At 48.6% G+C, this 139,458-nt stretch overlaps 7 protein-coding genes, 1 long non-coding RNA gene and 2 other non-coding genes across 12 annotated transcripts; 5 read left to right on the forward strand and 5 right to left on the reverse strand.

Moving 5' to 3' along the window:
- Positions 1–1,111: 1,111 nt before the first annotated feature.
- On the forward strand, positions 1,112–6,604 carry NOXO1 (NADPH oxidase organizer 1). The gene is made up of 7 exons (XM_077828725.1): positions 1,112–1,192; positions 1,318–1,393; positions 1,882–2,062; positions 3,148–3,341; positions 3,847–3,960; positions 4,746–4,863; positions 5,851–6,604. Exons 1-7 carry the CDS (start codon positions 1,118–1,120, stop codon positions 6,602–6,604), a joined length of 1,512 nt encoding a protein of 503 aa, XP_077684851.1. The 5' UTR covers positions 1,112–1,117.
- Positions 6,605–13,120: 6,516 nt separating this feature from the next.
- On the reverse strand, positions 13,121–35,679 carry TBL3 (transducin beta like 3). Of its 2 annotated transcripts, none has more exons than XM_077828475.1 (22): positions 33,717–33,819; positions 31,930–31,981; positions 31,722–31,817; positions 29,962–30,009; positions 27,678–27,819; positions 27,004–27,088; positions 26,182–26,352; positions 25,728–25,803; positions 25,504–25,600; positions 24,627–24,838; positions 23,118–23,259; positions 22,190–22,248; positions 21,219–21,322; positions 20,349–20,499; positions 19,283–19,513; positions 18,343–18,413; positions 17,038–17,194; positions 16,559–16,617; positions 15,927–16,030; positions 14,805–14,876; positions 13,989–14,147; positions 13,121–13,545 (listed from the first exon to the last, which is right to left on the reverse strand). In XM_077828475.1, the coding sequence occupies exons 1-22, from the start codon at positions 33,761–33,763 to the stop codon at positions 13,457–13,459; spliced, it is 2,424 nt and encodes an 807-aa protein (XP_077684601.1). In that variant the 5' UTR covers positions 33,764–33,819; the 3' UTR covers positions 13,121–13,456. The 2 variants fall into 2 exon arrangements, with proteins under 2 accessions (XP_077684601.1, XP_077684602.1); XM_077828476.1 differs by lacking the exon at positions 33,717–33,819 and adding an exon at positions 35,663–35,679 and having other exon boundaries at positions 13,126–13,545.
- Positions 35,680–35,952: 273 nt separating this feature from the next.
- On the reverse strand, positions 35,953–41,578 carry LOC144271523 (uncharacterized). Its single transcript, XR_013347362.1, has 4 exons — positions 41,527–41,578; positions 40,333–40,470; positions 39,959–40,059; positions 35,953–37,874 (listed from the first exon to the last, which is right to left on the reverse strand). It is a non-coding gene; the product is annotated as an uncharacterized LOC144271523 (long non-coding RNA).
- Positions 37,995–38,124, reverse strand: LOC144271792 (small nucleolar RNA ACA64). Its single transcript, XR_013347430.1, has one exon. It is a non-coding gene; the product is annotated as a small nucleolar RNA ACA64 (small nucleolar RNA).
- Positions 41,579–42,779: 1,201 nt separating the features above from the next.
- Positions 42,780–47,143, forward strand: RPS2 (ribosomal protein S2). The gene is made up of 7 exons (XM_077827791.1): positions 42,780–42,978; positions 43,402–43,491; positions 44,085–44,192; positions 45,176–45,349; positions 45,465–45,624; positions 46,223–46,314; positions 47,026–47,143. Exons 1-7 carry the CDS (start codon positions 42,808–42,810, stop codon positions 47,104–47,106), a joined length of 876 nt encoding a protein of 291 aa, XP_077683917.1. The 5' UTR covers positions 42,780–42,807; the 3' UTR covers positions 47,107–47,143.
- LOC144271786 (small nucleolar RNA SNORA64/SNORA10 family) lies at positions 45,936–46,075 on the forward strand. The gene has a single exon (XR_013347424.1). It is a non-coding gene; the product is annotated as a small nucleolar RNA SNORA64/SNORA10 family (small nucleolar RNA).
- A 1,624-nt stretch (positions 47,144–48,767) lies between the features above and the next one.
- NDUFB10 (NADH:ubiquinone oxidoreductase subunit B10) lies at positions 48,768–52,394 on the reverse strand. The gene is made up of 4 exons (XM_077827792.1): positions 52,156–52,394; positions 50,726–50,864; positions 49,933–50,072; positions 48,768–49,051 (listed from the first exon to the last, which is right to left on the reverse strand). The coding sequence occupies exons 1-4, from the start codon at positions 52,301–52,303 to the stop codon at positions 48,951–48,953; spliced, it is 528 nt and encodes a 175-aa protein (XP_077683918.1). The 5' UTR covers positions 52,304–52,394; the 3' UTR covers positions 48,768–48,950.
- A 2,661-nt stretch (positions 52,395–55,055) lies between these two features.
- Positions 55,056–65,893, forward strand: RPL3L (ribosomal protein L3 like). 2 transcript variants are annotated; one of them, XM_077828277.1, is made up of 10 exons: positions 55,056–55,110; positions 56,227–56,419; positions 57,035–57,203; positions 58,129–58,264; positions 60,373–60,559; positions 61,836–61,996; positions 62,415–62,516; positions 63,154–63,249; positions 63,909–64,028; positions 64,780–65,524. In XM_077828277.1, the coding sequence occupies exons 1-10, from the start codon at positions 55,108–55,110 to the stop codon at positions 64,906–64,908; spliced, it is 1,296 nt and encodes a 431-aa protein (XP_077684403.1). In that variant the 5' UTR covers positions 55,056–55,107; the 3' UTR covers positions 64,909–65,524. The 2 variants fall into 2 exon arrangements, with proteins under 2 accessions (XP_077684403.1, XP_077684402.1); XM_077828276.1 differs by lacking the exons at positions 55,056–55,110; positions 64,780–65,524 and adding an exon at positions 65,824–65,893 and having other exon boundaries at positions 56,059–56,419.
- A 6,565-nt stretch (positions 65,894–72,458) lies between these two features.
- On the reverse strand, positions 72,459–92,612 carry LOC144271313 (testis-expressed protein 2-like). Its single transcript, XM_077828587.1, has 11 exons — positions 91,251–92,612; positions 90,129–90,329; positions 89,402–89,729; positions 87,835–88,076; positions 85,758–85,904; positions 84,142–84,241; positions 81,427–81,559; positions 76,164–76,301; positions 75,278–75,490; positions 74,714–74,834; positions 72,459–73,554 (listed from the first exon to the last, which is right to left on the reverse strand). Exons 1-11 carry the CDS (start codon positions 92,610–92,612, stop codon positions 73,429–73,431), a joined length of 3,111 nt encoding a protein of 1,036 aa, XP_077684713.1. The 3' UTR covers positions 72,459–73,428.
- A 34,323-nt stretch (positions 92,613–126,935) lies between these two features.
- On the forward strand, positions 126,936–134,248 carry MSRB1 (methionine sulfoxide reductase B1). The gene is made up of 4 exons (XM_077828963.1): positions 126,936–127,006; positions 128,440–128,582; positions 128,730–128,844; positions 130,899–134,248. The coding sequence occupies exons 1-4, from the start codon at positions 126,952–126,954 to the stop codon at positions 130,925–130,927; spliced, it is 342 nt and encodes a 113-aa protein (XP_077685089.1). The 5' UTR covers positions 126,936–126,951; the 3' UTR covers positions 130,928–134,248.
- The last annotated feature ends 5,210 nt before the right edge of the window (positions 134,249–139,458 follow it).

Here is a 139,458-nt window from a genome sequence, read left to right on the forward strand (position 1 = left end):
CACCTGCTGCGTTAGTGAGCTGAATGTGGTATTATGCGTCCATTGCAGTGGAAGGCAGTGGCCCACACAGTGCGAGCAAGCACATTTTACACTGCTGCCTCTCCCTGGCCCCCAGCAACTTTCATTGGCGGCATGTTCAAATTCTACACTTAGTTTGGTCTATCCCAAAGAATCCCTATATTTGTCGCCCAGGCACACAAACTCCACCCAATGCCCAGGGATGCCTCGCTTTCCGTTGCTCTGCTTGAAAGCAAAGAGCCAGACAACATAAAGGAAGCTTCCCCCCAACTTTTGTGACTTCGCGCTCCAAGACTGGCAGCCAGTCGTACTTGCTTCTCAAGGGAGCAGCCTACAGTGCTGTCAGTTGAGAGGCATGTCGAAATTGGCAGATCTTGGAATTTCTGGACCTCGTAAATTTCTGGGTGGATCAGGAAACAAAAATTGGTTGTTTAGCTTAAATCTGATTGGCTGGAGCAGCCAGGGCCCCTCCCTCCTGCTCCTAAATATTTAGTCTGCAGAAGGCAGGTGCCATAGCAGACTCTGCAGAGCTTGAGCCAGTGTGCAGTGAGAGCAGCATCTGCCTGTAGGAGAGATGAACTGTTGCCGGTACCCTGTTGATGTGAAAGCTGTTGGCTTGATGCAGTGCAAAAAGCAGAAGGTACTTTGATCTGAGTCTCTTTCCTGGAAATATATTGACCACTGCAAATTAGGAAACTTTAGAGCTTTTTATTTTACAACTAGAGGGTCATGTTAGCTCTTCTGCTTGCCAATAGTGGGATCACAAAGTTATCAGCTGGGACAGGAAGAATCTAACTTTTTCAGGGCCACATCTTAATAGAATGGCTGCCTCTTGGCTTCCCTGCCTTTCCATCTGTGATCCTGTACATTACCTCTAGCTCCTTCAGTGATTCCTTACAGGGAAAAGTAACTCTAGGAAAGGATTTAGCTTTTTAAAATTATTATTATTTTATTTTATTTTAAATGTGCCTTAACAGCTGGAAGCCAGCACTCTTGTCTCTGCGGACCCCCAGCAAGAGCTTGGTGCACCCCCAGTCTGGGAATCTCAAACCGCAGCTAGGGTGATCAAAGCCTGTTTTATTCCCTTTTTCAGAAGTACATGATGGCTGTGTCCTGGTCAGACCGAAACAACATTCTCATCTATAGGACTTTTAAAGAGTTTAAGAAATTTCATGTAAGTTAACAAATCCCTGGAAATGATTTCCATACTGGTGTTATTTTGTTGCTGCCATTATTGGCAGGTGGGAATGCCATTGCTCATTCTCTTTCTTTCCTTTCTTGCTCTCTGGGGTCACTCAGAAAGTATTGAAGAGAAAATTCCCCATAGAAGGTGGTTTACTGAAGAAATCTGACCGGAGCATTCCAAAGTTTAAAGGTAAGGGGATTTGATAAACAGGAGAGAGGGAAGGGAAGACAAACAAAAATGACTGGAGGGGTTGGAGGGAAGACCCTGATGTGGCAAGGGGACTAGAGGTCAGTCACTGGGTCAGAGCTGCAGCTGGTGCTGATTTACACCAGTGCAGAATCTGGCCTATTGTTGGCTTAAAAAAGGAACACATTTGGTAATTAACTTTCCAGTTTAAATATTGATCCAAGCCCTTTGCAACATGATACAGTGCAACCTTCATGCATGATCAAGGGCAAATGTAAGGCTTGATACAAAATAGCACTAACTCCAAGGCAAAAGCCATTGAAAATGGTGAGGAGAGACACAACAATATTTACAGTAATTGATCCTGGTTCTATATATGGAGTCTCATACTGGGATGGGAATTAGCAATGTGTTGGCAGAAGGTACTGTGTACAAAGCAGTAGCACGTTATAGTCACTTGCTAACAGTGTTTTGCTTCTATCACTTCAAAGATGCAAAATTGATGCAGAGAAAGAGCAGGAATTTGAGCAGGTCAATGGAGAGATTGAAATTGCTGGAGACTTACTCCCAGGAGCTGCTGAAAGCGGATGCTAAGGTCTCCCAGAGCGAAGATGTGATCCAGTTTTTCAAAGCTCAAACCCAAGACCTAGATCCTTCCTTTCCAGAAAACAGGTACTGATGGATTACACTTCCCCGGCTTTTCACATTTCTGTTTCATAAACAGGGGGAAGGGAAATTTCAATACAAAACGTGGAGAAAAAATTTTTTTTTTTTTCCTGGAGAACGTTTTCCATTTTGTGATCCACTCTGAATTAATTAGTAATGCAGGAGGACTGAAGTGACATTGAATGATAAAAACACTGATAAGTTTTCCATAATGCTTTCCCCTGTTCTCCTTGCACCTTGATCCCTTTTTCCATTCTTACTTTTTTCAGGATGCAGAACTTTGCATTTTCTAGATATTGCTGGTTTCACTCAGACCACCGGTATATTTGTGCAGCAGAGCAGAAATAAAAATCAGCCAATATTTTCCTTAGTAATAATGTCTCTCAGCAATCTATGATCTGCTTCCCTGCCTGAGATTCTGTATTAGCAACTGCTTTTCAAATCTAGAGAGCTAGCTCATTTGAAATCATGGTTTTCAATTGGCAAACAGCAAAACAATAATAATGAACATATTAAAAATGAGGCAGTTTTCATTCTAGATCAAAGCACGCTCAGAAACAAAGTGAATTTCAGGGTTTTGATGTCTTGCTTAATGCAAAATGGATGGAGCAAGTTAATTACACTTTTGCAGACAGACAGAAAGCAAACAGGCAGGCTAACAACCTGTGTGCACCATGCTCTGACTCTTGCAATTCAGAAGGGTCATTACAAACCCCTGCAAAGTGGAAATGCAGATACTGCTAGGAGTGTGGGCCAGTGGTAAGGGACGGAGTATGGGAACCAGGGCCCTTTCGAGGTTTATTCCCAACTCTATGACTGTTTCACTGAGTGAGTTTGAGCACCTCTCTCAAACTCTCTGTGCCCCAGTATCCCACCTGTGAAATGGCCATGAGAACTCATGTGAGAGGAGAGCTATATTTGGGAATGTTTGCTGAGTGCTTTGAGATCCTATGGGTTTAAATGATGCCTACCTGTTGTCCTGGCTTTCTGCATAGGGGTAAATTGCACCCAAAGGATGTTCCTGAAATTGATCCTAAATGCAGTCTCTCTCCTGGCTTCAGAACAAACCAATGTCACACTTTACTTTCCAGCATTATAATTATGCCCTCAGAAATGGGAGATGGAAAGAAAGACCAGCCCAAGCAGCAGAACCCCTCTGTTACTCAGCCGGTGGTCTCCCAGAGCTACAGCTGCATTGAAGCCTATGAAACCAAAGACACAAAGAACAGACCCTTCAAAGTTGCCAAGAAGGAAATTGTCGAAGTGTTAATCAAGGACATGACCGGTATGTCTTGTATGGTTGGTTATTTTCTGGTTTTGGATGTGAATTCTAGAGATTTTTAGACTGGCTTGTGGCTTGACAAAAATGTGTGTTTGTGTTTTGTTTTGTAATATAGGGTGTGTATACTGGATGGTATAACTTACCTTGTTTAGGACTGTAAATATTTTATCAAGAAGAAAAGAACAAGTGAAGTAGGATTTTCTGGTTGGTGGAACAAGGAGTGCAAGTGTCAGGACTCCTAGGTTCTATTCCTAACCTTGGGAGAGAGCATGAGTTGGGGGCTCCAAGATCCTGACTCCCAGGGCTGCCCCATTTATAAAAACAATGGCAAGTGTTAGGCCATTTAATATGGGGTGGTTGCCATCTCCTCTATAATAATTAACAGAGGGGCTGCAAAGCTTCAATAATGAATGGCTGAGAAGCACTTTGACAGCAGTGTCCAAGTGCAATGTATTGTGTTATTAAAAGTGCTCCTGCATTACATGCTCCCTCCTGCTGTTTGCTGCAGGGTGGTGGCTGGTGGAGAACAAGGATCAGCAAATAGCCTGGTTCCCAGCTCCGTATCTGGAGGAGAGAGTAACTGGGGAGGAGAGTCCAAATGCCAGAGAACTGGATGAGGAGGGTGAGTCTGTTTATCCCTTGCTGTGGCTCTGAGCTTTCCATCACTTGGGGCTGCATGTCACTACACTGACATTTCTCCCCTAAAAGTAGGTCCTGCAAAAAAATACATGTTTCAGCTCAGAATGAAAAACAAACACATCACAGAGAGGAGACACGAGCTGGTGGTTAACACCCAGGACTGGGACCTGGGAGACCTGGGTTCCAGTGCCAAGCCCTGCCACTGACTTGTTGTGTGACCTCAGGCAAGTCCCTTACAGGGATGTCTATTTAAAGTTCACACTCATCTGAACACGTTTACCTGTTGTCATTACAAACAGCCCTGCGGATGACAATTTTCCCCAATTTGTTTCCTTTGTGCTTTTGATGACGACAATTACCCTGTGGGTCAGTTGGTCATTTTTCCGGACACCCAGCTGGTAATGGGACTTGGGGCCAGGGGCAGCACTTGGAACCCACTTTAACTTCCTGAAGACTGACTAGATTTGGAGTTGACATGGTGTCTTTTAGCCCTAGGCCTTGGTTCCTCCATCTCCGTAATCCTTACCCACTGCAGAGGGGCTTTGTGAGGCTCGATTTTTCTAATGCGTAAATTCACCCTTGTCCAGAGGGCCAGTCTAAAGTGATGCCTAGACATTGGGCTGGTCCCTCCACCTGGGGTGAATGATCCCCTAAGGCTTGTAAGTTCTGCTGCCCAGATGGCAGGCAGTCCAGAGTGGTGTTCCTACACTCTATCCAGGGCGCTCTCTTACCTGCAAAGCAGAAATGACCCCTTCCTCTTTCTTCCAGGGACTCTGTATTACGCCGTGCGGGCCTACGAATCTCAGAAGGCCGATGAGCTCTCTCTGAATGTCGGGGTAGTTGTGGAGGTGCTGGAGAAATCTGACAATGGCTGGTGGCTGATCTGGTAAGGAGGTTCTCTTCCCCCATCCCCCTTCTGAGTCAGCGCTCCATGAGAGAGCCCGTTAGCAGCGGCTCACTCATTCCCAGCCCTGGGGAGGGTGTGCAGGGACCTCTCAGCCTTTGGCAGTGACCCAGACTGTTTTAGAGAACTCTCTCACCCAGGCAGGGATCTTTCCCCTGTCTTTCTGTCTAATACACAGGAATGGGCTGGACTCCCTTGAAGGGGGCGGGGGTCCAGGGACTGAAGGACTGCACTTGGGGACGGCTAGCCCTGTGCTGGGGAGCCTGTCCAGTGCTGCTTGGGAGGAATTAAGAATCCTCAGTGAAACTTCCAGGGCGAAATCCATCTCTCCCCCACAAAACCCTGAGTGAACGGACTGTGTGTGGGGAAGCAGTCGGAGACTGGCATGGAATTCATGCCTATGGGCTGGGATGGCAGCCACCGACCCCAGTACACCGCTATCCTAGCTGCAGAATCTCTATGCGGGCATGGATACGGTTACCCTGGCAGCACCCCAGTGACCCCTCTGTGCTTGTCCACTGAAAGCTGGCATGGATCCCGTCAGGGCAGCTTGCAGCGCCCCGCTCCCTTGGGATGGATTCAACCCCAAAGGCTCTATTTGAGCACACCATTCTACACGTCCCATGGGTCTCATCTGTCATCGAATCATAGAAGATGAAGGTTGGAAGAGACCTCAGGAGGTCACCTAGTCCAATCCCCTGCTCAAAGCAGGACCAACGCCAACCTTGTCTCCCTTGGCTTTGGTGTCACCAGTTCTGAGCTCGCTCCTTGTCTTCCCTTTGCCCAGCCCCACCCCAAGTTCTGTCCCTATCTCCCAGGTCTGGCATAGGTGGCTGGTACCTAGCACCCCCTGCCTGCATTTCCCTGGGATGGGAGTGCCCTTAGGGACTCTGATCTCCCCGGCATGGTTGGATCACACGTGAAGTTGCCCTTATCCTTAAGTATTGCCTTCCCCTGCTTTTCCCTCAGGTACAATGAGCGCACTGGCTACATCCCCTCCATGTTCCTCCAGCCCTATAAGAACCCGCACAGCAAGTTCCAAACAATGGTGAACACTGGCCTCTGTGTGTCCACCCCTAACCTGCTGCAGGCTGCCAGCCTCTCCAACTGGAGTTCCCTCCCCCAGCGCAAGACACAAGCAGGGGACGAACCCCCGACTCGCTCAGCGCATGATAGGCCCATAAAGGGCAGGGATCCTCCGAGCAGAATGAGATCGAGATCTCTGAGCGGCCCGCTGCCTGCGGCAGAGAGCACAGCCAGCTCCAACCTCACGTGTGAGCTAGACAGCCTGTCTGTTAGTTCTGGGAGCGGGAGCGAACACGGCTTCTACCGGGATTGGAAGGCAGGCTCATCAGGGTCTCTGCCTGGAGTCAAGCAGGCTGGGGCTGGCCTCCTGCAAGCGCGCCTAGGTCAAGCCTCGGCCAGTCGAGGCAGCAAAGCTCCTCACCTCACCAGCAAGGATAGGAATGATTCAGGCTTTGAGGAGGAGTCTCCAAGCGACTCAGATTCTTTCCTTCACAGCCCAGACTCTGCTGCCAGCATCCCCAAGGTGCCTGTGCGACCCGCGGTCCAGGAAATCCTCCAGAAATGCAGCACTGTGACCAAGAGAGCCGTGCAAAGAGCTGCACCCAGGTCAAGCCTGCAACCCTCCCCTCACCTCCACCCTGGAGGGGAGACGTGTGCAAAACCGACTGATGCTCTAGACCATGTGTGCCTCCGATGAGACTCCGTTATCGCCCTGAGCTGGAGGGTGGAGACTGCAGTAGCTGAAATTCCTGACATTATCCTGGCTCAGCTGACTGAGAGGATGGACTCAGCCTTTAACTCCTGGTTGGAAGCTGCTCTTGCATGGTTGCTTGACTGGCTGGTTTGCACTAATACACTGGACTCGCTGTTCACACAGGAAGAACTGGAGGCTGGAATGCCGAAGAATTGACTCTGCTGCAGATACTGCACCAGATCCGCAACTGGCATAAATGGGGTCATTCCACTGACTTCAGCAGAGTTGTTTACACCAGCTGAGGCTTTGGCCCACTGACTGGTTAAGAGTTAAACTTTAGAGTTAAATTAATCCCAGCCATCTGCCTAAGGATTGCTTTACCCCATTATTGGGGCATGAAGGGAACTGAGGCCCGGAGGCTAAGTGACTTGCTCAAGGTTACGCAGAAAATCAGAGTAGGAAATTGAACCCTGATCTTGTAAGTGCGAGGCCAGCACCCAAACCACCAGACCAGCCTTCCTCTGAAAGACTTGTACTTAAGTGCAGTGTTAAATCAGTGCAGGCTGGGATCAGTTTGCTTTACACATTGTAACCACATCTCTCACACTTCAGCACATGTATTCTCTTAGGGTCCACTGCAGCGTTAGGCGATTCAGTCCCCACCCTTGTAAACAATCACATTTGTTGGGAGGAGAGGGAGTTCTCTGACCCAGACTTTCTTTCGCTTATTTCGGTAGAGCCAAGTGAATAATTCATAGGAATCATTTATTCAAACTGTCCAGTCCTCTGCTCTGTCCCCAAATTGACCTGCGAGCAGTTTGGAATGTTGTTGAACCATGAATGAATTCAATGCTATTTGTCAAACCGTTTTGGTGAATCACACTGGATCTGCAGATTGGCCACCAGAACTGAAAAGTCAAGCTGTTAGGCAGCTTGGATGGCTGGCTTTATCCTTCCAAGGTGGGTCTGTATGGGCTTGGGCGCGTAAGTCCCATGATCTCACTTATCTATGTGAATGACCGTAATTATTTGGATCAGGTCTTTGGTGTGAATTTTCCCCCCTATGAGCTAAGTGTTGACTGCCAATGAAGATTCTCTAATATTAGCTTAAATTCACCCTTTACACAACCATTCCCACCTGTAAACTCATTCCTGAAGATGCTCATGGGAAAACCTATTTTTAATTCAAAGGCGCTTTAAGCTATCCCACCCCCGAGCAGTAATTTAATTACCCGTCCATAAATCTGCTATTCTGACTTTCTGAGACATGCTTGTGAGATCACAATGAACCAAGCTGTTTTGTTCAGCTTGCAAGGTATTTATTGTTCTAAATTACATGTATTTATGGCTTGGTTTGGATTAAACATATGATAGAACCTCTCTGTTTCTTAGAACTCGGACACAGTACTTGGTTTATTTTACATTTCAAGGATCTGTTCGTTTTAGGAATTAAAATTTGGCAGGTGATGAGTTTGGAGGGTGATGGGTACAGCCTAGGAACCTGGGCCAGATCCTCAGCTGCTGTGGATTGTCAGAGCTCCCTGGGGATGTGCAGGAAATCAGTCATCTAGGAACACAGAATTACAGACAAAAACTACTTGAAAAGAACATTAAGGTTGCAAAGTGCCTGAATTCAGTTTGCCTGTGCAAAGAGAGGTTTCAGCACATGGCCACAACCTTGGGTAACAGCCAAATGGCTGCCCTAGGATGGACTGTGATTTCTTTAACGGTCCTTCCTCAAGAGTCTTGTGACTACTCATTTGGCATCCCTGCAAGGCTGCAGCATTGTAATTGTCTCATGGCTGCCCTGGGGCAGTTCTCAGTTTGTTTTCTTAGGCTTTGCTTCCTTCCTGACTAACATGGGAGGCACTTTCTGTTTATTTTTAAACCGCTAAGCCTCCTATCCACTCCCCAGTCACTGCCCCTCTTGAATCACTTACTGCACCTCAGCTGGGGTGACCAGATAGCAAGTGTGAATAATCTGGACAGGGGATGGGGGAGTACAAGGCATCTATATAAGACAAGGTCCTGAATATCAGGACTGTCCCTATAAACTCGGGACATCTCAGCACAAGTGCACCCTTTGAGCATACTGTTTGCGCTGCAGCTTCTCCTTTTGAAGATTAAAAGTTGAAATCGCTTATTATGGGAATTAGTAGCTTTAACCTGCTCCTCCTGCAATGACACATTAAAGCTTCTCAGCCACTTGAAAGAACAAGGAGTCCTTGTGGCCCTTTAGAGACTAACAAATGTATTTGGGCATAAGCTCTCGTGAAGTGGGTTTTAGCCCACAAAAGCTTATGCCCGAAGAAATTTGTTAGTCTCTAAGGTGCCACAAGGACTCAGCGTTGTTTTTGCTGATACAGACTAACACGGCTGCTACTCTGAAACCTGTCAGCCACTTGAGGAATTCCTGTTTCCATCTCACAGGGAGAAAGATGCGGACACGGTGCCAATGTCTGTGTGCAGAGAAATTAAAAGCCATTAAGAAGCAACTTCCTCCCTCTCTGCTCTCTAGGGATTGCATCTGCTTACGCATGGCTGCAGCTGCTCTCTCTGCATAGTGATTTTCAGCTCTGCCTCTCCACGCCTGAGCTGTCGCTTGTCCAATCCCACAGGTCAGCCTGTCTCTCTGACCTCTCCTGTTGCATCTCATGCCATCAATTGCAACTCAGCATGGCCAAAACAGAATTGGTCTCAATCCCTCACTTCTTCTTTTCCCCATCACTGCTGGCATTTCCACCCATCCTCCCAGGCCCCCAAACCTAGGTGTCATCCTTGACTCTACCTCCCTCTAGTCCCACACATGTAGGCTGTCCCCAGATCTCACTACTGCTGCTTCCCTAATGGTTCCACGTGCCAGTCCCCCTCTCTGTCCACACTGCTGAAATTCTCATCTCGCTACTCGAATACAAAGAATGAAATAAGCCCGTGGCACCCATGCTGGGTGAGGGCGGGAAACACTCCTCAGAAGAGCCCTACTGCACTCCAAGGCCTGCCCCCAAACCTTTATCTTCTAATCCCAACAAGCAGCCTCATACTAATAGGAGTGACCTATCTTACGGGTGGTGCTGTCCATTGCAAAAGTCCGAGGAGCGGGAATGTCCCAAGCCTGTAAATTCCGTGACTGTGCGGTTGGAGCGGCAAGCCGGTCCAGAGCTCTCCTTAACACTGACCGGCTCCGCAAGTCGGCCCATCCCAGGGTGCGCTGAGTAACTATCCCTGTGCGGGCTCTGTACAGCTCAAGCCAGATGCATCAGTGTCACGGAGAGATGAGCTGCCCAAGGTATGCTGCCGGGGTGCAGGCTGCTGGCTCAGTGCAGCATGAGGACACAGATGAAGCCAAGCTTTTCTTCTGAGTCGTAAATATATTTATATCTTCCAAATATGTATTTTCCCTTCGTCTGGCAGTGCGTGGGAACATGATGTTGGCATCCTGGTCAAGTCAAATGTATATGTAGGAAAGAGAGGCTGACAGCCCTTTTAATGCACCATCGTAGCTGCATGGCACTGAGAATATATGCTTAAGAGGCGGGGGGGGGGGGCAATGGGTGTTGGATAATGGGGAGGGTTGGAAGGGGTTTACAAGACATCTATGTTTGCAGTTGTTCTCCCCATTTCACAAACTAAAAACTAGCGAGTTGCCAACCCAATATATTGAGCTTTTCAGAATATGTTACCTGACAAGCGGCTACTCCAACCTCTGAATAAAGAGCAGTAAGCAACAGCCAAAGGCTTCAGTAATCCGGAGAGAGAAGAGGGTTCACGGCTGCCTGCAGAATTCCAACAGCGTTTAAGCCAGTCCCTGTGCGGAGAGTCTCTGCTCAGCGATCCATTTCAGCTCAAAATCTGCAGAGGCGTCCTAAGAATGGAAGGGGCACAAACTGGGATGTGCCATTGTTACGTTAAAACAGGCAAAGGACCCTGGCTGGCAGGCCGTAACACGGGGTGGGGACGTTTTGGCCTGAGGGCCACACTGGATTTCGAAACTGTATGGAGGGCCGGGTTGGGAAGGCTGTGCCTCCCCAAACCCTAAGCTTATCTCCCCCTCCCAATTCCCACCCCCTGACTGCCCCCCTCAGAACCCCCAATCCATCCAACCCCCCCCACTCCTTGTCCCCTAATCACCCCCTCCTGGGACCCCCTGCCCTTAACTGCCCCCCTGGGACCTCACCCCCATCCAACCCCCCCTGCTCCCTGACTGCCCTGATCCCTATCCCCCCCCGCCCCCTGACAGGCCCCCCAGGAACCCTCCCCCCCTAAAGCCCCTTTCAGAATGCGGCCCTGTGAACATGGGCGGAGGAGCAGGGGCAGCCAGAGAGACGCGGCGGTTTCCCCTTCAAAGCACCGCTTCTCTCCGGCCGGCTGCGCGGCCGCCCCGCTCCTCCCGAGTCCTCCGCCCACGTTCGCCGCGCTCCTGCCACCCGCGCTGCCTGCCTGCTCCCCTGTGGCTGCAGCTGAGCCTCCCCTCCCTGCTCTCCCCTGCCCCCACAGTGCAGCCCCCTCCCGTGCTGGTGGTGCAGTGCGCTGAGGCTGCGGGGTAGGGGGGATAGCAAGGGAGGGGCCGGGGACTAGCCTCCCCGGCCGGGAGCTCAAGGGCCAGGCAGAACGGGCCCGCGGGCCATACTTTGCCCACCTCTGGCCTAACACATGCGTGCCGTGAAGTTGTAGCTGGGCACCAGAGGCAGGCGGCGGCCAGCAGAGGGCACTTACAAGGAGAGATGGGGGTTAAAGCGCAGTGACTCAGACTAAAGGGCCTCGTGCGGCAGGTTACATTATAGATGACACGGTGCTTAGATTTAAGTGCTAGTGATGTGCGCTTTGCAGTAGCTGAGACACTGGTCAAACGGGGGACTCGCCTCCATTCAGCCCAGCTGTTTTCTCCTGCAGGTGAGCACCGAGTTCGTATTATGATCGTTGCCAGAGCAGCAGATCGATGTATTAGAGATACAGCAGATTCTAAGTACCTGAGGGAGACTCTGCTGCTGATTTGCTCCTGGGAACTGTTAGAAGTGGAGAGTAAAGTCTCCAAGGGTGAAACCGGTGTCCAGCGTTTCATGGCAGAGTTTCAGGATCTGGAGCCTGTGTTCTGCAGAAACCAGGACCCATCAGGCATGCCTTTCCTCCCAATTAATTATCTTGCAAAACACTTTAAAGATGTAGAAAGCTATACAATAAGCACTGAGCAGCAGTACTGGTTCACTCAGCACAGTTCTGAAGACCAAGGTTCTGATGAAAATACTCCTGTAGAGGCAGGGAGCTTTCCTCCAACAGCTCCTCGTTTTACCAATGATTTTTGATCTGTAGATCTCTTTTCAAAATGTCATTTGCATTTTCAAACAGCCCTGGGCTTATTAAATGCAAACAAACTAGGGTAGAACAACATTGCAGGGCTGTAAGAAACTGACCAGAGCAAGATCATTCAGGTGTAATACTATCCCTCCCTCTTTATATATGCCCGTCGTCACCAGCTATCAGAGCAGCTAAAAGCAATATAGCCAACATGCTGGCACAACAAGGTGAGTAAACGATTGGAGAAGTAGCCTTAAGGAGAACTGCAGTAATTAGCCCTAACATCTTAGTTTGATACATGGTATTGGTCTTTCTCCAGTAACAAAGTTTTAAGGCCCTGATTCAGCAAACCGCTTTAGGCACATGCATGCTTTTACCTGATAAACAGCACAGATTATACCTATTCAGGGAGTTACCACCCCAGAGACTCTCTTCTTTCAGTTTTGTGATCATGCAACCAGCCCCAGGATCTGGGCAGAATCTAAGCCAAGCAGCCTAAGCCAAGCAGCTGTTCCATCAGGCACCCAGCAATCTCCCAGAGTTACAGATGCATTGCAGCCTCTGAAACCAGACACAAACAGACCCTTTCAAGTTAACAAGGCTCCAGTCCCCAGTGGATTAATCAGGGCCACCAAAGGCATGTTTTCCATCTGTTGTCATTTGGAGCTTAAGAGGTGAAGTAAAAGATTAGAGTCTCCACAGAAAGGTTTTGTGGTTGTGAGCTGCCAACAGCTCTGTTTGTGGGATCTGCTCTTATGGAAATGTATTTGATCAAGGGAAAAATGGGCTTGCAGTTCTTCTGGTTGTTACATGCTCCTTTCTGCTGGTTGCTGCACCGGGGTAGCTGGTGATGATGGTGGAGTACTAGCTAAACCTGGTTCCCAATTCCATTTCTGGACAGGACAATTAGGCCTGGTCTGCACTATGAGCGTATGTCGGCTTTAGCAGCATTAGTAACGCACGTCTACTGAATCCATCCCAGGAAACATTGCTTGCATTTGTCTGTCTTTTTCTCAGGTAGAATGGAAAGCCGGTAATGCCCACCCCCTCCATGCCCCAGGTTACCCTAAAGAAAGGGCTGTGTGCACCAACACCCAACCTACACAGCCAGAAGTGAGCTGAAGTCTTAGCAAGCTCACCACAAGCGAGGGATATTTCACTGGAGCTCAATACAGAGGAGGAGCAGGAGCAGAGATACAGGCTGGTGCAGAGACAGAAATTGGGGGGTTGGGATGGTCTCCCAACAGAGTGCAGTGCTAACAATAAGAGGACCTTTGCTCTAGAACAGACACAGCAGGAGTCCGACTCGGGCAGGCAGCCTCTCCCCTCCTTATCTACGGCACTGAGGAGACAGCAAGTCGAGACTGGACTCGCTCATTTATAAAATTGAACTTGAAATATTTATTATAAAAATACTCAAACTGCAACGTGGGCTGGGAGAGCCAACTACTGTTAGCATCCGGCACTTCAGTCAGTGTGCGTGCCCTTGGCTCGCCAGTCATTCCCCTCAGTATACGGCAAGCAGCGTATAAATGGTCCCAGACTCATGTCCTCTTCCCACTTTCACACATCTGCTAGTCTCATATTTCGCCACATGAAATCGATGAACATGGAGGCTTGTACTAAGCGGCCTAGTCTCTGGAAATGGCGCTCTGCAAAGAGGAAAGAAAAATTATTGCTAAACAGAAAGGGTTAAGTACAAGGAAAATCAGGGAGAATTCTCTTTTCTGCCCTGACTGAGGCTAAGGGGGGAAGGAGAGGCTGCCGAGTGTGTATCATCTTCACAGGCTTTGAAAAATTGTGTTTCAGTGCTGGTAATAAGACGCCAGGAAGCAATAGTGCATTCCGCAGAGCACGGGAATGAAGAGGGAAGGGCCGATGGCCCAGTACAGCTGGCAATACTGCGTGTGCTGTTGTCTACACGCTCTGTGCCCAAGGCACAGTTCAGACACCTGGCTCTAGGCACGGCCACGATCAGGCGCCGCGTGCTGGTGCGGGGGGAGTTGCCACGGGAGCACCTCTGGATGGGTGAGCCACGGCGAGAACCGTGCCACTGTTTTAATGGAGCCGAGATGCGGGCTCTTCCGTCACTCACCGGTGTAAGGCAGAAGGGATTCCACAGCAGTTTTAATCCCCTCATACTGCAGGAGACACTCCGGCGCTTCATGCTTTAGGAGGATTTCAAGGACAGCCTGAGCCTCGTGGCAGTTTCGAGAGTTTGTGTTCCAGGTCACCAAAAACTTCAACACTGACTCTACAGGGAAAAGCCAGAAAAGCAGTTCACACACACCAGCTCAAGGGCAACATCACCCCACAAGAGATGCCAGTTCAGGAGGGATCTGTTCTTTTCATACCCGGCTGACCTGGCATGACCGAGTGACAAGCCTGGGGGCCAGTAGTAACTGTATATCAAGTCCCTCACTGGATTGACCGTGACACAGGTTGACTGAGAACAACTAATCAGTAACATATGGAAGTGGCCTTGTGAACAGAGACGGTGACAGGGATGCAAGTCTCCGGGTTCTAAATTCCTAACTCTGCTCCTGACCCAACTTGGGCAAGTTACTTATTCTCCTATGTGCCGCCATTTCCCCATCTGTAAAATAGGGCTAACAGAACATAGCTGCCTCCTAGGGGCGTTGTGATGCTTTGACACACCTGGATGGAAAATGCTACCAATGTGCAAAGGATCATTGCATGGCTGCGGCCTGTGGCCACAGACCAGCCTGGAGCAGGCTCAGGCCTACGTCATCACTGGCACCCTTACTGATAGCAGCGGCTGTGCTTGGTGAGGGTGGGAGGTCAGTGATGAAGAGTGAAGATAAGGGAGATTCTAGTCCTAGTTTCAGTACAGAAAACAGGCTTCTAATCTAAATACTCTTTTAGTCACATGAACAATAGCTCAACCAACCTTTCTGATCCTTCCGCAGTCTAAGGATGTTCTTTTCTAAGTTCTCTTTCCCATTGGTTTCCTTAAGGATAACTAAAGGGGAAAGTGAAGAGACAGGAAATAATGATAAGATTAATTTCTAGAAAATAAAAAGATTTAAAATAAGAAGCCAAGCTTTGGAAGCAGGAAGTTTCCAACAATTTGCGATATTTAATGAGCGTGCAACACTATATCCTAAGGTGTGCTGTTGTGAAAACAGGCGTGCGCCTAGGAACTTACCTACACACAAAATAAGATTATGAAGGTTGCAAATTCAAACGCTCCGAAGTTAGGAAATACCAGTATTGCCCGTGAAACCTTAATTCTGGCCCCTCGTGCGGATGCATTATGATACAGTCTTTAATTACATGATCACATGGTTAAGGCAATTGAATGCTGCTCTAGAAAATTGGATGCTATCTCTGCCTCTGCCCCGGATCTCCTGTGTTCTTTTAACCATTTTTTGCGTACGCTCAGAGAACGTTTAGGATACTGTACTATGTCAGTACCCTGGATCAGCCCAATTCCTCATCACCAATGAAAAAACATGAAAGCTAGGCCTAGTTTCTCTGCCAAACTCTAAACCTGAATTTGATCTCCAGGAAAACCAAATCAGCAACCTGACCCTCAGCGCTGTGAAGAGCTGCTTGTGGAGTAACTGCCATGAGCTAGGTGCTTGTTTAAAATGCAGACAAATACTGCAAAGTAACAATTAAGCTCAATAAAGATTCTGGTTTCAGGCTGTTGGCTTTAGGGATGAAAGCTGCCCTGTCTGCTAATTCAAGGCCCACTGCTCCTGGACAATCAGTCACTGTGCATGATGCTTACAGGGGCCATTGAGGTCTGTACAGTGCTGTGTTTAACATCGGTCATGCTCTGACCTTTCCTGAGATGTGCTTGTGCTGTGAGATCAGAGGAAACACTTGCTGTTGCGCACAATGCAGTGGGGCATTGGTAATTTCAAATCAGAAAATAGAGGTGACAAGAAAAGGGGAAAATAGAAGTGGGAGGCTCCTGGACTCTGGGTTTCTGTCTCTTTTACCTGACAGAAGGGGATGATTTGGAAGACACCAGAAAGAACCTTGACTGACAGTGGATACCTACCCTTGATCACTGTCAGCACCGTGTGTGGCCGATCCAAAGAGATTGCCAGCCCTAAAGCTTTCAGGTATTTCTTCTCATGGAGCAGGTTGGAAAGCTCTTGATCTCTGTAATGCAATCAGGAAGAAGAGGTTGTCAGAGGTTCATTTGCTTGAGAGAACAAAATGTTATACAAAATGCAGCAAATTCAATAGTAACAATGCGTAGAGATTTAATGCCAAGAAGTTAATAAAAGTAGGCTTCCCAGTGAAAACCTCAGTGTCATCATTGTGTCGATAATTATCCTGGCATTATGTTAAAAGGTTTCCTGAGCTATTCTGTGCTGGCTGACACAGGAGAAAATGAATGATGAGTAAGTTTCAATGGTCTGACTTGGCTTATCTCAGCAGTACAGAACCCTGAAGTTCACTGACTTCCAAGTTAATAGTTATTATATAAAGACTTTATGGGAAGCCAAGATAACCTACAGCAGCGGATGAAGAGACTAAGAGAGATTATGGGTCAGACAGCCAGATAAACAATGGCTTTGCTTTATGAATAAGAAGGAATGGGAAGGCTTTAAGTGCAGTTTCATGGGGATGGCACATGATAAAAGAGACAATATACTATCCCTAGTATTGCTCAGGGTTACTCACTTCATAATCTGCTCCTCTTGCTTAGCTTGCTCCTCTTCCAGCTCAATTTCAGTGACATCCTTTAACAGATCACAACACAGCCGCTGTCAGTCTTGCTTAAACAGAGTTTGATTTCCTCTTTATCCTCTTTAGCAAGATCTTTATGTGGGGTGTCAAATGCTGAATCTAGCTGCTCCCCAAATTATTTATAGCACCATGGACTCGGCCCCTTCCAAGCCATCACTTGTGCTCCCATTATGCCTCTCGTTGCTTGCAGGCTGCTCAGGGCCATTTCCTGTCCCTGCTTTTAGAGAGAAGTAGCCAGTGCTGATCTGGAGCCTCGGCCGAAATCAGTATCTGCCTATTCCCATTTTACAGATGGGGAGGATGAGGAAAGCAGAACTCAGGCAGCCTGGCACCCAGTCCTGGATTCTGACCACTAGACCACACTCCCTCAATTCTTTTCTTAAAGCAAATTGAAGGAGGACCATGTACGATACCTTCCACAGGATGACACAGGAATCGCTGGATGCTGTCACGACCAGGTCATCCTGTTTGTTACAGTGGAGACCCCACACTTTATCTTCGTGAGCGTCTAACGTTTTCACACACTCATTTGTTTTAATTGTCCAAAGTTTCAAGAGCCCATCGGAACCGCTTTTGGAAAGGAGAAAGAGAAACCAAACGTAAACCCCTGGACTTAAATCGGCACTGGACTGTCCTATTCTTGCTCTACTGCATCCTGTCAGAAGTGAGGGCTTGGTAAAAATGACACTCTCAAACCATCAAGGGACCGTGTCAGGTTAAAAATCATTTCAAACTAAACCAAATGATGCTATGAACATCCCCTTAGGGTATTCTTTCTATCCTGGCTATTCACATAGCCCCGACCGATCATGGCAGTATCTGAGGCACTCAGAATCCGAATGTACCCTCCCCCTGCACCCCGGGAGGCAGGGCAGTGCTGTTATCCCCATTGTACAGACAGGGAACTGAGGAGCAGAGAGAGTAAGTGACTTGCCAGGGACAGGAAGTTGGTAGCAGATGCGGGAAATGAACCAGTGTCTCCCAAGACCCAGGCTAGCACTTTAGCCACTGAATCATTCTTCTTCTCTGAACTAAGAGTTTTAAACCCCAATTTACGTCTTGCTGTGTATGTAGTTCATTGTTTTTTTCCATTTCTCTGCTTGGACAGTGCAAAGATCATTCATTCAGGTTTTATTTCTGTTTATAACCAGTAAAGGCAGAAAATCCTTTCCTTGAGGGTTCTGCATTCGTTTCCCTTTGGCTGATTAACCCTTCCTCTGCTGCTCATGCCAGCTACAATAGATGAAATGCCCCTCCAGAGCTGCCCACATATTGGATATATCTCATGTCCCAGATAGTTCAGCGGAGGTTATGGGAACACAGCAGCACGGGTGCTAGACTGGAGGACAAATAGGGGAAGAACTAGCACTTCAGGAAAGCTGAGCAGAAATCCAGCATTTTCTCGTCAGCAAGGTGAACTTACAATTCACTTCTGGGAAAGGGCTACAGTCAAGGTGGCTGGTGCTGACTCTTCTGGTTGCTGGTTTAAAAACCAAATCCCAGTGTCGGTGTAAGCAGGCCCAACTCCCACTGACCTCAATGGGAGCTTCACCTGCTTCCTCCAGAGCTGAATGTGGTTCCCTCTCTCGTCAGAATCCCACCTCTCTCCTCGGGAAAGGGGATCATCAAATCAACAACTCAACCTCCTGCTCAAGCCTCTGTTTGCCAGTTCGCTGCACTGGCCTAGCTTCCCTTAGGCTCCCAGAGAAAGGTCATACCCACTAAGCAGCTGTGTCCCATGGCTCACGAAAACTATCTTCAGCACAGAGGCGTCATGACCTTCAAAAGTCTGGGGTGGAAAACAAACAGAATATTAGACAGCCAGGTCACAGGGCAAACCTTGCCTCACTGTTTGGGGCTAGGAGGCAGTTTGGAATGGCGCTCTTCTTTCACAAGAACAAAATCTGTACCCAGATTCTAGATAAAGAAGTTCCAAGCAGGCAGACCATATCCCTGGAACCTGTGTTTTGCTGCAGGGTGGGAGAGATATGACGGAAGAAAAGACGCATCCCAGTACTACTTTATAGACGCTTAGTGTAATTGCTTGAACATGCAATCCAAGGATAAATCCCACATGGTGTCATCAGTGAGACATTTACATTAACTGGATCAGGCAGCTGCTGAAAAGTTGATTCACCTTCTTATTGTGTCAAGCAAACATTAAGATGGGAGATCACACCACTGGGGAAGAGCCACATGGGATCACAGCACTCGGACTGCTAAGTTATCTAAAAGTAGGAGCATGCAATAAGATGAGTGCAACGTAGCGTCATCCCCCTCCTTCTAATAATGAGACAGACTGACGGACTCGAGAGATGTTTCTCCATTGAAGACCGAGAGTCAAGTTACTCTGTTCTATGCCCATTTCCTCCAAGGTCCTGGCTGCGTCACATCAATCCAGCCTGCACTGCTCCTGGGTTGGCCAGGGAAGGAAGCAGGTTACTCAAGAGTACTGCTAAGGGGCTTGCTGCCTGTGCAGGCCTCAGATCTTGATGGCCTGGAGAACAAACCCAGGCCTGAACAGCTTTTCCCTCATCATGGGAGTGATATTACACTTCTGCTAGTCTGGCCAAGCCGTGCCTGTCTGGAGCAGCCCTGATGAATCTCTGCCACATTCAGTGTTTGTCTAGACGACCCAGGAGTATGAATTTTCATTACCTTCAGACAGCTGAAGTCATGAAGACCCCACAGCTTCACAGTGCCATCTGCTGAGGAGGTGGCCAAGACTTGATCCACAGGAGAAAACTGCACGCACCAGATCCCACGCGTGTGTCCTGAGAAGATGCCCATCAGAGAGCAATCAGGACAGGACCACAGCTTGGCCGTCCTGTCCTGTGAGCCAGTGGCAATCAGTTTGTCATTTGGAGAAACCGCCACACTATTTATATCCTAGACAAAGTCACACAGAAGGAACAAAGCAGTGAAATTCTTTTGCCAGCACTAACCAAACACCTGGTTAGCCCAGGGCTGAGAACGGAGGAGTGAGAAAGATACAAATTCTGAGACCTCAAGATTCATTGTTCCTGGGACTTTACCTGTTTTACAGCTAACACACCTGAGAAGATCTGTTACAGCTCAACTAGAAACTAAATACAACATTTTCCCATGATGTGATCTCCCCAGCACACGAAATCTTTCCTTTTGTGCAGCTGTTCTATGCTTATATGTTGGTGCCCCCAAGCCAACTCCCACTAACTCCATCAGTCTCAGACACACATCTGTTTCTTGTCCTGATCTGAGATTCCTAGAGGAGAACTAAAACATCTGAATGAAAGCCACAGACAAAGAGGGGAGAAAAATACATAGACTATCAGGTTTGGAAGGGACCTCAGGAGGTCATCTAGTCTAACACCCTGCTCAAAGCAGGCACAATCCCCAATTTTTGCCCCAGATCCCTAAATGGCCCCCTCAAGGATTGAACTCACAACCCTGGGTTTAGCAGGCCAATGCTCAAACCACTTTGGGAAATTTTTTTTTTAGCGAAAGGAACAAATGGCTTCGGGGGGATTTCCCTAGCCTCCACTTTACAAATAAATCACTGATTTTCCTTGTCTGATGTCAGTGGAAGTTATTTCATCAGTCACGTTACTGCCTGGAATCCATAAACATATGTTTTATGAAGTACTGAACCTTGCGGCCAAAGGCACTCAAAGCACAGAACACAAGAACTGCCTCGCTGAGCTTTCACAGAAAAAGAACCTTCTCAAGTCCGCTGAGCTTTTACCTTGTCATGACCCCTCTCCGTCACGTGGGCATGAAGGATTTCAGGGCTGGAGACCAAGCCTGCTTTTGCTTTGGCAGTGAGGGACTCTGGGAGATTCCAGACTTTGATCGTACAGTCTTGGCTGGTGGTGACTACAAAGCTCTCTTTCATTCTGGAAGCGGGAGTTGGGGGGGGCAAGGGGGGAAATAGGAAAAGGAAAAATGTCAAATGCAATAAAGCAAAACAATTGCTTCACCTGCACAGAGAAAATGGCTTTTCTTTCTTTAGCGCCATCCTATGCACTCAGCTGGGATTTCAAACAGCTCAGTGTTTTAATGTTTTCCAAAGCTTCATTTTATTTCATTTCATTTCAACCCTTACAACAGTCCCCCGCAGTTCAGCTATTTGCCACAGGCATCATTACTCCTCTGGGCCAAATCTCACTTACTGAATTGCACCTTTTGAATACAGAAATTGGGCTGCAAAAAGACACAAATGTGAAGAAAGGAAACAAGTTTATAAACAAGCAAGATTTCCCAGCAAGTTCTCTTATCTCAGTATTTCTCCTCTGTCCCAAACCCTTCCCCCTCTAATTGACCATAAGGTAATCCAGGAGCTAGACAGACAAAGGCTCTTGCAGCTTTTTGTTCTTCTAGACAAACTTGAGCAAGGTGGACAAAGAGGAGAAGAGCAAACATAAGAGCTGGGGTTGGTGAGGCAACAGGGTGGACCAAAAAAGCCTCTCTTCCAACCTTATCACGTTACAAGGCAACACCTTCACCCTGACTGGCCTGGGCCACTGCAGAGGCAGCAGCCTTAGTTTACACAGGCTGTGGTTTCTTCATTGTGAACACAGACCACATGTAGGAAGAACGATGATGCCTCCGTTACCTTGAGCAAGAGAGAGCACCCACTCCATGGGCGTGACCCAATCCTTCGGCCATGCAGACCACCTCGCCGGCTTTACCCATCCGCCAAACCCGGAGGCTTCTGTCCTGAAAAAGGAAAGGAGGAAAACAGTTACTCTGACAAGTGAGCAGAGTAGTATTAATAGCCAGCGTGCTTGGTATTAAAAAAAAATAATAAAAAAAGATCTGTGTCTGCAGTCATTTCATCACCACCACCTCAGGGCACAACCAGACAACCATAATGAGGGACTCCAGCTTACAGTCCAAGCAATATTCATAGAGCCATAGAAATGTAGGACTTAAGAGATTACTTAAATTCACTCTCCTGTGTTTAAAAATCTTTGAAGGGGATTCCACAACCTCCCTATTATCCTTTTCCAGTGCTCAGCTATTCTCAGAGTTAGAAAACTATCCTAATCCAACCTAAATCTCCGTTTCTGCAAACTAAACGAGACAAATTAACTTTAATTTTAATGGTAAGCTAAAGTTTACGTTAGTTACTTCATTTCTGAGCATGTTGAGACAGCCTGCCCCTAGCCTCCTTACCTCTGATCATCTATGCTACACACTGCTCCCAGCCACTTTTGCAGCAATGAATAGCTCTGAGCTCACATGCTGGAGAGAAACGCTTACTAACAGTAGCACAAATACTGAAGATCCCAGGAAGATCAAACAACTGGGATTTTCTGCTGGGACAGTATACTAAAACCAACCCATATTTTTCTAAGGACAATATTAAAAAAACGATAGGAATAAGGAAATAGGATTTACAAAGAGCTTGGATATCTATGAAATGTCTATTTCAAAGGTGAGGTGGACAGAAGTTTCCATCATGGAAAGGACAAAAGCCCTTTCCAAAATCAAGGACAATGAGCAGAAAACTGCCCACAACAATAAAGATCACTGTAAGCAATGGGCCATCCTAAGCATCCAGGGAAGGAAATATTATATTACCTTAGCACAGCTAGAAAACATCAACCCCTTTCTGAAGACATCCAGGGCAAGAACTGTTTCTGAAAGGAAAGACGGCAGCAATTACTGTTAATTATTTGTAGCGCCTAGGAGCCCTAGTTGTGGGCCAGAACCCTATTGTCCTAGGCCTATTTCAAACAGAATAAAAAGATTAATTCGCAGCTCTTCAGAGCAGGGCCAAATATAAAACAAGAGATAACAGATAGAGGCAGACAGATGGGGCAGCGCAAGGAAACAATGGGAATACTGGTCAGCATACTCAGCAGTGGTCTCAGCACCACTGGGCTAACCACTGCCACGTTGCTGTGATGGCTATGAAAAAAAAGGGGAGTTTTAAGAAGGGTTTTGAAGGATAATGAGTTTTGTGGATGGTTACAGGGAGCACCTCCCACGCATGAGGGGCAGCAACAAAATATTGTATTTAGACAACAGAAATGCATGAAATAATGCAGAGTCCACCACCCAGCAGGGGTGAGGGGAAGCTCTGTGGGACTTAAAAACACACCTACGCTGTGGGCTCTGCTGTTTGCTAGTAAGTACTTGGCTAAGTTTGAGGACCTGGTGTGATTTGATTAGACGCTTGCAGTCACTACCACTCAGAGTCGGTCTTTGCCCCCACACACGCTATCTAGAATTTAAGAAGATTTCAGTGCTGGTGAAAGATGCTAAACCAACAGCCCTGGAGAATAAAGGCTTCTTTTTATGCAAAACAGGGACAGCATGGAGAGCAGCGGGAGCTTCCACACACACCGCCTGCAGAGCGGATGCCTCCACCCTGCTCTGAGAACTAGAGGGCACTGCAGCCTTCACACAGATGAGTCTTGGGAGGAGAGAAGCCTGAGCCAGGGGCGACTCACACAGTTCCTCCCTGCCCATTGCAGAGCTGACAAGTCTCTAGGTCCCTGCATACCTGTGTGGCCATACAGGATCTGGCAGTGCGACGTTGCCAGCTCAAACACTTTCAGCTGAGGGCTGTTGGTAGCCACAACAATGTGAGAGTCAGCAGGGCCAAGGAACCGCACATCCAGAACCTCCTCGTTGTAACCTGCAAACTGAGGGCAACGAAACAAGAGACAGCTTAACAGACAAGGAATGAGCTGGCGAGAGAAGACCCAAATGACAGCTATGGGGGCTGGCAGCACTGCATTCATGTGCATGCCTGGGGGTTTTTCATTTGATGCCATACTTAAAAACAATCTGACACAGCACAGCCTCCATTTAAATACATAGACATTTAAGGATGTGGCACATTCCTCGATGGTCTGTACCTCACTGCCCTTTCATCTCTGTTTCATTTGTTTAAGAAGAAATCCCTGCAAAGAATAACCTATAACTCCTGATGCCAGGTCTTTGGTTCATACTGCATGGGCCCCAAATCAGTACAATGCAAAGCTCTCCCAAAGAAACCTTATCAATGAACCTGTGCTCTGCGCATTGGAAATAGATCTGTGTACCAAGGAGAAAAGGGTAAGAACATAAGAACGGCCATACTGGGTCAGACCAAAGGTTCATCTAGCCCAGTATCCTGTCTTCTGACAGTGGCCAGTGCTGGGTGCCTCAAATGAACAGAACAGGTAATCATCAAGTGATCCATCCCGTCGCCCATTCTCAGCTTCTGGCAAACAGAGGCTAGGGACACCATCCCTGCCCATCCTGCCTAATAGCCATTGGTTGACCTATACTCCATGAACGTATCTAGTTCTTCTTTTTTGAACCCTGTTATAGTCTTGGCCTTCACAACATCCTCTGGCAAGGAGTTCCACAGGTTGACTGTGCGTTGTGTGAAAAAATACTTCCTTTTGTTTGTTTTAAATCTGCTGCCTAGTAATTTCATTTGGTGCCCCTTAGTTCTTGCGTTAGGAGAAGGAGTAAATAACATTTCCTTATTTACTTTCTCTACACCAGTCATGATTTTACAGACCTCTATCATATCTCCCCTTAGTCATCTCTTTTCCAAGCTGAAAAGTCCCAGTATTATTAATCTCTCCTCATACAGAAGCTGTTCCATACCCCTAATCATTTTTGTTGCCCTTTTCTGAACCTTTTCCAGTTCCAATATATCTTTTTTGAGATGGGGTGACTGCATCTGAACGCAGTACTCAAGATGTGGGCGTAGCATGAATTTATATAGAGGCAATATGATATTTTCTGTCTTATTATCTATCCCTTTCTTATTCCCAACATTCTGTTCGCTTTTTTGACTGCCGCTGCACATTGAGTGGATGTTTTCGGAGAACTATCCACAATGACTTCAAGATCTCTTTCTTGAGTGGTAACAGCTAATTTAGACCCCATCGTTTTATATGTAGCAACAGCTGGGGAAGATGGAACCATTAGACAAAATGTTGTCATTGAACATGGAGTTGTCCCAAGGCATGGTGGGGGAAGAGAAGAGGCACTGAGGTTTGGTACATGGTACCTGCTTCCTGAGCTGAAGTGTCTGGGCATCGTAGAAGATGATATTATGCTCTGCAGTCACAGTTGCGATCTCATTTTTCCCCGGCACCAGCATGCACTGTGTCAGACTGTGTGCGCTGCCCTCTTCTTTCTCCTTGGCGTCCACACGTTGGTACGGCACGGGCTGGGTGTACATGCAGGCAGCTGTGGCCGCATCCCAGATGTGCAGGACCCCTAATGCATGGGATGTACACTGCCTGTAAGTGGCATTACAATACCTGCACAGTATACTCAGAAAAGTCCTCCGAGGTGTGTCCGTTCAAACTCCAGCCTTGTCTACAGGAGACAGCTGTGCTGGTTTAAGTAACTGTGTGATTTTTAAACTGATCTAGTTCCGTGAAAGGCTGCCTGGACACACTGACTTTGGTCTAAGCCAGACTTATCTCAGGTTAGCTAAAATTGATTACGAACAGGTTTAAGATAAACCAAAATAAGCCACTCAAACTGAAGTGTCCACAGAGGGGTTTGCACTGGTTTAAAATTCAATTTCATTTAAACCAGTGCAATTTTCTCATGTAAACATGACGCCTAAAACAGAAGGTGTTTTCTAAATTAAATCTAGACTATGAAATCTGAGCAGGCGTTCATCCCCCACTCATCACCGTGGTATCTGGGACTGTAAAAGCTTAGCAGAAACCGGGAGGGAGAGAAAGTGCTGCCTTAAATATCCCAAGAGTGCCAGAACAGGTTCACTGAACTGGACCTGGCTTTCAACAGATACAAGACAATGGGAAGAATGCCGAGCCCTGACAATGGCTGGCCACAGAGTGTAATTTACTCCTTCTTACACCCCGGAGTCTGGCAGCGACAAGACAAGAAATTCCAAAGGGCTCATTCACCTTTGCTGCCAGCTGTGAGAAAGTGAAGCCCTCGTTTCTTCACACCCAAGTGTGAGAAATCTCCATCCTCGGGTAACAAAACTGCAGCTTCCACGCTCTGCAACAAACAATGAGGTGCAGTAAAAGGTAAGTCTAATTTAACAGCCTGAGTAACCACTTGGAATCATGAGCAGGTCCCTTTTCTCCTGACTAGAAGTCAAATACCACTGGGGAAGTAATCTCACCTCATATATAGGGACAGTCCTCTTGGCTTCTCTTGTTTTCAAGTCCCATACCATACAGATTTTATCACGACCAGAGCTGCAATAAAGGTTGTAAAGAAAAATTCACTATCAGCACCTTCCAGCCAAGACTGTCAAAGCAAAGTCAGACGTGGAGCTATGGCTAGTCAACCCCTCTCTAAGTCAGGTGCGGGATGAACAAAGCCACACACAACCCTGTGAGGCAGTTCAGTATTAACTCCAATTTACATATGGGGACACTGAGGCACAGAGCATGATTAGGTGAAACCCAGACCCTCAACCTCTCTCTCTCGGAGCCCCACCTGAGCCTCAATGTGCTGTACTGTCACCCCTTCCTTCCCTCGATAGCAAACCCCACGGGCAGCAAGAGAATGCCATATGTTTCTTAGGGAGGGGGAATCTAAATGGAGATCTGATAAGCTCATAACAAGTCTACCTGATGAGTGTGTCCTTATCTGCAGCAAAAGCCAGAGAGGTGACAGCACTGTAGTGGCCGTCGAGAGAGGCAATACACTTGCTGGATTTCAGGTCCCAGATCTGGATTTTGTAGTCCATTGAGGAGGAGAAGAGCTGCAAGCGGGAGATATCGGGATGGAACTCGACGATGCTAGCGAGGGAGGGAGAGAGAGATTAATACAATGCAGGCACAAACCAACCAGCATCGTCTCTGATACGGCAACAACATAAATGTCTAGCATCTATAACAGACCATTCACATTACCTAAACTGGGGTTAAATTACTGCCCTCCTTTGTGGAATCTCGTTTATCCACAGTCTGCCCACTGGAAAAATTTACCATAGGTCTTTGCCCTCGGAAATGCTCTAAAGAGTCCAAAAATTGTCAATTGTGGGTGTCTCAACTTGAGTTCACAGAATTCCTTAACCATATCATCTCCCTCCCTATCTTTTCCTGCCAAAGCAACAGCCAGTTGTAGCCCTGGTCCCTCCGTTAGCAGATCAAAAATCGGAAACTGAAAACAAGTTTTGGACCCGATCAGTACAAGTCATTTGCATTCCCCTTACCCAGAATGCTCTTCTCACTCAGTCATCTCAGGATAATACTAATGATCAGACGGGGATGGGGCCAAAAGGATTGGCAGTGATTGCAATTGTACAGCAAGATCTGCTAACAGAATTGGGGTCACAAATCCAGATCCCCAAGCTGCTGCTCCTTATTTCAGACAGAACACCTGGGTGGAAAACTGTCTCTGCTAGTTTCCCTAATGGAAAAGGGAGGCTAAGAAGATTTTCTCCTTACTGTACAACCCCCGAAGATCCTTTCAGGTTATGCGTGCAGTACTGTTTGACTACATCCCAGATCTTAATGGTACTGTCACAGCCACCTACAAGAAGAAAGGACATGAAGGAATTAACAACAGAAATGGGTAAAACAGCAGGGCTGGGACGCTAGCAGTTGTATCAGTTTCACAGATTACAAAAGCAGAAGAGGCAAAATGAGAGAGAGAGAGAGAGAGAGAGAGAACAGTTAGTCAAAACAGCCACCAGGGAGGTTGCACAGATTATAGCACTTTGCATTTTCAGAGGGCTTTGTAAGTATCTACTCACTGGTCCTCACAATAGACAGGTACTGTTACTGTCCTTACTCAGAGATGAGGACCCTGAGACACAGAAAAGTTAAAAGGACTTGCCCAACCCCGCCGCACCCACTCCCTGTCCCATGAGCGAGTTTCAGAGCTTTCCAGATCTGTGCTCAGACCACTAGACAAGCTTCTCTCTCGGTGCATGTGACAATTTGTAGAATTTTCAATTAATAATATATTTTTACATAAAAACAACCTTCTTATTGCAATAACAGGAAAGCCTTGAGAGGCTCCCATTCAAACACTGTCACTGTCTAACATCACAGAACTTAAGGCCATTTTATCACAAAAACAGACTCCCACATCATGCGACACTGAAGTCAGACTGTACCTGTGGCCAGCAAAGTGGAAGTGGGGTCAAAGACCATGGCAGCCACTGGTGCTGTGTGCATTGCTTTCCATGTACGTCTACACTTGTTCTCTCGCCATTCCCACTGCTTTAACAGCAACGCCCGGCTTCCCGTCACAAGAATCTAACAGAAACACACAGCAGGAAAAAGATAAAAATACAGAGATTAAGTTAGCCAGTACATTCACATTCTGCGTTATGTTCACAGCGCAATTTAGAAAACCCAGAGACAGACAACAGCTAGGAAATTTCAGTTACCAAAAGAAGCTAATTCTGAAACTAATTTATTTACCAGCATTTTCTTTTTTTTATAGCAAAAGCCTGGAAGCCTTATAAACAACATAAAAATGTAAGTACATCACAATGACCGGACAGAAACGCAATGCTGTAGTGCAACAAACAGATACAATTCCCACCCCCCTATATATCTATATTAAGTAAGTTTAGAAGTAACTGCTAGTCTTTCAGAAGCAGGCACTACAGATAATAACAAACAGCTAATAAAGGCCTGTTGTAATAATTGGGCCCACAAATTTACTGTAATTGTGAGATGTGAATAAGTTCATAAAATGTCACAATAACCTAGAACAATAAATGGTGATGGGGAAAAGATGCAAAAGGGATACAGAACCAATTAGGACAAACAAAAAGGCCTATTCATATAACTCAATGACTGTGTTAAAATTATGCCTGATAAACTAGAGAAGGGTGGGACCAGAAATTGACAGATCAAAATTGGTGTGTCAGAAATTAGGCCAAATAAAAGAATGAGGGAATGGGCTATTCCACCAATCGCTCCCTTTGGGGTCCTCAAAAGAAAAGACTTTTGGGGAAAATAAAAGTCAAGCTAACAACAGTTGCTGGCTGGGAGAGAGGCGAAACAGAAGAAGCTAGCTACACCAGCATGGCTGCTGCTCCCACCATCTTCTGGGACCCTGGGATCCACCATGACACCGTTGGGCCTTTGTCATCCTGATCCTGAGAGATGTCCTGACCAGGCCAGGCCAGAGAGAAGGACCCAGATGACATCATTTCTGCTGGCTCTGGCTAAATCTTGTTGGGATCCCAGAGTTTTGGTTCTTGCTGTCACCTTCCTCCCCACTGTGTGTTCTTTTTCTTTCCCACCTTCCTTCTCCTTTTTCTTACTTCTTTCTTTTTGTTTTCTGTCTAACAAGCATCTGGATTAGCCAGGCAAGACTATACATTTTGCAACATTGCCGTAAGTTAAAAGCAATGCCCTAAACAGCCTGATGCTGGTACAAGTTTGCCAGGTCTTGGGAGTGGCCGATGAGACCATGTGCCATGCCTATGTTTCTCCAGCAGTGAGGCTGCAAGTGAAAGTCAACACCAGAGACAGAGGCTGCATTTTCTCTCTCTACTATTCTTTTCTCTTCCCTCTTGTGTTTGCCTTGTTTTGTCTTCTAGGGAACAAACAGCAACTACAATAGCTCCAGTCCATTTCAACTACCTTCTCTTTTCCCCAAAAAGGACAGTTGTTACCACCTTTAAAATGTGGAAGTTGTTAGAAAGAAAGCCTTAACATTTTACATGCTTTTGCGGTTTTTCTTTCTTTTCTGCATCTTTAGTAAAAGGTTAAAAAACAAACAAACAAACTAGCAGTGTTTGCCAGTGTACTAAGCAGACTGATGTCTCTGTTTACGAAACCCCAAACTTCGTTTAAAACTGTTCAGTGTTGGACAATGACTGGGTCACATTAACATCTTTGGCTCTTTGGGTCATAATATTCCATCAAAATTAATACCACAGGCTCCAATCCTGCAAACGCTTAAGCACACGCATATTTGCAAGAATGGGTCTAGAGTTAGCTCACAGAGTAAATTAAAATAGCAGCCAGTACAATCTATGCACATGCACAAATTGAATATATTTGATTGTCTCCCTTTCCCTCTATGTTTTTTGTCTTCTTAGATTATAAGATTTTTGAGACAGGGACCATTTCCCTATATATGTTTGCTCGGAGCTTGTCACAATAAAGTTTCAATCCAGATTGTGACCTCTGGGCACTATTGTAACATAATTATTAAATAATAATTCCCTTTAATTTATACAGGATGCAAGTTTGTTGGAAGTAGCAATTCAGACTGCACAAAATGTATTAGAAAATCCTGTCAGAAATTAAAGATGGGAGAGTCCAAACAGACCCCATTTGGACCATCGCCCTTTGCGAGCGTTGCTGACATGATTATTTACGGGACCTATTAAAGTGGAATGGAAAATAAGGAACCAAGTGTAACTTGTCACATACCTCATCATCAGGGCTAAGAACAAATGATGTAATGTCCTCCTGATCATCCTATAAATGGAAGAAAGAGGCAGTTAAATCATCTGTGCAATATTTTTAAATGCCATGTTGCCCTATTCTCTTTACAGGTTTTACATTGCCTACTCATGCTACATTTCTTCTTGCGCTCACTGAGTGTGCAGTTCATCACAGAATCTCCTGCCGAGGAAACTGCAGAATACCCATGAACAAGTAAGACTAACAGGACTGGGTACATTGTACCGGGCTAATAAATCCTGGTTCCCACAATGCTACACTTCTTTCCCGGACTGAGAGTTCCAACCTGCTGAGGTGAGGCACAGGGACAGAAACAGGGTGAAGTGTGTGAGTGAGATTCCCAAGGAGCTGCTTCTAGCTTTCATTTAGCTCATGTCACTGTCAAGTGCAGACTCTTCATTTCAGTGGCAATCCAAAGGTGAATCATTTCCAGAGAGACTGTTCACAGGCAAGTTTCCTACTCTGACCAGAAGGCTCCCATGCTAACTATATTGCTTCCGCCCACCAGGATGCATGTCCGCAAGCACATCTCACTACCGGGGTCTGGAGTTTGAGACTAAATCCAGTTTCCCATGATAAATAACAAGTACATAAGAACCACCATGCTGGGTCAGACCAATGGTGCGTCTAGCCCAGTGTCCTGGCCTCAGAGCGGCCAGTGCCAGTGCATCAGAGGGAATGAACAGAACAGGACAGTTTTGAGTGATCTATCCTGTCGTCCAGTCCCAGCTTCTGCCAGTTGGAGGTTTAAGGACACCTGGAGCATGTGGTTGCATCCTTGACCATCTTGGCTAACAGCCATTGAGGGAACTATCCTCCATGAGCTGATCTAATTCTTTTTTAACTCAGTTATACTTTTGGCCTTCACTGCATCCCCTGACAACGAGTTCCACAGGTTGACCGTGAGTTCCATGAAGAAGTACTCTCTTTTGTTTGTTTTAAACCTGCTGGCCTATTAATTTTACCCAGTAACCCCTGGTTCTTGTGTTATGTGCAGGAGTAAATAACACTTCCTTATTCACTTCATACAGTCGTGATTTTATGGACCTCTATCATATCCCACTCTTAGTCTCTTTTCTAAGCTGAAAAGTCCCAGTCTTTTTCATCTCTCCTCATACGGAAGCTGTTCCATCCCCATGATCATTTTTGTTGTCCTTCTCTGCACCTTTTCCAATTCCAATATATCTGTTTTGAGATGGAGTGACCGGAACTGCACGCAGTATTCAAGGTGTACCGGGGATTTATATAGTGGACCATGACTGCACAGATCCCACTTGGATGGGTAGGAAAGTGGTCCATTCAAGAAGAAAAACCTGTGTGTACAAAAGTACTGGGAAAAAAAACATTTCCTTTCATTCCATGTTCAGACAGTGCTTGTTCATGGAAACTCAGAACTGCTTCTTTGCACCACTGAAAAAGGCCCTCTTTTATACTGAGACATGAAACTGTATTAGCCACTTCCTAGCAAGAACTAAACTTTGAAAATGTTTTCAAATCTCATTGTAGTCAGGGACATAGCAAATAAATAATGTATCTGTCTGGATTTAGATACATTTCTCATTCTTCAAAACTCAAACTTTCTTCTCAATGCCTTTAGATGAATGCCCCAGTAATAAAGGTAAAACACCCTTTGAAAGTCATTTGAAAATACTGAATTAAATACATCACGTTAGTAGATAAAAGTTAATCTAGAAAACTTAAGTTAGTTTGATTTTGCATCATCTCACCTGTTCGATGCTATGAACAAGTGCTCCTGTTGCAATGTCCATTATATTTAGTTTCGTCCCACAGGGGCAAAACACATGTTTTCCATCTTGGCTGATCTAGAAAAAAAAACAAAAAAGTTTATGGCACCAAAAGGAGAGTTGATATATGTATCATTGTTTACTTTCCTCCCCCAAGATTTCAGTAAAAGAATTTGGGGTTTGGCATTACCTGAACTTTCCCTCCTTTGTAGAAAGGCTCAATTTTCCTAGACACAGCATAGCTGAAAGGATAAAAAGAAACAGAAATAGAGGAACAGTTAAAATAGACTGATTTGTTTACACCATTTTCATTAAAAGCACTTTGAAGTGATTATTCATATGCAGGAACACTATATGTATACGTCTTACCAGAATTAAACCTGCTAGAAAAATTGTAGCTAAATAAATATCAGAAAATAAAAAAAGACCAACATGTGCTATGTATAGAAAGAAATAGATTATCTGAGTCATGTACCAGCAACATAAATTACAGTAAAATACTTCTATGTAACTGCTCAAGTCTATTCCTGTAACATCTTTTCCTTTATGAATTCCTCCTTCAAGTTTGTGAAGACAAGCGAGTCCAACAACAAACTATGCTGGATTTCCCAGAACTATTTTATTGTTTTGTACAGGGACTAGTGAAAGTTGACGGTTTCTAATAGAGCTGCGTTATTGCACTAAAAGCATCAGAGGCTGACATAGCAAACATGCACCACCGAGACAGCACTGTAACCACCAGTGATTCAATGTGCATCATGTTACGTTTAGGTGATCTGGAACAAAAACTCTGATTCTAATGTAGCAGAATCAGAATGTTGTACTGCTGTAAAACAGTAGCCTGTGCACAAAATCTGCTCCCTAGCAGTGAAGATAATAAGCACTGTTAAAAACCTATAGAATGTAACAGAGGATAAGATCCTGACTAAAGTGGGTTTGACAAATCCGACAGTTCTCTACAGTACAGAATCATTCTGTATTAAATCTACCAGCTTTCTCTTAAGGAGATGAGACCAATATGCCAGAGGTAAAACCCTCACTCCCAACGTGTTCTGTGGGTGTTATTAAATAACAATTACTAAGTGGCGGCACTTTGGAAGGAAGGGAGAAGAGCCATGCGACAATTGTGGGTCATAGCCTGGTGAGGGGAAAGCAACTAGTATCTGACAAACTCGATATTACGTCTGTGTGACAGAATCCCAGGCTTGCCCCATCTGCACAACAGCACAGAGACAGCCACTGGCCTGGCACCCTCCCAGCCGCCTTCCTGGCGGACACCCCTGTGCCACAGCACCCCTTCCCGCCACAGCAACACCAGGGCTCCCACCATGGCACCCCCACGGTGATGGCACGAACGTGCCCCTCCCCATTGGCGGCAGCACAGACGGAGAATGGCTCCCCCACACCACCCCCAAAAGTCTTTCGGATCTCTGAGACACAAGGGACCCCATGGGCCCTTTTTGCTCCCTGGGACCCCTTCTTCCTCCCCGGGCTCTCAGCTCCCGTCCAGGCTCCTTTGCTCCCTGGAGATCTCAGCTCCCCCTCCCCCGCTAGCCCCTTTTCTCCCTGGGGCTCTCAGCCCCCCCCCTTCCTCCCTAGGGATCTCAGCCACCCCCTCCCCCTTCCTCCCTGGGGATCTCAGCTCCCCTCCCCCGCCGGCCCCTTTTCTCCCTGGGGCTCTCAGCCACCCCCCCCTTCTTCCCTAGGGATCTCAGCCCCCCCCCCTCCCTGGAGATCTTAGCTCCCCTCCCCCGCCAGCCCCTTTGCTCCCTGGGGCTCTCAGCCACCCCCCCTTCCTCCCCGGGGCTCTCAGCTCCCCTCCCCCGCCGGCCCCTTTTCTCCCTGGGGCTCTCAGCCACCCCCATCCCTGGGGATCTCAGCTCCCCTCCCCCGCCAGCCCCTTTGCTCCCTGGGGCTCCCCCCTCCCCTCTGGAGGCCCCTTTGCTCCCTGGGGCTCCCGCCGTCCCCTCCGCTCACTTGGATTTGAAGCGCACGGGCGCGCTGCCGGGGCGGGTGGCCGCCATGCTCCCGCCGGGCCCCTCAACAGCTCGGACTCTCGCCTCCCCGCCCCCAGGGAGCACGCGTGGTTCCGGCGCTCTCAGGTTGCCAAGGGCGAAAGCATCACTTCCGGCGCTCCCTCGTGACGTCACCCGTTCAACCCCCCCTCCCGGGGAGCCCGGGGAACTAGGGGCTGGGCGCTCGGCCCCCCCCGCCCCTGTTGAGTGCGGGCAGATCGCCCCGGGGGCTGAGACAGGGGGACCGGCGTGTTCGGGGGGGGAAGGGGGGTCTTCACCCGGCCGGGCCGTGCAGCCACCTCTGGGGGGGAGCGAGGCCGCCCGCAGCAGCGCCCCAGCCCAGCGTAGGGCAGGAGGGAGAAGGGGGAAATCAGGCTCCAGTTCAGCACGGGCTCCCAGCGGGCCGCAGATGCCAGTGCTACCCCACCGGGGCCCCTGCAGGAGCGTTCCCCGCTCCCAAAAAACCCGACTGCATTGTTCCCACCCCCTAGACGCCCCCCATGCCCACACACGGGTTCAAGAGTCCACATTCATCGACTATCAGGGTTGGAAGGGACCTCAGGAGGTCATCTAGTCCAACCCCCTGCTCAAAGCAGGACCAATCCCCAATTTTTGCCCCAGATCCCTAAATGGCCCCCTCAAGGATTGAACTCACAATCCTGGGTTTAGCAGGCCAGTGCTCAAACCACTGAGCTATCCCTGCCCCCCAAACAGATGTGTGAAGGTAACATGAAATCAGGGCCCCCTTGAACTGACTGGGGCCCTAAGCCATTACTTTGGCTGCTTACAGCTAGTGCCACTACTGGATACAATTAACTTAGGCTTGAATAGAGACTGGGAGCGGATGGGTCATTACACAAAGTAAAACTATTTCCCCATGTTTATCCCCCCACCCACCGCTGTTCCCCACACATTCTTGTCAACTGCTGGAAATGGCCCACCTTGATTGTCACTACAAAAGGTTCTGCCCCCCCGTAATAGCTCACCTTAAGTGATCACTCTCGTTACAGCGTGTATGGTAACACCCATTGTTTCATGTTCTTTATGTATACAAATCTCCCCACTGTATTTTCCACTGAATGCATCTGATGAAGTGAGCTATAGCTCACGAAAGCTTATGCTCAAATAAATTTGTTAGTCTCTAAGGTGCCACAAGTCCTCCTTTACTTAGTAGTATGTGTGTCTGGAAAAACTATAGTTACCTAAACTGGGATTTGGCCAGTATACCAGGTTTTACCACCCCCCCACCCCACACTAGAAAGATATGCTGGGGCTAAGCTAACTGTCTTGGCTATACTCTAAAAACAATAAAAAAAAAAAAAGAGTAAAGTAGCACTGCCTCTTGTAGCCTACAAAAAAAAGCAAGTTTTAACCAGCTTTTTCACCCAGCCCAGACTTTCAGACAAGGGGGGTGGGGAGGTGGGAAGCTGGCACCTGGCACTGCCAGCAATCACTCTTACATCCTTTATCCTGCAGATTGTCTGGCCTAGTAGCAGACCATACCCTGCATTTGGCCTTAATGTTCACAACAGCCCTTCTGGTTATAAGCAAGTGAGGTGGAGAAAGGCAGACGTTTTCAAATGAGAGTAACTCATGTGCCACTGTATTCCACATGCAAAAATGCATTTTATACACTCAAGACTGGGCAAGCATGGAAAAGGTGCAGACACATGTTACCCGCCCAAAATTCTGTTACTCTCACACTCTAGGGGCCCCCACCTTTATCCAGCTGCTGGGGCTCAAGGTGTACCCCTCTTAATTGAGGCACCCACCCATACCCTGTTCCTAGGACTCTGAGTACCTTACATGCTGTGCGATTGCAGGGTCTTTTCCCCGTAGAAAGAGCCTCACACAGTAATATCCTATTTACCAATTACCAAAAAAACAGAATGCAAATGCTGCACATACAGTGCTCACCACACCCAATAAGACAGATGAACTTTTCTTGATAGCCAGTCAGGATCAGGTCCATCTGGGGGACTCCAGTTTCTGCACGGTATCAGTGGCAGTGTTGGAGTCTGGCAGCTCTGTTCTTGGGGCTGTATCCTGGAGTTGGTTCCCAAAGAACTTCCTTTTAGACCCAGTTTATATAGTGAAACTCGAGTCCTGCTTAGCTATACCTTAACCAATGACTTTACTAATCAATCTTAACATACTGTAATAAAATTCTCTAACCAATCATACCCCACCACCGTAAATAATTTTACACGTAGCAAAATTATGTAACAATCAAAGAACCAGAGATCATACAGATAATAGGGAAATGGACCATAAAGATAAAACAAAGAAATGAGGATTTCACAACCACAACTCTTGATAAAGGATTTCTTGCCAGACAGAATGCTATCAAACTAAATTTTCTTTAGCTATCTTAAAATCGGTTTCTTTTTCTGGTGATAGTGGGTGCTATTAGGACAGGATCTCCTTCTTAACAACCTGATATTACATTGTTTTAATGTAATTTAGATGGAATGTGAGGATGCAACTTCCTGCTTCTTAGATAATGACTGCTGCTCTTAATATGGCTGCAGACAAAGGCCTTATCCTTACACACATGGGCATACATAGAGCTTCTGGGACAATAAGTAGCTCAATGACAAATTAGTGTAAACTTGTTCATTCTGTACTGTGTTCAGATTATACCTCATTATGAGATTAATAAACTTGTACAACTGGGTATCTGAAAATATGATTGCTCTACAAGAGCACAGATTAAAGTGTCAAACAATTGTGACTAGTGATCATTTGCTTCCTAGTTGTAAAGAAGCATTTGATAAACCAATTACAAAGATACTCTAGCCAGGATTAAAACACCATTTGGAAAAGTTAGAGAAAACAGTGGCTACTCTTAAGACTGCTTTGAAAAGTGACAATTTGGGGAAGGAACAGCCTGGGTCCAATAGGTCTGCTCTTACTGCAAATAGCAAGTTGTTTTCTGGAATAGTGAATGAAACCAAACTTTAGTAAGCAAATATTTTATTACACATTGAAATACACAGGCAAACCAGACAGCTGCATCAATTTATACCATCCCCTAGAAGCAGTATTTTTAGCACTGAAAGACATTCTAGTAAGTCTGACATATTGTACTCAGACAGTAACCAGACCACCACTTTCTCTAACCATCCTATATAAGTGGTTTTCCTCCATAGAGGGAAGGGAAGCATTCCTGCTGCCACACATACTGCTGAGTAGTACATATGGAAGTAAAAGCCCTTTAAACTGCTCCCTCAAATTAAATCATCATAAAACTCATTACAGCAGGGCACAACATCCTCTTATTCTGTAGATCAACAGTTTCCAAACTTTTAGCATTGGTGACCCCTTTCACACACCAAGCCTCTGAGTGTGACCCCCCCGCTTATAAATTAAAAATTGGGAGAGGAAATTTAATTTAATGAGGGCTTGGGACCATCAGCCTTGCAACCCCCTGAGAGGTCACAAGAACCCCTACATAGACACTCTGACCTGCCTGAAAGCATGAAATCCATTACCTTTCTACAGCAATCCAGTCTCACTATAGGCCTCTAGGCACTACTGGAATACAAATAGAATAGCCCTATCAATGCAATACCAAAAGAGCATTTTATACCTTTGGGCTTTGTACTATACCACCATAATATGCTCTTGTTTTATAAGGCTTTACTACAGGAGGCAGACACTGTGGGTAAGAATTGGATTGGAGTCAGGACACCTGGGTTCTATTATCAGCTCTGTCAGTAGCCTGCTGTGTGATTGGGGCATGTCACTTTACCTTTGTACTGTCTTGTCTATTTAGCTTGTATGCTTTTCTGGGCAGGGACTGTCTTGCTATGTGTTTAGAGCACCAGGCAGCCCAGTAAGCATTACTCCCTACCATTTGACTACTCATGCAAACAGCCATACTAATTACTGGCCAACTTATTTTGCTGAGTAAGGGCTGGAGACTCAGATGTTTTCATCATTAAAGACTATCAGTGTTTAAGTGAGATGGTCTTCAAAGTCTCATTTATAAACTGAGCAGCTGCATTTAGTATATTCCTATAGAAAGGGATACAGATGTGGAACGTTGCTGAGGTGTTCAGTGGCCTTTCATGATTGTTCATGTGTAATCCATGGCTCTTCAGACTCCCATAGTGTGCTGGAAGAAAAACAAATGTATTGTTTTTAGAAATACCAGTTATACCAGACTTACCACCCCAATATATCCCTCTCCTCCCAGGTTACTAGCATCCACCTCCCAAGGTCTCCCATTGGCTTGAGTTATAGGAACATGGGTTTTATTCCCCACACATTGGGTCTGTGGGCAATAAGCTTAATGCTCCTGTTGCTGTAGGCACAGTTATCTCCCCAGGAGCCATTGTAGAGGCCAGAGGTGATTTTCAGACAGTGCCAGAGAGCACCCTGTGCCCTCCCACAGCCCAAAGGTAGTTTGTCTCTCCAGGGCCCTTTCCCCCATTAGCACGAATTAGCCTTTCAGGCCTTTGAGGGCAGGCACTGAGCCAGCTCACCAGAATGCAAGACTCCACGCAGAGCCCAGGAAGAAGTGTGGAATCCCCTGCAAGGGCAGGTCCCTGGCAGCCTATGCATGCTGGGGGCCCTCAGCCCATAAGGCACCAGTAGAACTACACCTCCCAGCATGCCCTGAGGAAACCGGCCCACAGCCAAGGAAGGGTGCAGCATGGCATGCTGGGAGGTGTAGTCCTTGTGACATGTACCCACCACATGCAATAAAAGGCCTGGACTATCTGGACCCCCCTACCCCTCATGATAATGCTCCATCACCCAACACAACACAGCACCTGGGGTGACAGTGGGGCTAATCTGGCCTGCTGCAGCCTGCTGCCAGGCTCCACACCATTCCTCGCTCTTACTGAGATCTGCTCCCTTGAGCTCGCCTGCAGGAGTGTGTTGCCAAGTCTCACAAGGAAGGGAAAAAACTACACCCCACAAGCCCACCCCCTTTCAAAACAAGCTCAGCTCCTTTCAGAGAGAGGGGAGTGGGGGTGTTCATACAAATTCCACAATTTTTTTAGTTCAGTTTTGCTGCATACAACGTTGTTACACATTAAAAGAATACGTGTGTACGTACTTAAAAAAAGTCATCCTTGCTCTCTGCATCCTCCACGGTCTGTTGCCTCAATGTAGTACATTCCTACATTGAACCATATCCCAGTGTGGGACAAAATCCATTCAACAAATCCCTAGTCTTCCTAGCAGATAGTGGAGGTGCAGTATACTGCTCAGAGTCCAGCAACCCATCCTGTTCCGGTGCTTGGACTTCTCTCAGGTGAGCAACGTGAACGCTTGTTCCACATCAGCATTACTCAGAGGCATGGTGAGTAGGGAAAGTGCGAACAGGGCTAGCTCTTTAAAGCACTGTTCACCACTATGGTCTTGAAAATTGTATACTTCCACCCAGAACTGCTCTGCATTGTCCTCATCTGTGCTCTTCCATTGCTGGAAGTTGATGGCTTGATACTGTGCAAAGGCCCCCAAGTCACCTTTGAAAGTTTTCAGCATGGAGATGTCATTAGTTGACATTTTCCCTGAAAGAGATTAACTAAACATGGACATAGATTCCCACTGATTAATATTTTCTGGAAGTCTCAAATGTACTTGTTTAGCAGCTTCAAGAGCTTTGTCAAGTTTTGCATCTCCTAAAACAGTAAACCGTTCTCCAAAATTAACAGCACACAGTGGCAAGTGGCTGGCTGGGTTACTCAAATTGACTTCAAGGAGTTCACTATCAGATAAATGGACACTTTTTCTAGAAACACTCTTGATATAAGAGCACAAAAGAAAGAATGGAGGCAGTCCAGCATTCTGAAGGCATTACAACCAGAGTTGAATTGGAACAGTTTATTGTTTCTAGCAAATTCCTGCAGAACTGGCTTTAGAAACTAAATACAGTTTATTGACAGGATCACAATACATCTGATGCAGACGTTCTGCACCATAGCATTATTGTTTATTTTTGCTCAGTTCAAAATGCAACTTTAACTCACGCTCACATCAATCATGAATGGAGAGCCATCTAGTGTCAGATAGCTGACCAAGCTTCAGGGCATGTTACCGTGACTAATCAGTTGGTACATCTTCACATATTCACCACATCAGAGAGCTGTGATAAAACCAGCTGTAGGAATGAGAGATTAAAAACTCTAGATTGGCTGGCAGCATTTCTACAGCTTTACTGGAACACAGCTGGATAGAGTGACATACCTTTGATCAAACGGAGATTCTCATTCCTTTGGAGAAGATGTGTCTAGACAGACTTTTTCTTCCCGATCATGATGCTACAGCCATCAGTTCCAATCCACCTGCTGAAACCAGACCAACACGGTCAAGAAACTGAATCAGTGCTTCTGCTGTTTCACTTTCCAAGCTGACTAATCCCAAAAACGTAGACAATTTTGTGGAAGGAGGAACTGAAGTAGTGCACTACAATGCAAAGCTATTTTACCATGGCAATAGTGGTGTTCTCATCTATAACCAGCAAATACTGAGACTCACCAATGTCCGATGAGGTCAGCGAACATACAGGAAGCAATAACACTGTTTATTAACACCATGCATTTTGTGCAATGCAAATTTACCTTTTTCAAAAGCTGATCCAACAACTTCCCAGAGGTGATCCACAGAACTAATCTCTGAGTGGCAGGCAATGTAGCAGGCCAGATTTAAATCCACTTGGTGCATCATGGTTGAAGGCTTTGATTCTGTAAATCCAGTATCTGTCAGGTGCATAGAAGAAAATGGGGTTGCATTTGTTTTAGGTTTGTCAGTCCCTGCATGTTGCAGAAAGTCTGCATGATGTGCACAAATCTGGATTTAACAAAATTTGCATGCAGCTTTACTGTCATCACCAACCACAGACTTGATCTAATCTTCCAACTCCTTTTCTTTTATCCACACCTTTTGGTATTTGTTTCCATATTTTGCCCATTTTGTTGTTCGCATACTGCTCTTTTGTTGGCTTAGCCTCAAAATGGCGTCTAAGCATGGCTTAACTGAAACATGATAGGCTGTGTCAAGTGGGTGGGCCAGAAAGTTCACAAACTTGCCACCCACCCTGCGAGGAACTCTGGGTAGGGGAATAGGACTTGCATCCGGCCTCTCCCACCCCCCCACTGCAAGGGGCATGGGATAGGTGAGTGTGACTTGCATGCAACATCTGCTCCCTCAACAAGGATTTCAGGGGGCTTTCCCTGCCAGCACTGCAGTATCCCACTGGGGGGAGGAAGGAGGCTAGGTTCGCTGTCCCCCCTCCCTCTTCAGTCACAGGCTGACCGAGCCTAGCCACACGAGCTACTTTGTGTGCCTGCCTGAAGTTCAGAGCTTTGGTGGAGAGGACTGAGCAGCTAGTAGCCACAGATGCACCCCTACCCCCCAACTGCCCCTGCCAGAGCCCCCCCACCATGCACCACCACACCCACTGCCCCTGCCAGGGCCCCTGTGTAACCCCCCAGTGCTCTGCACTGTCTAATCAGACACCCCCCCACCCTTCATTAGGGTAAGATTCTTGCCCCCCCCCATTTCAGACCCTCCCCCAATTCTCCCTCGTCACATTCCCCAGGGGGGCAGGAAGACCCCTCCTCCTCCTCATGCTGCCTCCATATCCCCCCCGCACACACACACACATTGGGGTCCCCCTCTGGTAACACCTCCCCACACAAACCCCCACAGCCCATCTATCCCGCCCCCCCCAGCGCAGGTGCAACTGCCAGGCAAATCGCAGGCTGCTGTATCCTCCCCCACCCCAGTACCACCCAAACCGACCCCCCCCTCACCTAGCGAGCCGGCGGCTGTTGGGGGTTTCGGAGAGCGCGGGCGGCGGCGGCCCCCACCAGCGGGAGGGGACAGAAGCAGCCCGCAGCCTTTTAAAGCTTTTCTTAACGGCGTGTGCAACCGCCAGCCAATCACGGTCTCGGGCGGGAAATTTAAAAAGCGCCCCTCCCCCCAAGCACCAGGCACTCACCGCACGGGGAACACGTGCTCGCCGGGAGCGGCCTGGGGCAGACAGCTTTGCACATGCGCTTTGCACATGCTCGCCTCCAGAGCGGTTCACCAATCAGGGGACACTGTCCCAGCGAGTCTACGTCACGCTCGATCCGGGGCTCCACCGCTGCCACCCACGCATGCGTGGAGCCGGGACTCTGGGGCGGGGCGCGGCCCCGAATCACGGCAAGCGGCGCAGGCGTTCTGTAGTTAGAGGGCGGGGCGCTCCAGTGTCTGGGCGAGGAAAGTTCTCGCGGGACCTCGTTTGCTATAAATAGCCAGCTGCGCGAGGCGGCGGCCTTCTAGTCTGAGAGAACACGTAAGGCTGCGCCGCCGGGGCGGGGATCCGCTGCCATCGGGCCTGGGCGCTGGGCGGGCGGGACAGGGCCCCGCTGCAGAGGCTCTGCCGGGGGTCTGCCTCCCGGGCACAGGCCTATTTCCTGCCCCGGCTGGGGCTGTTTGACCCGTTTACGCTCCGTCAGAGGCCGGGCCTCGATGGCGGCCGGGGAGAGGCCCGCGGGGAAGGGGCCAGGGGTGTTTGGGGCCTGATCCCTGCCCCGGAGGAACTGGTGGGTTGGGCCGGTATTGCAGTGAAAGGGAGAGCCCACCCCGCTTCCCCACTGCAGGAGCCCAGGGTGCAGCCTCCAGGGCTGGCCTGAGGAGAAGAGCGGGGATAGCAGCTGGTGCAGTATGAGGAGAGTGTAGAGAAAGCTCTACTCTAAAAAGCGCTGAGGGTATCTTTCCACCATACCTTGGGTTAGCGAAACCTTTCTAGGCTGTGCCCTGTTTGGGGATGGCATGGCTGGTGGAGTGATGGAAATGGGAGCCAAATTCCCTTGGGACTGTGGAAAAAGAATAAGAATCTATTTAGAAAAGCTAGTTTGAAGTGGATAAGGGATAGTGCGGTAACTGGAGCAAATGCTAAAAGGGGGCATGCTCCCTATGTTGTACCTTAGACCAGATCACTTTAGTTTGGGGAATTGCACGGGCCTGGTGCCTATGCTGCCCTTGGGAATCAGTGTAAGTTAAGCAGTTGTACAAGTAAATATGCATTTATCTCTTTTGTATAGCAAATGGCGGATGACGCCGGTGCTGCTCCCGCAGGAGGTGCGGGAGCTGCAGGAGGAGCTGCAAGAGGGGGTTTCCGAGGCGGCTTTGGCAGTGGTCTCCGAGGCCGTGGTCGGGGTCGTGGCAGGGGTCGTGGAAGAGGGCGTGGGGCCCGTGGCAAAGCTGAAGACAAAGAAGTGAGTCTTTTTGGCAACTTTGCCATCTTTAGTCATTAAAGACTGGGCCTTCTTTCTGTCTGTAGTTCTAAGACGTATCTATGTTTAATGTTTTGTGATGTTTACATGTTTTAATATTCACATGTGGACATCAATGACAAATGCATTGTTATAACTGGGAGCTCTGTTATACTTTGATAGTCTTGTGTGATTGCTAATAGAAAATAGCTACTGCATGATAGATTGGCTTTCTAAAAAGGTTTTTTCAAGCTCTAAAGCAATTTTTTCCACTGATGTTGCACTTTAATGATAAAAATGCATGTTACTGATAAAGCTAGAGGAAAAATAAAAACTTAAAAGCTCTAAGGGGCATAGCATAATTCTTGTATGCTTAGAACACACTGGCTTGTCACTGACATTTATTGGGCGTTCTTTTTGTTACAGTGGATTCCTGTCACCAAACTTGGTCGCCTAGTCAAGGATATGAAAATCAAGTCTCTTGAAGAGATTTATCTTTTCTCCCTTCCGATCAAGGTAAGCCTATATGAGTTGTGTAGGTATCTCAGAATTAGAGTGCTCACTAATAGATGATAAAATAACTTGATTTGCAAATGTAACAGGTGTTGCATTAGCCATTTGGGAAGTTCTGATTATAAAGATCTGTCCCACTTTAGGGTTTAAGTGGTTGACAGTAGATGGGATTCATCTGCTCCCTTGTGATAGAAGACTGCAGTTGTCTCAAGTGGACTGAGTCTCCTGCCTTCCTTTGAGTTATTGGGAATAGGCTTTGTAAAGGTAGTATGATGCCTGATATAATGCAGCAGCTGTGTTGTGATCAAAGTGGAAAATACAGGTTTCAAATCGCAAGTCAAATTTATTTTGACTTAAGTACATTGGATTGTACTGTGCATTATATGATGTAGTTTGAATGTTTAAAAACTTGTTTTCTATAGCAGATTATTCAAATCTTACCTAAATTTTGTTAATACTATCGCTCCATATTGGTACGTAGAACTGTTAAGCTTCCTGCAACACAGCACAGAAATTATCAATACTGTCTTAAGCCTGTCATGAGGTAATGGGTAGCTTTTGAACTGTGATCGACTAAGTTACTTTGCTTCCTGCAGGAATCAGAAATCATCGACTTCTTTCTGGTATCTTCCCTGAAGGATGAGGTTCTGAAGATCATGCCTGTCCAGAAACAGACTCGTGCTGGTCAGCGTACCAGGTTCAAGGTACCTTTTTACTCTTGATTAAAATGGAAGCAGATTGTTTCATTGAATTGGAAACTGTTCCATCTTTTGGCTGATTTGATACTCATTCTCCTGGTATATGTTGTTGTTGGATAGTAAAGAATCTACAGTTACTTTCACTGGTGTTCACAACATTAGGTGGTATTGGAATTATAAGATGATAAATAATAAATGTTTATGAGCCCACCTACCAAATGTACAGAAGTCGGCTCATAAGCACTGTTGTATTCATTATTTATTGAATACCATTTGTATCCTTCTGAATGTAGCCTTATAAATTGCTCTTTGGAAAATTCACAGTTCATTTTTATTGCATGATAGTGGTATGGTTCACCAGGAACTGAGTGTTGTGGAGACAGTGTATTTGGTCCAAAAGAGGGAATGCCGTGTGGCCAGTTTTTCATTGAGTGGTTCAAAGGCAGCCTGGCCAGGAGGTGGCTGCAGAGGGTATTCATGAATCAAGATCCCCAATTCGCTCTTCATCCTGACCTATTCTTGGCTTAGGAACAGGGTTTGGGGGTAAAAGTGGGTTTAACAGCCTACAAGCCCCCTGGTACAAATTTGAGTAGTTGGAGTTGCTGTAATTTATACGTGGCTGGAGTGGTGTGTAACTGAGTAAATGGAAGGTAGCAGTGCTCCAGCCACCCCTGCTGTATGGGGAGTTGCAAGGATGGTGGCATAGTTGTGGGTATTGCCCCATGGAAAAAATCTGCTGCCTTTAATGGCTTCTTTACACTTCTGGAGTTGCAGTGCAGAATCCGCTGCAAAAGGTGTACAGCAAGTTTGAAAGACTGGAGATTCACAAGATTCTGATAGAGATAAAGGACTCTACCATAACCAAGGGGCAAAAACTGTGTGGGATGTAGTCTGCGGTGGTAAAAGGGTGATAGGGTATGTTCTTACTGAAAGGAGGTTTGTAAGTGCAACATGTATACACAGCTAAAAAGCTTTTCTTTTAATTTTAGGCTTTTGTTGCTATTGGTGACTACAATGGTCATGTTGGCCTTGGTGTAAAATGCTCCAAAGAAGTCGCCACTGCTATTCGTGGGGCAATCATCTTGGCTAAACTATCCATTGTACCGGTACGACGAGGCTACTGGGGTAACAAGATTGGCAAGCCTCATACTGTACCTTGCAAGGTAAAGACTAATTTGCTTCACCAGAGCTCTGTGCTGAACTTCAAAGCATGAAGGAGTTATCAAAGCTTAAATATTCTCATAGGGTTAGTTGAATGTAACCTACTGTTCTGTTTAGGTTACTGGTCGTTGTGGCTCTGTTTTGGTGCGTCTGATCCCAGCACCCCGTGGTACAGGAATTGTATCTGCCCCTGTTCCAAAGAAACTGCTGATGATGGCTGGAATTGATGACTGCTATACTTCAGCTAGGGGTTGTACTGCTACACTGGGCAACTTTGGTAAGTTAAGTTTTGGGCCAGATGTCCAATCTGTTAATAGTTTAAACTTCCTGGCTTAAAATCATACTGTACCTCTCGCCATTTTAGGTGCCTTTATAATATACTCCCAGTGGATGACTAAATTACCTGTTTTATTTAATATTTATTTTAGCGAATGTTCAATTAAAAGCCCTTATCAAACTAGGAATTGAGCCCCGTATACTACCAGATTGTACAGTGCGGATTGATCCTTGCAAAATTTATTCTGAAGTTAGATCTGTCTTGTAATAAAGGCTTTGAGGCATTGAATGGTAAGATGTGTTCTGTTCAAAATTCTCTCAGCTCTGCTCAGTTACACTTGTCTGAAGTAGTGTGATTGTCGTCATTGGAGAGAGAGATTAAATGAGTTCAGTATGCACGGCAGAGGGACCGTGTGATATGGTCTCCCTGTTCCTTTTCAAACTCTACATTGTTTTTTAGATTGAGGACCATTAAACTCTGAGGCAGGCACTGGCTTTTGCTGTCTGTATTTTGCCTTGCACAAGGGAGTCCCAGCCTTGTTGGGGCCTCTCATTAGTACCGTGTAACACAAAGTGCAATGTCTGACTTTTCTCAATAGCTAAAGCCACCTTTGATGCGATCTCCAAGACCTACAGTTATCTGACCCCTGACCTCTGGAAGGAGACTGTATTCACCAAGTCTCCTTATCAGGTAAGAATTAAATCAGTGCATTTGTTCTTCATCTCAGAGTTCATCATGCCAAACTCCTGAAGGCTGACTTCATTAGGCGTGGAATTCCTTAAGATTTCTATTGCAGTTAATAAAGTGAGGATGTAGTTTCATATAGAATCATAGAAATGTAGTCCTGGAAGAGACTTTGAGAAGTCATCGAGTTCAGCCCCTGTGCTGAGGCAGGTACATCTAAACCAAGTACACCTAAACAATTCCTGACAGGTTTTGTCTAACCTGTTCTTAAACCTTCAGTGATTGGGATTCCAGTCCATAACTATCCTTATTAGTCATTTATATCTAAACTAAATTTTCCTTGATGCATATTAAGCCCATTACTACTTGTCCTATCTTCAGAGGACTAAACAGCCATCACTGACCTCTTTATAAAAACCTATAATACATCTGAAGACTTATCAGGCCCCACCCAGTCTTATTTTCAAGGTTAAATATCCTTAGTTTTTAACCTTTTTATCATTTTTGTTGCTCTCCTCTGGGCTCTCCAAGTTGGTCTTTGATATCTCCTGGATGCCAAGCTAGCTAGAGAATAATTGCGGGGGGGAGCTTGGAGTGTTCAGGGAAAGATAAAATTGAATTTGTAAAAACTGTCTTTAGTTTAAAATGAATCTGCTCTACAGTGAGGCCTGCAACATCATTTGGTTCAAGGCAGTGAAATGTCTTATTCTATTGCAGGAATTCACTGATCATCTGGCTAAGACCCACACCAGAGTCTCAGTGCAGAGAACCCAGGCAGCTGCTGTGGCAACTACTTAAAGGTTTTTGTATAAAATAAAGTGAAAAGTGAACAAGAGTTTGGTGGATTTTTAATCCATTGACCGGGGGATGCAGTGTCAGCTGACAATGTGGATTTGTGTTTAAGTGAAATCTCTGCCTGTGAAAGGTATGGGTACAGTAAAAGGTTCAGCTGATCATATGCTAAATGTGATGCAATAGCCAAAGTTACTTTTGACTAGTCCTTTATTTGCTAAACGTCTGAATGACTTCTTAAACTTGCTACTTGAAAAAGTAAGTTTTCCTGATTGACTTGCCCAAACAAATGAATTCAGAGACAGCATTACTCGTTCAACAACTTACAATAACTGGTGGGACAGAGAAAACACTTTTTTCCTCAGAGAAAAGATGAAGTGGTTTGAATGATCAGCATGTAATAGGATTACTGAAATGAAAACAGTATGGTTAATTTTTAGGAAGACTGTTTTTAAGAAACAGAAGCAGAGATCAAATGCAAGTAAAGCACTGAAGACTCCCACTTAAGTGATGCTGAAAGAAACCAGAAGATCTTTGAGGTTATGGCTAAAACAATACTGTTGTTGGGAGTTAGTGTAAAGATACTCACTACTCACTGATGTGGGCCCAGACTGAAACTTCCTTACTACTAATGGGGGTCTTCTGCTCTAGAAATGAGATCAGATAAAACTTATTTGTTCTGTGGGATCTGATGGTAGTTTTCATGAAAAGTCAATCTGACTAATGTAGACCATACATAGGAACTAGTAAAACTACAAAAAAAAAAACACCCTTTGAGGTGATAAGTGGCAATGTATGTACCCTTCTAGACAAAAGTAGCGTGTCAGTACTTGAATTATTTGTAGAGACTATCAAGACCACAGGACCACCCTTGGAACTTGGAAGCCAAACTAAGAATTTTCTGCCATTCAAGGATGGGATAATTCTTCAATACAGTAGTAGTGGTTCATAGGGTTAGGTCACTAAAGCTGTCAAAAGCAACTTTATCTGAAGAGACAACTGCAGTAATTACCATCAGAGACTTGAAATGAAAATAGATCCCCAGTCAGTGCTTTCTCAGAGCAAACTGGAAATCTCAAGGTAGAAAGAAATGTACTTTGATACATCAATGGCTGAGATTTATACAGAGCATTACTACTGAAAGACAAACAATGCATTATCCAGTTAATATGTTCAAGGGGAAAATAAACTCCCAAGTCATCTGCTTGGGAGAAGTTAAAACCCTCAAAACCAGTTAACACGGCTAAAGGTGCTCAGCTTTCAAGCATCAGGAGTTGTCTTTCTAAAAGAGTCCAAGGGGAAATAAAGGACAGGTTTATGGACTTAAATGTTTAAAATGACCTCTTAATGTGAAAAACCGTTAATCTGTTGACACATTTGATGATGAAGGGGGCCCCCTGAGTTATAATCTTAGCAGTTCAAGCTTTCATGCCAAACTCAGGGAAGTCTTCCTGAACAATTTTGCTTGCAGTCTTCTCCTGGCCAGAGCACTTTTTCCTAGTAGTGTGCATAACTGGCTGGGAAGGAAATGCTGCTGTGTTCTGCAGTACAAGGATGAGTCCTGCCAATGTTTTTGTTCATATTTCTTTACAACAATGGCATTGATAGTTCTGCTAATACATTCATCTCTTAGCAAGGCTGACAGCATGATAGGCTCTTGAACCTAGTTATTTGGCAGAGATATTCTCTGCAAATTCTTTATTGTACAGTTGAGTCATACAAGCCTCATCATCCAGGTACATTAGAAGATTCACATAATATGAGGAGTAACACAGCTACCACTCAAAACCTGTCACATAATACAGTATTCAAACCTTAAACTTCAAATACTACGCATTGAAGATTTGAGCTTAATCTTTTGCTTCTACTTTTGCTTTTCTTTCTGCAATCATTCTGTGTTTCTGCTTCATTAAACATTTTCTAGCAGTTCCAGGGCCACCAAGATCAGCATCTAAAACAAGATTAGAAGAAATGCTGTGAAGTGTTCAATCAGGTGTTTTAGCTTGATGCCCCACTGAAGACTTTAAAAAGGTTTTAAATACCATCCATCCCCCTTCATTACAGTTCCATCCTCTGAACCAAGGGGTTGGCAAACTTTTTGGCCTGAGGGCGACATCTGGGTGGGGAGACTGCATGCAGGGCTATGAATGTAGGGCTGGGGTGTGGTGTGCAGGGAGGGGTGTAGGGTGTACAAGGGGGCTCAGGGAAGGAGGTTGGGGTGCAGGTAGGGAGGAGGGGTTCAGAATCTGGCCCAACTTACCTGGAGCAGCTCCAGGATGGCAGTGGTGTGCGCCAGGGCAGGCCCCTGCCTGCTCTGACCCTGGCCCTGCACTGCTCTGGGAAGCAACCAGCACCACGTCCCTGCATCCCTTGAGGGAAGGGGGGAAGAGGGCTCCACGCACTGCTCTTGCCTGTAGGTACTGGCCAGGAACAGGGAACGGCAGCCAATGGGAGCTTTGGGGGAGGTACCCACAGGCAAGAGCAGCATGAGGAGCCCTCTGCCCCCCATCAGGGGCTGCAGAGATGTGGTGCTGGCTGCTTCCCGGAGCAGCACAGGGCCCATGGTGCCACAGGGGTGGCAATCCTGCAGGCCACCATAGTTTGCCCACCTGTGCTCTGAATAAAGCATAGCCACAGTTCCTTTCTGAGCACTTATCAAAGAGGGTTGCTCTAGGGCCCCTCTTTCACGAGCTGAGGGCACCAGTCTCCAAATCTTTAGGTTAGGTTTAGGATAGTAGACATCCTCTCCTGCTCTCTCCCCCCCCCCCGTCATGCCACAGTCAAACCTGAACATTTTTCAAATAAATTGAGGCCTTAAATGGCCTTACTCACATCTATCTTGATAGGCTTTAGCAACCTGAGCAAACTGCTCCATCTCCTTTGCACAGTTCTGAACGAAGCTATGTCCTTCCCTCTGCTGGCAAGCTCCCACCCTTTCCTGAATTATCTTCACAATTTCCTGATCAACTTTCCTGTGTGAGAGAGAGATCAGTGTGACGGCGGCAGTGGCAATAACTTCTTGCAGCTGGAGAATACTGTAATAAGTTACATTCTGGATAGAACAAGAGACCATTTTATTAGGTGCTTTAATAGGGGATACAATTTTTTTGAAGCAGAACTAAGCAAAATCAAGCCCCAGGAGCCTGGCAGCAATGCCGTATGTAGTGGCATCAGAGAAGGAGAATCAGTAGTGATCTTTGGGTTCTACTCTCAGAGCCCAGCTCAGGCATGCTGCAGCAAAGATACTTGTAACTCTGTCAGGGATGGATGAAAACCAGCAGCTGCCCAATATTTGAAATAAGCTTCTAAGGAAGCTTATTGGCTTTGCTAGCCACAGAGAAGCTTCCTAAAGTGGAGCAGGAGCTGGGGGAAACCTCAGTGTGGAATATCTACTATGACAAGCTATGACTGAATCAGGCACAGGCTTCTAAACTTCCATGGGGGGGGGGGGGGGGAAGAGAATCCACTGTGATTTTTGCAGCTTCAAACCACATGAAAACTGCATACGAATCCCAAGCAATTTACTGCCAGGAAAAAAATCTTGTGCTCGAAGAGACCCGTCAGTAGGTTTCGTCAATGGAATAAAGCTCCAAAGCCACGACAGCTATGCGGTAGATATACATACATGTCCCTCCGCCACTGCGCCTCAGCTTCAAAGAAGCATATGTAGTCATCCTCCAAGCACTCCGTTAGATCCGGCACCCGGGGGTAATTCCGATGATAGTAATAAAATTTTTTCTTCGCATGTTGGCGCTCAATCCATTCTGCAAGAGTCAACCACCACATTCATGCACCTTCAAGGTACTAATCAAATATTTCCTTCAAACCGTGCTAAACAAGAGATGGACAGAACCAACTAAAACAACTACTGGACACGGTACAGTTCTTGTTTAGGATGGAAATCATACAGGACACACAACAAAAATTGTCTCCATAACCTAACGTGTATTGGGTGACTTGTAAAATAAAAATTAAAGGAATTTTGCAATATGTATTCTGTTCTGCAACAAAATCTCGAGTTACTTTCTATACAGCCTATGTACCACTGACTAGGCAGGAATGATTGATATCAGGTGCATGTCCATCTGCCATCACTTTCCAGAACTAACTCTGCTGAGAGACTGCTAAGCTGGAACACTACAGAAATACAGTAAACGCTTAACTACGATGTCTTAAGTGTCACAAAATCAAGCAGGTCACTTGCCCTCTGGGTTATCAGCCAGATATTTTCTACCACGGAGTTCAAAACAAACCAGGGAAGGGAAACCAGCGTTCTTCACTTCTATCAGAACTGATGAATGACTCCATCAAAAAGCAATAAGGGATCAGTGCCGTAACCTGAAGGGGAGTGTGGCGGGGGGACGACTCCAGAGAGCACATGGCACTGAAAGCAACCTGGCACTGGGCAGTTCCGCCAGATGGGAGTGGGACACATCCCCAGAGTGCCACGCCCTGTCCGGGGCAGATCATAAGAGCCAGACCAAAGGTCCATCTAGCCCAGTCTTCTGACAGCGGCCAGTGCCGGGTGCCTCAGGGGGAACAAACCGAACAGGGATTCATGAAGCGTGAATCATGAAGCGATTGCACGTGGCTGGGATGGAGCTCGGAGGGGACGGTCTCCCATGACCCTCTGGCAGCAACAGGTCAGCTGGGGATGTCCATGAATAGGGTGACCAGATGCCCCGGTTTTTTGGGGACTTTTTCTTATATAGGCGCCTATTACCCCCAGCCTCTGTCCCGCCTTTTCAGCTGCTGTCTGGTCACCCTACCCATGAAGCCGAGCAGCTGTCAGGCAGGGAGAGGTGCCCGGGGCTCCCCTACTAGGCGGCTGGGACCCAGCACGGGGTCGGGGTGAACCCTGACCCGAGCGTGCAGCCCGAAGCAGGTTCGTGCCGTGCCCCGGGGCTAGGCCTAGCTCCACGGGGATGGGCCGGGAGAGGCGGGCGCCGTCCGGGCACGGCTAGGGGCGGGGAAGGGCCCCCCTGCACCCACCCCCGCTTGGCTGCAGGGGGGCCCGATCCACCCGGCGGGGCAGGGCAGGGGCCGGCCCGCTACCTCGGAAGAAGGTGACCGGCGCGTCGACGCTGTAGTAGAAGAGGGTCTGGATGATGGTGACCGGGTTAGGCAGCGACGTCCGCTTCTCGGGGACGGGGGTGCGGCTCGGCGGCCCCTTGTACACCTCCGGGTCCCAGTCATCCGGCATCGCGACACAGCAGCGGCCCGGATTCTCCTTCACCGCCGGCCCGGACAAGATGGCGACCCCCCTACACAAGGTGGAGGGGGGGGCAAAGGTCAAAGGTGACGGAGACGCCTGCGTAACCAGGGTAGCGTCCTGCCGCGCGGCGCTTCGGGAGAGAGTCTCGTTTCCGGGGCAGAAAACGGGGGGGGGGGCGCCCAATGCGCATGCGCAGCGCTACGCATCCCCCCCGATGCCCCTTGGGATATGTAGTTCCTCCGGTCGTTGCCTCGGGGAGGGGTACGGCGGAGAATACCGCCGGCGGGAGCCTCTGCCAGGGCAGCACGCGGGGGCGGGGGGGGTCAGCATGTAGCACCGTGATATGTGATTATATTAGAGCCTGGCAAATGGGGGGGGGCAACTGCCCCCCCCCCAGCAATGCTGTCCCCGCCCCATGCACCCCTCGCTCCTTCCTAAGGGCCGCCTCAGTCCCAAGGAGAGCGGGATCCAGGCGGGCCGGAACGGGCCACAGTGGGTCAGTACCCCTGGGACCCCCTTCCCAGCCTCGAAGCGACTGCCCCCGGGGAGCCTCGAACCGCCCTTCGCCAAGAGCTGTGCCACCCCGGGGGATCGGCCCCGGGGCTCCTGCCCCCGGCACGAGCCCTCTGGGACCCCACCACCGATTAGTCCCCATGGCACAAACTCCGCAAGCCCCCTGACTCCCTGCCGGGGGCCGGGAAAAGCTCAGGAACCCCGACTCTGCCTGCTGGGGGTCTTGGGCTCTTGTTTCTGCCTTTGCTTGCGGTGAGCGCCAGGAGTGGGACCCCGGCGTCCTGACTCCCAGTCCGCCGTCCTGACTCCCAGTCCGCAGCCCTGACTCGCCTCTTGTGGGAACCCCCGCCGGGCGCTGCTGGATCCCCTCGAGCAGAGTGCCCTGCTGCGCTCAGAAACACGGGGACACGCAGCCCTGCGTGTTGCGATGCTGCCAGCTTTTGAAAAGAGAAAAATGAAAGGCCCCTGGTTAAGTGGTTCTGGAGCTTTTGGGAGGGGGAAGGATTTGTGCTCTCATTTAAGTCGAGGACAAAATTCCTTTAGATTTCAAAGGGGGCAGGATCAGGCCCTTGAAGACTAACAGTGGGCAATCCCACTGCTACCTGTAGTGATGCTTTAGCTGGATATTGTGGCAACATTCACTTGTTGTGAGACATGGGGCTGTTTTTGGAAGGATTAAAACAATCCGGTGATGACGCCCGTCACTTTTTCTCCACAGACAGGGGCTTTATTTTTATTACTAAATGTAGAGATATGAAAAGATCTGGCATCTGTCGAGGTTTAACTGGTTTTCGTGCAAATGCAAACCTCAGCCAAGCTAGTAAAAAAAGAGAAAACAACATAGGCCGGGTGGCATCCTATCAGACAGCCAATTTGCCTCTCTTTTTAAAATCTTCATTTAGTGCAAGTACCAGCACAACATGATACTGTATGGTACAACATGGACCTACAAGAAAGAAGGGATTGTATTTGCATCTCCCTTCCCCACCCCACTTCTGCTCAAAGATGGGATATTTTGGAGACCTCTGTGAGCTGCTGTTTGTGGGTCCAGGAAAAATATCTGAAAATCAGAACAGTCTTGATTTTCATAGAGATGGGTGACAATATTAGCTCTTACGTATCCTGTCAGATCCCATTAGCCTCCAGATAGGCAGACTATGGAAGACCTAAAGTAAAGGATTAAGCAGATCCCAAGTAACTAAAATGAGTAAAAACAAACAAGGGCTATTAAATTATACTTTACTGATAGATTTTAACCTCTTTCTTACTGCACAGCTAGTTACTTGAGCTAAAGCACACCACCAGATGCTGGCCTACGCACCTGTTATGTCCTCTCTGAATAGGTCTAATGAAATATCATCACTTAAAGAAATGTTACTGCTGTTGAATAGACACTGTGTCAGTGTTGCACAGTGAAAGGGCTAAAGAGATATCAGGAAATGCTTCTCCCCAGGCGATCTGTTTGACTGTGTGAAAGCCCTCATTGTTTGGGCTGAACAGAGCACAGGAGACGACAATACAGGACTGGTGGGTGGGGAGGGGACTCTGAGATTCTTACTCTGTCCATACCTAGAGAAATGGATGAGTTTGGACTGAGTATGAATAGAAAGCCCCAGTCCTGTGATGAGCTCTGCGTGGGGTCAGGGATCCACCTGCCTGGAACTTGTTGCAGGATCGGGGTCTGAGCTCAGGATTTGGCCAATTTATGTAGCAGTATATACACGGAATATGTTGGCTGCCCTTTAGTGATAATTCTAAATATAGTGCTGCTAAGTACAGGAAATCACACTGCTGAGAGAGGGGAATCTTCCCTGCCCTGGGGTAACAAAGCAATCATAACATCCCCTTTGGGAATACCAGGCCTAGGCCCCTGCTCTTGGGGAGTTGCCAGCAGGGCAGGCGTGCATGAGAAAAAAAAAACTCTGGAGGTAGTTAATTAGGAATGTAGTTATCTAGTTGGGAGTGATGGGGTTGCCTAGGTGTAAATGAGGGCAGAATTTTGTCTTCATATATTGTGCTGTAGGTAGCAATTGTAATTCCCTCTATTCATGTTCGGTTTGTTTCTGTGGTAAATTAAGACACTGGCAATTGACCTTTACTACATCAACTGTTGTTAGAGTCAGACCCTGGCCGATTTGCTGAGTATGAAATGAATATAGCGTTGAATGAAGCCAGCAGCTAAATTTGTGTCTTCAGACTGATAAACATCTTAGGTATTAGACTGTAGAGGTATTTGGTGACTGCCTCGTTGGGCTGCTGATCTGTGCTGAAGACTTCCCATGGTCTGTAACGTTCCATGTTAATGTCTTGTAGCTTGTAGGGTAGAACATTTAATGGCTTGAGATATTCATTCGGCAGATTAAACCAGCACATTTGAAACTGGCTTGAAATCAACAGTCAGTTCCACTTTGGGTTGGAGAATAAGCTTGGGGAAAGGGAAACCTGGTACTGGAATTACTGAATAAACAAGAGGGAGTTGTAGTGTAGTGAATGTAAATTTACCCCTTTGCTGCTGGGCTGATTCCCTTAACCTCAACTTTATGCGGCTATTGTAAGAATTTGTCCAACTTCCTCCAAAGGGGTAGTGGTTGCTATGCACAGCTTGAGTTCATGATTGTGACTTTTCTAGTTAATTCTCATAGTTTGCTTTACAAAGTACATATTTGGCCTGTGTATGTGCATGTTCTTCTTATGGTTTCCTTCGTCCACCCTCCCCCATGTCGTCCAATTGTTAGTTCCTGCCATTGGTTCTTGCTTGTCTGGATGAGAATGTATGGACATCAAGGCAGGGCCTCGCTTTCACTCTGGGTTTGTGCAGCACCGCACACAATGCTGTACAAACCCTGACCGGGCCCTCTATGTGTGGCCATGACACATATTAAGAATAATAATGAACGCCAAAGTGGGGCAAAACTGGAAAACATTGTGTATCTCTTAGCTGAAAGAAGGACAATTATAGTCTGGGTGTTTTATTTAGCAAATCCTCGTCAGCAGTTTTCACGGAGACTTGAATGCTTTGACGCAAAGGCTGGGGACTACATTTATAAACTTAAAAATCTGTCCCTTTAGGGAGATCTTTTCCTCTGTTACTGGAAATGGAGGAAAAAATTATTTGTGAATTTCCTCTCTCAGGTCTGCGAAGACTTTGAGATTATCCATCCATCGGCGAGATACATAATGGTCTTTGTAATTCATATAATTCTTTTTTATTTCTAAACACCATATAGCAGATGGGCCCTGATGTAACAAGCTGCTGTCCTGAAATCTGTAATATACATAGAGATGATCTAACTGAAGTCCAAGGATTCCCATTGTCTTCAGTCAGCATTGGCTCAGGCCCATACCCTTCTGGGTTTGAAGGTAAAACTGAATCCTTTTTGTTTCTTGCCTTCCCCCAGTCCCATCGCAAGTTTTCAGCTCCCAGGCATGGCCACTTGGGCTTCCTCCCTCATAAGAGAAGCCGGCGTCACCGAGGGAAGGTGAAGACCTGGCCCAAGGATGATCCCAGCAAGCCAGTCCACCTGACAGCCTTTCTGGGCTACAAAGCTGGCATGACGCACATCCTACGAGAAGTTCACAGGCCAGGACTGAGTAAGAGGCTTTGATTGAATCAGCTAGTTCGAGTCCAGGAAAGAATAGAGGGAAAAGTCACTTATGGCCGGCTGGGATGGGTTTGGAAATGGGTGATGGAGCCCTTCCTCTCTAACCTAGCCTAGATTTGAAATGGCAGTTCACCAATGACCAAAAATAATCTGGCAGCTGTTTAGACGTTCTCAGTGCAATTCCTACGTTATATCAAAGGGCATCAGCACAGCTGGTATTAGTTAGCTCCCTGTTGGCAAAGAAGCCAAGCAGTGAATGGCCCATGGAGGGATAACTTCCCTTATACTCTGCATGGGGTCCCAGCGTTTAGGTGGGGAAGTTGTGTTGCTTTCTGGGCAGTAGACAAAGGTAGGTCTCCAGTTCTGTGCAATTGGCATCCCCATCTGCTCTAAGCTAATTTGCTTTTATAAAAGACGGAGACACCAGTTGACAGCTGCCCTCTGCTGGGACACAGTGTAGTTGAAGGTGCATTGAGCACCATGAACTTGGGTATCTAATAAAGAGAATTACTGGCCACCCCTGGCTCCCCTGAAAGAACCTAGTCCTGTGAGACGCTGAGCAGTCAACTCACATTGAATTCACTGTTACACCCTTTGATTTCAGAGCTTTCCAAGAGGGAAGAGGTGGAAGCAGTCACAATAGTGGAGACCCCGCCTCTGGTAGTGGTTGGGCTTGTGGGATACATAGACACCCCCAGGGGCCTGAGAAATTTCAGGACCATTTTTGCTGAGCACCTCAGCGATGAGTGCAGACGCCGCTTCTACAAGAACTGGTAAGACTCTCTCAGCGCATGGATTTCCTGGCAATTGTAACAGCGTCCCCTTTCCCCACCCCCATGTTAGCCACAAAAGGCTCCCCGTAATGTATCCACACTAGAATCCTTCGCCCATCTGCAGCCGCCTCTGGGGTGAAATCCAGCAGCTGTTTAATTGTGCACAGCTGTGCGACACAACCGTTTTGGCTTCTGTGAATAAAAACGTGTGCACACAAATTTCTGATTAGTGTAATAATAGTACTGAGTTATTAGTCTCGGTGATGTGGCAGCGAGTTCCACAGGTTAATTATCCATCGCGTAGCTGAGGCCAGATTCTGCTCACCGTTGTAATTGGTTCACCAAAGTAACTCCATTGAAGTCAATAGAGTAATTCCAGGTTTCCGGGGGTGTAAATTAAAGCAAAATCTAGCCTGTGGCCCTTCCGCACCATTGTAGAGCTTGACTCCCCAAATCTGGGAGCGGCAGTGGGGAAAGTGATCGCTTGAGTCTTTGTAATTGAGCAAACTTATGGCTTTAATAGTTGTGTAGACATGCCTTCAAATCTGGCCCCTAAAATGTCCGTGATCCTCACTAGAGAGACTGGTTTGTCTCATTTCTATTTAGCTCTATTTTTGCTGGTGTATTTTAACTTCACTAAGTGAGCAAATCAGTGGGCATCAACTGGAGTTTCTATAAAAAAAGCTGCCAGAATTACAAGTGCTGTCAGTCCATTAATGTCCTTTCACCATTTCCTACTCTGAGCTCCCTCTAATGGTCTCATGTGTTCACGTCAGCTTGGTGCAATGAGCCATGGATGCATGATGCTTCCAATAGCATGCCTTAAGCACTTAAGCAACCTTGTCACACATGTTGCACTGTGTTTCTGAGATTCTGTGCTTCATTATTCCAGTCTCCAGCATAATTAAAAGGCTCCTGTCCTTAGGCACAAGAGTAAGAAGAAGGCCTTCACCAAGTACTGCAAAAAATGGCAGGACAAGGACGGGAAGAAACAGCTAGAGAAGGATTTTGCGGCCATGAAGAAGTACTGCAAGATCATTCGAGTCATCGTCCACACTCAGGTCAGTACTTCACACAGGGTGTGTGGCTTGACCCCAGTAGCCTGTTTGAGTGGGGTGAGGGCTTGGAAGCTGAGAGTAACTAGCAAGTGGGAATCAGGGCACTTCTCATCACTGGAGGGGAATGGAGGGTCTTGTTGGCTGGGAGGGGGATGGGGCCTCTTGTCACTGGTCCGGGGATTGGAGTAGCAGGCAGGTTAGTGGGTGCTGGAGATGTGGGATGTGCATGCTGCAGGAGGTGGATGCTGACCGTTGCCGCCACTTACCAGAGAGCAACCTTGTCCATTTGAAAGTGCAAGGGGGAATCCAACGGGCACAATGGAAGTCTCTACACTTGGATTCTCCCAGGAGCCTGGCACTGACACCCCGACTCCTGTGGAAGGCTTGGGCCTGGGGTTTTCCATCTTCTTGCTGCTGCTCGGGACCCCGGAGAAGCCACAGGGCTCGCAGTGGGAAGTGCCAGAGGCACTCGCAAGGTCGTTGGGAGGGAGCAGGCATTGCTCCCAAGCCCCTCAGTGAACGGTGTAACGCTGGCACCCGGCAAGGGTCAGAGGCCCACTGATGAGTTCATCTCAAATTAGCAACTGGTGTCAGGTGATGGGGTAAAAATAACCTGTGAGCCTGGCTGCAGGGAAGGGCTTGCCAGGTGCCAGAGCGACTGGATACTCAGGGGCTATTTGAATTTGGATCCTTAGGGAGCTTTCAACTCCTCAGAGCCCAGGAGGATCTGGGCTGGCCCGAGGGCACAGAGGCCTCCCTTTGGGCTAGTTCGGGCTTGTCAGCTTGCCACAGCAGTTCTAAAGTTGTGTCTGGCCTCGTGACGTGGACAGGCCGGGCTGCAGCCATCACTACCAGCTGATTTTGAAAAGTGGGATGTGACACCGCGTGAGGTCGCTGGGAGGGAAGATGATGCCGCAGCGCTGCCTTCTAGCACCGTGAGGAGGGGATAGTCTTGGGGAGCCTGGGGCTGGTCGCATGGCCGTTTGTGGGATTGCATCGGTCTGAGCTGCATTGGTGGGGCTGGCAAGTGCTGCTGAGGCTGGGGAGAGGAGAAGGCCGCCCACGGTGCAGAGTAATCAGCTGGAAATGCAGGCCGATAGCACAAAACGCCGCTGGGCTAGTCCCCAGCGTCTGCCTCTGAATAGTCCCGTTGGAGCTGCTAGGACTGCCCCTATAAGTAAGGGCTGGAGGGTTTGGCCCTGTGGTTGTATCCATGCTGCTGCTGCACAGCTGGTGAGCTTCAGCGACGCACACAGTTCCCACAGATAGGCTCCCGTTAAAATCCATCCAGCCCCTGGGCTCAGAGGATTCTCTGCAGCACTCCACAGTGAATGCTAGTTAGCAGAGCCCAGTTTCCATTTGTCTGTGCCTGGCTGCCCCAGGAAGGGTGGGCTTCGCTCTGTTCCTAGCCACACCGCGTGCTTGGTGAGTGTGTATGCTTAGTGTGTGTGTGTGTGTGCACACAGGGGATGTATGCGTAGCGAAAGTGTGTGTGTGCTTAGTAAGCGTGTGCGCATGCGTGTGCTCAGTGAGCGTGCGCACTGGGTGTGTCTCACTCGCACAACAGACACTTCATGGCTTGATGGGTTATTTTTCCCCATCAGGGTTTAGTTTGTGGGGGACCCTCTAGGATTCTCCCTCTCTCGGTTGCATCCTCTCTCTCTCAGGCTGACTTGTCCCCAAGCTGCAGGGGCTGGAGGCAGCTCCCTCGGAGTCCTGTTCGTGCTGCTGGCTGGATGGGGTGGTAGGAGAGTAAAGCCAGGTGCCACCTGCTTGCTTCTCTCCTTCCCAGGGCGAATGGACCCCCCACCGGTGAGTGCTCTTCTCCCCCTCCCCAGCCAGGAGTCTGCAGCCCTGCTGAGATATAATAAAAGCATAAGAGACCCTGAAATGCCACATCTAGGGCTTCGCTGCTGGGGAGACAGCACAGTGAGTGGGTGCTTTACGTACACCTGGGTAGACAGATTAGCTAGACTCAGGCAGACTGAACTGCAAACAGCCCGCTTGGGTCCAAGCTGGCCCTGTCTCCTCCCTGGGAACATATTGCCCCTGGGAACACGTTCACACCCACAGGCCTGGTGTCATTTCTTGGCCTTTGCTGCCCAATGCAGATGAAGTTGCTCCCGCTGCGTCAGAAGAAGGCCCACGTGATGGAGATTCAGCTGAATGGAGGGACAGTGGCCGACAAGGTGGACTGGGCTCACGAGAAGCTGGAGAAGCAGGTCTCTGTGCACGCAGTCTTCAGCCAGAACGAAATGATCGACGTCATCGGGGTGACCAAGGGGCGCGGGATGAAAGGTACAGGGGGAGGGAGGGTCCTTTGCCATGGGGCTTGGCATGGATCCTCTGAGGAGGATGGGCAGAGGGGTGCTTACACATTGCGTGGGTATTGTGCTGTGAGGCCTCCTTGATGCTCCTGGGGGAGGCCATTTTCTAGTGGGGTAAGCACAGGACGGGGAGTCGGGAGACCTAAATTATAATCCCAGTGCTCAGACCAACTCACTCTGTGGCCCTGAGCCAGTTGCATGCCCTCTCTGCACCTCAGTTCCTCCATCTGTAAAATGGAGATAGTGACACTGACAGCTATGTCAAGTGCTTCAAGATCTGTGGATGAAAAAGCCATACGAGTGCTGAGGACTTAATATTATTATTAATAGTCATTATTTACTAATCTGTGATTGTCAAGGCATGGCTTCTTGACCTCATCTAATTAATAGTAATTCACAATTAAACACAGTGAAGAATCTATGCATCATTGTGAATAATTAACATTGATGCATAAAGCTTCACCTTGTGTGACATCCACAGGAGAACAGACTCCACTTTATTTTGACTGTACATTTCTTTAAAACATTGTTTTTAGTGTTGGTGAAATGCCTAGTTCCAGAGGGGTACAACAGAGGCAGTGGTAGTGCGAGCATCCCACAGACAGTACACGGCAACCCCCCATGTCCTGGGGGTCCTCTTCCGGAGGACAAGATGGGGGTTCATTTCTCACTCCCTTATTTCATCATCCGAGATGATCGACGGGGGGGTGGACAATTAGTGCCAGTAGAGGTGGTCGTCCTCGAGATGTAGGCTGAGCAGCAGCCAGACACAGAGGCCCCACACCTCAGTTCACGAGGGACACCAAAGAGTCGCTGGGTTTGTTCCCATACGTCTGTTCTCTTTTTAGCAGATTTGGTTCCGTTTACCAGGTTCAAAATGCCCTGTCATTAGTTATGGGCTTAGTTCTCATGGGAGCCCGAAGGGCACTTGGCCTGCCAAAATCTGAAGTAAACAAAATAAGGACGAAAGGTCATTTCAGTGCTGACAAAACCAGAGTGTGTGTGTGCGCATGTGTGGGGGACACACCGTAGTCCAGTCAGTTCAATGCGAAGTGAGTACAGTTCTGTCCATGGGCCCCCGATTCTGAAAATGGCTGTTTGCTTCAATCTGACCCACCGTCTTCTCATAACTTGAGATGCAACATAAGACAAACCCCCCAGACACTCGCTCTGATTTCTGGCTCTGAAGCACCACCACCTGTCCCCCTTGGCTCCTCCTATAGTATCATCCCGTCCTGCTTTCCTAGGGGTAACCAGCCGCTGGCATGCCAAGAAGCTCCCAAGGAAAACTCACAAAGGCTTACGCAAAGTGGCCTGCATTGGAGCCTGGCATCCAGCCCGGGTGGGCTACTCCATTGCCCGGGCTGGCCAGAAGGGCTACCACCATCGCACGGAGCTCAACAAGAAGGTATGACACCGATGTGACACCTCCCTTGGGCCTAGTGCAGTTTCTCCTCCTTTCGAGCCCCCTTCCCTCTCCTCTCTTGTACTGAGCCATCTCTCTGTCATGCATGTAATTTCAGGGCAGGAGGGAATTTAAGGCTTTGTTTGGTGATGTTATTATTGTTGATTATTTTTATTACCATAGCGCGTGGGAGCCTGAGTCACTGACCATGACCCCATTGTGCTAGGCACTGTCCAGACACAGTGGTCCATGCCCATGGGCAGGGATGTACTCTATCCATTGCCTGCTGACAACATCTGAGATGAGCCTATGTGTTTTATCCCAACCTGGCATCTCTGTTTTTTGTGCTTGGTTGGTGACACTTTGTTTGTAACCGTGTCCTAAAGCCATTAACTCCATTTCAACCTGGGCTCTCACCCAGATTTACCGTATTGGCCGTGGGGTCCACATACAAGATGGCAAAATAGTGAAGAACAGCGCCGCAACGAACTACGATGTCACCGAGAAGACGATCACACCACTGGTAAAAGGGCTAAAGAAATAGGAAGTGTTGGGGCTGGAGCTGGGACTTCTGCATTCCCGACTCTGCCACTGACCAGAGACATGGCCTGGGGCAAGTCACTTAAGGTTTCTGTTGGGGAAAAGTTGGTTGGGAAATATTTTTTCTGGCCACATGAATTTTGATTTTAATTCCTTGTTTTGTTTTTTTTAGTAACCAAAAGTTGCAACATTTTTGCTTTTCCACATCCAAAAAACAACAACAAACAATTGTTTTCAGCTGGCATTTTTTGCCTTACAGGCTTTTGGTTTGTCAGCAGAAACCCAGAAAAATCTCATCCAAGTTGGAAATGTCAGTTTGGACAAAAAGTCTATATCCCATTTAAAAAAAATGGTTTTGAACAAAAGATTGCAGCCCCAGCTCTATCCTCTGTGACAGCTTGCCCCCGTGTAAAATGGGGGTAATAGTATTTGTAGACCTCACGGACGGGCTGCACTGCGTACGATAAGCGCAAAGCATGTTAATGGTTAGTTAATAAGAAGGATGATTAATAATTAAATAATAAATACCCTGCTTTGCTATAGCAGATGTCACTTCCTGATGCAGATCTGTTAGCCACACATCTCACCGCTGCAATCTTGTCCTCTGTCTTTTCCTGCAGGGTGGATTTCCTCACTACGGTGCAGTCAACAATGATTTCATCATGCTGAAGGGCTGCGTCATGGGCACTAAGAAACGGGTGCTCACTCTCAGAAAGGTAACCCCCCCTTCCCCCCTCGAAAGTAAGTGCAGAGGCTGTGCTTAAGGAAGGACCTCATTTTGTGAGTCATGTAGTGATTTTCCAGGGGGCCATTTCCCAGAGAGGTGTGTTGCCAGGCCATTCTCACTGATATGGTGTTTCCAGTTTCAGATCAGCCAGTCTCGTCTCCCTTAAGAACTGTTTTGCCATTTGTTGGAAGCGGTCCTTGAATAATCTGACACACTCTGCTACTTCATTTCAGTTCCAAGTGCGAACTGAGAGGCAAGGGCACCTAAAGTCATGCTACTCTGGGTACTTGTGGCACCTTAGAGACTAACCAATTTATTTGAGCATAAGCTTTCGTGAGCTACAGCTCACTTCATCGGATGCATTCCTTTTTCATTCCGATGAAGTGAGCTGTAGCTCACGAAAGCTCATGCTCAAATAAATTGGTTAGTCTCTAAGGTGCCACAAGTCCTCCTTTTCTTTTCGTGAATACAGACTAACACGGCTGCTACTCTGAAAGCTACTCGGGGTGTGTCTCGGAGGAAACCACTGTTGCTGGAGTGATTGGCTAATGGACATGCATGAAATGTCTTAACTCCACCCACATCAAAGCATGCTTTCATCTTTCTGGTTAAACATAAGCCTAATGTGTTGTGACTTTTGCTCTCCAGTCCCTTCTAGTGCACAGCAGCCGTCGGGCTCTGGAACCCATCGAACTGAAGTTCATTGATACCACTTCCAAGTTTGGCCATGGCTGCTTCCAGACTTCTCAAGAGAAGAGAGCTTTCATGGTGAGTTAATTCTCTGCTGGCTTTGCAATCAGAGGGCCAGGTTCTCAGCTGGTGTGAATTAACCTTGCTCAATCGATTTCAAAGGCGGCTACACCGATTAACACCAGCTGAGGACCTGACCCAGAAAATAAAGACCACCAAATCAATGAACAGGACTGTCTTGCATAAAGGGCAGTTCAGCTGCCAGAAACAATGCTACAGAGGGAACATGATGGTTGAGAGAGTCATACAAGCTAGCCAAAGCCAGCAAATAATGTACCATATGGTCAACCAGTTTGCACTCACAGTGCATTCAACAAGCCGTTAAGTTGGTAGCATCTTGTTGGACATATGGTGTCTTTCACTCCTAATTGTACATTTCTTTGATTTGATTGGACTGCCTTAAACTTTTAATGTTTTTAAAGGAAAAAGGTCAGGTCGGATTTGGCCTCATATTTGGGATTTTGTGTAAATAAGCTTTTCAATACCCAAATCATATACATTTTAAAAATCTCAGCAGAAACGGGTTTATAAACAAAAAACCAGACAGACATTCCTTTATAGTGTTTGCAGCCTACCCCGCCACCGCCTTGTGCTGTGGGATAAATCTGAAAGTGAAACTGACTAGATACTAAGTGGACCAGATCCTCAGCCAGTGTGCATTAGCATGGCTCCATGACTTCAATAGTGCGATGCTGATTTACACCAGGTTTGGATCTGGCCGATTGAGTATTAGACTAGTCAGTTTCACATATGTTTAACTTCTCTCCAGGTAAGAAGGACTGGCTATAAAACCCCTTCACACCACTCTCGGGATGGCTGGAGGTTAATGCACAGGGCTGCAGCTTCGACACTGACCACTCCTGGAGATTCTCCTTTTGCTCATGTGCTAGGGGGCTGAGCTTATGGAGCAGGAAGATATGAGTTCTGTCCCTGCTGTCACCTCTGAGTGGCCAGGGTGGCAGCATGGTGACATTGATTAAGTCCTAAGTGGCCACAGAAATACTGCTCTATTAAACCCATTATCTTGAAGCAGCTGAACTTCACCTGTCGAGGGCTGAGCACCCAGAACCTTCCCCACATTTTAATTTAATTCAGTAACATTTAGCTGGGCAGAAGCAAAACAATAGCCCCACAAAGCACGGACCACCATTTTCTCCCTCTCTTGTAAACTAGAAGAGCTGGGACCCCGTCCTCAGCAGGTGTAAATCTGTGTAGCTCCATTGACTCAGCTGAGAATCTATCCCCTTGATGGTAACCCAAACCAGAAACCCCTACTCCAAAATTCTGCTCAGAAGGAGTTGTCATATGCAACCTCCTGAAACAGGATTGTATAGGAAATTCTCCTGACACAACCTCATCTATCTGGTCACAGTCATGATGCTATAATGTAATCAATATGATTACTTTACCACTCAATCTTCCCAATCACCCCAGGCCAGCTTGCTGGGCTCAGTAGCAAACCAGTCATTGAAGTTTTCCATGCTGCCCAGCTAAGCAAACTGCCAGTCCAGGGACAGGCAATTCATTACCCCCATTCCTCCAGGGTTAGGAGGGTTTCTAGAGACCACAGCTAGACAGCTGCTGCCGTTCAGGAGGAGAGCTGAGAATTCGCAGCCAGGGAATAGAAATGAGCAGCTTGTGTTGCAAGCCTTGTGCAGTGAAAAGTGGTCACATCTGAATAGAAATTCCACAGCATCCAGCTCACCTACTGCCTTTCTAGGTAACACTTGGGGAAGGCTTGTAATGTGGATCTTGAACTCATCAGCTAGTGGTGATGGGATCTCTTCTTCTCACCTGTTCATTTGTGTTTTAGGGCCCTCAGAAGAAACAGCTGGTGAAGGAGAAGCCAGAAACCCAGGAAGAATTGTAGGGGATTGAATTACACATGGCCACTGTAACCTGGCACCTCCAATAAAGGGACTTCAAACCAGGCCTAAGCTGTTCTGTCTTCTTCTGGTGCCGTTATTAATAAGCTTAAACTAGTCCCTGTTTTCAGTGTCTGGTGTAAGAGGAGTTTGGTATCAGTCAATCCCAGAGTCTTCTCCCCATGTATTGAGATCCACAGGGCTGCTGAGAAGACAGTCATGGGGGAAACTGGTCCAGTGAGACTCTGATCCCTGTAGATGCCTTTTCTTAGCTGAGCTGTATAGGGGTCTGTTGGGGACTCAGGGACAACCCCTAGATCCTGCCCTCTAATTCTTTCGTGCTGTCTAGGGAATGGCCATTGGCACTCTGAGATACAAGGCATCAGTTGTGCACTACCCTTGCTGGCAGTGCAAGGAGAAGCCGTTTTCCCCTGGCTGTTCCCAGAAATGAGATGACCGCGCAGCTCCACGCAGGGCTCTTTACAGTGGGCATAATAAGCCTGCTCTGGGATTCATTAGCTAACTGCCCCTTTTTAAAGTCAATCGAAGTTTTGCTATCGACTTCCATGGAGGGAGGCTTGGGCCCAAAGCCTGCCCTCAGGTCACCAAGTTCTCCCATCTTTCCTGCTATACTGGGCACAGCCAGGAGTGGGAGGAATCCTCCTGCAAGCTGCAGAAGAAGCATGTCAGAGGCACTCCTGCTCTACCGGGAGCACCAGCTGGGGGATTTTATCTGCAGCTGAGATGCTGCCTTTGCTTTTTCACTCCCAGGTGAGACCCCAGCTGACCAGGCTTCCCCTTCCTCCTCAGTGCCTGTTGGCTGGCATCTGTTTCAGGAGAGGAAAAGAAGAGCTGGCACAGACGAATCCTGTAAGGCCTGGAAAAGCCAGGCATGTCAGCAAGGCTGGTTCTGCCCTGCCTCGTTTGGGCAGGATGATTGCATCTTTCATAGATTCCTAGGGCAGAAGGATGGAAGGGTCAGACAAGGTATTGGAGAGGATTTTTACTGTGACTGATTCACTAGTATCAGTCACAGTCTGCTTCTGGCTACACTGATCTGTGAATCCAGAGTGACTCCACTGACCTCACTGGAGCTACTCCAGATTTACACTGCTGTATCCAAGAGCAGAACTTGGCTCAGCATGATCATATGCATCATGGCTTTGTGTATGTGACCAAGGACAAAATGCAGACTGGGTGGAAGTGAGTACACTTCCTATAACTTCAGTGGAATGCATATTCACGCATTCCAAGGCCTGAAGGGACCATTGTGACCATCTAGTCTGACCTCCTGGGTAACCCAGGCTAGAGAACTGCCCCACAATCATTCCTAGAGCAGATCTTTTAGAAGAACATCTAATCTTGATTGAAAAATTGCCAGTGATGGAGACTCCCCCACTACCGTTGGTAAGGTATTCAATGATTTAATTACCCTCACTGGTAAAACTTTACACCTTATTTCCAGTCTGGATTTGTCTTGCTTCAACTTCCAGAAAAAAGGGTCCAACAAGGAGGGGATACTTTTTTTTGGAAGTTGAAACTAGATGAATTCCTTGAAGAACCTGCTTTTCCTGGACAGCAGCAGTGGAGAGTAAGAAGTTCCCCAGGAAGCCTCGTCCCCAGCTCCAGACACACTTGCCCAGTGCTACTCGGTGCTGGTTAGGCCTCAGCTGGAAGACTGTCCAGTTTGGGTCACCAAGGTATAGAAAGGAGGTGGAGAAACTGGAAAGGAGCCAGAGGCAAGCGACCAAGATGATCAAAGGGGTGGAATGCAGCCATATGAGCAAAGGCTGAAGGAAGAGGGTGTGTTTAGTTTAAAAAGAGGAGATTAAGGGGGGATATGAAAGCGGTCTTCAGATACTTGAAAGGCTGCCATAAAAAGGATGGAGAAAAGTTGTTCTCTCTTGCCAATGCGGGCAGGACAAGAGGCAAAGGGTTCAAACTACAGCACAGCCAAGTTAGATTAAATCTCAGGAAAAACTCCCTAACTGTAAGAACAGTCGGCCAATGGAGCAGACGCCTCGGGTGGTCGTGGAAGCTCCTTCACTGGAGGTTTTCAAAAGGAGGCTGGACGGCATCTGTCTGGGATGTTTAGACCCAACAAATCCTGCATCTTGGCAGGGGGTTAGGCTAGATGGTCCCTTCTAACCCCATGGGTCTATGAGCTACTCATCCCTGGATCTCAAGGTGGTGGTGGGGGAAGTATCCATTGTACAAATCGGGAGATGGGGGAGTTAGAAGGGGCTCAGGATTGTGCCAGTTGCAGAAGGAGGGGGAGGCTCCCATTGGTACTGATTGGGAGGGTAAGAGAGATGTCCTTTCATGCAGGACTAGTCTAAAGAGATTTGTGCTCACATGCCTCAGGAGGGAGGTGGGGGAGGGCTCTGGCTCCCTCCTGCACTGTCGCTAGCTGACATTTTACCCAGCTGATTACAAGGGAAGACAGGCAGGAACTTTGCTGCTGCAGGGGCTCATGAGGATGCAGCTTTGTCCATCTGCGTTGCTGCTTGTCACAGGCCTTTGCTGGGGGAGATGAGAAGTGAACGTGGCTGGGACGGCGTCATCACCTGTCACAAATCGTTACAGAGCCCCAAGTCGGGTTGGCACCCAGTTAGAACAGAACAAAATGAGCAGAGAACAGGAGAGGAGACTGGCTCGTTATTCTCCGAAAAGGACGCTGAGCAATCAAAAATCTCTCCCTTGTGTTTGAATGACAGGTGTCCACCCTAGCGTGGCCCCTCAGAGCCATGATCATAAATTTATAGATTCCAAGGCCAGAAGGGATCATTATGATCATCTAGTCTGACCTTCTGTAGAACACAGACCAGAGACTTCCCCCAAATAATTCCTAGAGCAGATCTTCTAGAAAAACATCTGATCTTGATTTAAAAATTGTCAGTGATGGAGAATCCCCCACAATCCTGGGTAAATTGTTCCCATGATTAATTACTCTCACCATTACAAATTTACACTTTATTTCCAGTCTGAATGGTGTGAGGTTAGGCCACCATTTGAACTCTGTGATACTAGCATGGGAAGAGAGAAGATAGCCCTGGATCTGTTCAGAGGACTTCAACCCACTTCACAAAGTCGTCAGTAATATTTCGTGACCACTCCATAAAAGGTAGGAAAAATATTATTATCCCCATTTTACAGATGAGCAAACCCAGGTATATAGATTGGAGAGTTGGGAAATAGCCAAAGCTGGGAAGAGTTTGTAAACTAAGGGCTGGGGGGAAAGCCGACAGGTTTGGAGGACCATGTGGGGACCTCAGACAGACACATCCCTTGGTGGTGGTGGGGGGTGTTGAGATTTATTAAAGGGGATACTCTATATCTTAGTAAGGAGGAGAGGATAGAAGTTGGTAAAGTACAGGTAGGAATGGAAGAGAAACAGTCAAATAAAAAAGAATCCCATTCAGTTACATCACATGAAGGCAGACAACTAAATATTGACACATTTTATAAGTGCTTGTATACCAATGCAAGAAGTCTAAATAATATAATGAGTGAATTTGAGTGCCTGGCATTAAAGGAGGATATTGATACAATAAGCATAACAGAAACTTGGTGGAACAATAATAATCAATGGGACACGGTAAAACCAGGTTACAAAATATAGAGGAATGACTGAGCAGGTTGTGCTGGGGGGGAGTGGCACTATATGAAACAAAGCATAGAGTCAAACACAGTAAAATCCTAAATAAATCAGACAATACCACAGCATCTCTATGGATAGAAAGTCTATGCGTGAACAGTAAGAGCATAGCGGTAGGAATTTATTACTGACCACATGACTAAGATGGTGATGCTGACTGAAATACCTGGGAAGATTACAGAAGCTACAAAAACAGAAAATCCAATAATAATGGGGGATTTCAACTATGCCCCTATTGACTGGGAACATGTCACCTCACAACGGGATGCGGAGGTAAAATTTCTAGACACCATTAATGACTGCTTCTTGGAGCAGCTAGCTCTGGACCCCACAAGGGGAGAGGCAATTCTTGATTTAGTCCTAAGTGGTGCACAGGATCTGGTCTAAGAGGTGAATATAATTGAACCGACTGGTAATAGTGACCCTAATGTAATTAAATTTAACTTCATGGGCAGGGGGAGTAATACCAAAGAAACCCACCACAGTAGCATTTTACTTCAAAAAGAGCAACTACACAAAAACTAGGAGGCGAGTTACATGAAAATGAAAAAGAACATGAGTGAAATGCCTGCAAGCTGCATGGTAACTTTTGGAAAACCTCCGTAATAGAGGTTCAAACAATAGGTCTTCAAGTTAAAAAATAGTAAGACCACCAAAAAAAGGGCCACCGTGGCTAAGCAACACAGTAAAAGAGGCGGTTAGAGGCAAGAAGACAGGGTTTCAAAAGTGGAAGTCAAACCCTACTGAGGAAAATAGCAAGGAACATAAATTCTGACAAGTCCAGTGTAAAAGTATAATTAGGCAGGCCAAAAAAGAATTTGATGAGCAATTAGCCAAAGACTGGAAAACTAACAGCAATTTAAGTACATCAGAAGTAGGAAGGCTGCCAAACAATCAGTGGTTCCACAGGATGATCGAGGTGCTAACGGAGCACTCAGGGAAAACAAGGTCATTGCAGAGAAACAAAAATGAATTATTTGCATCGGTCTTCACTGCAAAGGATGTGAGGAAGATTTCCACACCTGAGCCAGTCTTTTTAGGTGAGAAATCTGAAAACCTGTCCCTGACTGAGGTGTCAATGGAGGCGGTTTTGGACTAAATTGATCAATTCAATAGTGATACGTCACCAGGACCAGATGGGATTCACCTAGGAGTTCTGAAGGAACTCATTTGTGAAATTGCAAAACTACTAGCTGCTACGGAACCTATTGTTTAAATTAGCCTCTGTAACATTGATTTTTAAAAAGGGCCCCAAAGGCAATCCTGACATTTACAGGCCAGTAAGCCTAACTTCAGTACCAAGCAAATAAAGAACAGAATTTATCATTCACATAGATGAACATGACATACACAGTGTGTTGGGGAAGAGTCAACATGGCTTTTGTAAAGGGAAATCTTAGAAAAGAGACAACTAAGGAGGTATAGCCCCTTCGCATAACACAAGAACCAGGAGTCACCCAATGAAATTAATAGGCAGCAGGTTTAAAACAAACACAAGGGAGTACTTCACACAATGCAGAATCAACCTATAGAACTTATTGCCAGGGAATGTTGTGAAAGTCAAAAGTATAATTGGGTTCAAAAATAAGTTCTTGGAGGACAGGTCCATCAATGGCTATTTGCCAAGATGGTCAGAGACACAACCCCATGCTCTGGGTGTCCCTAAACCTCCACCTACCAGAAGCTGGGACTGGACAACAGGGGATGGATAACTCAATAAATTGCCCTGTTCTATTCACTCCCTCTGAAGCATCTGGCAATGGCCACTGTTGGAAGATGAACTACTGGGCTAGATGGACCATGGATAGTTAGTTCTACATCCTGGTCTTTAGTGAGTGGTTGCAAAGAAAAACCACACTGAAATGGCAATATAGAGGTGAAGCACAATAAATATAACTGGAACATAACAACAAACACATCCCAGGCTGAATCCCTGGTGGATGAATGCAAACTTTATTGCTTAAGTTGGGCTCTTCTCTTACACATCCACCCAGTCTGCAAAGCCCCTTGTTTTAACAGGGTGCCATGATGTTACTTGACAGAATCTATTACTTTTATTGCATGGAGGATCAAATGGTCCCACTTCGTACCTCATGCTGTAGTCCAGATGGGCGCCTTTCATCCTTGTCCCGTACAGGGCTGGTCCTCTTGGTGTTTTCAGATGCTTGTGGCATTGCTGGCGGCTGAGATGCGTCTCTCCTGAAACGCGCCACAGCGAGGAAGCCCAGAGCAAACTAAAATGCCGGTAGGAGACTACTTCTCTCTGTCTTGTTCACTGCATGGCAGAGGGGGCCAGCTTCAGTGGGGCACAGGCCTCGTGCAGAGGGGCTCAATACCAAGGGAGCCCAGGTTTCTCCTGCTAATGGCCCCATCAGGGGTCACTCCCGGGGCAGAAGGGAATCGGGGCGCAACGTCTGTGAGCGTCAGTGAAGACAAAGGCAGGCCAGGGAAGCTGTGCCAGCTGGAGAGTTAATCCCTTAATGCCCGGCAGTGCTGTCACATGGCTGGTGCCCTGCAAAGCTTGACAGACACCACTCGATCCCCCTCTGACCTCTGCTCCACCGGCTTCCCGATCCCCACCTCCTCTGCCGGCTGGCTCGCTCCAGCCCTCCGTTTTGGGGCTCCCCCAGGCCAGGGGTGGGAGAAGAGGGCTGTTGCTGTCTCCTCCCCTGCTTTTGACCCATTAGAGGTGCTGCCACGAGCCCTGACCTGCACAGGGCCTCGTGCCCAGGCATTCCCACGGCCTCCTGCGTTCCCCGGTGCAGGGTGCACTGCCTGGGTGAAGGGCATTAGCTGAGGAAGGGCTGGACCCGGGCAGCTGACAATGCTGCCTCCCTTTTTGTCTACAAACTGCTCTCTCTCTCTGGGGCTCATAGGACTTCCCCTCCACTCCCTTCCCTCATGTACTGAGCGCTCCCCCTCCCTTAGGTATTGGGAGGTTCACCCCCACATCCCTACCCTTTGCCCCAACTTCGCCTGCTGAAACACTCAGTGGATTTTGACATGTGACTATTTCAGCCCCTCTCTGCACCAGTACTGCCTGGTTACCATCAATGGCTGCTTTCCCCAGTCTCCCCCTTCAACTAAACCCCTGCGACAGCCATTGGCTGGCCAGGAGCAGGGTTCTGCATCCCTGCCTGTACCTCCTATGTGCTCTACCCCAGGCTGATGGGCACATGGTCCTCCCTTCCCCAGAGCCAGGTAACCTCACTGTTATGTGTCCAATCTGTGTGGATGCCATAGGGATACCCACAATTCCATTCAGCCTTCTGGGTGGTGGTGAGACTCAGAGTACAATAAAACACTTGTAGGGGCAATGAGGGTTATGGGTGTTTCGTCTGTGTTTCAGTTCATTTCCTGCCTGCAGTCTTCCTGGCAGACCCGGCTGCCCATTTAAAGGGTGTCCAGTGCTGATGCAATAAGCTTGGGCCATTTCTGATTGCAACGTCTGATTAACACTCCTTGGACTTCAGGCAACCCCCTCCCACCCCGGGTTTCTTGCACCCCCCTTTGTAAAGCAGACAGTGCTGAGCAAGTTCCTGCCCTGGCTGGCACAGAAAATGCCCATCTGGCCACAAGGGAGTTGTATTAATCCAGAGGAACCTGGTGGTGATGGATGAGCCACCTGGAGTTTTGTATGCTTGGGTGACTCCAACTTGCTCCTCCCCTGGGGGTGTATGTTTCTGTCCTTAATGTTCTGCATCATATTTGAAGAAGAGGCTCCTTTGCTGAGCTGGGAGATGCTGAAGACAAGATGGAGAGATGAACTCGGAGACTTCAGATCAGCATCTTGGCTCCTGTGTGGCGACCAGTGGCCAGGCCCAGGTTAGCTGGGCATCTCAGCAAATCCTCCAGAGTTCTGCCAAGTGTCTTGACCCAGCCAGTGGGTCACTCTTCAGAGCCGCTTCTGGCTATCCGCTGGAAGGTCCTTGAACGGCCCCTCCATGGAGGGCTGGGGTTCCAAGCCGGAGTGCATGATGGGAATGATGAGATCATCCATGTTTGGCATCACTAAAATTTTCTGGAAAAGGGAAATTGGACAAAATTAAAACCGTGGCATTAAAAAAACCTTCAGAGGGACAAAGCTGGGATCTCTAAAGGGTTGATTGGTACCTGTTGCTACTGTCCCACTGCGGCTTAGAACCTGGGATCCAGCTTATGATCAGCAGAGGTGGAATGGAGTGGTTAATGCATACGTGCAGCTCTACTTGCTGGACGCAGCCCTCCCCGGTTTAGAAGGGTTTTTTCCCCCTGCCTAGTGGCTAAAGATCAATAAGAGCTGTAACCCAATGGAGCATCTCCTTCAGCTCACTGGGCAGAAGCCTGTTTTCGGATCAGTAGGTCCTGTTTCCCATGGCAGCAGATGTACATGACCATAGATCTGGCAAGACAAGAAGACGTGGCTTTTCCTTGCTGTGGTTGGCCATTCTTAGAGTCAGGGTTGCGTACTGCTCAGGAAACTGGCCACAAGGAGTTCTTAAACCCTCTGCCCTTCCTAGCTGGTTAAGAAGACACTAAAATCCTAGCAGATCACGCTGGTGCAGGGGGCTTTGGGAACTTGCAGCAGATCTTTCCACCTAGGACTTGCCAATGGTCTCTGACCAGAAGCCTAAGAATAAAAGGTAGATAGATAACAGGTCTAACAAGGGACACAAAAGAGAGAATAACTTGAAGCATGTAGCACCTTCAAACTCTTGGAGATGCCTCTAGGAGCTGAACTTGGCTGAATCTCTTTGGGATGAGAATCAGCTGGTCGGCTCAGGAGCCAAGGCTGTCTCACCAGTGCCTTCTGGTTTTAGCTGGGTGGGGAATCCTATGAGAGCAGCTGCTCCTGGAGCACTTCATTGGTTTGAATCAAACCTCTAAAAAGTTTAACTCATGTTTCTCAACTTTCCAAAGAGGCCCGAGTCCAGTTCGGTTTTGGTTCTCTCCAGATTGGCCTGAACCAAAACTTGGGCCCGAACACCACTGAATTTGGAGATGCCCAAACTCTATCTCCTTCTTTAAATGAATCAAAACCCTGGATCTAAACACTGCCCAAAACTTGAGGTTTGCAACATCTGGCCCCAGAGTTTGCAGGCCCATCTTTACATTGTTTAGGTCCCAGTTGTCCCATCCTTGGTTCTGATCCATCCCCAGTGCACTCATCATTTCTCTCCCAGTGCTCTGGGAGCAGGTACCTGGAATTCATGCTGCAGCTTTCTCTCAATCCATTCCGTGACATGGATGAAGGTGACTTCCCGCTCGCCCAACTTCGGGTGGACTTTCAGCTCCAGCTGGGGAGGGATTCGGAAGCTGTACCTGGAGGGGGAAGGAAGGAAGCAGAGACCATCACAAACTCCTTGTGCCCCTGCACACGTGGCCTGGGGAGCACAGTCTCTGTGGCCTATACAGCTGTTGGCCTCTGCTGATATTGCCAGTGAAAAGGCCAGTTTGAGACACTTGTCCATTAGGATGTGGGCTGAGACCCACTGAACAACCATCAGACTGCAAGAGATTTTGGTCACTAGCACTACCTGGTGCTGGATTTGGATCCATGACCTAGATGGGAAAAGTGTGACATGGCTGGCCCAATCCCCTGAGCAATCTAGTCCTTGTTTTGGGAGAATATTTCTGCCCATGTTGAGTTCCCTAATCCTAAATTTTAGGCCGAAACTCCCTGACCATGTTCCACTAAGCTCTGGGAAGTAGAAGCCGGGCTACGCGGCAAATCACCGCGTGGTGGGACACAAGGACGCTCCTACCAGATTCGGTCTGTCGGGGGTGGAGGAATGTTCACAGCCAGGGTACCGGCCAGCTCCTGGACCTCCACAGTCAGCAGCAGCGGCGTGTTGGACACCTCCTCGATCTTCTTCTTGATGAACTCGTTTTCAGCGGCCTTCTGGAAGTACTTGGACTTGGCGATCTTATCCACGAAGCGCAGGATCTTGCGGCTAGTGCTGTTGCCGCCCCCATGGCTAAGCAGGGGGAAGAGGGGAGTCAGCGTCAGCCTGCAAAAGGGGGCTGCTCCAAGGCAGGAGCTAAGCTGGGGCCTCACCTCACTTGGTCCCCACCCCATTCATCCTGGGGGCACCTCTCGCTCCCTGTCAATCCCCCCCACCCCCACGGTCTGTGACTCCGCGACATTCCTCCAGCAGGAACAGGCCACCCTTCTCCTTGGCTCCCAGGCCATGGAAATCCATCCAGCAGGAGGTGCTGGAGGTGTGAGCCTCACACGCTCCTACGACTCTTCTCCTTCCTGATGAAGCTATTAGGGAAATCTTAAGAGACAATAACGTGCTTTTGCAGGGTGTCGGACTCAATGATCTAGCCAGCCAGCAGTCCCGTGCTCATCGTGGGGTGTCTAGGGGCTGTGATCCCGAATGGCTCCCCACAGGCAGGGCTAGCTGAGGAGCCCCTCTTCTGAGAGGGGGTTGTTTGACTGGGATGCGGGAAACCGGGGTCCTGACTCTGCCATGGCTTCATTGGGGGGTCTTGGGCAAGTCACTTACCCACTCTGTGCCTCAGTTTCCCCATCTGTGAAATGGGAACGATGATCGTGACCTCCTTTTTAAAGTGCTTTGAGATCTACTGAGGGAAAGTGCTATAGCTGGATTAGGGATTATTATTATTTTATTAGTAATTATTTACCCTTCAGCAGGAGGGGGGACGATCCTCTCTCCCAGGGCTCCAGAAGGCTCTGCTGCAAGGACGTCTTCCTCGTCGGAAGAGCCGGCGCTGGAGGACTCTGCATCGCTGTCCGCCAGCAGGATCACCAGAGGCTTCGCCCTGCAAGCAAAGAGGGAGGAGGTGAGTCCCAGTGGGGGTCCTTGTGCTGTGGCACCCGCAGGCTGCACGGGCCTGACCGCCAGCCAAGCCTTTACCCACGGCTCTTTGTGTTAGCCCCCAACGTGCCGGCGCTCTCTCCGGTGTCAGCCGGACAGACGCCAGCAACAAAGGCTTTTGGGGCTAATGGCATGGAAGCTAGTGCGGCCTCATGGCCCGGGCGTCTTCCCTCTAGCTCTGCAGCATGGGCCAGGTGCTTGGGAAGAGGTGCTGGTGGCAGGGATACACAGCAGGGCCACGTCTGTTTGTTCTACTAGGATGAACATGGATGCAGCAGGGTGGCCTGGCCCTTTAAAGGCTACAGGCCCGGGACAGCCTGTTATCATTTTGAACCCAGACCCAAGGCGTGGTGGGACCTACAGTTCCCAGGACCATGGGGAATTGTAGGTCATTCTAGCCAAGCATGCTGGGAGGAGGAAACAGGATATAAGCAGATGTCTGACTCTTCCCCCCTAGGACAGAGAAGAGAGCAGGACATAGCAAGGTTTGCAGGTATGTGGGGGGCGGGGGTGTGTGTGCGTGGATTTCTCTGTAGAAAGAAATATCTTGGAGGGCTTGCAGGCTTCTCTGCAAAGGGAAACAGAGAGAGAGGTCTTATCGTTCCCTGTAGACTGGCAGGAATCCTGGAGAAAGTGGGGGAGCAACTTGGGATTTGGACACTGGCCTGCAGGGGAGATTGGGGGGGAGTGTGTGTGTTCTTTCTTTGGATCTGATTTGTCTGTTGGTTTTCCTGCAGATTCCTGCGAGACAGAGCAGGGAGTGACTGGAACAGGGTGGTCTGGTGACCCAGGGCAGACTGGGGGAGACTTCATTTGGACTCTCCTTACCCCAGCATGGGAGGAGTTTAATTTAGCTGTAGGATTATATTAAACTAAGAGCAAGAGGGAGAGGGGAAACTGAGGCAATGGCCATGTCTGACAGAGGAGAGGTAAGAACCTGCTACAATGGGCTCTTCTGAGTCAGTTTCTAAGGTGAGGGGGGTTAGTGGGACTTGACAGGTCCCTGGAGCTTGAAGCAGAAGGTGGGACTTTCCAAGCTGCTATTAGGGGTGAGAGTTTGGAGATGGATGCCCAGCCAGGTCCCATTAAAGGGGGTCTGAAACTCTTCCCTGTGCTTTCTAAATGCAGGAGAGTCTGGGCAGCTGGCTGGCTTGGGGACTCCAGAGCCATCTCCCATGCAGGCTGCCCCAGCTGGGTTGATCTCACAGGAGTTCTTCATGGTGCTCGCTGGATTTGCCAGTAGATGGTGACCCCAGCTGAGGCCAAACGGATCATCCTGGCATCGTGCCTTGATCTCTCTTATTGCACGGCTTGTGCTGATAGCTGGGGCATGATCAATACCCACCCTGCTGCCCCCGAGCTGTGAAGTTCAATGTAACACTCACCCCTTTCCCTGCAGGCAGCATTGTTCTCTATTTAAGTCCTTTACCAAGGGATCTCGGCTTTAACTCCTCTTTAAGAAGAAATGCCTGGTGACACTGACCTACATGCAGTGTCAGGCTGGGGAGGAGTTTGCAGGGGGAATGCAGCCTGCCAGCCTAGTGTCCCCCCTAGAGCAGTACTGGGGGAGGCAAAGGGAAGGCCACTCCCTTCCGGAGCACATTGTTAAAATGCGGCTAATTAAGGAGGCTTGTCGCTACCTTTCCTGTGTCAGATCGATCCCATCTCCTTGCCAGGGCAGAGCGGTTCTGCGAGGTGAGGGATTTGGAGTGGTAGGGGGAATGCACGTGTTGTAATCCAAGCCACGTAGAGTCATCTTGGTTCTGAGGTATCAGAAATTCAGTGAAGCAAAGAGCTTTGGCTCCAGTTGCAGAAAGATTTAATGCACCACTGAGCGTGACGTTAAAGCTTTCATCGAGCTGCTTTCTCTCCATTCCCCTAACGTGTTTTCTCCATTCATCCAGCCCCGGTCTCTCCTCTGTCACTCCCCTCCCTGTGGCTGGTGCAAGAGCCTTCTCCTCTGCAGCACCTGCCAACTGGAACAGCCTCCCTGGATCCCTCTGGCTCCTCATCACTCTCCATCCCCTTTCAAATCACAGGTGAAAACGTATGAGGCCTAGCTGAGCCCCAGTGTAAGCGGGTGCACATCCAGGAATTTCACTGTGGGAGCTGTGCCAGGGCTGAATTTGGCCTGGTCTTCTCACCTTTGCTGTATCTCGCGAGAGACAGAACCTCTGAATCTCTCTCCTTGTGCTATTTGCGATTTATCTCCATAAAGCACTATGGGGATGTGCACGCCCTGCTGGGATGTACCGCTTTCCAGTATCCCCACCTGCAAAAGCTGCAACAAAGCAGGAGTGACCGGCCTTAAAGTCAAATGCTACCCCTGGATCCTTAAAACGCAGCCCCTGGCCACCTCCTGCCTGTGCAAAGCCAATCAGCTGCCGGGCCTTAGCACAAGGGGGTCCTGGTCTATGACATTTACATCTATTATTTACAAGATGAGCAAGAATTCACTGGTTCCTTTCCTCCTAGGAAATGTAAAAGCAAGGGCAAGCACAGGGCCTGCTGCTGAAGGATGCTGGGTACTGGATCCTGGGTACTGGGTACCACTGGAGTCCATAACCTGGACCATTGGGTACTGGGTACCACTGGAGTCCATAACCTCACTGGTTATGGACTCCAGTGGTGTGGAGGGCTCGCAGCATAGCAGCCACACTTAGTAAGGCCAGGCCTCCCTTTAACTTGCTCAGGGAGTCGCTATCTTGCATCCTGGGGCCGAACGAGAGGATGTTTGTCCTGATCAATGCACCTCTCGCTGCAGTTCTCCCTAGCGGGCAGAGGGAGTGGGGAGTCAGGTGGATAATTCTCTAGGCGAGCCATGCACACCACGGTGTCTCCATAGCAGAAGCAGGTGCTCGAGTGGCAGGCCGAGCCCCGAGCCGCAGCTCACATTCTGGCCTGGAATGGCTCCATTAAAAAATCAGAGCAACTAATGATCTGTCAGCAAATGTACGGCCGAACAAAGTGGAGTGCTCCAGGATCAGGGGTGACAATCTGGCCTCATCAGACATCAGCTGCTAATTGACAGTAAGTGGCATGAGCCCCGGTCATTCCTGAGTCAGCTAGACATGTGCTAAGTAACAACACAGGCAGTTTCTCCAAAAGGCAGGAGAAAACCCAGTCCCGTAACTTGTAAATAAGCCAATGAGGGGCCAGCAATTTGTACAAGTGTTTCAACAACAGACTCTTCCAATAGTGCTAACTACATCCCACCAGATCACTCTCTGATGAATAGGTGAAGGTTTGCAACATGCTCGGAGAAGGATGGGCCATGTGCATGTGATTAGTAGGATTCATTGCACTATCATTACAAGCAGTTGACAGCCTTGTTCACGGCTGGTAAAGTACAGCAAAAGGCCAGGCTAGTGCAAGTTTCCTCCATTCCATTGTCTCAGAGACAAGACCATGTAAGTGGGCTACAGCAGATCCAGTTCCTGAGCTTAACCAGCCCTTGGCTTCTCAGCTGGCTTCATTGTGAACACAAGTCCACCAGGAGCTAGACCAAGAACCACCATCTTATTTCATATACTTCCAGATGGTAAGAAGAGCACTAGCAACCTTGAATTGCATTTGAACCCAAGAGGGAGAGGCCAGAGAAGAGAAGACTGAGGGGGGACATGATAACAGTTATCAAATACATAAAAGGTTGTCACAAGGAAGAGAGAGGAAAAAATGTTCTTCTTAATCTCTGAGGCTAGGACAAGAAGCAATGGGCTTAAATTGCACCAAGGGAGGTTTAGGTTGGACATTAGGAGAAACTTAGTAACTGTCAGGGTGGTTAGGCACTGGAATAAATTGCCCAGGGAGGTTGTGGAATCTCCATCATTGGGGATTTTTAAGAGCAGGTTGGACAAACCCCTGTCAGGGATGGTTTAGATAATACTTAGTCCTGCCATGAGTGCAGGGGCCTGGACTAGATGACCTCTTGAGGTCCCTTCCAGTCCTATGATTCTATGGCATTTGTCCCCCTGACCCAGTGAAGCAGACTTCTTTTTGAAGAGCAGGACGCAGAATGGAGCAACAGCCTCGTTCCTCCTGTGCTTGTCTTTCCCCTGCTCTTTACGTTATCTGGAGTAACTCAGAATTCATCCACTTCTGGGCTGTCCCCTCTCCTCGCCTAAAGCTGGTCATGTTAAGAAAGGTTTAACTTTCCAGCCCATCTGTGCTTTCAACAGGGCCCAGGTAAATGGAGAATGAGGCCAGGGGCTCTGTGCCCAGGGGCAGGGTGGGAATAATACCAGGCCATGAGAACATTCACAGCTCCAGACAGAACGTTTTGTCCTGATTTAAAAAAACCCCCAAAGTGGCACGTGGGGAGGGGGAAGATTTTTGTTTTGATCACCAATAAAATGATTAGAGATTAGTACAAGTCCGGAATGTGGCTGTCAGCTAACTCGGAGCACAAGCTGGTCATGACAAACAAGCCACAAGCAAGTGCTTCTTATCTTTTTATTTTATTAATGACTCTTTCCTAGAACTAACTTCCCAGCTGTCTCCATCCTGCTCAGACAAATGGCAATACTCAGCACAGATGGCCTGATAAAACCCTCCAAATGGAGTTGATTTATTTTCATTCGACTTATTCCTTCTGCCCCAGCTGGAGGATATGTGACTCTGGACGGCCTCCACTATCAGACACCTTGTCCCATTGCTCTGGAACAATCAAGCTCTTCTAAGATGCTGCTTCAGATCAAGACTGACCAGGTTCCTTCTGATTAAAGCACGGAGTTAAATCCATTTGGCCTGTGTCACCCGGCAGGGAGGCGGGCTGTTGATGTGCAGCTATGCCGCCCGCAGAGCCCTGTGAGGTGCCCTTCAGACCCATGATTTTGCAGAACTCACTGAATTATAAAGCCCTTTCTGTTCAGTGTAGAGACAGAACAATGCAGCATCCTGGATGCCTTGAATTAATACACAAAGGCTTCATACTCACGTCCAGACTCAATGCTCCTACCGAGCACGGCTACAGAACCGACTACCTTCTCCTGGAGGAATGGTTGGACCAGGGTCTCTCCCACCCTGATGTCGCAGGAGTGAAGGGCCCAGTAATGCTTTAGTGACCTTACCCTTCCCCACCAGCAGCCGTCTGCCCACTCTCCTCCGCCAATGCCTCTTTCCCCAGCTTGCACAAGTTCATCTTCGTCTCCAGTGTCATCTGTAGGGAGCCGTTGTAGATGACTTCCACGTCCACCCAAAGCCCTGCAGAGAGGACAGGATGCAGGTGACGCATGGTCCCATGAATCTGTGGTGTCTGGGAGGATGCTAGGTGCCTGCTACAAAGCCTGATTTGAGAGCTGGTATCGCATAGGCAGTACCGGTGTCCCCACACTGACTCATTCCTTATTTCTGACCGGGCTGGACCACCTTTTGGGAGGAGAGGGAAGCTCAGCATCTATCTATCCAGCCTTCGTCCCTCAGCCCCGTCGTGCCTGCCTCCTGGTTCGTGACTCATTATGTCCCTTGGCTGCTCTGCTGAGTTCCCCTGTGGGAACTGGGCTCCGGTCACTGACCTCTCTCATGCAGGCCCCTGAAGAGCCACCGGAGGATAACAGCCTTTAGTCACGACTCTGGATGCGAATGGGTGACACAGAGTCTCGAACCACTGGAATCTGTGGAATTTACCCCGTTCAATCAACCACCCTGGCCTGGTAGCAGCTTCCTTGCTTCTTCCATCATAGAGGAAGGCTGCTCTGGCGGCAAAGCCCTAGGCTGAGAGGCAGGAGGCGCTGGGTTCAATTCCTAGCTTAGCCACTGTCTCCTGGGGTGAGTCACTGAATCTCTCTGGGCCCCACCTGTGAAATGGGGGTGAGAAACAATTGCTTTCTCCCACCTTCTGCATGAGTGCGTGCGTGTTTCTGTGTGTGCACACGAGCACATATAACCTCTAGCTTTGTGGGAACCCAATTCCGGTTGCGGCCTTTATCCGGGCATTAATAATGCAGGATCCCTGTTCCACACATTGGGAAACGCAGCAGGTTCTTGTGCCGCCCGGAGCAAGGACTCCACTGCACTGCACTGGCTTCTGGCTGCACAGAGCAATTATTACTGTGCCGAGTCGGCCGCTGGCAACAGGAAGATGGCTTTGTTTGAAGGCTCAGCATGGCCCCTTTATTTCCCCCTCCTCTGTCCCCTTTACACTGGGAGTGTGGGTGGCGGATCGCGCATTCCCAAGCGGGCTGAGAGAGAGCTGGGCCGTGAATGTTTTGAGCCCCTGCGTGCTCTCCCCTGCTTTATCGGAGGCTGCACAGCTGGAATGGAGACTGAGGCGCTGGTGGGAGATCTGGAGGGATGCGAGGGGACGTGCGTGAGGGAGAGGGGGATAAACACTCGCTTGATTGCTCCACGACGAGGAGTCCCTGGCAAACTGTGTGTGGGGATGAAATATTAATCCAGCATCTCCCATTGAATGAGCTCCTGGGGGGGATGACCTTTCTGAGAGGGGGATGACTGGAGACATGGGAGGGTTAACATGCTGCCACAGCTGGGTTGTGGGATGCCTGGGACAGAGAAAGACAGGCGCCACTGTCTAGGGGATCCAGCGGCATCTGCCCCAAATGCTCCCCATTTGAGGGAAGGGTTTGTGACCTTCCCATAAGACCTTGTTCCAAGCGGTGCTTCACTGCGAGTGGCTAACCCCCCTGCTACCCTCAGGCTGGGTGCCACGTGACTCTCCAAATGGACCAAAGTGGGTGTGGGCGTGGAAGCACTGGCTGTGGTGCCTGAAGGGTTAATCTGGTTTAATTCCCGCGCCCTGCCTCTCTTTCGTCACACCCGGCCCCTCCCCATGCTCCCTCCTCTACTCCAAGCCTTCTCTTTCCCTGTCCCTAATGCAGTCCTGGACTCTTCTGCCACTTGACATGCTTCTTCCTTTCCCCTAGGAGGCTGCCAACTTGCCATTCCCCCAGGGCTGCCCTGGGATGACACTTAGCAGCGTTGACAACTGCCCTTCCCCATCCTCCCTCTGCAATGGCCCCCGCAAGGAAGGGGCCAAATGCAGGGGGTTGGTTTTGGGTGTGTTTTACTTGCCCTGTTTTCCATCACGGCGAGGGGCTCTCACTGTCCGGGGGGGGCGGGTTCCCAGTGTATAGCACCCCCAGTTATACCCCTCCAGTTCAGAGTGGCCCCCATTTGTAGCTGTCTCAGTTTGGTTCGAATGCCCACTTTGGGTTTTCTTTTGTCAGTCAATTAATGATGGAGGAAGGTTCTTGATCGACAGTGCTGGAGATCAGAGGCCAGAGCACAGGGAAGCCCTGGAGATCAGAGGCCAGAGCACAGGGAAGCCCTGGGCAGCAACAGTGCAAGCTTTTCCCTTAAAGCCCCATCAACGTGTCACCGCCCTGACCCGGAGGGATCCCTCCTAGGAGTGACAGCAGAGGTCAGTCTCCGTGGAATACTGAACTGTAGGATAATCTGGTTGTGGGTGCATTAGCAATGCCATAGGGCCAGATCCAAAGCTACGGAACTCAAGGTAAAGCTCCCATTGATTGAATGGTCTTTGGATGAGGCAGGCAGGGCCATCACTGTGGTGAAACCAAGCTCGTCTCAAAGAGTTGCCACCAAGTGACTTTTACAGACTTGTTGCTCTAAAATGATCTTTGTCCGTGGCCGATGGGCACAAAGCCTGGTCAGTTTTCACGGGGGTGCTTTAATCTCCCCCGAACATGTTTTAAAAAAAAAAAAGTCTTGAACCCAGTTCCTACGTTAATGCAACGTGATGGGGCTAAGGCCTGGTGCGAATGCACTGAATGGGTGGGTGTGGGGGATGCTGTTGGGACCCTTACCTCGGTTATCGATGATCGGACTGGAGGCACTGAGAACGAGGGGGATGGATGTCCCCATGTCCAGCTCGGTGAGTGTGAGCTCATTCATAAAGTACGGGAGCTAGGTTGGAGTGAGAACAAACGAGAGCGATTAAACCCAATCTCCTTCCAAGCAGATGCAGAAGGGAAGCTGCTTATCATTAATCAGAAATCAGAAACGAGGCTACTGGGCTGTTTAAAGAGGCTCTGGCCTCGACAAAGCCGTCAAAGTAGGATGAGCATTATTCCAGCCGTAGAAACGAGAGCTGGGTAAGATCTACTGGGTCCATCCCCCAAAGCCCAATGCAGGATTGTTCTTGATGACAGTTGGTTTCTGTAGGTGTTGTAACTGTTACATTTTTCTGTGTCCCAAACAATTCTCCACACAAACTGTGCTCCAATCTAGCTTTTTTTTTAAATTATTATTTTAAAGCCACCTCTGTCTCACAGGAATAGACTTGCTGGATCCCTGGGGTTAAATTTTTAATTAAAAATGTCATTAAAACTGGACAACTCATAACCCAGTGAAGAACAGACCTGGGGGAGGGCAGAGTAGAGAAGCCTTTAAGAGAAGGGCTCCCCAGAATGTCTGAACTTGTACCCCAGCTAATACATGCTGCTTGTCTACTAAGGGCTCCCTGCTCCATCCTTGCTGGCTTAATGGGTGGAGCGTAAGCGTCTCCAAGCACTGGAGTGCTCATGGAAAGTCCAGTATGAGGCCCCTCCCAAAACCAATCTACTTGAAACCCTTTCTAACTGGTTTCAGATGGGCACATTTCCCATCATGCTTTGTCCCTGCCGTGGAGGGAGGCCCTCTGGGGGATGGGGGGGAGAGGAGATTACCTTCTCTATAGCCCAATTTATCCTTGGCTCTCTCAGCAAGGAGGCCAGCAAAGCAGCCCATTGTGGTATGGATGCCTGTCCCACTAAGAACTGATCTGAGACCAGCTTGTGCCCAAAGGCAACCAGAGCCAGCAGCAAAGGGCTCTCCGTCACTGCGGTCCCAGGCTGAGTTTGAATAAGTGCTTCCCACTGTGCTTCCCACTGTGCGCTGTTAATTCATAGACTATAAAGCCAGAAGGGGCCACTGGGATCATCTTGTCTGACCTTCTGCATAGCACAGGCCGTAGCACTGCCCTGAATTGATGTGAGCTAGTGAGTGTCTTTGAGAAAAGCATCCAATCTTGATTTTAAAAGAGTCCAAAAATGAGTTCCTCCTTCCCTAATAAACCCTTTAACTTTAATGATGAACCTGGGTTGTACGTTTTCCCACCAGTGAAAGATTTGAGAAAGCTGGGCACCTGAATCACCAGTTCACAGAGCATCAGTTAAGTCTTTGGTCCATATGTCAGGCTTGACTGCATGTATAACTTGACTGCCAAATCCTGTTCCCATCAAAGTCAGTGGCAGAACTCCACTGACTTCCGTGAAGGACTTGGTCCATATGGTCCTAAAGGCAACTTGATGGATGCATCACAATGCTCTGAAAAATACCAGAGCCTGGATTTTCCCTTCAAGTCCCATTCCCCAGCCAATGAGACAGGTGAAACACCATGAGGTTCTTCTTCAAGGGAAAGCAAGGATCCATAGCGTCTCACCTTGATTTTGCTTAACTTCTTCTGGATCTTGTTTGACACTTGGTCCATCCAATATTTCTCCCTCAGGAAGTCCCAGAAGATTCGCCCAACCAGTGCATTCATCCAAGCCATGGACAGTTCACTGCTGCCATTCATGTCCCTGAGGAACTTAAAAAAGAGCGAGCGAGCGAGAAATAAGAATGGCCACGTATATGCTACAGAATGAATGAGACCCACAAATGCCAAAGGGTAATGTAAGTATCAGATCAAATTAGTGTACAGTAATATCCTTGACACTCACATACTATATTTAGAAAAGACTATATATATATATATATATGTATATATATATATATAAACGTATCCCCAAAGGACCTGATCCCCAAGGCCGCAGCATGGAAGGTGCAGAGCAATGAGGAAACCAGCTGTAGTAACTAAATATACTGTACATGTGAGAGGGACATAACTATAGGCTCAGGCATGTAGTGTGGTCTAGTGGTTACAGTAGGGGAGTGGGCAGAGAAGAGGCTTGGAATCAAGTCCCATCTTGGCCTCTCTGTATCTCAGTTTCCCCATCTATAAAACAGTGAGGAGGGAGATGAGATTCACGCACTTTTCTAAATCACAGTATAAGGGAAAAGGATGGTGAGGATGATGATAACTTGCAGGTGCTTCCCATTTACAATAATGAGATCATGGGCTGAATAAACTCTGAGACTGAAGGCCCAGGTGCTTCTGGCAAATACCCAAACTGGAAATCTGGCCGAAAGGTGTGATCTCACTACACTTCCAACCCAAAGAGGCTCACAGAAGCATCGAGACTTTCAGGTGCTTCTCTGAACAGCCCTGCCAATCTTATGGGGTTTGCCTGTCAAGGGACAGGTCCCAGACTCTGATTCATTATTGCTATTAGAAAAGGAGTACTTGTGGCACCTTAGAGACTAACAAATTTATCTGAGCTTAAGCTTTCGTGAGCTGCAGCTCACTTCATCAGATGCATTCATCAGAAGTGAGCTGTAGCTCACAAAAGCTTATGCTCAAATAAATTGGTTAGTCTCTAAGGTGCCACAAGTCCTCCTGTTCTTTTTGCGGATACAGACTAACACGGCTGCTACTCTGCAACCTATTATTGCCATTGTTTATTAGTTGTATTCTCATAGCGTCTAGGAGTCCAAGATATTCACATAGGTCAGCTCTTCAGTTTCTGTAGAGACATGAAAGACATGGTTTTCCCTTACAGGGAATGTGCTGTTGCTCACGTCCTTCTGCTTACACCTGAGACAGGATCTGCATTCATTCTTTCTTTCCTATTAATAGCTGAAAGTCTCAGAAAAGAAAATACCATGAGACAATGAAATGGGATTCCAAGAAACCCTTGAGCCAATAAGGAAAAGCTAACAGAATCCATGTGTCCCATCAAAGGACCGCACCGCTCTCACAGCTTGAAGTTAATGGGAAAAGAGAGTGATAGATCAACAGAGACTGTCCTGAAGTCAATGAACCCGAAGGCTCTGCCTTATTTTTCAGTGGGTCAAAAATATCCTTCCAAGAATGCAGCCTGTGATGGAGTAATGGGTAACATGTATAAGACAGGGACATTCTGAAGTGTCTGGAATGATAATTGATTCACAATTAGCAGAAATTAATGTCTCTGGTGACTAAGTTGCCATAACATGACTCATTCTTTTTTGGGTACTTTATGAGTCTTTGAGATGATGCTGTGGTCCCAGTTATAAAGCAGGTATTAACTGAAACACTGGCACTGATCTACCCAGCTCTTGAGAACAAATCCCCCAAGAATTTACGGGGTAAGAGCCATTTCTATTAACCCCCTGTTAGTTCTTTAGAAACGTTGCCTTTGTTTAAAGCATTGTCAGGACGTGCAAATGCGGAGAGGTCCTCGAGTGGTTGTGGAATTTGGCCATATGTTGGATGTCGTATTGACACAGATAGCTTGGGAGATTCTAGTTCCAGGCTAGAGGGCCTAGAAAGGATCAAGTGATCTGAGGGGCATGGAAAAATCTTTTGTGAGAATTCATGTGTCTGTTTCTCTAAGCATCTGGATTTCTTGCCAGACTACGCCGTTAGCTCCACTCACCTCTTGGGGGGTTGGGCTGCCCATGGCGCTGTGACAAGGGCTCTGGAGGTGGCTGGTGCCCGTTTCTGGCTGGACTAACTGGGACATGTAAGTGCTGTAATCTAGAAGAATCTTCTCCCGGAGGGTCCCAGCTAGATCCTTGGGTCTGAACAACGAAGGGACGTCTTCTGTGCTTCCCCAGCTGTTGCCACTGCTGCAGATGCCCTTTCCTGAAGGGCTGGAGAGCTGGTTCGGACCGAAACCTGGGAAACAGAAACAAATGGAGCTAGTGCTCTGGCTGCGTTCAGCTGAGATGAGTGGAGAAAGGAGCGTGGCAAGCAAATGGCATACCGCAAAGCCAGACGGATGGACGGACAGACCCATCAACACTGAGGGTAGGTCTACACTTCAAGCTGGGGGAGGTTTTCCCGGCTGGAGGAGACGGACTCCTGCTCGCTGTGCTCGAGCTCGTGTGCTGTAAGCTGAGTGAAGCTTGGCGGGGCGAGCAGCGGGAGGGGTCAGCGTCCCAGATGGGTACATACTCAGGGCAGCTAGCCCCCTCCCACCGCCATGGCTACGCTCTCTGTATAGCACACCAGCTTGATCACAGCTAGTGCAGAGATGTCTCCTCAAGCTGGGAATCGCCCCACCCCCAAAGCGTAGACACACTCTGAGATACAATTGTGCATCTAGGAAAGGAAGGAGTCTTTCCCTGCCCAGGAGGAAGCTGCAGAATGCCTGAGCAGTGATAATCAGATTTTTCTATTCAATTTCAAAGCATTTGCCACACTTCAGCCAGTTAATCCTCATAACCCCCCTGTAAGGGCAATGGGTATAATTAGTTTCATTGCACAGACAGAGAAACCAAGGCACAGATTGGTGCAGCGACTCGCCCAAAGCCACAACAGGAGTTGGAGCCAGGTTTAGAATTCAGAAGTTCCTGGTTCCTAGTCTGTTGCTCAGGCCACCAGACCATGCCCCCGTCCCAATCACCGATGCAATACACTGTGGGCACTCTGCATATCTCTGCAGGTGAGTGAGGCCTTGGCTGGCACATCCAGCTGTTTTCAGCACCCTTTGCTGCATCTCAGTTGGGGATAGTTGTTTCTGGAGCTGAGCGAGCTTTGCCATCATGGACAACGAATCCACATTGCAGCCCACTGAGCTGAATCAGCGTCTGAAGCTAGTTGTTATTTATCTCAACGTAAGGACTCTTACTCAGAGTTTTACTGGTTGCCATGAATATTGAGATTTTAAAAGCCTGGTACCTTCCAATAAACCTGCCATGGAGAATGCCAGCAAATCTGTTGCTAAAGAGTTGCTGAAAATGCTTTTAGGCTGGGGCATGGTTGAAGCTGATCGGTCCATCTACCACCAGACAGCCCCCTCTGTCTTTCTCCGGATTTAGTGCTCGCACAATTGGGCTCAACTCCTTTGACTTTAGTGGGATTATACCTGTTTACCCCCATGGTGGATTTAGCCCACAGCAAGCAGATATAAAGCCCATGGCTATAGAAGTGACCTCCTCCATTGGATTATCTGTATTTGCCTAAATGCAAAAGAGGCCACCATGGGTTGAATGTTTTACCGAATTTGCCTTCGCCCCAGCTGGCACTCTGCACCTCGTGACAGTCCCGTTGGGAGGCTGTCATAAGATGTTGGAACCACTCTTCTTTGTCCCTTCCTGTTCTTCCAAAGAGGTAGAGGGTCCTTTCCCGGAGGTCCCCTGGAGGCTTCAGGGGGACGTCCTGGCCTGGTGTCCGAGTCATTTTCAGGCTTTCATCTCTTGGGAGGTCCGTGTCATGCTCATTTGAGCTTCTGAAATTCTGGTCCTCTTGGTCTGGGAACAGAATGCAGATGGGATATTTCTTGTTCCACATCCTTTTTCGGGCCAGGCCCGGTGGGAAGAGTAAAACCTGCAATACCAACAAATGCTGTCAGGCAGGGAGACTATGCCACGGGGACACCAAGCCGTGTAGCCTGGTGGGACAGGGGAGATAGTCACATGGTGCATCCAGCCACGGGGACTCTCTTTAATGGAGGCACAGTGAAGGAAGAGCAATGGCTTGGCTATGAAGAGTCCCAAGGGCCAAAATGGTCCAGCTGGGGTGAGAAGGACTTACCAAATGTTCTCACTGAAGGCCAAAGCTCATCCATGATGTGGCAGGATGAAGTCCAGCATTAGGCCTGTACCACCCAGCCCCAATAGGACGAGTTCAGATTCAAGGCTACAGCCGCCTGTCTTGGCTCACTTTAAACTAGATGCTTTCAGCTATTCTGTGGGGACTGTTTTATCTCCTCTGGCGGAGCCCTACCTGGGCATTGCTCATGTTGTAGTACCGATGGCTGACAAAGGCCACGTCGAGGGTTTCTTCTTCGAAGGCGGCTCGGCGTGGGACATTGTTCTTGGGGTAGGAGAGCTTCATGGCGGTGCCTTCCAGCGTCACAAACACTGAGTGAGTGAGCGACGGGTGGTAGATCTCCGGGTCATAGAAATATATCTCATTCATCCAGCTCTGGAAGGGAAAGTCTGCATGAGATTACGTCTCGCAGCCATGTCCAGCTAGCGAGTTTACTGTGGGACCAGCTGTGGTATGTGCTCCTTGCTGCCTACAGTGTGACGGGGATTGTTGTGTGAGCCGGTCGCTTGCACTTTGGAAGGAATTGCTGTGACACGCCCATGAGAAATGTGCTATAAAGTAGGAGGGGATGAGCATGCAGGTAAGGTGTGGTGTGATGCGGGCGTGAGTTGGAATGTGTATGCATGCACGCGCGTGGGGTGGCCTGGGGTGCACGAGTCACACACGTGTGCGGGGAGATGTGTGTGCTGAGCGGCGAGGTGGAAGGGGTGCGTGTGTTCATGGAGGTGTGGGAGTGTGCACATTATCTGTCACTGGCGTGGGGCCACGAGGACAAATAAAGTGCAACTTTACAACAGCGACACAGCAAATTAACCCACGGCCCCCAGCCCTGCTCCCCTGGAGACGAGAGGGGCTTCGCTGCCCTACCTCACAGGGGTATGTGGGGATAAATTCATTGTGTGGTGCTGGGGGATCATGGTAGTAGGAGCTGTAGCGGGACTGAAATAGACAGACACCAGCTGAGCTAAAGGAGGACGCTGGCTGGGGATTTGCAGTGGGCATGGTCGTCACACGCACAGAGCCAGTGGATTAGATACACTCTCCAGCAGCCAGCCTGGTCCCGAATGTCTGGGGCCCACAGGGGTTCCTGTCGCAGCTGGGGTGCCGCCGTGTGGTGGGCGCTGTCTGCCTGCACCGTGGGGATGATCAGCACTCGGAGCACGGCTACCCGGCCCTGGAGTCGCACGTTACAGAGCCGCAGACTGGATAACTGCTGTCCCCCTGGAGCAGACTGGCACAGTCCGACCCCTGAGCAGGCATCACCCCCTCCCCCCCGCCCCCGAATGTATCTCCTACCTTGAGGACGTCTCGTTCTCGTGGCTTCCTCGTTAGCATCTCCGAGCGCCGCTTGTCCTGTGGGGACTGTCCCCGCCGGGGAGCCAGGGAAGGCTTTGGCACAAACAGCAGGATGACCAGGAAGCCCAGCATAAACCCACAGGCCAGTCCCAGGCAGAGGCCCGAGAGGTAAGGGGGCAAAGGCAGGATGAAGTAATTGTAAGCCAAGATGGCAATGCAGGCGAGGGTGTTGCATGGCACTGGGCTGCCAGGCTGGGCTGGGAGGAGCTCGTCCAGGGGCTGCCACAGCTGCACCTCCTCCGGGCCGTTCTCGCTCTGCTCCACTTCCACCACTTGGATTACGTCTCCACAGGAGCAGATCTCGTACCGGCAGTTCGAGGCGGGACCCCACTTATGCTCCAAGTGGAAGCCGTCCTTCGCCTGGGTCCTCTGGATCGCTTTGCTCGCGTGCTCTCCCAGCCGGTCGCTCTCGGCTTTCCCGGGGCTGGGCCCAGCAGCCTTGGCGTCCACGCTAGTGCAGTCCCCACTGTGGCTGGACGGGGAGTCATGGACGTAAGCGCTGGAGTGGGGCAGTTTATACTTGGCCGAGATGCTGTTCTCATCCCCGATGATTTTGCTGAGCCTGCTGAGGGGTTCCTGCATGGCCTCGGAGAACCTCCTCTTTGTGTCTTCAAACTTGGCCTCCTGTGCCCTGAAGAAGCTGCCTTTGCTCTCCGAAGGGGAGATATTGGGGGAGGAGGGTGCTGTCCTGGAGTCCCCATGTCTGCTCTTGGGCTGGGTGATCTGCCTCCACAGTTGCACGTTGAGCTTCGAGTCGGATTTGGACTGCGTCACCTCGGGCTCCAGGTGGGAGATCTCCGTCGAAATGGACTTGACCAAGTTCAGCAAGGGCTGGGGCTTGAGAGGGCAGCTCTCCTTGGCTTGTATCTCGGTCGACAGGGACTTCACTAAGTTAATGAGGGGCTTGGGGCCCGGGGAGCCCTGCAGATTCGGGGCGGCAATGGAGTTCTGTGGAGAGAAGCCAGTCAGGTGATAGAAGGGGATGTCGGTCAGGAAGCCCAGCTCCGGAGGAAGAGCTGGAGGGAATGGCCTGTGGAATGAAGATCCAGGTTGGCGTTTGCACTGCCTGGTGTCCACATACAGAACTGCATTTTCAGGCAAATTGGCAGCTCCTTCCTCTTCGTCCTTATCCAAGGTGAAAATCAACTCACTCCCATCCAGGTTTTCCCAGTCCTCTTTGCTGCTGGTGCTGGCGAACTGGCTGGTTATCTCTTGGGAACTGACCATCGGGTCTCTTTGCTGAGGCGAGCCCGGGGGAGAAAAGCCCTCTGGCTCCAGGGAAGCTTTGGCGTGACCAGCCATTGTTTACATCTCTGCTAGTGTTGGTTCTGTAAGGAAGGCACAAATGAATCCAAGTGGGTCCGAGCCCAGCTCGTAGGGCCCAATTGACATCACTGTCTAGGAGAACTAGATGGAACAGGAAAAAAGCATATAGGGGACACCCCCCCCGCCCCCCCCCCCGGCCCCCACATGAATAGGTACTATGTGCACGGTGTTAATATGGAATGTATTATACCAAATATAAGTGATGGGTAATCCTGGCAAATTGTATTATGCTGATTCTTGCTCATGTATGCTACATATTCCACAATATCTTGGAGCAGTATAACAGCAGTTGTTCTAGGCAGATAGACAAACTGCAAAAGTCAAGACACAGAAGTGTTCTACCCTGGCACGGGTAGGAAGTGCCTTCATGGCCCACCGACTTTGGAAAGGTGTGTTTCCAAACAAGAGAGAAGAGGGGCTCAAAGGAGCACCAGAAAAACAAGGTACACAGCCGATAGGCGATTTTTTAGTCTTGGGGGATGTGCATAGTTTTATGGCTCCAATCTTGTGATGACGTATACCCACAAGTGACTTTACCCACATGAGAAGTCTTGCTGAATTTCATGGAACTACACATATGAGTTAACTTATTCACATGCGTAAGTCTTAGCGGGGTTTGTAATTTGCTGTCACATGCACGTGAACAAACAACGAGGCCCAACTCCTGACACACACACAAATAACACTGACACACACTAGCCTGGGTGCGTTACCTTATTCCACCTACTTTTAAAAAAAATGCAACGTGGAATTTCATCTATCGCTTTTTTTTAAATCCGTTGTACGTTAGAAATGATGCCAGAAATCTAATAATTCTATTTGTGTTTTGGGGGCAGTTTACCTTACAGCACTATGATTTATTGGTGGTGACTGATCTTCTTAGTCTCTTATGGCTAATGGAAGAACAAACCGCCAAGTACTAAACAGCATTATCTTACTTTTCTAATTGTGTTGCTTGCTTAATAGATATTTGAGTTTAAGCCAGAGCTACCCATGTGTTCCATTAACTTTCCATTGACAAATGGTTTTAAAACTGTATCTATGGCCCCAATTCAATTAAACAAAAGCTTGTGTTGCAAGAGGGAAAAAAATTCCATAATCTGAATTTTTACTAGATTTACAAAAAGTTTAACTTCCCCCAAAACTACTTTGTTTTACCAGAGAATTTTCTAAGTCATCACAAAATATTGCCAAATCGCTCCATCCAAAAATATCAGACAAACACAACCCTCCCAAGCTCCGCCAAACAATTGGTCAAAAAATCCAGCAGGAAACATTATTAATCATTATTTGCATTTGTGGGTATGCATTATTTGGAGAGGAAGGCTGTTCCAATGTCCAAGGCATTGGGCTGGGACTCGGGAGATCTAGGTTCAACTTTGGACTCTGTGCTGACTTCCTCTGTGACTCTAGGCAAGTGACTTAGGCCCAGTTCCTTAGAGTTATTTAGGCAACTAATTCCCATAGAAATCAATGGGAGTTAAGCACCAAAGTACCTTTCAGGATCTGTGCCTTAGTCTCTGTGGTCTCATTTCCCCCACTGTAAAATGAAGATCATAATGCTTCCTTTCACAGTCTCCCTTTATTGACCTTGCCTGTTTGGACTGTGGGCTCTTTGGGACAGGGACTGTCTCTCACTATGAGTATGTACAGCCCCAAGCACAGTGGGGCCCTGACTCTGTGGGGGCTGCTAGGTGTCACCACACTACAAATAATAAATGACAGTATTTGCTATTCTGCTTGGGAGGGGGCAGGAGTGGGGTGAAAACATTTACCATTCTGGACAGAAAACTCCTGCTAATGACACGACGCAGGGCCACTTGGAAAGTCATAGTGATAGCTGGGCTAGAACTCTGCTCCCCCTGGCTCCAAAAGCACAGATCATTTACGCTACAGGAGAATCTTTATTCGCAGTATAGGGCCCATGACACACTGTTGAGCAGTTCTTATTCATCCAGTAGGGGGTAGAAGAGATATGAACATAAGAATGGCCATACTAGGTCAGACCAAAGGTCCATCCAGCCCAGTATCCTGTCTACCAACAGTGGCCAATGCCAAGTGCCCCAGAGGGAGTGAACCTAACAGGTAATGCTCAGTGATCTCTCTCCTGCCATCCGTCTCCACCCTCTGACAGAGGCTAGGGACACCATTCCTTACCCAGCCTGGCTAATAGCCATTAATGGACTTAGTCTCCATGAATTTATCAAGTTCTGTTTTAAACTCTTTTATAGTCCTAGTCTTCACAACCTCCTCCGGCAAGGAGTTCCACAGGTTGACTGCACACTGAGTGAAGAAGAACTTCCTTTTATTTGTTTTAAACCTGCTGCCCATTAATTTCATTTGGTGGCCCCTAGTTCTTATATTATGGGAACAAGTAAATAACTTTTTCTTGTTCACTTTCTCCACATCACTCGTGATTTTATATACCGCTATCATATCCCCCCTTATCTCCTTTTTTCCAAGCTGAAAAGTCCTAGCCTCTTTAATCTCTCCTCATATGGGACCCGTTCCAAACCCCTAATCGTTTTAGTTGCTCTTTTCTGAACCTTTTCTAACGCCAGTATATCTTTTTTGAGATGAGGGGACCACATCTGTACACAATATTCAAGATATGGGCGTACCATGGATTTATATAAGGGCAATAAGATATTCTCCATCTTAGTCTCTATCCCTTTTTTAATGATTCCTAGCATCCCGTTTGATATTTTGACTGCCACTGCACACTGTGTGGACGTCTTCAGAGAACTATCCACGATGACTCCAAGATCTTTCTCCTGATTAGTTGTAGCTAAATTAGCCCCCATCATATTGTATGGATAGTTGGGATTATTTTTTCCAATGTGCATTACTTTACATTTATCCACATTAAATTTCATTTGCCATTTTGTTGCCCAATCACTTAGTTTTGTGAGATCTTTTTGAAGTTCTTCACAACCTGCTTTGGTCTTAACTATCTTGAGCAGTTTAGTATCATCTGCAAACTTTGCCACCTCACTGTTTACCCCTTTCTCCAGATCATTTATGAATAAGTTGAATAGGATTGGTCCAGGACTGACCCTTGGGAAACACCACTAGTCACCCCTCTCCATTCTGAAAATTTACCATTTATTCCTACCCTTTGTTCCCTGTCTTTTAACCAGTTCTCAATCCATGAAAGGATCTTCCCTTCTATCCCATGACAACTTAATTTACGTACGAGCCTTTGGTGAGGGACCTTGTCAAAGGCTTTCTGGAAATCTAAGTACACTATGTCCACTGGATCCCCCTTGTCCACGTTTGTTGACCCCTTCAAAGAACTCTAAGAGATCAGTAAGACATGATCTCCCTTTACAGAAACCATGTTGACTTTTGCGCAACAATTTATGTTCTTTATGTGTCTGACAAGTTTATTCTTTACTATGGTTTCAACTAATTTTCCCGTTACTGACGTTAGACTTACCGGTCTGTAATTGCCAGGATCACCTCTAGAGCCCTTCTTAAATATTGGTGTTATATTAGCTATCTTCCAGTCATTGGGTACAGTAGCTGATTTAAAGGACAGGTTACAAACCATAGTTAATAGTTCCACAATTTCACATTGGAGTTCTTTCAGAACTCTTGGGTGAATGCCATCTGGTCCCGGTGACTTGTTCCTGTTAAGTTTCTCAATTAATTCCAAAACCTCCTCTAGTGACACTTCAATCTGTGACAATTCCTCAGATTTGTCACCTACAAAAGATGGCTCAGGTTTGGGAATCTCCCTAACATCCTCAGCCGTGAAGACTGAAGCAAAGAATTCATTTAGTTTCTCCGCGATGACTTTATCGTCTTTAAGTGCTCCTTTTGTATCTCAATCATCCAGGGGCCCCACTGGTTGTTTAGCAGCCTTCCTGCTTCTGATGTGCTTAAAAAACATTTTGTTATTACCTCTTGAGTTTTTGGCTAGCTGTTCTTCAAACTCCTTTTTGGCTTTTCTTATTACATTTTTACACTTAATTTGGCAGTGTTTATGCTCCTTTCTATTTACCTCACTAGGATCTGACTTCCACTTTTTAAAATATGCCTTTTTATCTCTCACTTCTTCTTTTACATGGTTGTTAAGCCACAGTGGCTCTTTTTTAGTTCTTTTACTGTGTTTTTTAATTTGGGGTATACACTTAAGTTGAGCCTCTATTATGGTGTCTTTGAAAAGTGTCCATGCAGCTTGCAGGGATTTCACCCTAGTCACTGTACCTTTTAATTTCTGTTTAACTAACCTCCTCGTTTTTGCAATGTTCCCCTTTCTGAAATTAAATGCCACCGTGTTGGGCTGTTGAGGTGTTCTTCCCACCACAGGAATGTTAAATGTTGTTATATTATGGTCACTATTTCCAAGCGGTCCTGTTATTGTTACCTCTTGGACCAGATCCTGCGCTCCACTCAGGACTAAATCGAGAGTTGCCTCTCCCCTTGTGGATTCTCGTACCAGCTGCTCCAAGAAGCAGTCATTTAAAGTATTGAGAAATTTTGTCTCTGCATTTCGTCCTGAGGTGACATGTATCCAGTCAATGGGGGGATAATTGAAATTCCCCACTATTATTGAGTTCTTTAGTTTGACAGCCTCTCTAATCTCCCTTAGCATTTCATCGTCACTATCACTGTCCTGGTCAGGTGGTCGACAATAGATCCCTACTGTTGTATTCTTATTAGAGCGTGGAATTACTATCCAGAGAGATTCTATGGAACATGTGGATTCATTGAAGATTTTTATTTCATTTGATTCTCCATTTTCTTTCACATATAGTGCCACTCCCCTCTCCCACCCTGCACGACCTGTTCTGTCTTTCCAATATATTTTGTACCCCGGAATGATTGTGTCCCATAGATTGTCCTCACTCCACCAGGTTTCTGTGGTGCCTATTACATCAATATCCTCCTTTAACACGAGGCACTCTAGTTCACCCATCTTATTATTTAGACCCCAGCCAGTTCGTTACTGTGCCAAGCAGTGCACTCAAAATGAGTCGTTAGGAATGAATTCCAAAGCAGACTCCACGTTTCTGTGTTCCTGTTCCAAATAGCCAGGCTGGGGTGTCCAGTGCTGCTCAGATTTACAGTGGAGAAAAATAATACTTAGCACTTATAGAGCTTTGGGGGCCAAATGGAGCCCTGCCATCAGCGGGTGCATCTAGCCTGGCCTGCTTACACCAGGCCTGCACTGGGCCCTGGGTCTTCAAAGAACTTGACAGACACAAATTAAGTCTAGGCTCTGCAGCACCTGCCTCTGGCTCAGTTTGTATAATCTCACGCTTCATGGGCTTCATATTCCCTCCCTCCTCCTGATTTACATGAGCAAATTGTTCCCAGACTAAACCAGACGGATGCCCCAGTCCATCCAGGAATCATTGCCGAGAGGGAGCATCTCCTTGGGGCTCCCGCGAGCACCCATCGCACTGGACCTAGCCACTGTATTTTGCTGGAGAGCTCCCTGTCTAGCTACAAGGCCTTTGCAAACGCTTCCTTTTGCAGTCAGCTGCGTGGATGCGGCACGTTTGTTAGCAATGGTGACTGATTTGCATTTACACTTCTGCCGCTCTCAGGAGGCGTCTAGAGGTGAAGAACAAAGACGCCTGTTCGACTGCGCTTAACCAGCCTCTCTGCAGCAGCCGTCTCATATCGTTCCACGCCGTGCAGTGGATGGAGATTTACCTCCTTCCAGTGAGATCACAACAGAAGGCTGAGGTTGATCTTGCAGCTTTCGCAGCATGCTGATGTTCGAGCTTCAGGGTTCACGATACCCTGCACTGCTGTCACCCGTTTTCTTGAAGCTAAACGAGGCTGGCATTTTCTGAACATGCCTGGCATGTCCCAGCCCACCTGGGGGGCAGAACAGCTGTTCTCATCCCCATTGTACAGATTGCTAAACAAAAGCAAAGTGAAGTTAAGATCAAGCACGAGAGTGGTGGGCAGAGCTTGGGAGAGAATCCAGTGATGGCTATTACAGGTGTGCCTAGAGACCCCAGTTAGGCCCCATTGTGCTAAGCCTTGTACAGCCGTGTCCCTACCCCAAAGGGTTTACACTCAAAGTAACCCAGGATTCTGGACTCCCATTTCCCTGCTCTGTGCACCAGAAAACACAGCCTTCCCTTCCTCCTCTGTACGATGGGGTATGCAAGTCCTGGAAGGGGTTAATGGGCTACTGGTGGCCCAATCAGCTTGCCCTGGGACACCTGGGGCAGGAGTCAGGCTTCCAGGGAGGAGCTAAAAGGGAGAGAGAAAGCAGATGCTGAGTTCTCACTTTGGGAGAGAAGGCTGAGCTGTGGCTGATCAGGTATCCCAGAGGAAAGGGAAGCATGAGAGTCCTCTGGAAGGTGCCTAGCCGGAGCATGCTGGAGGCTGGATGGAGCAGAGGAAGATCAACAGGGAAACTGAGTCTGAGGACCTGCTGTCCTGCCCAGTGCTACAAGGGGGTTCTCTGGTAAGCATGTGCTACTACGCTGCTCTCAAAATAAAGCCCCTCCGACCCTTAAAACTCGTCACTAACTGCCTCTGGATTGGTCTTTGCTCCTAAATGTTGCAGTGTGAGAAGACTGGAGACCAGTGTATCAATACATGTTAACCGCTCGCCATGCAGGATTCAGGGTATATTTGTTGTTACTGTGGTTAGGCCTGTCTGGTAGTGATCAGTCATGTTAAATGAAGCTCTTTTTAAAGGTGTGGTTTAACTGATTATGTTAAGTGACAGGGGTTGTTTAACACCCTGTTCTGAGAGCGATTGTGATGAAAGATTCGACCAGTGCCCTCCTTAGGATGGTGTAGATGGGCCTTGGATACATTGCTTCTAGGCAACCACTTCACAGAACAGAACTAAACCCTGACTTAGCAGAGATCTTATTAGCTGCAAGGCCCAGGTCCTGCTGTCATTAAGGAATTTACAGGTGCAGACCCTTAATGCCAATGCACTGCACTGAAAAGCCACGAAAATGATTAAAAGACAGGAAAACGCAGCCATCAGCAAAAAGACTTCAGGAGCCCTGTTTATTTGTTTATCTTATCAAAGAGAATGTCATTGAGCACAGTCCATAAGTACCTATATGGAGATCAGAAATTTGGTAATAGAGGGCTCTTCAGTCTAGCAGACAAAGGTACAACCAGATCCAATGAGATCGAAGCTAGACTACTTCAGACTAGAAATAAGGTGCAGATTTTTAGCAATGAGGGTAATTAACATCTTACCAAGGGATTCTCCATCACTGGCAATTTTAAAATCAGGAGTGGATGTTTTCTAGAAGATCTGCTCTAGTTAAAGCACAGCTACTGGACTTGCAGCAGGAATTATTCAGGGTTGTGTTGTGCAGGAAGTCAGACTAGATGACTGCAATGGTCTCTTCTGGCCTTAAAATCTATGATGTTAAAAGCTCAGACCACTGCACGCTTACTCTGGTGTCAGACCAAATGAAGCTGCACTGCCTTAAGCTTCGCTCTGTATCAGGGCAGCATGCCCAAATGAGGGGTGTGCACTGGTGTATGTGAGCTAGTTACCCGCCTGCAAATGTCTTTCGTGTAGACAGGGCCCCATGTGAGGAGCAGCTAGTACAAGGATAGAGGTGCAAGACGGAGCCTGAGCAATTCTTCCACGATCCTTCTACTCTGCCAAACCACAATCAGCACCGTTCTTTATTATCTGTGTTGTGGCAGCACCCAGAGACCCCCCATCAGCTCATTGCACAAACACCTGGGAAGAGAAAGGCCCTGCCCCTGTCCCGATCTACTTGGCATGTTTCAGTTTAGCTATGTGGTGGCCTGCAGAGACCTTGCAGGTGGGTGCGGAGAGCTGGCTGGTCCCATAATGCTGCCACCCCAACCTTATCTTCAGCTACCAAATACCAGTGAAAGAAGCTAAAAACATACAAATAGTTTCCTAAGGTTCCTTTGTCCTTGTAAATAACAGCTGCAGTTGCCCCAGGGATGTTACACAATTGCCAGTGGGAATGGAGCTGGTCTGAGCAATTTCCATCCCTCCCACGGATAAGAAAGCAGTGTACAAAGAAGGGTGAGTATCTTGATCCCTATTTTACAGATGGGGAAACTGAGGCCCAGAGAAGTGAAGCAACTTGTCCGAGAGGCAGAACTGGGCCTGGGAGCAGACCTGGCTCCCCGTGCAGGCTCAGACTGCTGCGCCTACTGCCTCTCGCAGAAAATCTGCCCACGGAGGAGGGGGTGGCCCAGGCTGTGAAAAGGGCTGTGAACGCTCGAGTCACACGGCCGTTGTGCAGATTCCCTAATGCTGTTTGCTTGCAAACGAGACCAGATTGTCCTGAGTCATGGTGTCATCTCTGTACACAGAGCCCGCTGCCCCCTGGGTACCAGAACTAGCTCCAGGTATGGAATAGGCAGATACTGGCTCGGAGCAGCTTTTGCATTCAGAGCCAGATCCTGAGAGGCCCGGACCTTTTGCTGTGTCAGCAGCAAGTGCTTGAGGGCTCAGCACCTCTCAGAACTTGGCCTTTCTTCAATTATCCCAGTCATATTTTGCTTGGTTTTTAAAAGCTAAAAAGTCCGATATCCTAAGAGGCCATTAATACATCCGCAGCCTGTTCAGTAATAACAGCTTGTGTTTATATAGTAGCTTTCATCTAGAAAGAACTCAAAGCATGGTACATGCTATATATAAACCACTGAAATGCAGCCACCTCTGGGGAACAATGGCAGCAGTGCACTGCACTGCCTCAGGGGGAGGAGGAAGGCTGGCCAAGGATGCCAGGACAAATCCTTATACTTAAGCTGGGGATCAGACAGGGGCCATTAATTGCCACGCAAAGCAGGCTGCACCTTGGCTACAGGTCTTGTCAGAAAGACTTACACCCATTCCTGTTCCATGCAGTGTGCATCTGTCTTGGAAGGTTTAAAGAGCTGGAGAGTCTGCTGGGATGTCAGTGTGGACTTTCAGATACAGTAGGTAGGTTAAACCTGGTGCTTAGAACTTGAAGCTGTCCCCTGTGATTTTTACAGGTGAGCCTTGGATGATAACCTCGTGGGTTAGCTCCGGGTTCAAAATGGGAAATATTTAACCAGGGGAATTCTCTGGCTGCCATCTTTCCTCGCTGCCCACGTTGTGTTAATTAATTCAGTTCCTCAATTCAACCATTAAAAAGGCTCTTTGCACAAGAATTTCGGCCTGCTTTGTAGATCCAAGAGGTCTGAGAAGCGCTGGAGCTGATCTAAACCCAAGATCAGACCCATTTTGACCTACAGTTCATGAAAGAGCATACGATAGAATTATAACGAATAAAACTCAGCATGCCAGTGGCAACTTTCATCTGAGGGTCTCAAAGCGCTTTACAAACACTCATGAATTAAGCCTCCCTGGAAAGTAGGGGAGTATTAGCCTCAAGGGGAAACTGAGGCACAGAGGTGAAATGTGATTCTTTTTTTGCCTACTGCTTCAAACTCCCTCCCTTCCTTTGAATGGTATCTTGCTCGGTGTGGATAACTAAGCTTACTATTCCCCCACTGTTGTGTCTTTTGCTCTTTACACAATGTACAGAATATGAAGGAACCCTATGGCACAACCCTATGGCACGGGTCCACATAACCGTGATTTGCCAGGCCTAGTTCCATGAATACACCAGTGCACTAGTGACTCAAACATAGAAGTGCTAGTGACTCAAACATAGAAGGCGGGGGGGTGGGGGTCACGCGAAAGCTCACAATCGTTATTTTTTGAGGCATATTACCCACTTCTGTACACCTTGCAAGGTGCTACAAACATCTACACAGACAAGCTCATCAAAAGTGACTACAGAGTTTGGATGTGTGAGACCTCCTAAAGGGGGCTGATTTTCAGAAAGTGCTGAGCACCTCCTCTCCCCCAGCAAAGAGTCCCTTGAAGGCATCTCCGATTAGTCACTCAAACACTGAGGCACTCCAAATCACTCATCACTTTTGAAAATTTTGGCCAAAAATACTAGGAATGGGGTCTCAGCTGGACCCAAACTTCCTCAGAGCTTGTGGGAGTTTGGATCCAGGGGTCTGATTTGCTCCCATAGAGCAATGAAGGAGAGCTGCACCCTGAAATGATCCAGTGTTTAGGATTGTTCAGTTGGGACAGTTTGGTCTGATCTTTCTCGGAAAGCACACCCATGTCTCTAGTCTGATAACACGTTAATTGCACAAAGCTGTAATGGCTACCGTGTGCTGTTTACAAATGCTACCTGATCATCTTGTAATATAAAGGTTCACCCAACTTGAATCTATCCAATTAAAGCTCCCAGCATCTTATTCCCAGATGAGCCATTGCCAAATTAGTGTTCATTTGTTGCAAAATTAGCCAGAGTTAATTGAAAAAATAATTTCCAAGAGTTCTCTCCAGCCTATTAAACCTGTCAGTGGCTGCTTGAGAAGGGAGCAGGCTGCTGGAGACTGCACCAGAGTTTTGCTTCACTTCAAAGAGACTGATTTATGAGTCAACCAAAAGGGTGAGAAATCCCTCATCTAATTATCACTGAAATATACAGACACAGAAAACAAACTGCTGTGGTTATTAGTCTGGTGACTGGAGAGCTCTTCCAGTTGCTCTTTGATGAGGAAGTGATGCAATTTTAAGGAAACCAAACTGCAATCAAAAGATATAAATTATCTGCAAACTGACCTTTTTATAAAACAGATTGACATATTCCAGGCAAAAAGCTTGGCCAAACGCTGAGAAATCAAGCACCCAAAAGGCAGGACATAGACAGAAAAGGCTGAAGCTCAGCTTTAACTCTGTCCTCTTGAGCTTCTGCTTTAAAATATTTGACTGATCACTGAATCCTAGAGTCAATACACATTGGAATTTCTTATACAGCCTCAGGTACAATCTTCAAGCTTGGCTTGATTTTTTTTTTTTAAGTTGCAATGGGATCTACAAAACAAGCCTAGCTTGAAGAAAAGCAGCATTATTGAGTTATGGCTATATATTAGGACAGCTGATTCTGATGGGTCAGGAAAGAGTAAATCCTGAACCAAAATAGGCCCTGGGCAAGTGTGTGCAGTTTTGTCTGGAGGTGCTAGCTTTGGAAAGAACTTTGCGATCAGTTTTGCCCTGAGGGTATCATGGCAGCACCATAGAATTCAGGTCCTGAGCTTTTTGGAAACGTCACCCCTAGGAGTGGAATTGCTTTGCCTTGCTCTTCACTGACTCGGTCCACATGATGCTCAGAACAGTGTTGCTGACAGTCCTGGGTGGAGCTGTCTCCAGCCCTCCTGGACCAGAGAATGGGTGCAGGCAATGGCAATAATGGGGTGAAACCGGGGAGATGCTGGAAGTCCCTCTCTCACGAAAGGCCAAGGTCACTCTGTGCACAAACAGTGGAAGGGGGAGCGAGACAAGCTCTTTAGGGCAGGGGCCACCTTTGTTCTCTTTGTACAGCACCTAGCACAATGGCACCCTGGTCCATAACTGGGGCTCCTAGGTGCTATCGTAATACAAATAATAGGACCTGATACAGCCCAAAGGCTCCTACACCTCTTGGCTTCACTGCCTCACTGCCCATGACCAGTTGCTGCGTCAGACTCCTTCTCATCCAGTGGATTAGATTTGTGGCCCTTGTAAACAGCTGTTACAGGTCAGGACTGCAAGGCATTGGTACAGCTGTGTGTAGGAGCCTAGGACTGGGCCAGCAGGAGATGCTGCAGGTTAGCACTGAGGGGTTAGCAGAATGGTGTCGGGCTCAGGACTGCCACTGCAGGGGCTTGCAGGTGAGGACTGAGGGGCAGTGGCAGAGCTGTGCGGGTGGGGAGTCCAGGGCTGGGATGCGGGGCAGGGGAGGAGGCTGCAGGACAGCTCCAAGGTACATTGGCAGAGCTGGGTCAGACCAACTGCTGGAACGGTAGGGTGGGTGCAGGCTAGAAGTGAGGGGCCGAGTGGGCGCGGGGAATACTGTGTGTCTGGGCGGAAGGCCATTGGCAGGCCTGGGCCGGGAAGTTCAGTCCCAACCTCCTCTGCCCTGCCTAGCTGGCATCATCCCAGGGTTTCACCTTTCTGAGCATGGACGGTCACAGTTCGGCCCAGATAAAAATAAAACCGGCAGGTGCGGAACGTGTGACCACACTCCCCCGCCTCGCGCCTCTGGGTCGCGGGGTAAGTGCCGGGCTGGTCACGAGGTGCTGAGAGTGTCGCTTTAAAATGGCCTGGAGAGCTGGAGGGGTGGTTGTGTGGGTGGGTGTTTTATGGGTGCCCTCTTCTCCTGGATGGGCTGAATTCTGATCTCTGTGGTGGGGGGGTAGCCCCAGTGACAAAGGTATACCTGAGCACCCAGGGAAGTCAGCAGTTCCCGGTTCCCTTTACTAATGCAGCTTGGGGAGGAATTTCTGTCTTCCACAGGGGATGCAAACTTAATACCAACCTGACCACTGGCTAAAGGAGGGGGAGTTCTTAAATCTTTTAAGGAGTCCCCATGAGCCTCTGGTTCTCTTTCTGTCCCAAACAATGACCAAGGGACTCTTTCTGTCCCAATGTGGTCTAGAGCTCAGGCTGCGGGGTTGGGAGTTAGATGACCTAGGTCCTAGTCCCAGTTGTGACCTTTGGGTAGTTGCTTCCCCTCCTTTGTGGTCTCTGTTTAGCCTGTGAGCTCTTCGGGGCAGGGACTCTCTCTTACTGTGTGACTATAAAGCACCTCGCACAAAGAACCCTGATCCCAGGTGCTGCCATGATACAAAGCATTATAATAACTTCTGTTCAGTGAATGCAGTGGGCACTCTCTCCTCCACAGTCTCGTCTCTGCACTGCTGTTTTCACTGACCCTAAGCATATAGCTCACATCCAAGAGCCCGGGCATCGAGGAGAGAGCCCCATTCCAGTGCTGACAAGCAGCAGAAATGCTGCCATGCAGGCAGCGGGATTCAGACATGGGGTCCGCATGGGCTCAAGGCAGATGAGCACCACAGCTCTCATTGACCTCCATTGTAACGGGCCCTGACCCCTGCGGCGATTCAGGACTCGTGCTGTCTGTTCACTTGCCCCAGCTGACGCCATCCCCATCCGCTGCCACTAACGCTGTGCTGGGCATCGCAGAGATCAGGCTGGCCGCACACTAAATGCACTGAGCCACATGCAGTCCCGGATAAGCATGTGCGTTCCCTGTTGGTGTTAAGGGGTGGAGGGTCTAACAGGCATGGCTCGAATCTCGATAAGAAGCCCCTTTGTTTAATCAGACTATATCTGATTAGAGGAGAATTTTTCAGGACAAAAATCCCTTACAAGCATGGTCTACTCTTGAGAGAGTATCACCATGACAATGGTACCTAAACCAGAGGTTATTGTAAAAATATTATAAGCCCAATTCATCCTTCAGGTTCATACTCTGGCAGCTCCACGGCGTATGTCCCGAGAGCCAGATCCCAGCTGGCGGAGCACTACTGAACTTAGTAGAGCAGTGCTGATTTACACCAGCTGAAGACTGGCCCCAATTTGGCCCATTGTCTCTTATGAGCCTTTTCCTGCCTGTTTGATCCCTCTGAGTCGTAAATACCCGGTATTAAAAATAACACATCGCTTGTTCTACACACCACAAAGCAAGGCAGGTAAGTCGTGTCCTCAGCTCCCCGTTCCCCATGGGCCCCGCTGCCACCTCCAGTGACTTGCTGCTCTCTGATCCACAGGACGCACGCTCCAGCGAGAGGTCCTCGCTTAATGGTCCCTCGGCACCTGCCACCGATAACAAATTCCGCTTTGTCCTCTGGGAGGGAGCTTTGCAGAAATCTATCTGAGATGAATGACTGACCTAATTTGAAATGGCAGCATCCAGAAGGCAGAGTGGCTGCCACCGCCTGCCTGAGCACAGAGATTTCAAAGCCCTGGGCACTGTTCGATTCGGAGCTGCGCCCGGACCAGCTGTTTGTAACCAAAGAACCCAGAGCCCTCCATGTACACCTGGATCGTCACTCTGCTCCGGGTCTAGAGCAGTGGCTCTCAACCTGCAGGCTGCTTGTGGCCCAATCAGCACCCAGCTGTGTCCCATGTGACATCCTCAGGGCCATACAGGTAGTATATATATTGTGTGGATGTGGCCCCCATAACACAGAGAGAGCTGCATTGGCAGCCCACGGTGATAAATCGGTTTAGAAACACTGGTCTAGAAGGACAGAGGTGCTGATGTTCAGAGCATATTGCTACACAGGCTTGTTGCTTGGAGGTGATTGGAAAAGGACAAAGCTATGGGGGCGGTGTCCTTTCTTTGCTTCTTCATGTTGGAGAACGAAGGCTGGAGCAAGCATGTTTCCTTTTATTTTCAAAATGTGTCTCTATTTTTTAGATTAAAAATTCAGGCCTCGTCTCCCCTGTCTCCATGGCCCACTGGAGAACTACTGGGCTTATAACATCAAAGGTTTTGAGGACGAGAGGGGATTGCTTGTGATTTTTATTCAGTTTTATCTAATGGTCCTTTTAGAATCTGGGGAAAGAGCTCTCTTTACTAAGGAACAAGCGCCTTCAGCTAAAGGCTCGGAAAGCTTCTGATCCACATCCCTGAGTTACCCAAGGAGTCATCTGACAAAAACAGGGAAGAAAAGATTTGAGATACCGGATATTTATAAGGGAAAAAAGAACCCTGCATCCCAACATGCTCACACATGCACCTTTCAGGCCCCATAAAGAAGCAAAACAAAGGGGATTGAATCCAGATCTTTTCTTTTGCAGATCACTTTCAGAGCTACTTGGTTCTCTTGCATCGTCAGCAGCTGACACCCACTTCAGTACATCCACCTGATAAAAGCTATGGGCAGGATCTTGCAAAGGGCTGTGGGTGGGTAGCAGGGGCTGGACTGCAGGATTGGAGCCTAAATATTACTGGCTGCTGGCTTTGCATCCTGCAGCCCTTATACATGTGAGCAGCTCCCTGATCCTGTGGGGATCTCAAGGAAATCTCCTGGGGCAACTGCATGGAGACCCTTTGCTTCCAGTCTGTCTCTCAGCCACCTGGGGGCCTACTTCTGTCCCTGGACAGGACAGCTGTGCTGTTAGGGTTCCTTGACAGCAGCAGCCCCTTGAGCCCACACAAGGTGGTGATCCCTGGACTGAAGATTCAGTGTATTGCCTTGCTCCTGTTTGCTCTATGGGTTTGGGGGATTGGAAGAAACCTGTGGAGCCCAGCTGCTACCCTCAAGTTCCCAGCTCTCCTTTCCTTGCTCTCTCTCAGTCTGTGGATCTAGATCCACAGGGAGCCCCCCACAGGGAGCCATTGGAGGTGCATACTGAAGAGCTCCCCCCTCTCCACACACCCCTAGACTGATCCATTCTCATGATCCAAGGCACAGGGCATTCAGCCTGCAAGGTCCTTGGGGGAGGGGCTGTCTGTTGTAACCCCCTGTACAGCACCATGCACACATCTGCAGGCAATAGAAATAAAGAACAATGACCACTGCTCTGGGAAGAGCGATGCCGTGGCGCCAGGTCCGTAAATCCTGCACCCTTCCCCAGCACTGTATTCACTAGACAGACAGGTAAAACCCATGCCAAAGCAGCCGAGGAGACTTCTGCTTGGCTGGGGGGATCCTGACTGCACTGGGAGGGGAGACACAACGGCCTATCTGTCCCTCTGTTGCATCCACCCACGGTCTTGCTCCAGTCGCTAAGTGGGAGCAGGAGTCTAAGGCCCTGTTAAAACTCCAGCAGCATGGCAGGGATCAGCTGGTCACTGCAAGGTGCTTGGGAAGGAGATGGTCTTGGGCCTCTTTTTAAGTAAATTTAGTGGTGGCAAAGGGTGCCAGGTTGCCATGCACGGGGCAGTGCCAGGGCACACTAGCTCTAGGCTGCCCTGCCAATAAGTCTCTCCCTTGATCTTGAAGAATTACCTCTGGTGCTCTAAAAGCATTTTACTCTCCACACCTAGTGTTTGGTCTCTGAGAGGGGTTTTTTTTGTGGGGGGGGGGAGGGGGGAGTAGAAGGGGCAAGAGGATGGTGGCTTTTTCTGCTGTGGATCTCTAAACTTAGACCCTGGGAAACCAGCCAGCCATTCTCCGCAGTTCACCACACCCTCATCCGATGGTAAAATGGTCCATCCGTCTGAGAGGAGAAAACCCCCATGAGCCATCACTGAACTATGCCAGCACCCACTCCCAGCAGTTGAGGACACCATTGAGGCTGTCTGGCACAGCGGGATGGATCACCCAGAAAGTCTGTAGCATATGCTGAACTGGCCACCTGCTGCAGACATTTCTCACACTGTCCTCCAGTTCCGCATAACCCAGCTCACGCTGATAGAGCAGGTGAATTCACGTCTGCTCAGTTCTGAGCTGCTTGTAGTTGGAAACCCATCCCTGCGCTTCGATATATATTTGCAATGCACCTATAGATGTTCCATTCGCGAAAGGAGTTTTGAGGTTCTCAACAAATTCTGCAGAAATGTGTTAGGCCACCACAGCCGTGGATCTGTTCACCCCGGACCTCTCTCAGTGGGTGATTGGCTGGAGAACTTTTCTTTATGATCTCTTGAGCTCCTCACAACTCATTGCATCGGTGACATTCATTTCTAGCCATAAAAGCTGCTGTATTATTCTGCTGCTTCCAACGCAGCGCGGGCTGCCCGCCCCAAAAGAGCCTTACCTGGGGTGTGTGCAGCCCACAGACAGCCCCAAAATCGTTCCAGCCCTGTGCTTCTCCTGGCTCGCCCCTAACAGGAGGGCAAACACCAGGCTGAGACCCAGGCTGCCTCTGGGATTTCATAGAAGGGACCTCTGGAGGTCACTAAGTCCAACCCCCGGCCCAATCCCCAATTTTTGCCCCAGGTTCCTAAATGGCCCCCTCAAGGATTGAACTCGCAACCCTGGCTTTAGCAGGCCGATGCTCAAACCACTGAGCTATCCCGCCCCCCTAAGGAATTGAAGCCTGAGGTCGGAGCCCCGGGCAGCCCCTGCGGGAGCGGGGCTTTGCGCAGCGGCCACGCAGCCCGGCTGCAACCCCGGCCAGTCCAGGCTGCCAAAGAACAAACTTCCACGCGCCACTCTCCGCAGTTTCGCTGCGCGGCCGGGCTCGCAGGCTGGGGCCAGGCTCCCGCTGGTCCCCGGGCAGCGGGACGAGCCCAGGCGGACGCGCGGGGGACTCACCTGCCCGGGAGCCGGGGGAGCGAGGCGGTAGCGGCGGGCGGGGCTGGCCGGCCCCCCGCCCCCGGGCCCCTTCAGCTGGAGACGCGGGCGGCCGGAGAGCGAGCGAGGGGGCATGGCCCCGCCGCTGCCATCCGCCCACGGGCGGCGCTGCTGCTGCTGCAAGCGGCTCCGATCCCTGTGGGCTGGACTTGGCTCCCAGGGTCCCGGCTCCTGCTCCCGGCCCCTCTGCAGCGGCGGGAGCCGGGCCCAGGGCCCAGGCTGGGCGGGCTCGCTGCGTGGCGGAGCTCAGCGCGGGTCTCCCCGCCCCGCCCCGCCCCGCCGGCTCGCGTCGCCGCCGGCTCCCGGGGAGGGAGCGCGGCGAGCCCCGGCTGGCTGGCGGAGAGCAGCCCGGCGGCGCGGGCAGCGGCTCATTGTCAGCCCCGGCTGCTGCGGCGTTGGCAGGGCTGGCGCTTTGAGCGGCTAGAGCCTTGGAGATCCCCCCTTGTCACCTTGCCAAACTGTCAGCGCCAGGCTTCCTTAGCTGGGGGGGGGGTTTGGGAATAAGGGTCCCCCCTACCTGCAGGGGTGGCAGAAGGGCTCGCTGCTCCTTTTAGAGGGAAAGAATAAGCCCCTCCGCTGTGCCCCAGTGGCCGAGATCCTATAAATACCCCATCCTCCCCCCGGCACTATGCTAACGCGACCGCAGCTGGCAGGTCTCCCGATGCATGCCGCTCACACGGGGAAGGGGCAGTGAGTGGTTTGCGGCTCCTCCAAGCAGCCTCTGCAAGCGGGGTCGGTCCAGACGCAGCCCCTGCGAGGGGAGGAGGGTCCTTTCAGGGCATCTGTTTTCAGGAACAGTGGCAGCTCAGATGGGGAAAGGAGGGGACAAAATCCGGTGGAAACAGGTTCATGTCCTCCCAAAACAAATGAAACCTTCCCACCCTGGTGTTTGCAAGCCCAGCATTGCAGGGCCCTGCTGGAGAGAAATTAACCAGAACCTGGCGGGGGAAGAGAAGCCACCGAGTGTGTTTGTAGGGCCCAGGCTGAAGGAAATGCAAAAAGTAAACAAACAGAGCCTGCAAAAGGGAAATTTGGGGACCAGGTCCTGAGCTGGTGCAGCTGGGTCACTCTCCCTTGTCTGCAGTGGAGTTGTGTTGCTTTGCAGCTGGAGGGGCTGGCTCTACATGGGTTAAAGTCCTGTCCCTTTGAATAAGGTGTTAGTAACACTGGGAAGGAAATTCGTGTTGTTAAATTACCATCCATCCTGCCCTCATTCAAACCCAAGAAGTGAGTTTATAATGAATAAAACAAGGGACCACTCTGGGATCCCCACCACTGCTGTATTTGTCAGTGCATCCCATTTGCTATGTTCTGTCTTACCCAGTGTAGGCTCTTTGGGACAGGGGCTGCCTGTACTTTTGGGTACTATATGGTTTTGAGCACGTTGTCGGTGCTAAACAGGAGCAAACAAACACACTGGGACCCAGGGCTGGTTGTGTGATTTCAAGGGTGACTCTCTCCATGTCTCAGTGCTTCTTAACCTTCCAGGATCACTTCAAATTAACAGGCCAGTTCAGCTGTGGGCAAGGCTCTCCCTTCTTTTTTTTATTGCCATGTTGGTGTGTTTTCCATGCCGTATACTCAGGCCGGGATGATGGGTGCTGGGGGCTCACAGGATACGTGCTGCAATAGAGACCTCAGTCCCTGCTCCCATTAACATCAGTAGCGAAACGCCAGGATCAGGCCCTCGAGGGAAAGCCTAATATTGCAACAGGAGAGCTGAGATTCCAGACTGGATGACTGCAGTGCCCTCGACTTGGGGCTTCAGCTGAAGACGGCTTGAAAGCTTCAGCTGGCGAAGAAGGCAGCTGCCGGTGTACTTGGGGATATATGCTGAACCCCTTTGCGGCAGAGCCTGCACTGGCATCTGACTCCTTTCTGGATACAGCTTAAGGTGAGAGGTTTTAATCTATAAATTCCTTTAGGACTTGACCCCTGTTCTTATATTATGTTTAAATATGTATTGTAACCCTTGTTACCAGAGCAGCCAGCCAAAAATTCAGGATCTTGCTGTTGTTCCAGTTAGTAGGAGGAATTGGTGACAAGGTAGGTATTACTTTGATGCAATCCTGTGTATTTACAAAGAAGGTACGAAGTCCTGTTTCCCTGCACCCAGCAAGAATCAAACAGCAGAAGACGGTTTCTTTGCTCGCAGCTCCAGGCCCCTGTTAGCCAGCACTCAGCCCCAAAAGCTCTCTCTCGAGACTTTTTGCAGTGCCACGCTCCCACAGCCTGTTATGACAGTACCTGGTGCTTCCTTGTTGCCTTTTCTCTCAGCTTCTGTCCACTGTTTCTCTCATAGACACACACACCTTCACAAAACAATAGCATCCCCTTTGCTCATGAGTGCCTTCTGGTCTGGGTGGTGACATATGCCTGTGTTTGGTGTGGAGGCGGCTATTGTTTCAACTACCTAGTTACCTGATTTCTTGCAACTATCTTAAATGCAGGGCAGTGGTTACCTTCCCCCCGTCCCACACAATTTCAAAGAGGTTTAACCTGTCCCAACCAATAACATTATAGTAGTGTCTAGAAGCCCCAGCCAAAATCAGGGACCCATCATCATACACACTGAACCCCTGGGAAAGGCAGGAGGAGAAACCAGGTACAGCTAGTCAGAAAACAGTAAGTATTGTCCAATCAACATTTTGAAATAAAGAATTTTTTTTATTCCAAAAATTTCATGGATTTTTTTTAATTCAAAATATTTCATGTTTTTTTTTCTCCAACAACAACCCCGACAAAACAAAACTAATTTCTCCCCCCGCCTGCCCCCTCCAGTTTTATGTTTGGTTTTGGTTTATAAAAATTAAACATTTTTCAGTAGTTGGCATTTTAGGTATTTATATCGTTTCTTTTAGAAAACTGAGAACTTTGTTGTTGAAGAAGTGGAAAAATTCAGACAGATACAAAAGCTTCTTGACAATTTTTTTCTTTATAAAAGAGACCAGTTTTAGGCAGAAAATCTCTTTCAAACAGAAAAATATAGACACCTGCTCTAACCATGAGGCAACATAGCCACACGTGAGGGTGGATTTTATTATGTGGATACAGAAGATCACCATCTTATTTCACATAAGTCACCAAGGAGCCATCACATGGTGACAACCTCCAACCATAGCCAGAGACGACGAGAAGTATGGTTCTTCATAGCCCACTGCCAAACCAAACCAGTCTCATCTCCTTAAAATGGCTTTTAAAACTAGAGGGGCATGGCCTACATTTGTTCCATGTCTGGTATTTGAGCTCTGTGCCATTGTCCGCTCTGTGGCCATTCTAAAGGTCATAGCTTGGGATTAAGAAGCCAGGTATAAACCAGCCAGCTTCCGCCTCACACCAAAGTGTTTACTATGGAGGATGTTTTAAGCAGTTCTATAATCTGAGACACAGCCCTTTGCTGGCAGACGTATCCTGGAGGCAGCGGCATAATTAACATCTTGTTATAACAATAGCTGAACGTATGTATTATTCATAGACCAAACCACAGCTATGAATGTTGCATTTTCTAGTGGCCCCACAGGTACAAGCTACCATTATTAATGAGACAGCTGGGAGGAAGAGAATCTGTTTTAAGGGCCTGATCCTGATTGGTGCTGGGAGCCTGAGGCTCTAACGGGAATCATGGGTACCTGGTGTCTCTCAGGATCTGGTCCCAATTCTCTTGTAGAGTAGAGACCAAATTTGGCCCATATTTGTAGTGCTGTTTGCAGCCAGTAGAGGGTGCTGATGAATAATGAAGGACAAGATTTGGCCCCAAATGCTTTAGTTACACTTTAAATGCAACAGCAAAATGCCTTGTTAATTGATGTAGGTATTATGGTAATTGCAGGGCCATTCCCCTCTAGGATACTAGTTCAAATCCAACCTGGGCTGGCAACTGCTGGAAGTGGCATAATGTTAAGTGACCCGCTTGTTTCACTCTGGTTCCCAGTGTACACAAACATCTGTATCACAGCAGGGGTTAAAGACGGAAGGGGCACTGGAAACAGAGATGCACCAGAACCAGCACACTCAATTTGAACCCCACCCCCAATTTTAGGTTCTGGAATAATTCCTGAGTCCTATGGCTGGCTCTTCTGTCTCTAAAACGCTACAGCCCAAGCCCCGCAAACCTTGGAAACATTCCCCTTCCAGATTAGCTCTAAGCCCTGTGGTTCAGGCCCATTCTAACTGCGAGCTAAGTGCCTTCTTCCCTCTAGAGGTGGGCTGGTTAGGTCAAGGGAGCCAGTAAATGGTGCCAGCCTAATCCTAAGAATTTCAACCTTGGTATCGATGGGCCAAAGAATATGCAAAGTGCAGATAACTGGATGACCCCTGGAGGGCGAACCGGTATCCACTCAAAACGCATCAAGGAAGAACAAGTAGATAACACATAGCCATCATGGAAGCCATCATGGATGTACCACCTGCTGATTGAGCTGATTGATGGTCATCTCAGTTGTAAATTCAGCATGATGAAGCAACTTCCATAGACTTGTATTGAATCAGAGACCTATAAAAATTGGGTCCATGGACTGTGTTCTTTGAGTCTGGTTCTACAACCACCCTCCAGGAGCATCGGATGCGCATCTGACAAGGACTCGGATCCACTCTCGTGTCCAAGCCACCTGGCCAGTGACTTGGCACGAGCAACGTCTAGGCTGGTAATTATAACAGCCTTTTTGCAGAACCTGTGTGAATGTCTGTGTGTGTGAATGGATTTATACAGAAATTGCATATAGGAATATTTTGTTGTATTTACAATAAACGTGGCATTTTGCCTTGTCCCTCTTACAAGATCCTGTTGGTATCATTTTTATTAGTGTAACACCCAGTCTGGAACCTAAATCCACTGAGTATAAAAAAACGAACATCAATAAAGTAACACAAAGGACAGTTTTATATTCACAGTAATGACAACGCAGCTGCCCCGGGGGATAATGTCCTGTGTAGCCCAGGTGAATTCATCCCTGCTTCTTTAGTGCCTTCTAAAGCCTATATGATGATTTGACTCAGGCACCTGGAGTGTCAGAGTCATTTGTTGGTTTCATTTCCTCCAGCTTGAATGTCTCTCTATATAATTAGAAGATGCTGCTCCATGTACCACCAGCCTGGTGGGATCAAATATGCAGTGAGAAAAAAAAAAAGAGAGAAAATCAGCAGCTCAACTAGCATGGGGAAAGATTGTGGTGCAGTAAATTATTCAGTGTTCACTCCCTACCCCAGTGGATTAAAATTAAACAATCAGCAAGATCCAGGGTCTTCTATCCACGCTTCCTACGTCGGATCTCATGTTCCACTGACAATAGCCAGGGTTCTTCCTTGCCAGTGGAGGCAGACCCAGCTGCTGAAGTCAAGTTGGCCTTGGTGTTGGCTTTACAGGGATTGTTTATGGACAGCCAGTGGCGTTTTCCCTGTAGGGGTCCTCAGTTATGAATCCAAGGGGTCACAGGGCGGGCTTGTAGCAACCTGCATGGAACTTGGAGGGAAGAGCACAGGCTGCAGGAAGGAAGTGTTTGGAGGAAGCATGAGGAAGTCAGTCTGTGTGCACATGGCTGGAAGGCCAGCTGCAGGTACAGCTCTTCTGTCAATAGCTTTCTCACTAAAGAGCCAGTCTGAGAAACATAGAGTCCTCCCATGTTATTACCCAGCATTTGGGGCACGAAACCAGGCCTAAGGGACCTCCACGGAATGCCCCAGCACAAGGGGAGTTGCCAGGCTGAGGGTGGAGCGGAAGCGCTGAGGCAGCTTGGGGGTGTGGCTGGGGCAGACCTGCACCTGGCTATTTTGCACCCCTGCAAAACCCCATAGGGGCCACTGAAATAAGGTAAAGGGTAGTCCCGGCAGAGGGAAGGCCTTACCTGTCTTCCCTCTATTCCAGCACCAGCACAGGGAGCAACCTGGGGCCTGGCTACTTCCTACACCCTTGGTAGGGACAGGAAGCCACCCGGGGTAGTTGACTGCAAAGGCTAAATAAGAGCTTGTGGCCCAGCCCAGTGCTGCTGCACCCCATCTCACACCTCAATACCCCCCCCCGTCCCTCCAACCCTCTGGAGCTCCCCCATTTCCTCTGTAGCCTTCCTTGCACCCCTTCATCTTTCTTCCCTCTTGCTCTATACTGCTCTTACCCTCCCTCCTTTCCTCCTTCCAGGGCCACCCTTTGCTGCTGCCTTTTAAACAGCTTGGCACTGGGACCTCAGAAGGGACTCAGCCAGCCTTCCCCTTCCCGCTTTAGTGGGAACCTATTGCTTGAATCCAGATGAGTTGAGGCGGGAGGACAGATGGAGAGAGGGATTCAGGGGCTCTGGAACATCAATTCTCTTAGTGATAACAGGACCTAATGCACACTGACTGGTGTAGACATAACTCAGACCAATGATGATGGAGAAATGACTGACAGCTAGGCTGGGAAGTTGTTCATTCATACAGGCTGATTTGGAATAATACATGGATTATGTTTATGATTTATTAATATTATACTTTGCCCTCTTATGGCAGATTTCATCTGAGCAGTCGTAGCATCTTGGCAACCTTTAAGACTCACAGCAACTTGGCAAGGTAAGCCAGTGTGACTATCGATACTTTATTGATGTTGGACCCAAGGATCCAAGACCGTAAGTGACTTGGGAGCCTAGAATTTAAGCGACTTGTCCAAAGTCACACAATAGGTTAGTGACAGAGTTGGGAACAGGACCCAGGTGTCCTGACTCAGCACAAGGCGGCGCGAGACTTTTCGGGTACGTAGCACAGACAGGTGTCTTGAGAAAGAAACCAAACAGAGGGTGTCAACTTGAGTTAGTCGTTCACGTAGCATGGCTGCCCCTCCTGGGCAGGATCAGGAAGGGGAGCATGGGATGGACTTAAGAACTGAGGAGGAGAAAGAGGCTAGGTAGGTTGAGGGACAAACATTCATGGAGACAGTGGCAGTGAAAGGGAAAGCTAAACTACCACTAAAAATGCTGCCAGGGCCAATATACTGTGGGAGACTGGATCTTACCCTTTGGATCTTCTTTCTTCCTTGATCAATAACCTTTGGCAAGTTTGCAACCACAGTCCTCTGGGGGAGTGAAGTGCTCAACGCAGCAAGAGCTGGGGTAAGCGGTTTGTAACAGTGGTAGCTGTTTAGTGTCTTTGCTTCTAGAGAAAGGCTTTGCGTTACATCTGGAGGCAGAGGAATCTCTCCTGTGACCGTGGGGCAAGGAACTGCGTGAAACTAGCAGCAGAAGATATTGGGGGGAGAGGTCAACACCTACAAAATATCGATGCTGGGCATCTGATGGGAATATACAGCAGGACTCCGGCACTCACATGGCACCTGATTCAAAGCCTACAGAAGTCAATGGGAGTCAGTGGGCTTTGGGTTGTGCAGGGATAGGGAAGGGCAAGGAGGAAACATCCTTTTCACATCTAGTTTCTAAGAGAAATTCCTCGGCCCCTTGTGAAGGAACAAGGTGTTGTGTCTTTAAATCCTTAGCTCCTTAAATCAAAGCCTTGAGACTCAATAGTGAGGACATACCTGGGAGCTTTGCTGATCATGCCTGCCCTGCCTGGGTAACCACCCAGGACAAACTAAACTCCCAACCTCCTGTCCCAGCATGCAATGAGCTCAGTGTAAAATTTTGGCTAGAATTTAGATGGGGGACAGACTCCCTTCGGCTTGTTCCGCGTGCTTTCCCCAGGGTGTGGAGAAAACTATCTGATCTCTCTTAAAGCAGAAGTGGAGGTGCTAATGTTCACACCCCCATCCTCCTCTCCTCACAGCTCCTACACTAAAGCATTGATCTAAGCTGCTGAAGAAACAGAGTCAAGGGCCAGCCCGGTGATGCGCCGAACAGGGTGTGAGAAAACATTTTTACTACTAATAAAGAGGCCAGACACCAGAACGCTCCTCTAGAGCAGATGGGAGTTTGCACTGGTATATTTCAGCAAGGTCAAATGTGCTATGAATTAACAAGGTCTCAGAGATAAGACACATCAATTATTGAAGAGTACAAACCCTTCAGCATCAGCACGAGCTGCAAAATCCTTGGGTCTGGTGCTTACAGGGACAGATCTTTGCAGTAGGTGGAGTAAATTACAGGCTCAGCTATCCAGGCAGATGGTAGGTGACAAATTCAGATTGCTGAGGAGTGCCAGCAATTTGATCATCAGGGACCAAGATACAAAAAAAATCACTTAGACAAAGTGTGGCAGGGCACTGCTAGGAAAGCCCTTAATCTGTTCCTGCCGCCCCAGCCCCAATCAGGGGGAATGGACTGGGGCTGGGTAAATAGCCGGTGCTTGCCTGGGAACTGCCCACGTCTGCCAGCCTCATTAGCAGGAGCTAAAAGGCTGGGAGGAAGTGGAAGAAGGGGGTGGAGTGGAGACCAGGAGGGGAAGGTCAGGCTCAGATGGGGGAAGGAGGCCCCTAGTCTGTTGCTGGTCAGGCCAGTGTGAGGCCAAGCCATGTAAATAGTGGGAAACTGGTGGTGGGAAATGGACACAAAATAAAGAGCAAGGGTGTTGCACCAGCTTGGAGCATCCCTGCATATTTAAGGAGCAGGGCCAGGGGGTCGAATCCTACAGGGCGCGGTGTGCAGCCTGTTACACAAAGGTTTAACCTGGCTATGTGACCAGTAGTCGATGCATTCCTTATCTGTTTGAGATTACAGAAAGGCCCCTAGAACTCTGCAGCATGACAGGGCTGTTGCCAGTTCAGATACAAGCTGAAGAGAATTCTGCAGCCATGAAGAAGCGTCTCTGCCGGTGAGTCCCTAATCTGGGGGATTTGCTACAGTCTGCAGGATCCCACTTTGCACCATTAAACGGGCATAATAATGCAACCCATACTGCAGATCCAGGGTGTTAAACAGACACTGCCAAACTCTGCTCAAGAGGTCTTTTACAAATTGTGGTGTTCGATGCAAGCAGCAACCACGTTTGCCTTTGGCTGCTTTGACAGTAAACCTCTGTTTGGACCCCATACTATCAAGTCTCCCTTACGCAGCATCAGGACAGCAGCTTCACAAGAGATATCACTCAGCTACTGGCAGTTCAGTCTGGCTGAGTGAATCAGAATGAAAAGACACTTGCCAAGGCATCCTGAATGGCAGAGATTCTCATCGGAGGCTCAAGGAAGAGTGATTAGCGTAGGGAACATCTGCCAAGTGCCTGTAATGGCCCTGTTAAAATGTGCATGCAATAAGCTCAATTGCCATCTTTTGCAGACTCAGCGTTCTGTAAGATTTGGTTCCTTGGCCTCAAGAAGATTGAGAATCGCTGGTGCATGGGAAGGGACTCTGCTTCTGATAGGGTTGACAATTCTGTTTGGATCTATTCTGCGAGGTTTCATCCCCTGACGTAATGGCATTAGTGACTGACCTACTCTCGTCCAAAACTCTTTGATGATAGAGCCATCATTTTGCCTTCGGTGGAAATAAGGAGGATCGTATGAATCATACTTTCACACTTTAAGCATGTTGCATAAATAAACAATATTGCAAAATCTCCAGTTGTACCGTAATGTGAATCTTATTTTTTAAATTGTGAGAGTGGGTTTGAGTTACTTAGCTTGTTAATACGTGTTTAAATGTTTGCGTGTATGGGTGCGTTAGTTAATTCCGTTATTTTAAAATACAGAAAACAATATAGCATGCCTTTAGAAAATGACAGATACAGCAAAAACTCCCCGATTAGACTTATGTAATGGGAAATGCTCGAGGACACAAAACGCATTCTGCTGTGAATTCATCAACTTTGCGAAGGCAGGTTTTATAGTCGGGGGGTCTTTACACTAGGCATCATTGTAACAACTGCAATACTTATTTTTTAATGGTACATTTGGAGCTGCTGTGTTTTGACGAGCCCTCACCATCGTCCATTTCTGTTTTCTTTTTTTTGAAAGCGTGAGGCTGTTGCAGGGGAGCGTAGACCAAAGAGACAACACGAATGGGCCTGCCTGCACGTGTATTTTCAGTTATGGTGCACAGACTTTACGTCATGACGTAAAAAGTCGCACAAGGTAAAGAAATACAAGCACAATGAAACCGTTGGACAGGCAGATGCACATTACCATGGCATTTTAAACACTGGCTGGACTATTGTATAAATCGGATTCAGCGTTCAATATTCGTTTCCAGAATGCCCTATGATTATCTCTTGGATTGCTCTCAGCAGTCTCCTGGAGATTTATATGTAATTCCAAGAGACTCAAGGGCAATCTTGGCGGGTTGCCAACCTTACTTCTGAAAGGGATTGAAAATGACTCCAAAAGAAATAATGGGGTGTTTCAGTCCTAGCGGTAAATCCCCAGGGAGGGGGACAGAGGAAAATGCATGAGATGCGATTGCTACGTTTCTGCTGAGTGCTGCCTTTGGAAGGCAGAGATGTGCTATTTTAGCTACGCACATGCACAGATAAACGTCCCCAATCCATACTCCGGTTAAATCAGGAGTGACTCTTCTGAAGCTAATGGAGCTGCACCAGTGTAAATCTGATGGGAGTGGTGACTTGAGGCCTGTACAGTGGGCCTGATTCTGATCTCTTCTAGACTGCTGTGAATCAAGAACAGCTTCACAGAAGTCAGTGGAGTTACACTAGTGTGGAACCAGGGGAGAGAGAAGAGAATCGGGTCCCAGGGGTAACTGCACTGAATTCATCAGTGTAAAACCAGTATAAGGGAGATCAGAATCAGGCCAGTATCTTGGGCACTAGGGCAAGCTAACCTAGTCCTACCTGTCTGTCTAGGCTGCAGGCATTTTGACCAGGTTCCTTGCTGCACTGCGTGAGTGTCTCAGAGCTCACGGCTCTTGGGGGCTGCAGTGCTGCAGTTTCAACAACCTCTGTCTGTGTCATGGAGTGCGTAGCTGCAAACTGACATGGGTGGGGTCAGGTTCTCACTGTATTTTCTACTTTATGCATCCGATGAAGTGAGCTGTAGCTCACGAAAGCTCATGCTCAAATAAATTGGTTAGTCTCTAAGGTGCCACAAGTCCTCCTTTTCTTTTTGCGAATACAGACTAACACGGCTGCTACTCTGAAGCCAGAGAAGAGTGTCTCTAGAATAATATCAGGGAGATTTTTACTACTGCAGCATGGTGGGGGGGGGGAGCTTAAGTCAGATCTCTTTATTGTTCAAGAGTTGCAGTCTCTTTGAACTGCCCTTACAAATGCATGCTTATTGGTCCGAGGCCAAAAGCCATCCAGGAAAAGAGTATCAGTGAAGCAGAGGCAGATTAAGGTTTCCTGGGGCCCTGGGCCAGAGCAAGTGGAGGGGCCTCTTCCCCCCCCTTCTGCCTATGGCTCGCCCCCGTTCTGCCCATGGCCCTGCCCACAGCCCTACCCCTTCCTGCCCCTGTTCCACCCAGAGTCCCTGACTCCCTCCAGTTCTGCCTCTCCACTACAACCCCCTGCTCTGTCCCTGCACCAAGGCCCTGGGGCGCAGCAGGGAGTGAGAGCACCTCCAATCCCAGGGCTGCAGTGGGGGTCCAAGTGCTGGGTCCTCCCTCGACACCCCCTGCACTTCTGTGGGGGACCAGGTCAGGGCGCTGGGGCTTCTCCCACTCCGCTAGGTGCTTCTGCTGGAGAGCAGCATTGGGCGCGGGGGCTAGGCTTCCCCTGCTGCCCTCTGCGCGGGGGCTTCTACTGGGGACAGGGTTGGGGGCTGCGGTGGGGGGTGTGGATTCCCCCACCCGTCACTTCTGTTGCGGATCGGGGTCCGGTGCAGGGGCTTTCTCAGCACTGCCCACCCGGTGGCAGGGGCTCTGGGCTTCCGCGGCTGGGTGGCAGATTTTTCTGGGGGCCCCACAGGTGGCGGGGGCCCCTGGACAAGGGACCTATTGGCCCAGTGGCTAATCTGCCACTGCAGTGAAGGATCAGGCTGTGGCCTGTTTAGTTAATATTTATTTAATTAAGGGTTGATGGGTCAGACAAGGCTACTGGAATGGATTCTGATTCGCTAGTATCAGTCCCCCATCTGCTTCTGGCTACACTGATCTGTGAATCCAGAGTGACTCCATTAACTTCACTTGAGCTACTCCAGATTTACACTGTTGTATCCCAGAGCAAAATTCAGCCCTTAGCATGATACTATCCAAGGCTTTATGTATGTATGTGACCTGGGGATAAAATCCAGCCTGGGTGTGAGCAAGTATGTTTCCTGTGATATCAGTGGACCTGTAGATTCATTGATTCCAAGACCAGAAGGGACCATTGTGATTATCTAGTCTGACCTCGTGCATAACACAGGCCATAGAATGTCCCCAAAATAATTCCTAGAGCAGATCTTTTAGAAGAACATGCAATCTTGGTAAATTGTTTCAGTTACTCTTCAGTTACAATTGTTAGTTACTCTCAGATTTCCAGTCTGAATTTGTCTAGCTACAACTTCCAGCCATTGGATCATCTTATACCTTTCTCTGCTAGACTGAAGAGCCCATTATTAAACATTTGTTCTCCATGTAGGTAGTTATAGCCTGTAATCAAGTCATCCCTTAAGCTTCTCTTTGTTAAACTAAATAGATGGGGCTCCTTGAGCCTACCACTATAAGGAAAGTTTTCTAATCCTTTAAACATTCTCAAGGCTCTTCTTGGAACTCTCTCCAATTTATCAATGTCCTTCTTGAATTGTGGGCACCAGAACTGGACACACTATTCCAGCAACAGTCACACCAGTACCAAACACAGAGATAAAATAAGTGCTCTGTTCCTACTTGAGATTCCTATTTATGCATCCAAGGATCACATTAGCCCATTTGGCTACAGTGTCGCTCTGGGAGTTCATGTTCAGCTGATTATCCATCAGTATTCCCAAATTCTTTTAGTCACTGCTTCCCCCATCCTGTATGACCTACGTTCTTTGTTCCTAGAAGGGTACTGTCAGGGTTTTCCCCCCCACTCTGAACTCTGGGGTACAGATGTGGGGACCTCCATGAAAGATCCCCTAAGGTTATATTCTACCAGCTTAGGTTAAAACTTCCCCAAGGCACAAATCCTTTCCTTGTCCTTGGACTGGTATTGCTGCCACCACCAAGTGATTTACACAAAAATTTAGGGAAGGGTCACTTGGAATCCCTGTCCCCCCAAAATATCCCTCCAAACCCCTTCACCCCCTTTCCTGCAGAGGCTTGAGAATAATATACCAACCAATTGCAATGTGAGCACAGTCCTGACACTTTGTCTTCAGGACACTGAAATCAATGAGGTTCTTAAAAGAAGAACTTCATTTATAAAGAAAAAAAATAAAAGAATCACACCTGCAAAATCAAGATGGAAGGTAATTTTACAGGGTAATAAAAAGATTTAAAAGAACAGAGGATTCCGCTCTGGGCTCAGCTTCACAGTTACAAAAACAGGAATAAAACTACCTTTGTAGCATAGAAAAATTCACATGCTAAAACAAAAGATAACCTAACGCATTTCCTTGCCCTACTTACAATTTCTGAGGATTTAGATGGATTATTCCAGGTATATTTTCAGGAGATGTTGTACCTGCTTGGCTTCTCCCACTGTCCGGAGGGGGAACAACAAAAGAGAACAACAAACAAATCCTCCCCCTCCAGATTTGAAAGTATCTTCTTTTCTCATTGGTCCTTCTGGTCAGGTGCCAACTAGGTTATTTGAACTACTTAACCCCTTACAGGTAAGGCAATCCAGTACAGTTGCCAAGGATACATAAAGGTTGCTACCCTTCCCCCTATTCATGACAGGTACATTTACATTTAGCCATATTAAAACACATATTTGCTTGCACCCAAGCTTACTGAGCAATCCAAATCGCTCTGTATTAGTAACCTGTCTTCTTCATTATTTACCACTTTTCCCAATTTTTGTGTCTTCTGCAAACTTGATGAGTGAAGATTTTGTGTTTTCTTCCAGGTCACTGATAAAATCATTAAATATCATAGGACCAAGAACAGATCCCTACAAGACCTCACTAGAAACACATCCACTCAATGATGATTCCCCACCTACAGTTACATTTTGAGACATATCATTTAGTCAGCTTTTAATCCACTTAATGTTTGTCATGTTAATTTTGTTTTTTCAACAAAATATTGTGCAGCACCACATCAAACACTTTCCAGAAGTCTAAATTTATTACATCAATACTATTACCTTTATCAACCAAATATGTAATCTCATGAAAAAAAATCAAGTTAGCTTGACAGGATTTATTTTCCACAAACTCATGTTGATTGGTATTAATTAAATTACCCTCCTTCAATTCTTTATTAATCAAGCCCCATATCAACCACCCATTATCTTGCCTCATATAGATGTCAGACTGACAGACCTACAATTACCCGGCTCATCCCCTTTACCCTTTTAAAGTATTGGCATAACATTAGCTTTCTTCCTGTCTCTTGGAACTTCCCAGTGTTCCAAGACTTGAAAATCAACACTAACCATCCAGCAAAGCATCTCAGCCAGCTCTTTTAAAACTCTTGGGTGGAAGTTATCTGGACCTGTTGATTTAAAAATCTCTAATTTCAGTAGCTGGTGTTTAACATCCTTCTGAGATACCAGTGGAAAGAAAGAGTTATCATCTGATGAGACTACATCATCTGTTTTTTTCTCTAATACAGAACAGCAATATTTATTAACACTTATGCCTTTTTTGCATTATTATTGATGATTCTACTATTTCCATCTAGTAATGGACCAATAACGGTATCAGGATTCTTTTTGTTCCTAATATACGTAGAAAACTCCTTATTGTCCTTAAATCCTCTAGTTGCTTACATCAGCTGTGAATGGGGCCTGCGATCTCTTTATAGCATTAGTTTATGTTATCACTAAGTAACTTTCATCCTGACACGTTGAGTGACAGGTATGGAGCAGAACACGTACAAGATAGGTAGCAGCTATCTTCTATCATGGTCCTAAAGCAGCCTCTGCTAGAATTAATTCTCCATAACCCAGTAAATCAATATACTCTGCTGATGTTGCCCTCAAGGCTGATGATTTCTGTGATGCAAGGAAGAGCAAAAGCATCAGTTAAATGACTGATCGGGACTCAGGTGCCCTGGGTTCAATTTCTGGCTCTGCCCACTGCCTCCCTGTGTGACCTTGGACAAGTCATTGATTCTCTCTGGGCCGCAGTTCTCCACCTGTAAAATGGGGATAATAATGCTGCTTTTCTTCCACCCTTTGTCTATCTTATTATCTACTTAGATTGTAAACTGTTTGGGTCAAGCCCTGTCACTTGTTATGCGTTTGTACAGAGCCTAGCGCAATGGCGTCCTGTCCTTGATTAGTGCCTTATGGCATTATTGCAATGTAAATTCATAGCATTTAAGGCCAGAAAGGATCATTAGATCATCTAGTCTGACCTCCTGGGCACCCCAGCTTCATAAATTTCACCCAGGTACCCCTGTATTAAGCCCAGTCGCTTGTGTTTGGCTAAAGCATCTCTTCCACTCTGGATCTGAAGACAGCAAGAGAGAGAATCCACCACTTTCCTTGGGAGCATGTTCCAATGGTTAATCTCCCCCAGTGGTAACAATTTGTGCCTTTCCAATTTCCGTTTGCCTGACTCCAGCGTTCCAGGCACGGATTTTTGTTTTGACTTTCTCCACTAGATTAAAGAGCCCTATAGGACCCAGTACTTTCTCCGTCTGAAGGTCCTTATACACTGTAATCAGTAATAACAGAAATGTGCCACCGGTCCACTGGGAACTGTACTGAGACAGGTTTCAGAGGGGCAGCCGTGTTAGTCTGTATCAGCAAAAACGAGGAGTCCTTTTGGCACCCTAAAGACTAACACATTTATATAAATACATTTGTTAGTTTATGCCCAAATAAATTTGTTAGTATCTAAGGTGCCACGAGGACTCCTCCTTGTTTTTGCTGTACTGAGACGGTGCATTTGACAAAGGCCATCAACTGTCAGAAGGAAACTGACTTGACTGGATTTATCTTTGACAAAGGCCATCAGCTGTCAGAAGGAAACTGACTTGACTGGATTTATCTTTGAGGCCACCTCCCACTCCAAATCCGTTCCCCCTAGGAACCTGCCCAGTGAGCATATGAGGTTGCTGTTGGTTATTACTTTGTGTAGGTTAGCGATGTCCATGAGTCTAACAAGCAGCTCAAAATATGCCACTTCGGATGAGTGAGGTCTGGAAGTGTCCTTCACAAACTCTTTGCAGCAAAAGCCATTATTCTGCAGCGGTGCTTGCTGCTGCAGGGCCTGGATTGCCATCAGCCCTGTGCCATTCAGTTTTCTTCAGTGTCCAGATGAGACATGAAGTGTCTTGTGCATTAGGCAGATCCCCCGCAGGCTTGTGTATAATGAAATATTCAGCTCATTTGAAGGTTACAGGGGAAGGTTATGAGAACTCCTAGAGATGGAGCAATTTCTGTTCAAACAGGGAATGTCAAGATAAATATTATGTGCCAGATTCCAATGTCAGCTATCCCAGGGTAAATCCAGAGGAACTGAGCTGCGTTCTTGGGAGTTACTCCTGATTTGCATGGCCGCAAGAAGGGGAGAAAATCAGGGCTAAGTGAGGAGGGGGAGCAGGAAGAGAAGCCAAGAGAAGAATGAAGTTAAAGCAGGCCCCTTGGCGTCTAGCAGCGGTTAAAGCGGTGGGGTCAGCCCAGTTTTACACTGGGGTAGGCGAGAGGAGACGCAGGCCCAGGTCCTTATTCTGTTCTCGATCTGCAGCCCCCGCGGGTGTCAAATCGGTGCAAGTTACACTCCCCTGCCCCTGGCACCCAGTGTAAGTGATCACAGCACCCCCGGGCGGGGGGTTTCCACACCCCATCTGCACCTCGGCTGGATTTGGCCCGGCGCCCCCCCAGGAGCCTGTGCTCCTCATGGACTCGGACCCCGACCACTTTCGGCAGCAGACGGACTGCATCCCTGGTGGGCCCGAGGAGCCAGGGCCTGGCCCCGGTGTCCGTGCTGAGAGGTGCTGTCTGTGAGAGGGGAAGTAAAAAAAAAGCCCCTTTGCCCCCTCACCATTTTGGCAAACTCGGGGGGGTCTCAGTCCCCCTGGGGCAACTGCTGCCCCCGGTGCCAGGCTTTGCCCCTTGTGACCCTCTGCCAGCGCCTCGCCCCGGGCTTAACGCTGCTCCCCCCCAGCCCTGATTTTGCCCTGTAGCCCCAGCCCCAGCTGCTGCACCCCCCGCTCCGATTCGCCCCCTCGGCCCCTTTTTAGCCCCCTCGAGAGCAGCCCGCAGAGCCCCAGGGCCCAGAGGGCCGCGGGCAGGGCAGGCCCTTCAGCCGCTGCGCGGAGCATGCTCAGTGCGCCGCGAGTCGCCTGTGGCGGCCATGTCCTTCTGCGCCTTCTTCGGCGGGGAGCCGCTCCGGAGCCACTTCGAGCCCGGTGCGGGAGCGGGGCCCGCGGGGGGCGGCCGGGGGGCCCCTGGCCGGGGGGCCATTGCCCATAGGGGCCGGGCTCCCCCAGTCCATCGGGGTGGCCATTGCCCATAGGGGCCGGGTTCCCTCTCTCCATAGGGGCTGGGATCCATAGGAGCCGGGCTTCCCCAGTCCATAGGGGTGGCCGGGATCCCCCTGTCCGTAGGGGTGGCCATTGCCTATAGGGGCTGGGATCCCCCGGTCCATAGGGGTGGCCGTTGCCCAGAGGGGCCGGGTTCCCTCTCTCCATAGGGGTGGCTGGGATCCCCCTGTCCATAGGGGTGGCTGGGATCCATAGGAGCCGGGCTTCCCCAGTCCATAGGGGTGGCCGGGATCCCCCTGTCTGTAGGGGTGGCCATTGCCTATAGGGGCTGGGCTCCCCCGGTCCATAGGGGTGGCTGGGATCCCCCTGTCCATAGGGGTGGCCATTGCCCATAGGGGCTGGGCTCCCCTGGTCCATAGGGGGGCCGGGATCCCCCTGTCCATAGGGGTGGCCATTGCCCATAGGGGCCGGGTTCCCTCTCTCCATAGGGGTGGCTGGGCTCCCGCAGTTCATAGGGGAGGTTGGGCTCCCCCTGTCCATAGGGGTGGCCTTCAGCCAGGGGGACTGGGCTGCTGGGGCTTGGAGGCAGCAGGAGTCCCTTTGCCAGCCCCCTCCTGGTAACACAGGGGCCCTGATCAGCTCAGCCGTGGGGCCTGGGTCTGAGCTCCCCCAATCCCCGGGTGGCCGCACAGAACCCCAGACCCGCTCTGAATCCCCAGCAGGCGCACAGGTGCTTGCAGAGCCCCCTGGCATGCCAGCCAGGGCGTGGGAGTGGCAGGTAGCTCAGACTGCCCAGAGCCCAGCTGGGCTGGGCAATAGAATGAGCGGGGCCCAGTCTTGCGGGAGAAACCGCGCCAGAGCTGGGGTCAGCTGGAGGTGGGTGTGGACCAGGGCTTCTCTTCTGAGCTGTGCTTGGGCCAAAGGTGCATTAGGAACAGACCAGTGTGTGCTTGTGACAGAGAGGATCCAGAACGGTGTCATAGGCCCTGTACTGCTTGTAGCTAAATGGGATTCTCTTTAGTTCATGTGACAGAGGCTTGCAATTTTGCAGTAGAGGGCTCTGAGATTTCATCCCTGCCACTGCCATGAAATCCTTAGTCCTATCTTGGCCACTGGAAAGTGACAGCAGGTGGTGGCAGGTTTGGCTAAGGTTTGGTGACCTGTTGGTGTATCCTGGCCTGAGTTCATGTTTAGCAGGGCTGTATTGTAAACCATTCTTTGAGGTGATCTTCTCTGACCTTGAGTGCTGTCTGGGCAGCAGGATCCAGGCGTTACAGGTGCAGCACACACGTGACTGAATTTGCAGGGTTAGCTGCCACCTGGAGTTAACCCGTCATTTCTCCTGTCCCCCTCCCCAGGCATTTACATCTGTTCCAAATGCGGTTATGAGCTGTTCTCCAGCAGAGCAAAATACCAGCACTCGTCTCCTTGGCCGGCCTTCACTGAAACCGTGCATGCCGACAGTGTGGCCAAGTACGAAGAGCGGCCGGGCGCCTTGAAGGTGCTGATGAAATCTTGTAGAGAGTAAAGCAGAAGCTTGACAGCTCTCCCTGACTTGTCCCTGCTGCTCGCTGTCTGAATAGCAGCACAAAGGGGGCGCCTGGGGGTTGGCCCCGGTTCATTCGTGTTCCTCCCTTGCATCTTCTAGGTGTCCTGTGGCAAATGCGGCAATGGACTGGGCCATGAGTTCCTCAACGACGGGCTGAAGAGGGGGCAGTCTCGCTTCTGAATATTCAGTAGCTCGCTGAAGTTCATCCCTGCAGGTAAGGGCTGCACCTGGACAGTCCCTCTGGCTGGGATCTGCCTGGTTTGGTCAGCGACTCCAGTGGTTTCCAGGGTTTGAGCGAGGGCATGTTTAATAAGAATGGATTTGTATAGCATCCGCGTTTGGTGTTTCCATCTCCAAGGACCAGTGTTAAGGCAGGCCTCCTTCCCCCCCTCCACCCCCCGCATTCCCAAACACAGCTGGGACATTGAGAGTACCCTTGGGAGCATTCTTGATCAGGCCTGCCTCCTGGCAGGGAGTGAGGTGCCTTCCTTTGTTTCCCTCTTTCTTCCACCTCTGTTAGTGAGACAACCATGGTCCAGGATCATGGCCGCTGTGGCAGAAAGCGCCTCAGGCTGACTCAATTAAAGAATACTAGGGAATGTTCTTCCCTGGGGCCCTCTCTGGTTAGGTCAATGGGAACAGGAGCAGGCGCCAAGCTGATAAAGTGATGAGGCTGGAGCCGTGTTGGTAAACTCTCCTGGGTGTGGTCCCCCTGATCTCGCTCTCTGTGAGATTTTTGTTGATGAGCCTCATTGTGCTTTGGGTTCAGTTAGGGGTGGCTGTTTTTTATTAGGTCATTGGTGATGGGCTCAGATAAACTGAGAAGCTACCCAGAATCCTAAACAAACCTTCAGATTTTAAAATGAACAAATAAATCAATGCTCCCCTGAACTTCCTGGGCCAGAAGCAGGGAGTGTTGGAGAGGGTCCCTTCCAGCGAGCTTTCCAGTCCAGTGCTGCAGATCCCAAAGCAGTTTGGAGAAGCAGCCGAACAGTTTGAGATTAGTATTTGTAAAGGAAGGACAGGGAAACATGAGTCCATGTGAATGGGGCTGGGAGAGTTAGCTAGTGCAAGTTGGCAGAAGAAGACAAGGACATGTGATGTGGGTTTTAACTAGGCTGTAGCTTTATTAGTCAAGTTAAATCCAAAGTTCCAGTCGGGGGACAGCCCATTGTGGTCACTTGCACCCCATTGATGCTTTGCCAATTCTGGGTGTCCCCCACCTCAGGGGGAGCCAACCATCACACTTGCCCACTAGCATCCCTTCCCGTTTTGGGGGTTGAGCAAGAGGGGACCTTGACCAGCGTCACCGTCAGGCGCATTGGAGAGGTGGTCCTCCCGCGGTAGTGCCCCATCCCCTGCTTCACATTTTCCTCCAGGGGTTTAGACACACTGCCTCTAGACACACTGCCTCCATCCACCTTGCTGGATGTGGAGCCTACATCGGCAAGTTCCTGCACTGGGCACCTGCCAACAGTTGCGACAACTAAATGACCCTCAGATAGGTCCAGCTGAGTCCTCTGGGAGGGGAGAGAATCCCAGCCTGCTGGTTGCTCCTAGGTTTTGTTACAGGGAAGGTGAAATAACTGAACCAGCCTCAGCCAAGCTGGTGGTCTGGGGAAAAATTCCTTCCCAACCCCCAAGTGGAGACAGCACAACCCACTAAGATCTAGATAAGTGGGGCAGGGTGGGTTGGCTGCTGGAAACCAGCAATCAGGAAGTAGCCCTATCATGGCTCCAAATCTTGCGAGACCTCAAACCTACCCTGGAAGTCCAGTGTGGACTGGAAATCTCACAAGCCCTGTCCTCTCCTTTTGCCCTGTCCCATCACGGGAGGCCCCAAAACTCACTCAGCTCGGGGCCTTCTTAGCTAGGTAACTCCTCCTGTCTCTCTGCCCCCTTCCAAAGTGTGTTAGAGACGTTAATGATGTAAGTTCTATAAAAGCCATGTTAGAGGGGTAAAGATGGCCCCCATTTTACAGATGGAGAAACTGAGAACCAGAGGGCTTGATCCTGCTGCCAGGGGAGTTCTGCAGAGCAAGGATCAAGGTTCTGAGGGGCTTTCCCAAGTGCCCAGAGGGTGCAAGAGCAGCTCCAGAATTAGAACCAAAAACTTGGTGCCTCTGGTCCGGCCCTCTAGTCCCCAGACCACAGAACTTGTGAAATATTAACCGTGTTCATCAAAACTTCCAGTGTGTAATTAGCAGGGGATTCCAGAGAAGTGGTGTCGAAATTCTGACGCATTGATTTTGTTTCCCCCTCTCTCAGACAAAGCAGAGCAGGACCTGAAGAAGTAAGCGGGCTGCTGGACTCACTCGCTGCTTATAGTGGACTCCTACAAGCTACCCATTATTTCCTGTGATAACGGTTTGAGATCAAGTGCCTGTGTGCTCTAAATGAGAATCTAGTGAAGCAAAGATCCTCCAGGCTTCTGCAATACAATGCCTCCCGTCAGAGATCTGCGCTGGGTGCTGGTTTGCTGTCTGGGAACATGAGGTTGGGGGAGCAGAAGGGAAATGGGACACTAATCCCTGGTTGCCTTTGCTCTGTCAGGCGGGTTCTCTCTTCTGTATAGCGAATGTTGCACAGAACATGTGACAACTTCTGCTTTGAACCATCCGGTTGCAAACTTGTACATAGTTAGGACCCTACCAAATTCACGGTCCATTTTGGTCAATTTCACGGTTATAGGGTTTAAAAAATGGTAAATTTCATGATTTCAGATACTTAAATCTGAAAGGTCATGGTGGTGTGACTGTAGGGGTCCTGACCCAAAAGAGGGTTGACGGGGGTCACAAGGTTATTGTAGGGGGAGGGTCATGGTATTGCCACCCTTACTTCTGTCCTGCTGCTGGTGATAGCGCTGCCTACAGAGCTAGGTGGCTGGAGGGTGGCAACTGCTGGCCGGGAGCCCAGCTCTGAAGGCAGAGCCGCTGTCAGCAGCAGTGCAGAAGTCAGGACGACGTGGTATGGGATTGCCACCATGACTTCTACGCTGCTGCTTGCAGAGCTGGGCATTTGGCCGGCAGCTGCTGCTGTCTGGCAGTGCAGAAGTAAGGGTGGCAATACCGTGATCCCCCTACAATAACCCCGCGACCCCCAACCCCCCTTTTGGATCGGGATCCCCAATTTGAGAAACGCTGGTCTGCCCCGTGAAATCTGTATAATACAGGGTAAAAGTACACAAAACACCAAATTTCACGAGGGAGACCAGATTTCACGGTCCGTGACTTGTCCCTTAAACATAGTGAATGGGGAGGAAGCAAATGCTGTAACTCCTTCTCATCCATCAGACCCGACCCCCAGCTCTCCCATGTCCCAAAACATCCCAGCCTCTGGCCAGTACCAGCTACTGAATTCCTTCTCTCCTGTCCATTATAAGTAGCGTGTATGATGGGTGAAATCCTGGCCCTATTGATGTCAATAGGAGTTTTGCCATTGTCTTCAAAGGAGCCAACATTTCACCCTTTATTTCCAGAATGGGTGGAGATTCTGATCTCTTATGCCCATGTAAATCCTGAGTTACTCCATTGAAATCATTAGGGAGTGACGCTGGATTTAACTGAGATTCAGATCTGGCCCCATTCTCACATGCTATTTTCTGGTCTGGGATCATGGTATGAATTGCCCTAGGTAAACCCTTCCAGGATGGTTAGGGTAAGGATGTTTGGATGATCCTACCAGATAATGCTCTGGGTATTTTATCAGTTTTGCACACAATAGAAATAATTTTAGAAGTTGATTTTATTTTATTCTGCATTGGGCCTGATTCTGGTCTCGCTGTGTGCTCGTTTTATTACTGTATGACTCCACTGGCCTTAGCAGAGTTATTCTCGATGTACATCGGAGTAAGGGAGCTCAGAATCGGGCCCTTTCAGCAGCAACTTGCCTAACTCAGGCTTTGGAAATTGTGAATGAATTACCTCTAGATACTAAAGGGCTATTATACTGATTTCCCCTTGAAATAGCACCTCCTCCTCCCCTTCACCACACTGCCCAGAGCTCCGTTCCCTTGGGCTGGAATGTGCGTATCTTCCTTCAATCCCTAGATCCTCGTTTGTACTTTGATCAGTCCACAGGGACACCAGTACAAATGCACGATGGGATTGCTTTCTCCTCCGTGAGTCTCTTTGGCTGACTCCTTGGCGGGGCTCCATTCTGCTCTGTTACTTTAGTGTAACCCTGGAGTAACTCCGTAGGTGGCGGTGGATTTATGCCACATTAAGGTCCTGATCCTGCTGCCACTGAAGTGGGTGGCAAAACTTCCACTGGCTTCGGTGATGTAGGATCACCACTGACCCTAAGTGAGATCAGAATCTGCTGCCAGCTGGACTGGTGCAGCTCCAAGTGCCATCTTGAACCTGTATACGTGACTGCAGGAAGACCCCCTTTAACCATGGTAGCCCTCTTATGGCTCAGAGGTTGGAGGTGCACAATATTATGATGAACTACAGCGCAATGGGGAATTGGGTCTACCTGCAGTGGGCAGAGGGCTAAGGCACACTGATGGCAGTATTACGGTTCATCTGCACTGAGGGGCACTTTACAAGCTTTTCTCTGCCTGCATTTTGCCTGCTGAGGTGTAGCCCAAGGGAGGTGACAGGGACACAGTACAAAGAACGTGACATCCCCGCTTAGCACTGGGCCTCTGTTGGTGCTTTTGTATCTGCCGCTGTAATTGTCGACCTGATAATAAACCACTGATTCATTGTCCCGGAGCAATAACTTGTTTTACGAAGCATTCCTTATGCTGACCCCTGTGGGGAATAAGCCCCAGGTTTCCTCTTCTGTTTTCTGGATCGTCGCTGTATTGAATGGCAGGATTGGGAGGGAGAAAACAGATTTATTATTATTTTTGTCTGAGTGTGCAAAGATGTGCTAAACACGTCACAGTCACGTGTCTTTGGGTCAGAGACCCCGTCTTCCTCTGCATTTGTACAGTGCCTCACACGAACCTTGCTGCTGCCTAGGAGCTGCTGGAGTACAAATAGCAAGTTTTGTATTGCCACCCATCCCCATAGTATCTAGGCCCCTTCCACATAAAAGCGATAGTGAAATCGCTAATGGACTTCATGGAAACTCTGGCGCTTCTTCCCTTTTGGGGTGGAAGTTCGCTCGGGAGAGTGTTTCTAGTTCTGATTTTTTTAAAGTGTGTATTAGTTTACTTTGTTTAGGGTTGTTTTTTTCGGGGCCATTCTTGTATGTTTGGTTGGCTGGGGCTGGTTGGAAAGAAGGGAGGGTCAGAGCTGTGCCGCTGTAATGGCGAAAGGGCCTTTTGGAAGAACTCTCCGCCATCCCGGTGCAAGAGTGTAGCCCCAGAGTCACACACTTCATTGGGAGGACTCTGCCCCTGAATGGGTTTATGTATTCTGACAAGCTCGGATACAGTCATGGAGCTTCCATCTGGCTGACTCGCTGGAAAAGGATTGTGAGTGTGTGTGCTCTCTCTCTAGCGAAGGCATTAAAATACGGAACCAAAACTAGAAGTGCTTTCAGCAGCAGCGTGTCAGTCACATGAAGTTCTGACCGTGATGCAAGCTTGATTGTTTTACAGTGGCTCTGACATAGGCGTGAGTTTCTGCACAGCATTTGCCATCGCACGTCTCCATTACTGTGTCTAGGTGGCTCTTTGACCGCTCTCTCCTTAATCTGGAATCTGCCTGAGTCTGAGCCTCATGCCTCTGCTAGGGTGAGATCTGCTTTCTGGGACCACAGGGAGCCAGTCGAGTCTTCCTCCTGCAGTTGCCTTTGGACAGGGGAAGCACGCCCTCTTTTGTTTTCTCTGATGCACAGCTCTGACCCCAGCTGCTACCAAATATTGTTGCTTGTGCTCTGACTATATATGGATAAGCACACCAGTTCTGGCTCACTTACACTGGTTGCTAATCAGATTTCTGTATTAGCTCCAAGCTGCTCCCCAGCTGATTAAACCTTTGAGCCAAGCTCTTCCTATGATCTGGTCACCTCTAAGCATCAGGCCAGGTCATCGGCTGCTGGCCTACTTGTAACTCCAGGACTTAGCCCCACTGCAAGTCCAGGGCCATGTCTGCTTCTTGCATTTAGCCCTGCTCCTGAAGAGCCTGCTTGGAAATGGTTGGGACACCTCCCCACTTCCTGAAGCAACGCTGACGCCTCACCTTTGGGTTTCAGTCATTTTTGTGTGGTGAGGAATGGCTGTGCACCTTACCGGGCCTCCGGAGGGCAGGCAGGATGTGAGTTTAGAGCCTGGGCCTGCAAAGACACGTGTGAGTGATGTTACTGACCCACATTGTCCCATTGAACTAGATGTTCAGGCTCAGATGGAGAAGACAGAAGGGGACAGTGAGGAAGGAATCTGGGCAGGGCCAGGGCATAGGAGGAGACATGGGGAGGTGGGGCGGGAAAGCCATGGAAAGCTTTGGAGACAAGGAGAAGCATGAGTGTGCTAGGGAAGTGGAGCGAAAGCTACCAACTCACCTCAGTGCATGGCAGCCCTCTCTGGGAAGGGCTGGCTCAAATCTTGTGGCCTCATTTTCGTCGTTTCTTACTGTTGTAGCTGCAGGCTGAAACGAAGGCTTCCCTGCGAATCCACTCTCCTCCCCCCCCCAAGCACTTGAATCCAGTTTCCTTCCAAGCCTTATTCCACCATCGTTTTTTTATTTAAAACAAAACGTGATTCACTTTCCAACCAAGCTTTTGTTAGTCAGCCTTCAGCCCAGAGCAGTCTTAAAGACAGGCAGCAGTGAACGTGGGTTCAGGAGAGCCTAGCTCCACTGAGCATTTGTACATGGGAGGGAGAACAGCCTCTTAGGTGACCTAGTCATTGCTTTTCTTGTGGAAACAGCTTGATACCTTGTAGCAAAGATTCGTTCTCTCTCCAAGCTCTCTTCGGTGGGAGGGAACGCTCTTGGGAACGCAGAATCATTTATGGCAATGCAAAGATTGCAAGGACGTCCTTCTTTTCTGCTCGTCATGGAACCACCACTCAGAGGGTTGAACATGACGCTGTCTGTGCAGAAGTAAAATACGGGGGGAACGCTGCTGGCCAAGACCACAGTCCATCAGGAAGGCTGGTGGTGGGGGGTCCCCCAAGACTGGAATAACAGGGATGTCAGGGTATAGCCTACAGGGTAGATAAGGGGTGTGTCGGCAGAGTTCTAGGGGAATGGGTGAACCCAGGACTGGAGCAGCAGGGGATCCTGGATTGAGTACACAGGCCAGGATCAAAGTGCATTGGGCGAACTCCATGGGGGGAGCTCAGAACTGAAATAACAGAGGTTGCTGCTTGAGAGGATTGAGGTGTATCAGCAGAGCTGTGGGTGGCTATCGAAAGGGGGCGGAATTGGATTTGTCTTATTGATGATTTAATATAGAATAGTGCTGGCAGATCTTAGTATCACAGATTTTCTATCACCCAAACTTCAAGCTCCTGTTTTCTTTGTAATGTCCCCCCTTCCCCCACAAGGCAAGCTGAGTATTCTCTTCCCCTTCATTCTGGTGCAGGCCCCATTGTCCCTGGAGTTTGTTTGTAAGGAAAAGATCTGATTCGTCCAGCCTCCTATAGCTGCACAAGAGAGAGAGACTTTACTGAGATTGTCAGCTCTTTGGAACAGGGACCATCTTCTTTTATATATGTTTGTACAGCACGGAGCACAATAGGGTCCTGGTCTATGACTGGAGCTCCCTGTGCTCTCGCCATACAAATAATAATAATTGATGATTCCTTCTTTTGGAAATGGCCATAGTATTCAACTGGGTTTAATATTGACTTGCACTACCCGAAACCAACACTAGAGGGTGCATTTGCTATTCCAGATTTCTCCTTTGCCCAAAGATGCATGTAGATGTTCAAGTTTTTCCGCAGAACGAGTTGACTTATCATGAGCATCCGTTTAAAGTGACATTGCTTTTGAGCAGTAACAAAGGAAACAAGAACCATTAGCTGGGAACAAGGGCTGTAGTGGGACTGAGTGGATTCAATCATTAGAAGCAAAAAGAAAAGGAGTACTTGTGGCACCTTAGAGACTAACCAATTTATTTGAGCATAAGCTTTCGTGAGCTACAGCTCACTTCACTCACGAAAGCTTGTGGTCAAATAAATTGGTTAGTCTCTAAGGTGCCACAAGTCCTCCTTTTCTTTTTGCAAATACAGACTAACACGGCTGCTTCTCTGAAACCAATCATTTGAAGCAGTGATTTCGAAGGGAAGGAGGGGGTGTCTTGCAGCCCACCTGGTAATGACCTTACATTGCTTAGCGCTGGGGACGATACCGTAGCCCTGTAAATGGTCATGATGCGCGAACAGAACACAGAGTAACATATGCTCCTTCCCCAGAGAGCTTACACCTTCTAGTGCAGGGGTTCTCAAACTTCACTGCACCCCGACCCCCTTCTGACAACAAAAATTACTACATGACCCCAACAGGGGGGATCAAAGCCTAAGTTCACCTGAGCTTAACGTAAGCCCCTCCACCCAGGCCGGAAGCCCTTCGGCTTCTGCCCTGGGTGGTGGGGCTGGGGCTTCAGCTTCGGCCAGCAAGTCTAACGCCAACCCTGGTGACCCCATTAAAACAGGGTCCTGACCCACAGTTTGAGAACTGCTGCTCTAGTGCATAAGCAGGGTTACAGATCTGGTCCAGGAGTGTGGGGAGACCAGCCTAGCAAGGATTCATGCAATTAGAGGCTTTTAAGGGGCAAATCCTGCCCTTCCCTCAATAGGACAGAAGTGTCAGGCCTTTCGCAGGGAGAGTTACACTCTGAGTGCCTAAAGCTGAGAGAAGCTGCAGAACTGGTGTGTGTGTGGGGGAGGTGTGATGCAGGGTTGTGCTCTGCGGGGATCTGCCCAGGGCAGCGTGGACAAGTGCAGGCTTGGAACCGGGGATGGCTGGTGGATCCATGCATGCCCGTGGACATCCATGGTCTGGACTCCCCATTACCCCTGGGGCTGGAGCCGGCCCTTCCTGAGGGCCCCCTACCCCATCTCTTTCGGAAGCTGCCAATTTAGAGTCCATCCCTTGAGCACTTGTGCATGTGGTGGGACCATCTGGAGTGAGCCCCGTGTCACCTCGCGCTGGGGAGATGCCCTTGCACCCGGTCAGAAGGACAATCCCTGCCCTCTGGTCTTGACCCTGTGAGCACTTCTACCAGGTGTGCAGTTGTTGTGATTCTGTGCGACTGTGAGCAGATGCTCCAGGGGGGTGCAGCTGGGCTGAGCCCTCTGCCCTGGGCAGGGGGGAGTCCCAGGCCCCCTGCTGGCCCATTCAGTAATGGCTAGTGAGAAGGGGGCAGAGAATGGGGCATGGCTGAACAGTCGGACTTCAGCATGAACTTCTAACAAAGAGCCTAGCTCCCAGGATGCAAGCAGTGATCTCATTAGTGCGGGATCAGGTTTGCACCCCCCTTCTTTGGTGTTGCTACCCTCTGTCCTTTGTGCTGTGTGGGAGCATGCCCCAGGCAGTGCTATTGAAACGCCCATCTGCTATCTGGGCCTGATCCAGAAACCACAGAAGGTGTTGCAAGGGCTGGCATTGGCTTGGACGGCAGCATTGGAATGAGAGCAAAAATAACAGGGCAGCGAGGATCTAAGTTTTATGAGTTGATGGCACCTTGCACAATGGTGACCCCACTCCCTTTCTATTGCCGGGGCTTTGTGCCCTGCTTTATGCCAGCAGAACTCAGTGTAACTCTGGCCTGAATCCAGCCCAGGTGTTGCAGCTGAGAATTATGTTTCCCCAGCGTCCTGCTATTCCAGTTTTGCAATATGTAGGCTGCCCAGTGAGCACTAGCTTCTCTGAAGGCTCCTGCTAGGCTTCTCTCTCTCTGCTTGGATCAGCCAACAGCTTGGGTAGCATATAATAAAATCTCCTATAATACTCATGACTTATTTGGAGTGAAAGGTCTGGATTATGCCTCCTTTCCCGGCTTTGTCACATATGGAATGCGCTAAAGATTTTGATGTTAACTAAAGACTGTTTCAATGAGAACACAAAGCCAGGAACAATAGGTATTCATGGTTCTGCAGCAACCAACTCCAGTTCAGTAGGGCTTGCCAACCCAAAGTCTTTGCAGGAGCCTGCAAGTCTGCTGCTTCCCTCTTTGCCCCTTTCATAACAGTCTATAAGTTGATTCTTAGTTCGCTGGCATGGTGCAGCATGTGCCTATAAATCATGACTTGTTTCCTTGACGGGCATCAGTGAATGTTATTCTGTGCCAGACGAAGAGCTGACAAGTCCCAGCAGAGCAAGGAATGAGGTATCTGCTGGGATAGCATCCGGGGCAATAAGTGATGAAGATTTTTTAATGTCAGCCACAGCACCTTGTGGCAGGGTGCAGATGCCTCAGCTGGGAGCTGAGTCGCTGCTTTGATCTCCTGCTGGCGTACAGGGAGAGGTGGTGAAGAAGGACTGACGGTCCAAGCAGGCACCCAGAAGGGACACAGGGTACAGCTCCCCAATGGAGAGAGGAACTTCCGAGGAGGCTGAATTGCTAAGGGGATCATGTGTGGCCAGGGCTTCTCTTTGATTCTCTCACCCTGCTCAGTCTTTTGGCTGCTGAGGCTGTTCTTGTGCACCTAGATCAGGTGCCTGGGTGCCTCCAGGTTGCCCAGGGAGTGGTAATGAAAGGAAGAGCTTTGGGGCTTTGGTGGGCGCCAGGTTGTTTCTGTCTATATTGGGCTAACTCCTGCAGTCCTTCCAAATGTTGCACTCAGACAAACTCCTAGGGATGTCTCTGAGCAGGGGCTGAGTAAACCTGGAGTAAAAGCTGGCTAAGGACCACAGGGTCTGGCCCGCTGGGTTTTGTAAACACCTTTATGAAAACAGAATGGGGAAAGCTGCAAGGAGCCCAGTTC

The sequence above is a fragment of the Eretmochelys imbricata genome, chromosome 10, assembly GCF_965152235.1.
Source record: "Eretmochelys imbricata isolate rEreImb1 chromosome 10, rEreImb1.hap1, whole genome shotgun sequence".
In the NCBI taxonomy this organism is placed as follows: Eukaryota; Metazoa; Chordata; order Testudines; family Cheloniidae; genus Eretmochelys; species Eretmochelys imbricata.

What these genes read in the sequence shown, in the direction of transcription:
- NOXO1 (XM_077828725.1), top strand. Translation starts at nt 1,118, where the DNA reads ATGATGGCTGTGTCCTGGTCAGACCGAAACAACATTCTCATCTATAGG. An exon ending in CAGAGAACTGGATGAGGAGG is followed by an intron (nt 3,961 to 4,745) that starts GTGAGTCTGTTT and finishes TCTTTCTTCCAG; the next exon opens with GGACTCTGTATTACGCCGTG. An exon ending in AATGGCTGGTGGCTGATCTG is followed by an intron (nt 4,864 to 5,850) that starts GTAAGGAGGTTC and finishes CTTTTCCCTCAG; the next exon opens with GTACAATGAGCGCACTGGCT.
- TBL3 (XM_077828475.1), bottom strand. Translation starts at nt 33,763, where the DNA reads ATGGCGGCCACCCGCCCCGGCAGCGCGCCCGTGCGCTTCAAATCCAA. An exon ending in TCTCACAGCTGGCAGCAAAG is followed by an intron (nt 24,839 to 25,503) that starts GTGAATGAGCCC and finishes CCCATGCATTAG; the next exon opens with GGGTCCTGCACATCTGGGAT. An exon ending in GGTGCTGACAGTGATCAAGG is followed by an intron (nt 14,877 to 15,926) that starts GTAGGTATCCAC and finishes TTTCCCCTTTAG; the next exon opens with TTATCCTTAAGGAAACCAAT.
- RPS2 (XM_077827791.1), top strand. Translation starts at nt 42,808, where the DNA reads ATGGCGGATGACGCCGGTGCTGCTCCCGCAGGAGGTGCGGGAGCTGCA. An exon ending in TTTTCTCCCTTCCGATCAAG is followed by an intron (nt 43,492 to 44,084) that starts GTAAGCCTATAT and finishes TGCTTCCTGCAG; the next exon opens with GAATCAGAAATCATCGACTT. An exon ending in CTCATACTGTACCTTGCAAG is followed by an intron (nt 45,350 to 45,464) that starts GTAAAGACTAAT and finishes TGTTCTGTTTAG; the next exon opens with GTTACTGGTCGTTGTGGCTC.
- NDUFB10 (XM_077827792.1), bottom strand. Translation starts at nt 52,303, where the DNA reads ATGCCGGATGACTGGGACCCGGAGGTGTACAAGGGGCCGCCGAGCCGC. An exon ending in GCCGGTCACCTTCTTCCGAG is followed by an intron (nt 50,865 to 52,155) that starts GTAGCGGGCCGG and finishes TGACTCTTGCAG; the next exon opens with AATGGATTGAGCGCCAACAT. An exon ending in TAAAGCCTATCAAGATAGAT is followed by an intron (nt 49,052 to 49,932) that starts GTGAGTAAGGCC and finishes ATCTTGTTTTAG; the next exon opens with ATGCTGATCTTGGTGGCCCT.
- RPL3L (XM_077828276.1), top strand. Translation starts at nt 56,059, where the DNA reads ATGGGCCCTGATGTAACAAGCTGCTGTCCTGAAATCTGTAATATACAT. An exon ending in GAGTCATCGTCCACACTCAG is followed by an intron (nt 58,265 to 60,372) that starts GTCAGTACTTCA and finishes TGCCCAATGCAG; the next exon opens with ATGAAGTTGCTCCCGCTGCG. An exon ending in GGGTGCTCACTCTCAGAAAG is followed by an intron (nt 63,250 to 63,908) that starts GTAACCCCCCCT and finishes TTTGCTCTCCAG; the next exon opens with TCCCTTCTAGTGCACAGCAG.
- LOC144271313 (XM_077828587.1), bottom strand. Translation starts at nt 92,612, where the DNA reads ATGGCTGGTCACGCCAAAGCTTCCCTGGAGCCAGAGGGCTTTTCTCCC. An exon ending in GAGAACGAGACGTCCTCAAG is followed by an intron (nt 90,330 to 91,250) that starts GTAGGAGATACA and finishes TTTCCCTTCCAG; the next exon opens with AGCTGGATGAATGAGATATA. An exon ending in TCCGATCATCGATAACCGAG is followed by an intron (nt 81,560 to 84,141) that starts GTAAGGGTCCCA and finishes TCCTCTCTGCAG; the next exon opens with GGCTTTGGGTGGACGTGGAA.